We start from the raw sequence: 144,179 nt of genomic DNA, 5'->3' as shown, positions 1-144,179 counted from the left end.
TCCATGCACTCACCACTCTCTGAGTAAAAAAACGTATCCCTGACATCTCCTCTGTACCTACTTCCAAACATCTTAAAACTGTGCCCTCTTGTGCTAGCAAATTCAGCTCTGGGGAAAAGCCTCTGACTATCCACATGATCAATGCCTCTCATCATCTGATACACCTCTATCAAGTCACCTCTCATCCTCCATCGCTTCAAGGAGAAAAGGCCCAAGTTCATTCAACCTATTCTTACAAGGCATGCTCTCCAATCCAGGCAACATCCTTGTAAATCTCTGCACCCTTTCTATGGTTTCCACATCCTTCCTATAGTGAGGTGACCAAAATTGAGCACAGTACTCCAAGTGGGGTCTGACCAGGATCCTACATAGCTGCAACATTACCTCTCAGTTCTTAAACTCAATCCCCCGATTGATGAAGGCCAATACACCGTATGCCTTCTTATCCACAGAGTCAACCTGTGTAGCAGCTTTGAGTGTCCTATGGACTCAGACCCCAAGATCCCTCTGATCCTCCACACTGCCAAGAGTCTTACCATTAATACTATATCCGGCCATCATATTTGACCTACCAAAATGAACCACTTCACACTTATCTGGGTTGAACTCCATCTTCCACTTCTCAGCCCAGTTTTGCATCCTATCAATGTCCTGTTGTGACCTCTGACAGCCCTCCACACTATCCACAACACACACAACCTTTGTGTCATCAGCAAATTTACTAACCCAACCCTCCACTTCCTCATCCAGGTCATTTATAAAAATCACAAAGAGTAGGTGTCCCAGAACAGATCCCTGAGGCACACCACTGGTCACCAGCCTCCATGCAGATTATGACCTGTCTACAACCATCTTTGCCTTTTGTGGGAAAGCCAGCTCTGGATCCACAAAGCACCATCCCCTTGGATCCCATGCCTCCTTACTTTCTCAAAAAGCCTTGCATGGGGTACCTTATCAAATGTAAAGATGGAATACGAAAGTAAGCTAGCCAGTAAAGAGGATACTAAATATTAAAGTGGTTACAAAAAGTTTCTTCAGAAACATAAAGTGTAAAAGAGAGGCAAGAGTGGATATTGGACCTTTGGAAAATTATGCTGGAGAAGTAATAATGGAGGACGACAAAATGGCAGACGAACGGAATAAATATTTTGCATCAGTCTTCACTCTGGACGACACTAGTAGTAAGGTAGAAGTTTCAGGTGTCCGTGATCATGAAGTGTGTGAAGTTATCTTAACTAGAAGAAGGTCTGAAGGTAGATAGGTCACTTGGACAAAATGGTGTTACCCCAGGGCTCTGAAAGAGGTGGCTGCAGAATCATGGAGGCATTAGTAATAACCTTTCATGAATCACTTGATTCTGAAATGGTTCTAGAAGACTGGGAAATCACAAATGACACTCCACTCTTCAAGAAGGGAGAGAGGCAGAAGAAAGGAAACCATAGGCCAGTTAGTCTGACCTCAGTGATTGCGAAGATGTTGGAGTCGATTATTAAGGACGAGGTCTCAGCGGACTTGGAGGCAGTTCAGGTGCCTTGCCATTCGGCATGGGCAATCATGTCTCTCCATCCATCATGGTCCCTGACCCTCCGAATTGTAGTTGTTGCCTCCCCTGTTTCTAACCATGATGTTAATCCATCTCTCATTTTCATTCTCTGTCGACCTCTGCTTCTTTTTCCTTCCAGCTTTCCAGCTGTAACTAAATGTTCTAATGTCTCTCTTCACATGATGAGTCCAAAGAACTTTGATTGCTGATTTCTGATTTTTTTTTAAAGTAATGCACGTCTTGTTTTCGTTCTCTGTAGAACTTCTTCGTTGGTTATCCTGGAGACACATGATAAAACAGGCCATTCTCATCATGGTTTTCTCAAGAGAAAATCTTGTCTGACAAATCTGTTGGAATTCTTTGAAGAAATAACAAGCAGACAAAGGAGAATTGGTCATGCACTTGGATTTTCAGAGGCCTTTGACAATTTGCCACACATGAGGCTGCTTAACAAGCTACGAGCCCGTGGTATTACAGTAAAGATTCTAGCATGGATAAAGCCGTGGTTGTTTGGCAGGAAGCGAAGAGCTGGAATAAAGGGAGTCTTTTTTGTTTGGCTGCCAGTGACTAGTGGTGTTCCACAGGGGTCTGTGTTGGGACTGATTCTTTTTACGTTATATGTCAATGATTTAGATGATGGAATTGATGGCTTTGTTCCAAAGTTTGCAGATGATATGAAGATAGGTGGAGGGGAAGGTAGTTTTGAAGAAGTAGAGAGGCTACAGAAGTTTTAAGGTGCTTGAAAGTAGGTACAGAGGAGATGTCAGGGGTAAGTTCTTTATGCAGGGAGTGGTGAGTGCGTGGGATGGGCTGCCGGCAACCATGGTGGAGGCGGATACAACAGGGTCTTTTACAAGACTCCTGGATAGGTACTTGGAGCTTAGAAAAATAGAGGGTTATGGGTAACCCTAGGTAATTTCTAAAGAAAGTACATGTTTGGCACAGCATTGTGGGCTGAAGGGCCTGTATTGTGCTGTAGGTTTTCTATGTTTCTAGAAGTACTTAGATTAGGAGAATGGGCAAAGAAATGGCAGATGGAATACAGTGTTGGGAAGTGTATGATCATGCAGTTTGGTAGAAGAAATGAAAAGGTTGACTATTTTCTAAATGGAGAAAAAATACAAAAAACTGAGGTGCAAAGGGACTTGGCAGTCCTTGTGCAGGATTCCCTAAAGGTCAATTTGCAGATTGAGTCTGTGGAGAGGAAGGCAAATGCTTTGTTAGCATTCATTTCAAGAGGACGAGAATATGAAAGCAAGGATATAATGTTGAGACTTTATAAAGCACTGGTGAGGCCTAACTTACCAGTTATAGTATTAATGGTAAGGCTCTTGGCAGTGTGGAGGATCAGAGGGACCTTGGGGTCCGAGTCCATAGGACGCTCAAAGCCGCTGCGCAGGTTGACTCTGTGGTTAAGGAGGCATACAGGAATTTAGGAGCCAAGAGGTAATGTTGCAGCTATATAGGACCCTGGCCAAACCCCACTTGGAGTACTGTGCTCAGTTCTGGTCGCCTCACTACAGGAAGGATGTGGAAGCCATAGAAAGGATGCAAAGGAGATTTACAAGGATGTTGCCTGGATTGGGGAGCATGCCTTGCGAAAACAGGTTGAGTGAACTTGGCCTTTTCTCCTTGGAGCAACGGAGGATGAGAGGTGACCTGATAGAGGTGTATAAGATGATGAGAGGCATTGATTATGTGGACAGTCAGAGGCTTTTTCCCAGGGTTGAAATGGCTAACTCGAGAGGGCACAGTTTTAAAATGCTTGGAAGTAGGTACAGAGGAGATGCCAGGGATAATTTTTTTACACAGAGAGTGATGAGTGCATGGAATGGGCTGCCAGCAATGGTGGTGGAGGTGGATACGATAAGGTCTTTTAAGAGACTTCTGGATAGGCACATGAAGCTCAGAAAAATAGAGGGCTATGGGTAACACTGGGTAATTTCTAAAGTGAGTCAGCACAGCATTGTGGGCTGAAGGGCCTGTATTGTGCTGTAGGTTTTCTATGTTTGAATCAATGACACTACACATGCTCTCAATCTCATCAACAACTTTCAATTCCCAAGCCCTGACTATCTCATTTTCACCATGGATCTTCACATCTTTTCCCCATCAAGAAGGCCTTAAAGCTCTCTGCTTCTTTCTCATTAAAGCACCCAATCAGCTCCCCTCCACCACCTTTCTGTCTGGCAGAACTGACCCTCAACAATTTCTCCTTTGGCTCTGAACACTTTCTCCAAGCTCAAGGTTAGCCATGGGCACCTGCATGTGCACCACCTGTACCTGCCTTTTTGTTGATTACCTGAAACAGTCTTTGTTCCATGCCTTCCCTAGTAATGCTCCACAGCTCTTCCTGGAATACATTGATTGCGTTGGTGCTGCTTCATGCACCCATGCTGAGCTAATCAATTTTATCAACTTTGTCTCCAACTTCCACCCAGCCTTTAAATTCATTTGGTCCATTTCTGACTCCCCCTCTAACCCCCCCCCCCCCCACCCGGATAAACTGTCAACTGATCTCTTTTACAAACCTACTGATTCCCGCAGCTAACTTCCCACCTCTTCCCGCCCTGTCTCCTATAAAAATTGCTATTTCCTTTTCTCAGTTCCTTAATTTCTGCCACATCTGTTCCCAGGGTGAAGCTTTCCTTTCCAGGATAGCAGAGGCGTTCTCCTTCAAAGAATGGTGTTCCCCTTCCTCCATCATTGATGCTGGTCTCACCCACATCTCCTCCATTTCCTGGACATCCATGCTCACCCCATCTCGCACCACCTTAAAAGAGATAGAGTTCCCCTTGTCCTCAGTGCCACTAAACAACAAGGACTCACACCACCGGGTTCAGGAATAGTTATTACCCATCAATCATCAGGGTCTTGAACCAGTGGGGATAACTTCACTCAACTTCACTTGGCCCATCACTGAACTGTTTCCTAAACCTATGGACTCACTTTCAAGGACTCTTCATCTCATTCTTGATGTTTATTGTCTCCGCATCCAGCCCATCATTCTCTGCGACTTTCATGTCTTCAATGGGATTTTACCACCAACACATCTTTACTTCCTCCTCATCCTAAGTTTTTTATGCAGAGAGTGGTGAGTTCGTGGAATGGGCTGCCGGCAACGGTGGAGAAGGCGGATACGATAGAGTCTTTTAAGAGACTTTTGGATAGGTACATGGAGCTTAGAAAAATAGAGGGCTATGGGTAACCCTAGGTAATTTCTAAGGTAAGGACATGTTCGGCACATCTTTTTGGGCCAAAGGGCCTGTATTGTGCTGTAGGTTTTCTATGTTTCTAACTTGTAGCATTGTGAGCAATTTTGGGCTCCTTATGTTAGAAAGGATATGCTGAAACTGGAGAAAGTTCAAAGGAGTTTCATGGAAATGATTCCAGGATTAAATGGCATATGAAGAGCTTTTGTTGTCTCTGTGTCGTTATTCCCTAGAATTCAGAAGAATGAGGGGCGACCTTATTGAAACCTATTTAATGGTGTAAGGCCTTGATAGAGTGCATGTGGAGAGGATGTTTCCTATGGTGGGAGAGTCTGGACTAGAGGACACAGGCTCAGAATAGAGGGGCATTCTTTCAGAACAGAGTTGAAGAGGAATTTCTTTAACCAGAGAGTGGTGAGTTTGTGGAATTCTTCGGAATTCCATAGGCAGTTGTGGAGGCCAAGTCTTTATATTTAAGACAGAAGTTGATAGATTCTTGATTGGTAAGAGCATGAAGGGGTAAGGGGAGAAGGCAGGTGACTGGGGCTGAGAGGAAAATTGGATCAGCCATGATGAAATGGCAGAGCAGACTCAATGGGCCAAATGCCCTAATTCTGCGCCTATATCTTATGGCCTTATGGACATAAAACTCGATGATGTCTTCCCTTCTGAAGAACACTTGCTACTCTGTTTAGATGTTGATCTTGCTGCATTTTACTTTATTTCGAATGCTCGCTGCACTTTAGCAGGTTGTTAGCTGTATTGGGTTTGTTTTATAAATACCTTATTGCCAGTGTTATACTTTGTAACTTCAAACCATTAAACTAATTCAAAGAAAGACACGGGAGCCTGGGAATGTGGGTCTGGCTTCATCTTTAGTTGAGGTGTTCACGTATCATGTGGTTGCAATCAACATATTTTTACATATATTATGTAATTAATTATTTCAATGAGAAGAATGCTTAATCAACCAATATATGTACGAGATTACTCAAATATTATTGAAATATTAAATACACAATGGGTTTGTAGGGAGGAGGGCAAGAAATAGTAAAGTATGGTGAGGGCAGGTTCTTAATTTTTTCCTCAAAGTTTTTTTGGTCCTGGTTGGTGAGCTCAGACCCAGATTATATCTCTCCTGTGCAACGTGTATGCTACGACTGGTTCTCCCAGTGTCTTCTCTCTTCATCTCCTCTTGGACAAAAGCTCCAAGTCTATCCTTAGTGCTCCATGTACCTATCCAAAAGTGTCTTAAAAGACCCTATCCTTTAACCTCACCAGAGAAACCTCCCCTTAATCCAACCATCCTAATATTATGGCAGACATTTCTCCTCATCTCTTATCTTCAACAGTAACCCAAACAAGCATGAAAACAGAACAGACTGCTTGTACAGAGCTGACAAAATGAAATACATACAGCATAACAGTAAAAATATGAACCAGGGCATTACAGTGACTAAAGGGCAGAGCAGTATCAGGAAGGTAGACCATCTTCCTCCAAAACAGATTTACTGCTTTGTGTATGTTTGTGGGAGGTGGCCCACCAGGGGAAGGCAAAAGTAGCCAATGTCATGGTACCTCTGCTGCAGTGGACAGCAGTAAAAAAAAGTGGCAGAACTACAGTGGTAGAGGATTAATGGTAGGGAAATAGACAGGAACTTCTGTGGCCGGAAACAACATTCCCGTTTGGTATATTGTCTCCCAAGTGCATGGGTCAGGGTGTCTCAGAACAGCTGCAGGGCATTCTACAAAAGAATGGTGAGCAGGCATTTGTTGTGGTGCAAATAGGTGCCAACAATTTGGGAAAAACATAGGATGACATCCTACAAGCTAAATTTAGAGAGCGAGGAGATCAATGAAAAGGTTTTTACCTCAGAGGTAATAATCTCAGAATTACTACTTGTGCTTCATAGATAGATAGATAGATAGATAGATACTTTATTCATCCCCATGGGGAAATTCAACATTTTTTCCAATGTCCCATACACTTGTTGTAGCAAAAAAACTAATTACATACAAACTTCACTCAGTAATAATATGATATGCATCTAAATCACTACTCAAAAAGCATTAATAAAAAGTTCTTAATTCCTGGCAGTTGAATTGTAAAGCCTAATGGCATTGGGGAGTATTGACCTCTTCATCCTGTCTGAGGAGCATTGCATCGATAGTAACCTGTCGCTGAAACTGCTTCTCTGTCTCTGGATGGTGCTATGTAGAGGATGTTCAGGGTTTTCCATAATTGACCGTAGCCTACTCAGCGCCCTTCGCTCAGCTACCGATGTTAAACTCTCCAGTACTTTGCCCACGACAGAGCCCGCCTTCTTAACCAGCTTATTAAGACGTGAGGCGTCCTTCTTCTTAATGCTTCCTCCCCAACACGCCACCACAAAGAAGAGGGCGCTCTCAACAACTGACCTATAGAACATCTTCAGCATCTCACTGCAGACATTGAATGACGCCAACCTTCTAAGGAAGTACATGCTAGTCGTAGTAGGAATAATAGAACAGTTAGGATTGTACTGCTCTCCTTGTTTGTGAAGTAGAAAGTGCACAATTCAGCAGTAATCCATACTCCACTCAAAGGAACAGAAAAGTCAAGATAAAGCCTCCAAGCTCTGGGTGCTTTACTGGACCGCACGCACACAGACAATTAAATAAAACCGAGGCTGAACCAGAACAAACATACCATATGTACTTAAATGTAGCAAACTTACCAAGTTATGCATTCAAAAGAAATTAGGAATATATGAAGCTAGACTGACATGAAGAATTTCCAATGTTATACGCAGCACAAGTAAGCAAAGTTTTAAAGTATGCAAGAAGTTTAATATCAGAATTCATTAAGTTACCAAGGCTGGTCGGACACCATACAGACAATTGGAAATAAACTTTAGTATAATATTAACACAAAATATTGCTTAGATAGCATTTTCCTTCATGACTTAAGCCACACCTTACAGACAATGATTTATGATGGTGCAAGCACAGGAAAGACCTTTATATTTGTATCAAATTCTATTAAAAAAGACCTGTATTCTTAAGGAACTTTAGATATTTAAAACAATAACCCTGTGATACTTTCTGCAAAATACTGCTGTTAAATTGTATTTTATTCTGTGAAACTTTAAAATCAGCCACCCCTCTCCTGGATGTATCTTGAACATTCACCTGTATCCACTCAACTGTTTCTTGCTGATTACAAAAATCACACTTCCCATTATTATGTTTTTTCATTAAAAACAATGTACTATTTAACTCTGTGTGCTCAAACCTCAGTCTCTATCTTGTCACCTATCCCTCCTGCTCTTTCCTGTATTCCTTGATCATCTCACTTCTTTCAGGATATTATAAAGATGTCTTTTTGTTCATTCTTCATCCTATTGTTTTCTCCACATTTTCTTTGGTTTCACATTTAATAATATTTTTTATTTCTCCTTTACTGTAATTATTTGAATGTCAGTTTTTGCTTGTCTATTTGCCTCCTTTGCTAATTTATCCGCTTGCTCATTCCCTCTAATACCAAAGTGTGCTGGAATTCACATAAGACATAGACAGATTCCCATCATTTCAAGTCTTATTTAGACTTATCTCACACATAACGTCTGGTCTTGCCTCTGAATGTAAATCTCTTAGACTCCCGATTGTTGTGCTTGAATCAGACAATATTACAACTCTCATTGGTCTCACTTCTTCCACTCACTGCTAAGCTAATAGTCCAGCAGTCATTTCACCTGTATACACTGAGAAATCATCATCTTTCCTCACCCAGTATTTAATGTTAAAACCAGAAACTATGAATCCTACCCCTAATCTACTATTACCATTTTTGAAGCACCTGTGTATGTTTGTAAATATCCATAATAATAATTATTTACATAAAGTTCAACTATATCTTGATTTAACATCACTTCTCTATTTTTCTGTCTTGTTTCATATGAAACACTCTGGCTTCCTTGGCTGCTGAAGTCGAGGGAAGACGATCTCTGACCCTGCCAGACATGTGAGATTGAGGCACGAGTTCATCCCAAAACCCCTGTTTGTGTGGATGCTGTGTAATTCGTTACCCTGTTACAAATCAGTGCCACAAAATAACAGACAGTACACCGCATACAATTAAAAGATTTAGCTTTATAATTCTTAATTTGACTAAAGGGTTAATAATGCAAAGAACAACAGAAAAGAAAAGGGCCCAGTTTAATGAAACAGCCTAATATGCACTAGTTGGAGCTCACGGTTTCCCCAAGTCATTGATCCTCAATTGATCTCACCGGGCTTCATTGAATCATGGTCTCGCTCGGGGTCGAATCCCATGACCTCTTCTCTCCAGCGTCTTCTCTCTTCCTCTCTCTCGAACCACACACAAAGAAACCCCAAGCCCAACCTTAGTGTCCTGCTCCAGAGATACCTCTCCTACAATTCGACCATTCTAACTGGATGGCAGACATGTCTTGTCATCTGTTATCTTCAACAAAGATCAAACATAAGCTGAAAACAAGCAGCTTGCACTGAACAGCACAAGATGAAATACATACAGCATAATGGTAAAAAATATGAACCAGGGCATTTTTTATATATATAGCATTCTAGAAATTCCTATCAGCTTCCCATTATTTTTCCTATTAAATGCCTCATAACATATATCATTTTCTTACTTTTGGTTATCATTTCTTTAATATGTTTTGACTATGTGGGTCTTTTATCAAACCAAATTCCTAAGAATTTAAAGGTATCCACAGTTTCTAATTCTATACTATAAAATTTAAGTCTTAAGCATAGCTTTATCCTCTTCTGTGAAAAACATTATTTTGGATTTCTCTGCTGAAAATCTGAATCCTTGTTTTAATGCCTTATCTTTCACCTTAACTATTGCCTATTGAAGTTTCTGTTTTATAAATTCCACATCCCCACCCCTTTTCCACATAGCTTCATCATCCACAACTAACGATATGCTGAAACTATTTATATTAAAAATATATAATTTATAATTTTAGCAAAAAATAATGCATTTAGAATACTCCCTGATGGGTTCAATTTTCCACAATTTGTTTACTTGACCTAGATTTCCCTATTCCCACCATGAGAAATCTACCAATTAAAGCATCTTTTATCTAAGTTAGAATTCAACCTCTAATACCAAATTTAGATATTGTTATGATAAAACCTTCCTTCTGCATCATATCAGATGCTTTGTCTACATTAAAAAGGACTGCTACTGCACTTTCTCTGTCAATTGAGCCCAACTCGTCTCATGTTCTGGACATCAGACACGATCTATGGTCCCTCTTCCTCTCCTAAATTCACTCTGATATTTAAAAATACACCATCTTGTATCAATATAACATGTCAATCATTTTTTCCTTGATTTAATGTAAATGAGGTTAAGATTAATGGTCCATAACTGGCTGAATTGTTCGGATTTTTACCTGGTTTATGTATTGGAACTATGATTGCTTCTTTCCATGCTTTAGAAAGTTTTCTGTTTTCCTCATACATGTTTAAACAACGTTAAAATAACTTACTTTCCTTTCTCACGCAAACTAGATGACATTACTCCTCTGATCCTTCCCACGGGATGTTTTCTTTGCCTTTCTAAGAATGCTATTCAATTCAGTCATAGTGAACATCACATTTCAGATTCAGATTCAGATTCAGTTTATTGTCATTTAGAAACCAGAAATGCAATGCAGTTAAAAAATGAGACAAGGTTCCTCCAGAAAGATATCCGAAAAGTACATGACAAAACAGACTACACCAGAAAATCCACATAACTTTTGGCAATCCCTAATCTGGAGTCCGGAGAGGCTGCTGCGTATTAATATCATGCTACCGTCTTAGCGTGTTCCCCGGAAAGGAGCTCCAAACTCACCAGACAAAACAAGACCAAAAACTAAAGCTACAAGACCTGCACAAAACCACATAGTTACAACATATAGTTACAAAAGTGCAAACAATAGCATAATTGATAAAAAAAACAGACCATGGGCACAGTAAAAATAATCCAAAGATGTTAAAAGACTATAAGTTCGAAAGAAACCACCACACAGTTTCCACAAGTCCTCAGGGTCCCGATAGACTCGCCATCCCATGTAGGCGGCAGAAGGGAATACCCCCGCTATGGACTTTCACGGCGCTGCCCGAATAAGCCTTGCAGATGCAGCACACAATGAAAGCTCCATCAATAGACAATAGTCAGTAGGTACAGGAGTAGGCCATTTGGCCCTTCTAGCCAGCACTGCCATTCACTGTGATCATGGCTGATCATACACAATCAGTACCCCGTTCCTGCCCTCTCCCCATAACCCTTGACCCAGCTATCTATAAGAGCTCTGTCTAACTCTCTCTTGAATGCATCCAGAGACTTGGCATCCACGGCCTTCTGGAGCAGAGCATTCCACATATCCACCACTCTCTGGGTGAAAAAGTTTTTCCGCATCTCTGTTCGAAATGGCCTACCCCATATTCTTAAACTGTGGCCTCTAGTTCTGGACTCACCCATCAGCGGGAACATGCTTCCTGCCTCCAGTGTGTCCAATCCCTTAATAATCTTATATGTTTCAATCAGATCCCCTCTCATCCTTCTAAATTCCAGTGTATACAAGCCCAGTCGCTCGAATCTTTCAACATATGACAGTCCCGCCATTCCGGGAATTAACTTTGTGAACCTACGCTGCACTCCCTCAATAGCAAGAATGTCCTTCCTCAAATTTGGAGACCAAAACTGCACACAGTACTCCAGCTGGGGTCTCACCAGGGCCCTGTACAGCTGCAGAAGGACCTCTTTACTCCTATACTCAATTCCTCTTGTTATAAAAGCCAGCATGCCATTAGCTTTCTTCACTGCCTGCTGTACCTGCATGCTTGCTTTCATTGACTGATGTACAAGAACACCTAGATCTCATTGTACTTCCCCTTTTCCTAACTTGACTCCATTTAGATAGTAATCTGCCTTCCTGTTCTTGCCACCAAAGTGGATAACCTCACATTTATCCACATTAAACTGCATCTGCCATACATTTGCCCACTCACTCAACCTGTCCAAGTCACCCTGCATTCTCATAACATCCTCCTGACATTTCACACTGCCACCCAGCTTTGTGTCATCAGCAAATTTGCTAATGTTACTTTTAATCCTTTTATCTAAATCGTTAATGTACATTGTAAACAGCTGCGGTCCCAGCACCGAACCTTGTGGTACCCCACTGGTCACAGCCTGCCATTCCAAAAGGGACCCGTTAATCACTACTCTTTGTTTCCTGTCAGCCAGCCAATTTTCAATCCATGTCAGTACTCTGCCCCCAATACCATGTGCCCTAATTTTGCCCACTAATCTCCTATGTGGGACTTTATCAAAAGCTTTCTGGAAGTCCAGGTACACCACATCCACTGGCTCCCCCTTGTCCATTTTCATAGTTACATCCTCAAAAACTCCAGAAGATTAGTCAAGCATGATTTTCCCTTCATAAATCCATGCTGACTCGGACTGATCCTTCTACTGCTATCCAAATGTGTCGTAATTTCCTCTTTTATAATTGACTCCAGCATCTTTCCCATCATTGACGTCAGGCTAACTGGTCTATAATTCCCTGTTTTCTCTCTCCCTCCTTTCTTGAAAAGTGGGACAACATTAGCCACCCTCCAATCAGCAGGAACTGTTCCTGAATCTATAGAACATTGGAAAATGATTACCATTGCATCCACGATTTCTAGAGCCACCTCTTTAAATACCCTGGGATGCAGACCATCAGGTCCCGGGGACTTATCAGCCTTCAGACTCAACAGTCTATCCAACACCGTTTCTTGCCTAATATAAATTTCCTTCAGTTCATCCTTTACCCTAGTTCCTTTGGCCACTATTACATCTGGGAGATTGTTTGTGTCTTCCCTAGTGAAGACAGATCCAAAGTACCCATTCAACTCATCTGCCATTTCCTTGTTCCCCATAATAAATTCACCCGTTTCTGTCTTCAATGGCCCAATTTTGGTCTTAATATTTGCTATTCACATACCTGAAGAAGCTTTTACTATCCTCCTTTATATTCTTGGCTAGTTTACCTTCGTACCTCATTTTTTCTTGGCGTATTGCCTTTTTTGTTATCTTCTGTTGCTCTTTAAAATCTTCCCAGTCCTCCGGTTTCCCGCTCATCTTTGCTATGTTATACTTCTTCTCTTTTATTTTTATACTGCCTGCCCTTTACTTCCCTCGTCAGCCACGGCTGCCCCTTTCTCCCCTTAGGATCTTTCTTCCTCTTTGGAATGAACCGATCCTGCACCTTCTGCATTATTCCCAGAAATACCTGCCATTTTTGTTCCACTGTCTTCCCTGCTAGGGTATTGTTCCATTGAACTTTGGCCAGCTCCTCCCTGATAGCTCCATAGTTCCCTTTGTTCAACTGTAATACTGACACATTCGATTTTCCCTTCTCCTTCTCAAATTGTAGGTTAAAATATATCATATTATGGTCACTACCTCCTAATGGTTCCGTTACCTCAAGGTCCCTGATCAAATCTGGTTCATTGCACAACACTGAATCTAGAATTGCCTTCTCCCTGGTAGGCTCCAGTACAAGCTGTTCTAAGAATCCATCTCAGAGGCACTCCACAAACCCCCTTTCTTGGGGTCCAGTACCATTCTGATTCTCCCAGTCTACCTGCATGTTGAAATCCCCCATGACAACTGTATCATTACCTTTGCGACATGCCAATTTTAACTCTTCATTCAACTTACACCCTACATCCAGACTGCTGTTTGGGGGCCTGTAGATAACTCCCATTAGGGTCTTTCTACACTTAGAATGTCTCAGTTCTATCCATACTGACTCTACATCCCCAGATTCTATTTCCCCCCTCGCAAGGGACTGAATATCATTCCTCACCAACAGAGCCACCCCACCCCCTCCACCAGTCAGTCTGTCCTTTCGATAAGATATATATCCTTGAATATTCATTTCCCAGGGCCTGTCCACTTGAAGCCATGTCTCAGTTATTCCCATAACATCGTACTTGCCAATTTCCAACTGAGCCTCAAGCTCATCTACTTTATTCCTTGTACTTTGTGCATTCATATATAATACTTTAAATTCAGTACTCCCCTCTCCTTTCATATCAATTCCTATTTCACTTGGCCATTCTGTATGATCTCTTCTTGAGCTTTCTACTCCATTGATTCTGTTGTCCTTTTTAACTTTTTTTATTTTCAGTTTCCCTTTAACTCCATCCTTATATTTCCAGTTCATCCCCTCTCCCTCACTACTTAGTTTAAACACATCTGTGTTGCAGTGGCAAACCTGTCTGCCAGAATGCTGGTCCCCCACCTATTAAGGTGCAACCCGTCCCTTTTGTACAATTCATCCCTACCCCAAAACAGATCCCAGTGGTCCAAGAATGTAAATCCTTGCTTCCTGCACCAGTTCCTCAGCCACACATTCAGATCCATTATCTCCCTGTTCCTGCCCTCTCCAGCACGAGGAACTGGAAGCAAACCAGAGATAACCACTCTGGAAGTCCTGCTTTTCAGCCTTCTTCCGAGTTCTCTGAAGTCCCGCTGTAGAATGTCCTTTCTCTTCTTCCTGATGTCATTTGTGCTGACATGCACTACCACTTCCGGCTGTTCACCTTCACCCTTGAGGATTCCCTGCAATCGGTCCGTGATGTCCTGGATCCTAGCACCAGGGAGGCAACACACCATCCTTAAATCTCACCTGTTGCCGCAGAAACCCCTTTCCGTACCTCTTACTATGGAGTCCCCTACTACCACGGCTCTTCCTGATGTCTGACTCCTTGGCTCTGCTTCTGCACCAATTTTTGGCTTGCAGACCTGTCCGTCTCTCAGACTGGCAGTATCTTCTGTCCTGACAGCTTCCAAGAAGGTGAACCTGTTTACAAGAGGTACATCCCCTGGGGTCTCCTGTACTTCAAGCATCCTTTCCTTCCTCATTGTCGCCCCCTTTCTCTCTTCCAGTATCCTCGGTGTAACGACCTCACTGTAGGTCCTGTCCAGAAAACCCTTATTTTCGTGGATAAACCTGAGGTCATCCAGTTCTTTCTTCAGTGCTGCAACATGCTCCTTCAGAAGCTGAATCTGGAACCCAGCCTTGCAGACACAGCGCACACTGAAAGCGCCCCGACCGCAGTGGACTCCGAGTCCGTTGAATCTCCGAGCCTCCGACCATCCCCTCCGGCACAGCTTCTCCAAGCACCATCCTCTGCCGAGCGTATTAAGACGCTTCTGCCAATGGCCATCGGCAACACGACCCCAAGGACTGGGGGCCTGTTCTTCTCAGCAGAGACCCGGACCTCTCAGCAGCAGCAGCAATGAAGAGGGCCTTCCCGGAGATTTCCAGATGTTCCTCCGTGCTCCCACGTCTGTTTTTCATTAGATTAGGATTTCGCACGGCACCCTACTTAACAAATAACATATCAGCTCTGGGGTGGCTGCTGCAAGCTGCGTCGTGCTGCCATCTTGATTTAATATACCCTCAGAATTGGTCTATCCATCTCTAATGCTTCCTAGTTCCCTACTAATGTTTCCTCGCTTCTCCTTTTCCTTCATTACTCATTTTGTCATAATAGTGTGTTTTAACAAAAGTATGGATTAGCATTTCTGTTTTCTCTACATTCAAAACTACAACTCTTCCCCATCACATATCCGGTTTCCCTGGTGATCCCATTCATTCTTGTTATCATTTTCCAAATTCTTTCATAGGTGCTTGTATTCCTACGGAGTTGCAAAACTTACTCCAAAATTACTGTTTTGCCTTTCAATTTGATTTTCTTACTACGGCTTGCACCTTTTTATAACAATTAATGTTAGAAAATTGTATGTCCTCTTTAACATTCTAAATGCTCTATTATGAAGTTTTATTGCTTCCCCTCATTCTTTTGTCCACCATGGTACCATTTCCTTTTTAGCCCTATTCCATTTCTTATTGTTGCCATTGTCATTATCCCTTCCACAATATTGTCACTAAAATTCCATATCCTGATTGATCTCGATATTTTGTCATTCCTGATCACTTATTTCTGTAAATTTATCCCCAATCAGACTTTTCAAATTGCCTGCATTCCAGCATAGTTTCCTGATCTATTACCATCTCTGTTCACATTCTACATAATACAGGGTAATGATCGATGCCTATTGTTGTTTCTTTCAGGACGACAATGTATTGTATTGAACTGCTGCTGCTAAGTTAACAAATTTCATGACACATGCCAGTGTGCAATAAATTTGATTCTGATTCTGAACCTCCCATCAACACTTTCCTGCTGAAGGTCCTGTAACTAATGTTAGATCAATTGCTGATTCAGAACTGGCATTAAAGTTTACTCTTGTTCCACTTCCATCATTTATACATACCAGGATTTCTTTTTCCATAAGTTCTTCTGTCACTGCTCCATTAATGTCATCGTGCTCCCCCCACAATGTGCTGTGAGCATTAAAATCACCACACCATACTGTATTTCCCTTTGTACCAATTTGTACTAGTAAACTTATTTCTAATTTTTTTAATAAGGGTTATAGTTATTAATGATTTTAATTGCACCTTGCTTTGTCCACACTTCGGCTACCACATACTCTGGTTCTTCCCCTTTCTTTATTTCTCTATATTGTAAACCCCTTTTAACAAAAGTTGCACACCCACCCCCTCTTAGAGTCATAGACAAGTACAGCACAGCAAAAGGCCATTCAGCCCATCTAGTCTATGCCAAAACCACTTAAACTGCCTACTTCCATTGACCTGCACTGGGACCATAGCCCTCCATATCCCTACTATCCATGTACCTATCTAAACTTCTCTTAAATGTTGAATTCAAGCTCGCATGCAATACTTGTGCTGACAGCTCATTCCACACTCTCACGACCCTATGAGTGAAGAAGTTTTCCCTCACATTCTCCTTAAACATCTCACCTTTCACAATTAACCCATGACTTCTGGCTGCAATCGGTGCCCATCTCAGTGGAAAAAGCCTGCTTGCACTTATCCTATCTATACCCTTCATAGTTTTGTATACCTCTATCAAATCCCCTCTCAATCTTCTATGTTGTAAACATGTTCTATGTCCTAACATATTCAATCTGTATTTATAACTCATGTCCTCCAGACGTGATAGCATCTTTGTAAATGTTCCCTTTATTTTTTCAACCTTATATAACTTTAACATAACATCCCATCTCTTGTACTCCATACATTGATCTATGAAGGCTAATGTGCCAAAACCTTTCTTTACAACTCTGTTTACCTGTGACATCACTTTCAATGAATTATGAATCTGTACTCCCAGATTCCTTTGTTCTACCACTAACCCCATTAACTTACATTAACTTTATCTTTTTTTACACTAGCATAACCATTAATTGCAAAAATCTATTCTTGGGTTAAGCCATGTTTCTTGCACACATATCACATCTGTTTTTTCAGCAAAATCCCTCACATAACTCTTAAATTCCTGTCCATTAGCTGTTAAACTTCTAGCATTCCACTGAAGACTTTACAGGATTAGTATTAATTACCTTGTAAATAAATCTCAAGATTTTGATCATCCCTATTCTGTTCTACCTGCACTCATTCCCATGATAGCTCTCTCATATTCAAAAACTGCTGCCTTCATTATCATTTTTATCTTTTCTGGTTTAATTTTTGGCTGCTCAGAACAATTAATAACATTTGCCATGAATAAAACTGATTTTTCTGTACAAATCGCTAATGTTGAATTATTTCGCTGACTCTGTCTTGCATTTGCATCTGAATCATTTCCTCCTTTAACTCTTCTCTCATTTAGTGTCTTAACTGTTTCCACATATGGCACATTGTGCTGTTCCCTCATTTGTTAGGCTTCCATTGCTTTATTTCTGTATGGGCCCCACCACAATTACAACATTTTACCAATTCATCTTGTCTGCACTAATCATACATATGTTCTCCTCCACATCTACCACATCTCTGCCTTCCTTTACACCCGCTGTTACGTGCCCATATTTCTGATGTTTCTAGCATCAGTGGTGGTGGAACACAGGCTCTGACACTAAAGCATATGAATCCAATTGTTTGTTTTTTTTGTAAGGTTAAACCCTGAAATATTAACATAACAGATGTACTATCAACCTTTTCTCCATTCCTCACAGCTTTCAGTCTTTTAATCTCAGTCACCAATCATCCTTTAATATTTTTCTTTAGTTCCTCTAAGTTTTCTCCCATTGGTATTCCCATTATCATTCCTTTAACACCATTTCCCCCCAACACTCTCTTTTCTATAACCTCTCTTGTGCCAATATTCAGAACACTCATTGCTTAGTTCATCTGCTCCGAATATTTACAAACGCCTAACAGAGCTCCATCACGCAGAATCTTTGCCATACCTGTATTTCCAATTACCACCTTCAGGTTGTTAGTCAGTACTATTGGACTCAATGCATTTACTTCACTCCCTTGCTTAAACTTAAACATTAATTTAAACTCCTCTTCTATCACTTTCCTTCCAGTCGATTGTTGTTCTCTATTATCATTATAAATTTCTCATTTATTTCCACTTTTCCCACCTGTCTGCACTTTCTTCCACTCCTCCACTCCCTTACTTCCTCCTCTTCCATTACACTATTACTTCCTGACACCCCAATCCAGTCACAGTTCAGATTATGTCAAACCACCACTTCTGTCAAAACTCTTTATCTTGTTACTCCAAGTGGCGTTCAGATTCCATCCAACTGCTCTCACTTTGGTCCTTGCACAGCGAGCCCCAGCTTCAACTGAGGCCAAGACAACCAGACGGATTGTGTAATCATGCTTACGTCTGATTGAAAAACCCCACTGAAACAAAATGGCCACCCACCACGTGGTCCAAATGAATTTCAAATTTAAAGGTGGCAGTGGCATCAGAATAAAAGTTGGCAGGGGAATATTTCAAGGATTAATATGTGATTTGAACAGTGGTGCAGAAGGGAAGATTTCAGATTCTGAGGCATTGGAACTGGTCTGGGGAAGATGGGACTAATACAAACCAATCTACACCTAGACAGGACCAGGTTCAATGTCCTGCAGAATTGTTTGCTCGTGCTGTTGGGGTGGGTTTATCCTGACATGGCAGGGGATAGGAATCCATGCAGAAAGACAGAAGGGTGTAATGCAGAGATCAAAGAAAAGTTAGAAAAGGGAAAAGAATGGAGTACAGAAAAGTTAAATGTAATGGACAAGAAGATTACAAAATTCTAAGAGAACTTTGTCTGTAAGGGTACTTTATCTGAATTCCCTTAGTTTTCAAAACAAGGTTAGTGAACTTGTGGCACAAAACAGTACAAAGGAGTATTTTGATTAATGGTTTCTGGGCAGAGATGAATGAGAATTACATATACAGCTGTATCAGATAATATGGAAGGAGAGGTGAGAAGATAAGGGAGGTGGTTTAGTGCTCTTAGTTGAGAATGAGATCAAGGACACAGTGAGGGATGATATTTGTTCTGCCACTTCCCTGTTATGATTTTAGTGGGAGATCAATAGAACCACCTGGAAAGTGATGAAAGCCCAAGAGATACTGATCTACCTCTATGGGTAATACGTGCATCCTCCCTGCATGTGCCTCATGCTGCCAAGGTGAAATTAGAGTCAGCCCTCAGTCAGTCCAGATAAATCATTAACTTTATTGGATGAGTGTAAACAACCAGAGGAATTCAAACTAGGGAGTGGATTTAGATGCCTGGGAATAATGAAAAAATATCATTCCCTTACAAAGCAGGTCTCAATTTAAAACAAGGAGCATCTAACAACTATAAATTGAATATGTACTGAATTGATAAGCAGAAAGACTTAATAGTTGATCATCCACAAACCATGATGGATGGACTATTATGGTTTGAATGCTTCTTTTCCCCTACCTAAACAACTACTTCCCATGTCAATCCCTCAAATTCACAATTTACCTTCTCGCCCACTCCCATTCTGTAACCATGTAATCTTGTTGGAGAGGGAAAAAGGAACCATGTTTTCTTGCAACACACACAAAATACTGGTGGAATGCAGCAGGCCAGGCAAGATGTCCTGACGAAGGGTCTCAGCCCGAAACGTCGACAGTACTTCTTCCTATAGATGCTGCCTGACCTGCTGCATTCCACCAGCATTTTGTGTGTGTTGCTTGAATTTCCAGCATCTGCAGATTTCCTTGTGTTTGCCATTTTTTCTTGTCCTTCCCAATGTTTAAGTAGACCACCCTGTCAATGGGGACCCTCTCCAGTCCTTTCATTATTTTAGAAGCCTCAGTATGATTGCATTTTCATCTGTTTGTTGCAAAGTAAATGGACCAAGTTCTATGAGCTAGCTAGAGTAGGTAAAATTCTGTATTTTAAGTTTCTCAGTTTTCCCCTCGGAGTCTAATTGTTTCAGCAGGCTGTAAGGAATCATGTTTGCAAACCTTCTTGAACCTTTTCCAAGGAATCTATATCATTCACCCTTCGAGGGGAGCAACACTGCTCTCTGAATCTGCCCTGACAAGCAACCCTGTAGTGTACCAAAATAATATTCTTTGATCAATGATGAATGGCTCCATTAATAAAACCCAATATCTTGTTAGCTTCAGCCAGAGTTTCTCTATATTTTTCATGACCCTTCAGCAGTAAGTACACTGGAGATCAATTTTGATTTGGTTGTTACATGCAACACATATAAATACACAGAAACACATGACATTAAGCTACAGCCTAGTACATTAATTGGACTCTGCAGGGAAATTTGAGGAATTGTAAATACAGCTGTACAGGGGAAGCTTACAAGCACTCCAGCAAAATATGTAACCTGCCAAGCTTTAACAGTCTGGCAGCTGAAGAATGCCACAGATACTAGTGTGAGTTCACTCTGTGTCACAGGTGAGGTGGAATAATAGTTTAAAATATAACAATGAAGAGGTTGTTTTATCAAAATTGGATGGAGTACAGACCTCCTTTTGATCAACTACAATAACACTTTTCTTTGCAATTTTATTCTTTTGAAGGCAGTATTCCATTTGGCAATTATTCTAATCACACCAGGTGCTTAGCCTTCTTGGAGTAAGTACATTATTATACTTCCTCTTCACTTCCATTACGTGGAATTCCATTCTACCTCCTTCTTCCTCTTTGTGCTATTGTATATTACATTCAGAGGTTAATGTAATAAAGAAATGATATTACTCATCTATCTGATGCTGAAATCAGCACTCCTGATAGAGATGCACACTGCATTGACATGCCAGTTTGGTGATGTATTCTAATGCTAGGATGGGGCTAAAGACCATCATATTAAGGCAAAGAGGCAATAACATGAAGAAAGAGCAAGTGAGAGGTTGGATCCCTTGAGACATAAAGGGTAGCTAAGGAGCTTACAGCTTTAGCAGATTGCATCATACCATGATGAAAGCCAAGATGCTCTGCAGCCCACAGCTCAAGAGAAGATGTTGGACTGCATAGCAGGAGAGAGGGTTCAAAAGAAGCAAGCAGAGCAGTCAGGACATTCTGTTCTCCACAGTTCCAGAGGAGACATTGGATTGTGCAGTGGGGGAGAGAGTTCAAATTAAGGGTGTGGGGGCAGTCAGCACATTCTACGTTCCATAGTTCCCAAGAACATATTGGAATATGTAGCAGGAGAGAGATTTCAAAAGATCAGTCAGAATATTCTGTGTATCACAGTTCCCGAGGAGATGTTGGATTGTGTGCACAATTAGGCACTTGACAAGGGTCAACAAAAAGAAATTAGGTTTAAGCAGAGTGACCATTGTGGGAGTGATCATTGTATGAGTGGACTATAGTGTAAGAGTGGGAAGCACAGGCATTAGCTCATAGAGGCTTTGGTGACGAGAGGTGAAGGCTGTAGATAGATATTTTCATTTAATTTTCCTTTTTATTGCACAGGTAGAGCAGAGGCAATGTCAGTGAAAATAGTGGAATGTTCCTCTTGAGGGATGTGGGAAGGCAGGGAGACCTCTAGATAACTCCACCTAAAACAGGGCATCCAGCTGCAGATTCTTTCAGACCGTTTATGGAATTGGAGCTGAATGAACTTTGGATCATTTGGGAGGCTGAGGGGTTGATCAACAGGACATACAGGGAGGAAGTTACACCCAAGGAGAAGGACACAAGTAAATGGGTGACCATCAGGAGGGGGACAGACAGCCAGCGCGGAATACTTCTGTGGCCATACTACTCAGTAACAGGTATACTGCTTTGGATTCTATTGGGGTACCCACTAGCAGAGGAAAATCACAGTGGTCAGGCCTCAGTGGTTCAGAAGGGGAGGGGGCAGAAGTGGAGTGCAGTAGAGATAGGGGATTCCATTGTTAGAGGAGCAGACAGGGGATTATGTGGACATAAAAGAGACACCCAGATGGTATGTTGCCTCCCAGGTTCCAGGGTCAGAGATATCTCGGATTAGGTCCAAAGAATTCTAAAGGGGGAGAAAGAGAAGCTAGATTCATGGTACATATTGATACCAATAACATATGTAGGAAAAAGAAAGAGGTCCTGAAGAGAGAATATAGGGAGTTACAAATGTTTGTAGATAGAAAGCTGAGAAGTCAGGACCTCAGAGTAGTAATCTTTGGATTGCTGCCTGTGCCACGTGCCAGTGAGGAAAATAGGATGAAATGGCAGATGGATGTATGGGTGAGGAATTGGTGCGGTGGGCCAGGTTTCAGAATTCTGGATCATTGGGATCACTCCTGGGGAAAATATGACCTGTACGAAAGGGATGGGTTACACCTGAACTGGAGGGGGTCCAATATCCTTGCAGACAGGTTTGCTAGAGCTGGTGGGGGTGTGTGTGGAAGTTTAATCTAATTTGGCAGGGGGATGGGAATCGGAGTGATAGGGCTAAGGATGGGCAGGTAGTATACAAGTAGATGCAGTGGGGAGTGAAACTGTGAGGAAGGACAGGCAGATGATAGGGCAAAATTGCAGTCAATGGGATGAGTTGAAGTGTAACAGGAGCAAAATTGAAAAGGGTGTTGAATGCAGTCTGGAAGGCACGTAGTATATGAAACAAGGTAGATGATCTTGTAGCGCAGTTAGAGATAGGCAGGTATGATGTAATGGCTATCACGAGTCATGGCTGAAAGAAGATCATAGTTGGGAGCTTAATATCCAAGGGTACAAATTGTGTCGAAAGGACAGGCAGGTAGGCAGAAGGGATGGGGTGGCTGTTTTGATAAAAAATTAAGTAAAGTCTTTAGAAAGAAATGATATAGGATCGGAAGATATAGAAACCTTGTGGGTGGTGTTAAGAAATTGCAAGTTTTTAAAAGACTCTGACAGGAGTTACTATATGCAGGCCTCTGAACAGTAGCCAGGATGCTGGGAGCAAATTACAAAGGGAGATAGAAAATGTGTGCAAAAAGGGCAATGTTGTGATAGTCATGAGTGATTTCAATATGCAGGTAGATACGACAAATCAGATTGGTTTTGGATCCTTAGAAATAGAATTAGTAGAATGCCTATGAGATAGCTTTTTAGAACAGTTCGTGGTTGAGCAACAAAGGGGAAGGCATATCTGGATTGGGTGTTGTGTATTAAATCAGATTTGAGCTTAAGGTAAAGGAACCCTTAAGATGCAGAGACATTAGTATAATAGAATTCACCCTGCAGTTTGAGGGAAAATATATAGTCAGTTGTATCAGTACTACAGTGGAGTAAAGGGAATTACAGAGGCATAAGAAGGGAACTTGTCAAAATTTATTGGAAGGGGACTCCAGCAAAGATGACGGCTGAAGTTTCTGGGGGCTATTCAAAAGATGCCGGATAGATATAGCCCAAAGATGAAGAAGTGCTCTGAAGGGAGGATGAAGCAACTGTAGCTGACAAGTGAAGTGAAAGACAACATAAAAACAATAGAGAAGGCATATAAAATAGCAAAAATTAGTGGGAAGTTTCGGGAAGCTTCTGAAAGAAACAACAGAAGGCAACTAAAAAGCCATATGGAGAAAAAAAAGTAAGAGAGAAAGCTATATTGGATTGCTGGAAAATGAACTGGTAGTACTGGAGACAAATAATGGTGAATGAATTTAATAAGTTTTTTTGCATCAGCCTTCACTGTGAATGACACCAGCAATATGCTAGAAATTTGTAAGTGTCAGGAAGTAAAAAAGTAGTTGCTATTACTAAGGCGAAGGTGCTGAAGGTAGATAAGTCACCTCGACTAGATCGACTACAACCTCGGGTTCTAATAGAGGTAATTGAAAAGATTGTGGAAACTCTAGGGATGCTCCTTGAAGAACCAATAGATTCTGGAATCGTTCCAGAGGATTGGAAAATTGCAAATGTCAGTACACATTTTAAGAAGAGAGGGAGGTAGAAGAGAGGAAATTATAGGCCATCTAGCCTTGTCACCAGGTTCAGATATGGCCCAAGTGCAGAGTGAGAGACATTGAAGTAGGTCGATAGTTCACGGACTTTAATGCGAATAGTGTTAAATGCTGGGCCAATCAGGGCCATTAACCAAAACTCTCAAATGGAAAATGAAGCCTATACTGTGGTTGAAAAAGAACAACTAAGAATAAAATGAATACCGTTAGTCTTCAGAGTCAGTTGTCTCGACAGTCCAATTTCTCAGGCAAGTCAGAATGCAAGCAGGCAGCGAAGCATTGCTGTGTCCAAGTCTTGACAAATACTACGATGGAATGAAAGGACTTAAATGCTAACACAATGAAATAATAATTACCTGACACATGCATATTCATGCGAGCAATTGCCGTATCTGCTGCGCTGCCGAATCCGTGGTTGTGCCAAGCCTGACTTCTAACTCTGAAGTTAAAAAGGAGATTCCCTGGCGAGTTCTCAGATTCCCTTCCAAAATTGTTCAGCTCATCTACAGTTTCTATGCTGCACATCTAGGGACAGAAACTTGAGTTCTGAAATCAGGACGTGATGTCAGTGATGTTATTTTTCCTGATGATTGACTGGATTATAAGGCAAACAATGAAAGTTAGCTAGAAAGGCAGTAGGTGGACTTTATTTTCTACTTTGGAAGATCTTGACTTTACGGATGGCCTTGCATTACTGTCACACACACACAAGAGCACATGCAAGAGAAAACTCAGTACCGGTGTACCACTGGTGGACAGGTTAGACTCAGAATCAGCCAGAGAAAGACTGAGACCATGACTCTCTTCCTCTCGTCAAGGCATATGGTAACGACTTACTTGGTACTGGCAGACTCACTTACCTGGGCAGTATCTGGCAGGATAGTGGTACCAAGGATGTTATCCAGTGCACGCTCAGCAAAGCTAGAAACATCTTCAGAACAATGAGCAACATATGAGGATCAACCAAGTACAGAGTCCACACTAAGGTGCAGCTGTACCAGGGCTGTGTTCCGTCCACACTCTTGTTTGGATCAGACTGCTGCCGTGTGACAAAGACTGATCTTGCCTAGCTGTTCGTTGCATATTATGAGCCTTGGGAAGATCCCCTGTACTTTCAGGCCAAGAAAGCTCTCCAACCACGTCCTACTCCTTCAGTGTCATCAAGAGGACATTGTCATAATGATCATGAGTAGGCATTGGAGATGGATTGTGTATGTACTGAGAAGAGAAGCCAACTCCATCACCAAGACAGCACTTCGTTGGTCCCCCAAAGGATGGATGAAATGCAGGAGACCAAAAACAACTTGGCATCATGCCTTAGAGGGAGAAATGAGGACCCTGAATCACACCTGGGGCATGATAGAGAATTTGGGCAAGGACAAACAGAAATGGAGGATCTTTGTTGCTGCTCTAAATGTCAGCAGTGTAATGGGCAGTAAGTAAGTAGCCTGATTTCAGTGTTTGGGAAGATGTTGATAATAAGGTGAAGGTTTCAGAGTATTTGGAGGCACATGGTAAAGTAGATGAAAGTCAGACGAAATGCTGGAGGAGGCCAGTCAGCATCTAGGAAAAAAGTGCAGTCTTTCCCTTTTCCCTCTCTCACCTTATCTCCTTGCCCACCCATCGCCTCCCTCTGGTGCTCCTCCCTCATTTTCATTCTTCCACGGCCTTCTGTCTCTTTCACCAATCAACTTCCCAGCTCTTTACTTCATCCCCTCCCCCTTCAGGTTTCACCTATCACCTTGTGTTTTTCTCTCTCTCCTCCCCCCCCCCCACCCCACCTTTTAAATCTACTCCTCAACTTTTTAGCAGGACTGGAGAAAAAAAAGAGTTTTGGCCTAAAATGGCAATTGTACTTGTCACAAATAACCGTGGGTCAACCGTCTAAGAAGAATAACCAGATGGCTTGAGTCGCAAAAATAGATTGAGGTGCTTTTATTTACAAAAATAGTGGGAAAACAAAAACCTGGACGTCGACATCAAAACAAGAAAAAGAATGAAAAAAATACAATATATATACAGCTTGCAATTGTCACCTGTCTGGTTCAATAACTTAAATTAACCCCAAAACTTTACCACAAGATGAGTAATTAGGTGACATAACCCTCAACCCAGTTAAAGATGGTATCCTCCACCATCAGCTCACCTGTGCAGGTTGCTGCTGCCTCTATATTAGACACTCTATGCAGCTCTGTTTCAGACCCAGTGACTATGGAGGAGAGAAATGTCAGTTTATCATGACACTTCGGCAAAACACTTACTGGAAAGATGAATATGAATAAATTGACCTGAGAGAATTAGACTGTGACATAGTGTGTTTTACTGAATGTGCCATGTGCCGTCCGTAATCAGTGACGGGTCTTCGTCACAGTACTCTTTTCCAAGATGCTGCCTGGCCTGCTGAGTTCCTCTAGCCACACGAGGTTTCTTAACAAAATAAGAGCCCATGATATTGCAGAAGAGATACTAGTGTGATTGGAAGATTGACTGACTGGCAGGAGGCAGGAATGGGAATAAAGGGAGCCTATTCTGGTTGGCTGCTGGTGGCGTTCCACAGGGGTCGGTATTGGGATTGCTTCATTTCATGTTAAACCGTATGTCAACAATTTGATGGAATTGATGCTTTGTGGCCAAGTTTGCAGACAATACAAGGTCAATGGAAGGGCAGGTAGTGTTGAGGAAGCAAAGAATCTGCAGAAGGACTTGGACAGATTGGAAAGATAGGCAAAGCGGCTGATGGAATATAGTGTAGGGATTTGTATGGGCATGCACTTTGGTAGAAAGAATAAAGGCATACACTATTTTCTAAAAGGGAGAGAACATTCAGAAACCAGAAGTGCAAAGGAACTTGCCAGTCCTTGTACAGGATTCCCTAAAAGTTAACTTGCAGGTATAGTTGGTGGTAAGGAAGGCAAATGCAATGTTAACATTCGTTTTAAGAGGACTAGAAATTAAAAGCAAAGATGTAATGCTGAGGCTTTATAAACATTGGTCTGACCATACTTGGAGTATTGTGAGAAGTTCTGGACCCCTTATCTAAGAAGAGATGTGCTGGCATTGGAAAGGGTCCAAAGGAAGTTCACAAGACAGATTCTGGGAATGAATGGGTGAGGAGTGTTCGATGGCTTTGGCCCTTTACTCACTGGAGTTAGAAGAATGATGGGAGATCTCATTGAAACCGATTAAATAGTGAAAGAACTAGATAGAGTGGATGTGGAGAGGATGTTTCCCATAGTTTCTTGTACCAGAGGACACTGCCATAGTTAAGAGGATCATTCATCCATTTAGAACAGAGGTGAGGAGGAATTTCTTCAGCCAGAGGGTGGTTAATCTGTGGAATTCATTGCCATGGGTGGCTGTGGATGCCAAGTCATTGGGTATATTTAAAGCAGAGGCTGATTGTTTCTTGATTAGTCAGGGTTTGAAAGGTTACGGCCAGAAAGCAGGAGAATGTGGTTGAGAGGGAAAATAAATCAGCCATGATGAAATGATGGAGTAGACCTTATGGGCCGGCTGGCCTAATTCTTCTCCCATGTCTTGTGGTCTTCTGTTAGTTACAGCTAAACCGGTACTGAATCTGAGATGTGTGGCTAAAATGAGCATTATGTTTTATGTAACTGGTCTTCCAAAACAGTTCAAAAATTTGAATTAAGTCAATAATTCTATTGGGTTCAGCAAATACTGACAGTCAAAAGTTCTTAGGATGTAATGTATGAAAATCTAACTAGTTGCAATGAATTTCCAGCACACCTTGCTGATAGAGCCAAAGGCAGCATTGTGGAAAATCACAATCTGTTGAACTAAATTTGTATTTACTTTCTTCAAAGAGCCAGCACTGGGCCCAACAGTCAAATGGATTCCGTATGTGTTGTATTATTCCAGGAATTACTAATGACTTCAGGATATCACAAAGCAATTCTACAACTATTTGGAAGCTTTTTGAAATGTTGTAATTTAATCATATTGATTGTTTTGTTGGTATGGTGGTCTAATGGTTAAATTACTCATTGAGTTCCTGAGTTCCAGACCATTGATCCTGAGATTTAAACTTGAATCTCACCATAACAGCAGGAGAATTTAAATCCAAGTAATTAAATAAACCTGGAATAAGGAGTTGGTCTCTGTGACCATTAAACTACTGGTTTCTTTAAACTCCTATCTGATTTGTTAATAACAGTCAGAGGAAGAAATTTGTTATCCTACCAGGTCTGGCCTAGGTGTTACTATAAACAGAACAGTCTCATTAATTCTCATTTCAGGGTTAGTTGGAGTGGTAAATGCTGGCATTGTCTGTGTTGTCTACAGATAAATGAATAAAATAAAATTACAGATGCATTTTTTTGTCTTCTTGATAAAGCTGTAGAGATCTTTTAGGCATGGTGAGATCGTGGTAGAAAATATTATTGCTCTGGATTAAAAATTAAAAAAAGCTGTAAATACTTGTCTGTGGTTAAAGTGTGACCAACCCTCCAGGATTGTCCAGGAATCACAAACAGTTAAAGGTTAATCTCCCTGTTATACTGGCCAGCAACCTCAAAAATAAATCATACAGGCATTAAAAAAGGTCTTGGTTATATTTTCTTGTATGTTTATTAGTTGCAAAATAGTAAATGCAGAAGAAAATCTGCCACACAGTAGTGGAAGATGGTTGTTTAGATCATTTGGACTCCAGAAGAAGGGAGAATCAGAGTTAACAGTCAGGCTACAAATGTGGAATAAGAAGTGCTGGTTTCCAGATGGCTGCTGCTAATAGCCGCTCATTTTTTGGTCAAGATTTCCATGCTTGCTGATGTTATTTATCCATTGTCAAACTTGTGCAGCTAACTTCAGTTGTGTTACAATACATAAAAGTCATTATCACTTGGATTACCAATTTTGTCGGTCTGAAAAATTAGAGTAATTATTTACTCACAGGATAACTAGCCTTTGTTAACATCAAAACTCAAAAACAATATTATTTAAAGAGCTGAAATTGAGAAAACTGTAGATACTACAAATCAGAAATAAAACATGGAAATGCTTAGCAGGCCAGGCATCAATTGCACTGTACAAGAAAATAAAACTTAATATTTCCTTTTAAAGACTCCTTATCAACAATTCCATTTAAAGACTCCTTATCAGCAATAATGTTCTGATGAAGGGTCTTTGATCTGAAATATTAACACTGGAGAAAATAAATAGCACTCTACAGTGGCTGAAATATTTCTAGAGATAGAACATAGAACAGTACAGCACAGGATCAGGCCCCAAGGACCACAATGCTGTGCCAAGCCAATTCTTTCCAGTAACTTCCCTATCACTGCAGGAATATAGGAAGGATATTTAATTGACTTGGAGATGGCAGCCAGCTATTTCCAAAGCATAATATAAAACCTGGCATTGTTTCTTACAGAGTAACTTGGGTGGAATTTAAATTACAATTCAAGGTTGCAATAGTAAGCCGACATTGTAGTATTTGTCAAATTGAGCTGCACAGTTCTGCTTAGGCTGGCATACTGGAGAGTATAACATCAGTAGCTGAGCGAAGGGCGCTGAGTAGGCTACGGTCAATTATGGAAAACCCTGAACATCCTCTACATAGCACCATCCAGAGACAGAGAAGCAGTTTCAGCGACAGGTTGCTATCGATGCAATGCTCCTCAGACAGGATGAAGAGGTCAATACTCCCCAATGCCATTAGGCTTTACAATTCAACCGCCAGGAGTAAGATATGTTAAAGTGCCGGGGTTGATTGTATTTAATGTATTTAAGTAAACTACTTAAGAACTTTTTAAAAGCTATTATTAATGCTTTTTGAGAGAGTGATTTAGATGCATATCATATTTTTACTGAGTTAAGTATTGTATGTAATTAGTTTTGCTACAACAAGTGTATGGGACATTGGAAAAAATGTTGAATTTCCCCATGGGGATGAATAAAGTATCTATCTATCTATCTATCTATCAGAGAAGTTGATGGTGACACCATTGCTTGTTCAATGCAGATTTTATACCAACCAAGGTAAATCATGTACAGCCTGTGTCTTTTGTAAATCACTCACAGGGAATCTGGAAGTGAAGAGAAGGAAAGCCTCCACCTCCATTTGGGAATGAGCTTGTTGAATGCAACAAGTTTGAAATGTTTATTACTTGCAAGGAGACCACCTCCACCTGATAACGGATGGCAGGTGGCCTCTGTTTTACAACTTACTAAGTTTGTTTTTTTATATACATTTTTAGGCTATCCTTTGGCTGTTATCTAATCTGGGAGTCTGCTCCTCCACTTAGCAGCTGCAGTACTTTTATTCAAGGCCACACAACGTACCAACATCAGAACATTACATGCCTCCTGCCATGTACACACTTAGCATATAGCAAAGCACTCTGGGATTATACAGGTTCCATTTTGCCACATTACAAGATTAAACACATAAAAATCTCAAAGTTTCAAATATATTTCCACACATTGCAAATAAATTCAAAAAGAACATAGTTCTAAAATATAGTTGTAACAGTTACAAAAGAACATTTTAAAATTGCTATAAAACCCCATCACACTAAGAACTAACAAAAAAAGTCTTCGTTTCATTCCAACTAATCTTTAATGAGCTTTAAGATGGGCTGGACCTATCTGCTTATGTCTTCTGGCCTTATGAAAGTGTCACCATCAAAGACATTGCCAGGTAAATCATGGGTTTGATGTAATGTCAGACTTCCTCTGTGTCAACTTGTCACATCCATTCCAGACAGCAGGAAGTAATAACGTGTGAATGTAGCTCTAAAATACTATTTATATCACTCATAAAGGGGAACATTTTTGATATGGAAATATTATTCCAGAGCCTTATCTCATACAGTTGAAAGCTAAAGAATGCCCTTTTCTTTTTTGCAAGCACGATGCATAAAAGACCTAGGATCAGGCGATTCAGCGTTAGCTTCCTGTTCTTTGGTTAAAGAGGCTGTTACCACATAATGGCAGCAATTGCATTCTGCTGCTTCTTCCTCTGGCAGTTCCTTGGGAACCAAGGATATATTGTTTTCACAAACCCAAGAAATTCTGCAGCTGCTGTAAATCCAGAGCAAGCATGAAAAATACTGGAGGAACTCAGCAGGTCAGGCAGCACCTATCGAAAATGAATTAACAGTTGACACTTCAGGCTGAGACTCTTCTTCCGAACTGGAAAAGAAGGGGGCGGATACCTGAATAAAAAGGTTGGGGGAGAGGAAGGAGGTCTAGCTAGAAATTGATAGGTGAAGCCAAGTGTGTGGGGAATGTAAAGGGTTGAAGGAGAAGGAATCTGACCATGGGAGAAAGGGAAGAATGAGGGGCACCAAGGGAGGTATTAGTGTTGTGAGGAGAAGTGGTTAAAGGCCAGAGTGGGGAATAGAAGGGAGGGAAAAAGTGCTGGAAGGAGCCCAAGAAGGAGATGAGTCTTTCAATTGCTTTTGCATCAATTCTGTGGGTTCTGTGATTACTAATGAGTGAGTGAGCTGAAGACCATTTGTAGGTGTAGCTGGAGTTGTTGGAGGAGCAGATAACTGAAATGTTAGGAGATGACGTTCGCTTACTGTTTAAGATGGGAATCTGTGTTCTCCAAACACATAACATCTCAAGCAACATGCACAAAATGCTAGCGACATTCAGTAGGCCAGGCAGCATCTATGGAAAAGAGTAATCAGTTGGCATTTCACACTGGGACGCTTCATCAGGATTCACAAATGTCAATTGGGATATCGCTCATTTCAAAGGAATTTCTGAGGGCATCCAAGAATAGTTTATGTCAACTAGGTAATCATTTAAGGTTGAGATAACACTTCATCTGTGAGTCTCTCGGGACTTTCTAATGTATCCAGTGCTCCTGATTTGACTCCGATACATCAAGGAGGTCTGACATAATTGGGGGACTGCTTCGTTGAGCACCTTTGTTCTGTCTGCTGCAAAAACTAGGATTTCCTGCTTGTCACTCATTTTAATTCTACTTCCCATTCCCACTCTGACCTGTTGATCCTTTCTACTGCTATGACAAGGCCACTCTCCCATTGGAGGAGCAACACTCTGGGTAGCCTCCAACCTGACGGCGTGAACATCGATTTCTCTAATTTCCAATAGTTTTTCCCTCTCCTCTTACTCTTTTCCCATTCCGCATTCCTTGTCTTCTCCTCACCTGCCCATCACCTCCATCTGGTGCCCCTCCTCCTTCCCTTTCTCCCATGGTCCACTGTTCTCTCCTATCAGATTCCTTTTTCTTCAGCCCTTTACCTCTTCCACCACTCACCTCCCAGCTTCTCAATTCATTCACCCTCCCCACCCAACTCCCTTCCCCCTAATCTGGTTTCACCTATTTCTTGTCAGCTTGTACTCCTTCGTCTTCCCCACCCCCATCCCCTCCCCGACCTACATTATGTGTGAATATTTTAGTAGCTTTTGTGTCATGTTGGCAACAGGCTAACAGTGTGGAAGTTGTCTATTTAGTTCCATTTACACAAGATGTTGCAGATGTGGAATCTTGAGCAAAAACAAGAAAACTTCTGGAGAAACCCAGCAGGTCAGGAGTATCTGTGAAGGACCATTAACTGTCTATTTACCTCTGCAAGGCTGTTCTTTGCTCAGCTATTTGATGGGTGTGGCCTTTTTTGGTCCCTATCATGAGCTGCGATTCATACACACTCTGATAGCTAGCAACGTGGTCGACCTGAACTCTGGGTGTTTGAGTCAACAATGAACAGGAGGGAAATTCTGAGCCATCCTCTGTACTGCTTGCTATGTTTATGTCAAATTTCTACATTGACTCCTGTAACCTAGCAGCTAGTTACACGCATAAGGCAGAAGAAATTGAGTCTCTTCTGGTTGGGCTGACACAATTATGGCTCAGGATCTGCTCACTGGATCAGCTGAATCTTGTCGCTACTGAAATTGTCATCGATGGAGCTTTCAGGTCATTGCATATAGAGATTTGGGTTCTGGGAATTTGAACCTGAAGCCAATTATGAGTGTGAGCAGGTAAATGATTTTGTTTTGGTAGTGTTTCCATAAGACCGTAAGACGTAGGAGCAGAATTGGGCCATTCAGCCTATGAATCTGCTCTGCCATTTGATCATGGCTGATTTATTATCCTTCTCAACCCTATTCTCCTGCCTTCTCTCGATATAATTTGACAATTTTACATTTCAAGAAACTATCAAGCTCTGCTTTAAATATATCCAATGACTTTGCCTTCACAGCTTTCTGTGGAAATTAGTTCCACAAATTCACCACCCTCTGGTTAAAGAACTTACTCCTCATCTCTATTCTACAGGGATACCCTTGTATACTGAGACTTTGCCCTTTGATCCTAGACTTCCCCAGTTTTAGAAACTTCCTCTCCTTGTCCACTCTATCTAGGCCTTTCAATATTTGATAAGTTTCAGTGAGATCCTCCATCATTCTTCTAATCTCCAGTGAGTATAGGCCAGGGTCACCAATTGCTCCTCATCTTTTAACCCTTTCATTCCTGAGATAATTCTGGCAGAACTACTTTGAACCAATGTCATTGCATCCGTTCTGAGATATGGGGCCCAAAGCTGCCCACAATACTCCGAGTGTAGTCCGATCAATGCCTTATAGAGTCCAACATTGCATCAAAGTGTATGGAACAAAGAGTTTCAAAGCGCATGAACCCTGGGGCTCTTTCCCAGACCATCAGATCTGCTACTTAGAGTGGAATGGGAACAGCACAAAGGAGTTACCGGAGAATTGTTGAGAATGAGCCCATGCGAGGGAACACAGGGAGTAAGAGATTTTGTGGAGGGAGATAGGTGCTGAAATGTGATGGTAAAGTGTGAGGCACCATCCAAACTGAAGGGGAATATCCCAGTATAGCTTCTTCCATAAACACTGAGATTTCTCTTCTCCCAGGTAACAGCAGCATTGAACAGAGAAAATATAATCAACCGCTGTATTGGGATTTGACAGATTTAATTCAGGTCCTGCAAGGTGGTAGGAGATGGGTAAATAAAGTGGCATCTAGAAAGGATCAGGTGACCCCCCACATTACTGCCTTTTTGGTAACTGAAAAGCACCCTTACAGAACTCATACATTACTACCCAAGGAAATTTTAAAATCATCCAAACACTTATATCATTAAGCTTGTGTCCTTGGTGTCCTTTGTCAACAAAAATAGAGGTTAATTTTTGGAATGCCTGCAATTGCAACAAATGGAGGTAGCTGTTTGCTGCTGAATGTAATCAGGTCTGAATGGAGCCATGTCTTCTTTTTGTAGCTGCCAGTGGGCTGGAGGTACAGAAGCTTGAAATCCCACACCACCAGGTTCAAGAACCTCGATACTCTTCAATCATTTGGCTCTTGACCAGTCAAGAGTATCCCAATCACTGCAGTTTAGCAACACCATGACCACTTTGGCCATTTTGCACTAAAATGCACTTAGTTTAAAAAAAAATTCTAATTGTGTTTTCTTGTAGAATTCGTATATAATTTATGTTTTTTCTTGTGAATGCTGCTATATGATGCTATGTGCCTGTGATGCTGCTGAAAATAAGTGTTTCATTGCACCTGTGCATACATGTAATAGTGCTTGGCTTTGACATTAATTTTGAGTAAATTGTGTCAAAGAAATTCTTGTGTTGAGTGATAATGCTGTCCCCAGGAATTTCCTAAGGCATGGGATACCATAACTTTGCTCTGTGATTGGTTAGCTTCATTGATATCCTGCATAAATATTTAAAAACTATTTATTCCATCATTTCACAAACACAAGAGATTCTGCTGAAGCTGAACATCCAGAGTAACACCATAAAATGCTGGAGGAACACAGCAGGTTATGTAGCATCTATGGAAAGGGACAGAGGGTCGATGTTCGGGAAGGGTCTCAGCACGAAACGTTACTGAACTAACTGAGGGAAATGACTGCTCCAACCACCCTTACTGACAACTAGAGATCAGCAAACTTGAGGACTTGGAAAACAGGTAAAAGCTCGTTGTTCTAAGTCTGAACAGCAAGGGCTTTTTTTGTTTTATCGTCAGATATCTCAGTCTGGCTTTCAGTTGAATGGACTTACTCGCATCTTGCTCCAGGCATTTTGTTCATATGTGAAATTAGACAGTGAGTTTTGCTGGTCATTCATCCATGGGGACTTTGCAGGTGAAGCTGTTTGCATAGACACAATTTCCACGGCAGATTGTTAGACTATTGCACATAAAACAATAAACTTGCAGCATTTTTTCTCAAGAATACAATGTGAGAAAAAAGCGAAAGCCTGGCATTCAGACATAAGGCCTTGTATAAAATGGATTTTTTCCTAATATTTACTTTTTATTCATATGCACTCAATACAACTTATTATTGAGTTTGTAGGTAAGTTTAAACTTTTCCCCAGCAGACTGCATCACTTCATTCTGCATTCCTTGAATGCATGACATGCTAAAATATTTCAAAATGCGTTCTCTAGATCACAAAACTGGCTGGTGAATGCAGGTGCCAGATGCAGGGTTTGTTGTCTTGTTCTTCAATATAGAGTCCTAAGGTTTTCTTGGTGAATTCTGACCTCCACTATTGAGGTTCACACTTTGATTATTATTGGGACGTGGAAATATCAGACTATGACGATGAACTTTGGTCACTAAAATATTAATTGAAATTACTTCATTAATTGGGGTGGGTACAGCTTTATGTGGATGATATAGAATATAATATCTTTGAGGTTTTATACTGTACGATATTTTATGCAATTTTCTGCTCTTCCTCACAACCTGTGTAGATTGACGATAAGACTTTTATTTAGTTGGACAGCATGAGTATTGAGTAAATATCCAGAAATCACTAAAGTGTAATCTAGGCACAATAGACTTTTAAGACATATCTTCATTTCCTTCTCTTCTATTTCTCGTGACATGATGCCATTAGCTACTGTGGTTTTTCAATTAGTTTTGATCAGCCGCAGAGCAAACATCCAAACTCAAGCTGTGAACACATTTGTTCATTCCATTTACTGATCTGTTTTGGACTCAGCAAAAGGTGACATCCCTAATTGGAAACATTATTCATTCTGGCCGGGCTCTTGAGGAAGGAAATGAGGTGAATCTGGAGGACAGCAGTCAGCTATCAGCAGATATCAGGCAATGCCAGAGACAGATGTTTGGGGAGAAGGAAGATTCAGTGTGTTCAAATGTTAACTAATGAGTTTACCTTAAATTTTGCTGGCACTGTGATATTGATACTGGTGCATTTGACAGCTGACACAGGTTGACAATGTCCCTGAAGTACCATTGGTTTTCAATAGGTGGTAGCAAAGAACCATTGATAGTGGGTTTGCTACACTCAGTCACAATTGCTTGGTATTGCAGGCAAACTGTTTCCTTCCTTTTAGTCAATTCAATTGCATTTTTTTTTCTCCATAGCAAAACGATATGCCAGAAATATCAAATAAAATAGAACATTAGTAAAAATGTGGAGAAACATGCACTTGCATCAAGCCAAACACCTCACTTGTGAGGAAACATGTGATCTTTTATAGCTGCCAATGCAGCAACAATTCTACCCAAGATAATGTAAACAGCATTGAAAGACTTATTATTCTGTTTATTTGATGATGTTGCTGAAGGGAGAAATTTTAACCAGGACTCTGGGAAATGTTGCTATTTTTCATGGTTTTAGTAACATACATTTATTTGATGCCCTGCTGTGCAATAAGATGTAGTTAAAATACATAGGTAAATACAATGTAAAATTAACTAGACTGATCGTGATCTCTGTTTGAAGTTAAATCATGACCGCAAGGCAAACTCCATGAAGGCAAGTTCAGAAGTGATACAAAGAAACACTTCGTAAAAGATTAATACTTTGGATGATATTCCAATTTGGAAAAAGACTTGTATTTATATATTAGTTCCCTTTCAGGACATCTCACTGTATTTGTCAGCCAAATAAATACTTTTGAAGTAAGGCTAAGGATGTAATATAGAATTAGAAATGGGTTAGTATTGTCACATGTACCAAGATACAGTGAGAAGATTATCTTGTATCCTATTCATCGGATCATATCATTACATAGTGCACAGAGGTAGAAAAAACTAAACAATAACATTACAGAATACTTCCTACTCCTTGGTATAAATACACACTGTGCATCTGGGTGTTGGACTTTCTAACTAACTGACCCCAGATAGTCAGGATGCACAATTGCTCCTCATTTCACATCATCCTCAATACAGGTGCTACCCACAACCCCGCCCCCCCCCCACCTCCAGGGGGGAGGGGTGAAGCTGAGAGCCGGAAAGGTGATTGGCGAAAGTGATACAGAGCTGGAGAAGGGAAAGGATCATGGGACGGGAGGCCTAGGGAGAAAGAAAGGGGGAGGGGAACACCAGAGGAAGATGGAGAACAGGCAAGGAGTGATTGTCAGAGGGACAGAGAGAGAAAAAAGAGAGAGAGAAGTGGAGGAGGGGCATTAATGGAAGTTAGAGAAATCAATGTTCATTGAACTTCCGTTAATGCCCCTCCTCCCCTTCTTACTCCATCCTTTATTTATCTATTTATTATTTCCCCCTTTTTTTCTCTCTCTCTCTTTTCTCTCTCTGTCCCTCTCACAATCACTCCTTGCCTTGCCTGTTCTCCATCTTCCTCTGGTGCTCCCCTCCCCCTTTCATTCTCCCTAGGCCTCCCATCCCATGATCCTTTCCCTTCTTCAGCTGTGTATCCCTTTTGCCAATCAACTTTCCAGCTCTTAGCTTCATCCCTCCCCCTCCGGTCTTCTCCTATCATTTCGGATCTCCCCCTCCTCCTCCCACTTTCAAATTTCTTACTATCTTTCCTTTCGGTTAGTCCTGACGAAGGGTCTCGGCCCGAAACGTCGACTGTACTTCTTCCTATAGATGCTGCCTGGCCTGCTGTGTTCCACCAGCATTTTGTGTGTGAGACTCAAAAACTGTTACTTTTCCTAAGTAGTAAGGCTGATCAACACCTCCACCCACTAACCCACCCTTCCTTTAAGGAAATATAATCAATCCATCTATATAATAATATTAAAATAATAATAATGAACTTTATTGATCCTGAGCAGGAAATTCTTTCATTACAGCTATAGCATTTACAAACACGCTTAGCAGTGTGCAGACTTAACTAATAATAAAGTACAGAATAATAATATGCTCTAATAATTTACCAATGTGCAATAATAATATATGAAAAAATAATAAAACCAAGACTACTGTACTATGATGTGTGTTCTCCTGTTGCACAGAGGTGAACTATTGTATATGCTCATTGCGTTTGGTAGGAAAGATTTTCTGTAATGATCCTTGTGACAGCGGAGCTGAGTGAGTCTGTTCGAAAGGGTGCTCCACTGCTTATTCAGTAGGTCATGGAGAGGATGTGTCAAATTGTCCATAATGGATAGCAGTTTGTTTAGTGACCTCCTCTCCACCACTAACTCAAAAGAGTCCGGGTTGTAGCCAAGGAAGGATCCAGCTTTTTTGATGAGTTTATTTAGTCTTTTTACATCACCAGCTCCGATGCTGCTCCCCCAACATAGAGCCGTAAAGAAGATTGCACTCACTACAACAGACAGGTAAAGGGTCTCCAACATCCTGCTGCACTCATTGAAAGATCTCAGCTTCCTTAGAAAATAGAGTCTGTTCATCCCCTTCTTGTGAACAGCCTTGGTGTTGGTTTTTCAATCAAGTCTGTTGTTGAGGTGAACACCTAAGTATTTGTACTCCTCCACCACCTCAACTTCTCCCGGATTAAATACAGGACTCATCACAGTCCTCTTCCTCCTAAAACCACTCACCACCTCCCTGGTTTTGCCCACATTCTGCACCACTCCACATACTTGTCCACCAATCCTCTGTACTCCAACTCCTGCCCATCTTATGTATTGTGTTTTCTTTTATTATTGTGTTCTTTATCTTATTATGTTTTGTGTTGAATAACACTTCCTTTACATTTGTGTACTGGAAATATTATTAAAAAATCTTGAATAAAGTGTAGCACTTGGCCAGGATTGCCATTTGGGCCCAACTTTGTCCATGGATTCACCCTCCTGAAGGATGTTGTCACGTCAGCCTAAGAATCTAAGATCACAGGGTCATCAGGGGCTGTAGGGGTTTATGAAGGTGCCCCTATGTTCTTTCAGTCAAAGTGAGCATAAGTGACACTGAGCCTATCTGAAAGTGAAACAATACTTGGTTTTGCTTTGTAGGAGGTGATTGCATTCAAGCCCTGCCGCAGTTGTTGAGAATCCCTTTCTGATTCAAATTTAGTACAGAATTGTCACTTAGAATGAGAAATGGCTTTCCAGATGTAATTCCCGGATCTCGGATCTCTTGTACTTTCCTGGATCACCAGTCCTAAACACCAATTGCATATCTCTTGGTTCATCCAGGGATTTTGATCAGGGAGGACTCAGAAAGGTTTTGTGAGCACGCTCACATCCAAGCGTGTCTTTATAAAGTCTGTGACATCCGTGGCGTATTCATGTCCCCTGACGAATCCTTGAGCATGGTCCAGTTCACCAACTAAAACAGTCCTGTTGCTACCCCTCTGCCTGCCATGACCACCTCTTTGTTGTTCTGCTTCGCTTTTTAGTTTCTGCCGATTCGCTAGTCGGAGGAGGATGGTCAGATTTCCTGAAATGTCGTTGAGGGGTGGAAGAGTAGGTATTCTTCATGGCAGTGCAGCATTGGTGGTGTGTGTTGATTTAAAAAAAAAGAATGAGCTAGAAGATCACTTTCAAGTGCTGTTGTCCTTTATAGGATGTGAATACTACCTCAGCATGCCTTTTAAACTCACATTGTGGCATTGCATTTGGAGTGTAGGACACCTTTGTAACTTTGTCACTTTTACTGAGCATGCAGCATCACTCTGAAAGGTCCGGACTGTTCCTAAAGTGCTATGTAACATCTGTTTCTCAGTGGGAGATGGGCTGCTGTTCGATGCTTCACATCAATATAGTTCAGCGAGGTAGCACAGTGGCAAAGCAGATGGTGCCGATGCCTCACAGTTTTAGAGAACTGGCCTTGATCCTAATCCCTGGTGCTACGTGTCTGGAGTTCTTTCTGTCCCTGTGTAATTTCCCCAGTTACCTCACACATCACAAAGATGTGCTGATTCTTTCCAACTGCAAAATGAAGTAGGTGGACAGTAGAAGAGTTGATGGTCATGTCACAGAATTGGTGGTAGGGAAATAAGTGGAGGAATGTGACTGATAGGAGTTCTCTGCGATCTGTGTTAGAAATAACAAGTAGGACAGTCAAAGGAGAATCAGTAGATGTGTATTTGGATTTTCAGAAGGCCTTTGACAAGATGCCGCACATAAGGCTGCTTAACAAGTGCCCATAGTATTACAGGAAATATTCTAGCATGGATAAAGCAGTGGCTGATTGATAGGAGGCAAAGAGTGGGAAAAAAGGGTGCCTTTTCTGGCTGGCTGCCAGTGACTAGTGGTATTCTACAGGGGTCTGTGTTGGGATCAATTCTTTTTATGCTATTTGTCAATGATTTGGATGATGGAATTGATAGCTTTGTTACAAAGTTTGCAGATGATATGAAGATAGGTGTGATAGGTATTGGGAAGCAGGTAGTTTTGAGGAATTAAAGAGGCTACAGAAGGACTTAGATTAGTAGAATGGGCAATGAAATGACAGATGGAATACAGTGTGGGAAAGTATATGGCCATGCACTTTAGTAGAAGAAATGAAAAGGTTGACTACTTTCTAAATGGAGAGAAAATACAAAAAAATGAGGTGTAAAGGGTCTTGACAGTCATTGTGCAGGATTCCCTAAAGGTTAATTTGCAGGTTGAGTCTGTGGTGAGGATGGCAAATGCAATGTTAGCATTTGTTTCAAGAGGACTAGAATATAAAAGCAAAGATGTAATGTTGAAACTTTACACAGCACTGGTGAGGCCTCACTTGGAGTACTGTGAGCAGTTTTGAGCCCCTTATCTTAAAAAAATGTGCTGAAACTGGAGAGGGTTCAAAGGAGGTTCAGGAAAATGAGTCCAGGATTGAATGGCTTGTCATATCAAGAGCACTTGATGGCTCTGGGCCTGTATTCACTAGAATTCAGAAGAACGAAGGCTGACTTAATTGAAATCTTTCAATTATGAATGGCCTTGAGAGATTGCATGTGGAGAGGATTTTTCCTATGGTGGAAGAGTCTAAGACCAGAGGACACAGCCTCAGAAAAGAGGTGTGTCCTTTTAGAATGGAGATGAAGAGGAATTTCTTTAACCGAAGAGTGGTGAATCTGTGGAATTCTTCGCCATAGGCAGCTGTGGAGGCCAAATCTTCATGTATATTTAAGGCAGAGGTTGATGGATTCTTGATTGGTTAGGGAATGAAGGGATATGGGGAGAAGGCAGGAGATTGAGGCTGAGTGGAAACTGGATCAGCCATGATGAAATGGTGGAGAAGATCAATGGGCCAAATGGCCTACTTCTGCTCCTATTTCTAATGGTTTTATGGTCTTACAGGACAGAAAATGAACACACCTGACACACAAGATGTAGAGCTCAGTGAAGTGGAAATCAACAAATACTGCTGACATACCGATATATACCACAGATTTGGATAGTGCTATGTCAGTTCATCATTTTTCTTGGAGATAGCTGGAAACTTTCACTGGAGTCTTGTCGAAAAGTGAAAATTTCTGTGCTTTCCCATAATGTAAATTTGCTGGAATGTCAGTCTGTATCTGGCGTGTGCTTAAACTAAGGGATGAGAATTCCAGAACTTTGCTCCTGAGAGTTTGTTTTTGCTGTAAACCTCTTAAGGCTGCTCAAGGAAATCAGACAAATGCCAAGGTTGCATTTTTTGAATTGTGGACTAATCTGAAACCATTCTACCTTGAAGCATATAAAATGGTTTCATAAACTACCAGAATTCCTAAACCTCCTTACACTTTTTGATGCAGTAAAATAACTTAAAGTCATATGTCATGTTATTATCTATAATTTAATATTGTTAACAAATCTAGTGGAGATCATTTTCATGGTACCTCAGCAAAACCAAATGCATCAGCTAGACTGTCAGAAGTAGAGTAGCAATCAGTGTCCAGTGAATAATCGTATAATAACCATGAAAAATTTAAATTTGAATTGAATAATATCCCTAGTTCCCAAAACCACACAGCTTAATGACTTTAGTCCAGATTCCTAACTTCCCAATGTTAATTTTTCCAATGTCACTCCTTCATAATAGCCCAGGAAATCTCCACAACCAAATGAAAGGCCATACATTTTACTAACGTTTTCCAACCTGTTTTAAGAAGTAGTTTGATAACCTGCTGTATTATGCACACTCTCCCAAATTCCTAATAGACCCATGGTGAAATAAGATTTGAAACACTCTTCAAGGGGCTGCAGGTAGCCCTAATCCCTTAAACTTCTAAACTGTTGCTTTATTTTTTTCTTTCAGGTTCTGTTTCCTTTTGAAAACTACTTCTGAAATTATCTCCATTACTCTAATAGACAACATATTCCAAATGCTAACCATACACTAAATTAAAAAGAAGTGGGGTGGGGAGGGGGTGGGGTTCAAATGGAATAGTTTCCCTCAATCTACTCTGTATGGACGTCCCATTGTTCTGAATACCTCTGACACATCTCTCAATTTTCTCTGAGAACAATCCCAGCTTCTTCAGTCTTTCCCCATGACATATTCTTCACAATTGCAGCACTAAGGTGCAGTAACAAAAAATGGACATGGTGCTTCACTTGTTTTATAAAGATTCTAAGTAACTTCCTCATCTCAACCTGCTCTGCTACCTTCAAAGATTTAGGCATATAGAATTGTTTTGCTTGTCCTATGTTCTTCCCAGTGTGAATGTAACTGGACTGTACCAATAGTTTGACTTATACTTTTCCATCCTCCACACTTGTTCCTCAGTCTATTTCATTTGTTTTCCCCTTCACTCACTTGCTCCAAAGAAGTTTCATGCCTATGTCAGTGAAGAGATGTACAACTGATTCTATTGATGTTTTGTTAACATTTTTTCCCCAGACCACTTTGCCAGAAGCTGATTTAATTATTTAATTGCAGGGCCTGTCTGTAAAATAGAGGAAAATTATCCCAAAATTATGTAATCTCATTTGATGTCCCAGAAGGAATGTTGAAAATCTTGGTCTGAACCCCAAGATTGTGGCAACAAAGAGTTGCACTGTTTCCTGTAGCCAAATGTGTGAATGTGGAGTTGAATCAATCAGTCTAAGTTTAATGGATTCTGTTATCAGCTTGCTGATATTACTTTGACTGTGATAGGCATCAGTGACAAAGCACAGAGTCACTGTGGAGCTGTACCCTGCTGTGTTAGAAGCTGCAAGAGGGATAATGGACACAATTACAGTGAAGAAATTCATTATGTATTTCCATTTGCATCAATGTGGAATGTACCTGGGGAAAAGCTAATCTAGTTGGACCAGCTTGGCAATGCAGTTACTTCTGGCTTGGATGCCATAGGAAGTCCTGTTCTCGAGGCAAAAATCTAGCCAAGGCTCCCTCTGTCATTTGAGATAGATGTTAAAAACTGTTAAAGTGATATTGTTCGAAGGAAGTCTAGTTGAGTTTTATCAATATATTAAATCGGTATTTTTCCAGCAAACTAGATAATTGGTCATTCTCTCAATGTATTTTATGGGACATTGTTAGCATAGACAACGTGTCTTATAACCATTTAGGCAAGTGGAAATTCACTGTGTAGTACTTTGAGGTTTCTGCAATACCTATATTACAAGTTGAGATACTCATTTCAAACAAATAGCACAGGTCACATTTCCCTGCTAATGTTGGTAAGGCACAGAATATTCTGGTAACTTGCCCTTACACATGTCTGGGTGCTCTGACCTATCAAATTCCTTAAATTTCCATTATCCACAGTTGTGGATCAAATTCCACCTCCTCTGTCTCACACACAAAAGCAGACTGGTTCCTGGCCAAGTGCAGTTACCTTCATCGAGTTCTGTAGCCTAATCAGGTTGATAGGAATGTTGACGTTTCTTGTAATAAATTATCCAAAACTGTGCACTTACAGGGTATGGAAACCAAATGTACATGTGACAGTATAAAACATTAGTGGATTTCAAATGAAATATTAACAACAAATAAAACTCTTGGATTAAGGGAAACCAAATATAGCTTTGTCTCCTTCCTCTGTGATTTGAAGATATCTTTCCCTGCATGACACTTGTTCATTCCTTCACTACCATTAACAGCCCATCTCTATCCTTTCACCTCCTACTTCACTAAAGACAAGAGCCCATATGCACTATCCAGCTGAAACATTTACTTTCTTACATATCTTTCAGATGAATAGACCATACACACTTTTCCTGATGGGCTCTTTATGGGACCAAGCAGATTGGCAACTGCTTAGAAGAAACTACTGTTCCATCTGCAAGCTAGATCCAAGCTTCCTATCCTGATGGCGAGACTAGGCCTGAACTACCCCAGGCTGAAACATTGACAATACCTTTTTTCACACACCAATTCCCTGGGTTGCTAGCCATGTTGATCCACCCACAGATTTCCTCCAGCAGTTTATGTTTTGCTCCAGATTCCAGCATCTGAATTCTCTTATCTTCAAACCTCTGGCCTGTTCCACTTCCATTGTGACAGTTTACAGTCTAATGCAAAAGTTTGGGCACCCCGGTCAAAATTTCTGTTACTGTGAATAGCTAAGTGAGTAAAAGAAATGAACTGATTTCCAAAAGGCATAAAGTTAAAGATGATACGGTCCTTTAATATTTTAAGATGACTTTTTTTGTTTCCAGCTTTTATAGTTTCAAAATAACAAAAAAGGAAAAGGGCTGGAAGCAAAAGTTTGGGCACCCTGCATGGTCAGTACTGAGTAACACCCCCTTTGGCAAGTATCACAGCTTAGAAAAGCTTTCTGCAGCCAGCTAAGAGTTTTTCAATTCTTATTTGGGGGATTTTCGCCCATTCTTCCTTGCATAGGCTTCTAGTTCTGTGAGATTCTTGGGCTGTCTTGCACGTACTGCTCTTTTGAGGTCTATCCACAGATTTTCAATGATGTTTAGGTCAGGGGACTGTGAGGGCCATGGTAAAACCTTCAGCTTACACCCCTTGAGGTAGTCCATTGTGGATTTTGAGGTGTGTTTAGGATCATTATCCTGTTGTAGAAGCCATCCTCTATATCTTCAGTTCTTAAAAAAAAAACAGACTGTGATGTTTGCTTCTAGAATTTGCTGGTATTTAATTGAATTCATTCTTCCCTCTGCCAGTAAGTGTTCCCCATGCCACTAGCTGCAACAGAAGCCCAAAGCATGATCGATCCACCCCCGTGCTTAACAGTTGCAGAGGTGTTCTTTTCATGAAATTCTGCACCTTTTTGTTTTCTCCAAACATACCTTTGCTTATTGCAGCTGAAAAGTTCTATTCAAAAAGTTCAAAGGAACATCTAAACAAGCCTGATGCATTTTGGAAACAAGTCCTGTTGACTGATGAAGTTAAAATAGAACTTTTTGACCGCAATAAGCAAAGGTATGTTTGGAGAAAACAAAAAGATGCAGAATTTCATGAAAAGAACACCTCTGCAACTGTTAAGCACGGGGGTGGATTGATCATGCTTTGGGCTTGTGTTGCAGCCAGTGGCACGGGGAACATTTCACTGGTAGAGGGAAGAATTAATTCAATTAAAAACCAACAAATTCTGGAAGCGAACATCACACCATCTGTAAAAAAAAAAGCCGAAGATGAAGAGAGGATGGCTTCTACAACAGGATAATGATCCTAAACACACCTCAAAATCCACAATGGACTACCTCAAGAGGCGCAAGCTGAAGGTTTTGCCATGGCCCTCACAGACCCCACCTAAACATTGAGAATCTGTGGACAGACCTCAAAAGAGCAGTGCATACAAGACAGCCCAAGAATCTCACAGAACTAGAAGCCTTTTGCAAGGAAGAATGGGCGAAAATCCCCCAAACAAGAATTGAAAGACTCTTAGCCGGCTACAAAAAGCGTTTACAAGCTGTGATACTTGCCAAAGGGGGTGTTACCAAGTACAGCCATGCAGGGTGCCCAAACTTTTGCTTTGGGCCCTTTTCCGTTATTTTGAAACTCTAAAAGCTGGAAATAAAAAAAGTAATCTTGCTTAAAATATTAAAGAAATGTGTCATCTTTAACTTTATGCCTTTTGGAAATCATTTCATCTTTTACTCACTTAGCTACTCACAGTAACAGAAATTTTGACTGTGGTGCCCAAACTTTTGCATGCCACTGTAACTACCACCTGTTTATTCAATGATTTCCAGCTCCTTATCATTCCATTTAATTCTTATAATAGTTATTTTAATTACTTCATTTCCTTTAATTTGTGACCCCATTGTTAAGCATTAGATGTCCTTTCTATTTACTCTATCTATGCTGCTCATCATTTTATAGAGCTCAATTAAGTCTGCTTTCATCCTCTTTTATTGTAAATAAACCAACCCCAGCCAATCCTGTATTTCCTTGTAGTCTTGGCAGCATTCTCCTAAATCCCCTTTGTAGTTTCATGCAGTCACATCCTTCCTCTAAAGTGGTGATTGAAATTGTATATGGTACTTAATATGAGGGTAAGTAACAGCTCTAGCATAGCATCTCTGCTTGTAAATTCTTTGCCTTTGAAAAAAGAGGAAGGCATCATCCAATTCCTTTTAACCATTTTCTTAGTCTATACCACTACTTTTAAAGATCTGTGGATTATTCTTTGAGTCTGTTTGTTCCTCCACCCCATTCGATATTTCTCCATTTAGTGCCCATGCTCTGTTTATAAGTATCCCAATCAACTCAGACTTCTCTGGATTAAAAATCTATTTACAATGTTTATGCCCATTTGATCAAACTATCTACATCTCATGAAATCAAAACAACAACCACAGAGGCATCTCCTTGCTCTCTGTAGCTGGGAAAATCTTACCCGGAGTCCTGCTAGACAGGCTAAATGCTCATCTGGAACAAGTTCATCTCCTTGAAAGTCCATGCGTCTTCAGGAAAAGAAGAGAAGCTATTGACACGGCCTTTGCTGTGAGACAACTGCAGGAAAAATGCCAGGAGTAGGACAGACAGACCACCTTGTTCGATCTTACCAAGGTCTTCGGCACCGTGAGCCGAGAGGGATTATGGAAGATCATGGCGAAGTTTGGTTGCCCTGGCAGATTCATCACCATGGTCATGCAGTTTCATGATGGATGGCAGCCCGCGTGCTTGACGAAGGTGACTGTTCTGTTGCTTTCCCAGTCACAAACGGGGTCAAGCAGAGATGCATGCTGGTGCCCACCCTCTCCAGTGTGATGTTCAGTGCCATGTTGACTGATTTATTCCAGGGCACTGTGGTGAACTACATATACCTGTCTGGACACACCCCCTGCTAACTGCTCCTGTGGCTCCTCCCACAGACCCCTGTATAAAGGCGATTGAGGCCTGAGCCCGGCCCTCATTCTCCAGGATGTAGTATGGTGGTCAACTACTGCTTGTTCTTTCTTCCAGTCAATAAAAGCCGATATCTCGACTTCACGTCTCAGAGAGAGTTATTGATGGTGCATCAATTTTATTGACTGGAAGTTTTAAAACATGGAAAGCGTTTTACGTCCGGAAAGATTGGATTTGGACCCCCAAGCCCCTGAAGCAGCTCTTGCCTTTGAACTCTGGCTTGCATGCTTCCAATCATACTTGGAGGAGGTTAGTGCAACTGACCCCGCTGTTATGCACCGAATTCTCCTCTCGAGGGTCACCCCGATAGTTTACTCACTTATCAGGGGCCTGCCGACCGACGAAAGGGCACTGGACGCCCTCAAAAGACAGTTCCTGCGGCCGGTGAACACCGTCTACGCAAGACATTGCTTAGCTACGCGATGACAGCAGCCTGCAGAGTCGAGCGCCGAGTTTCTCCGAGCCCTACAGACACTCGTGCGGACTTGCGATTGCAAAACACTCACGGTGGAACAGCCTGCGGAGCTCCTCGTATGAGACGCCTTTGTTACAGGAATCAGGTCAGTGTATGTGCGCCAGCGACTGCTGGAAAATGCCGATCTTACCTTACGCTCGGCGATCGAGACGGCCGACACGCTGGAGGCTGCTCTGCACAACGCTGATGCTGTCCAGCCGCGCGATCTCCCACCGGCCCCGTGGACACCTCAGACCCCGCTGCTGCTGGTTCCCGCGAGCGAATTCGCCAACGCCGCTGCCAGTCGTGATTCCATGAACTCCCCGAACCTGACCACAGCTGCTGCCAGTCACAAGCCCGTGCAGTGTTACTTCTGCGGACTCGAAAAGCACCCCCGAAAACGCTGCCCGGCCCGAGAAGTGACCTGCTCCAGCTGCGGGAAGAAGGGCCATTTCGCCAAGGTCTGCAAGTCTAAACCACGAGCGGGGTCGGGCAGCACTGCGTGTGAGGCATGGGGGCTGCCATCTTGCCTGCCCGCCTCATGCAAGGCATGGGGGCCGCCATCTTGCATGCCCGGATGGGGGCGGCCATCTTTGTCGGTGCCAACATGCACCGCCCCCTACCCATCGGTGCTTACCGGGCACCAAGATGGCAGTTCAACTCTGGCCACCGTAACCCTCGACCAAAGCGCCCCACACCAGCTTGCAAGGTCAATGATGGACATCCTGGTGGAGGGGCACAGGACTAGCTGCCTGTTTGACACGGGCAGCACTGAGAGTTTTATTGACCCGGACACAGTGCAACGCTGTGGACTCGTGACACGGCCGGTAAGCCAGAGGGTCACCTTGGCTTCTGGGTCGTATTCCACAGACATCCGGGTGGGTTGTGTAGAGACATTGGTGGTGCAGGGCACAGAATATCGGGACTTTGCGCTACTGGTCATGCCTCAACTGTGCGTGCCTGTGCTATTGGGGCTGGACTTCCAGAGCCACCTTGAAAGTGTGACTATGGCATATGATGGGCCTCTCCTACCACTCACTGTCAGGAATCCTCAGTTTTGTGGGACCTCACCATATACCCCGCTACGGACCACACACACACACCGACCCACACATCCCACCCAACACCATGCCAACAGCTGCGCCACTGACACCACTTGCAGCCTCTCCACCCTCAAGATCCCTCCCCCACCGCTGTTCGCCAACCTGACCCCCGACTGTAAACCTGTGGCAACTAAAAGCAGGAGGTACAGCGCGGGGGACAGGGCCTTCATTCAGTCAGAGGTGCAGCGGCTGCTCAGGGAGGGGATCCTTGAGCCAAGCACAAGCCCTTGGAGGGCCCAGGTGGTTGTTGTTCGGACCGGGCAGAAAAATAGGATGGTCGTGGACTATAGTCAAACCATCAATAGGTTCACGCAGCTTGACGCATACCCCCTACCCCGCATCGCGGATACGGTCAACTAGATAGCTCAGTACAAGGTGTACTTGACAATAGATCTGAAATCCGCTTATCACCAGCTCCCCGTCCGCCCAGAGGACCGCCCCTACATCGCCTTCGAGGCGGGCGGCAGGCTCTATCACTTCCTGCGCGTCCCATTCGGTGTCACAAATGGTGTCTCAGTCTTCCAGAGGGAGATGGACTGGATGGTGGACCAGTGCCAACTGAAGGCCACATTTCCCTATCTGGATAACATCACCATCTGTGGTCACGACTGGCCGGATCACAACGCCAACCTCCAACGATTTTTCCAAGTGGCCAAAGCCCTGAACCTTACTTATAATAGGGACAAGTGTGTGTTCGGAACCACCCGACTCGCTATCCTTGGGTATGTCGTGGAAAACGGGGTCATTGGCCCTGATCCCGACCGTATGCGCCCCCTGTTAGAACTCCCTCTTCCCACCACCCTCAGAGCCCTCAGACGGTGCCTGGGCTTCTTTTCCTATTACGCCCAATGGGTCCCCCATTACGCAGACAAGGCCCGCCCCCTGGTCAAGTCTACCACATTTCCCCTCTCTGCCGAGGCCTGCGCAGCCTTCAGCTGCATTAAAGGGGACATTGCCAAAGCAACGATGCATGCGGTGGACGAGACCATTTCCTTCCAAGTAGAGAGTGACACCTCCGATTTCGCGCTAACTACTACCCTCAATCAGGCAGGCAGGCCAGTAGCATTCTTTTCTCGTACCCTTCAAGGCTCTGAAATTCGGCACTCCGCGGTGGAGAAAGAAGCCCAGGCCATAGTGGAAGCTATTAGGTACTGGAGGCACTATCTCGCCGGCAAAAGGTTCACCTTGCTGACCGACCAGCGCTCAGTTGCGTTCATGTTCAGCAACCAACAGCAGGGCAAAGTCAAAAATGATAAAATTTTGCGGTGGAGAATAGAACTCTCCACCTACAACTATGATATCCTGTACCGGCCTGGAAGGCTCAATGAGCCCCCTGATGCCCTATCCCGAGGAGCATGTGCCAGCGAACAGCTCGACCAGCTATACGCCCTCCATGCAGATCTTTGCCATCTGGGGGTCACCTGATTTTACCATTTCGTGAAAGCCCGGAACCTGCCGTACTCCCTTGAGGACATCAGGACGATGAGCAGGGACTGCCAAGTCTGCGCTGAGTGCAAACCGCACTTCTACCATCCTGAAAAGGCACAACTTATCAAGGCCACCCGCCCCTTTGAGCGACTGAGTGTTGACTTTAAGGGCCCCCTTCTCTCCACCGACCGCAATGTCTACTTTCTCAACATTATCGACAAGTACTCGCGGTTCCCCTTTGCCATCCCCTGCCCCGACACCACTACCACGTCTGTCATAAAAGCCCTGCGCCAGCTCTTCACTCTGTTTGGATATCCCTGCTATATCCACAGTGATAGAGGGTCCTCCTTTATGAGTGACGAGCTGCGCCAGTACCTGCTGGCTAGGGGCATTGCTACTAGTCGGACCACGAGTTATAATCCCCGGGGAAATGGACAGGTGAAGAGGGAGAATGCCACAGTGTGGAAGGCCACACTTTTAGCCCTTAAGTCAAAAGGGTTGCCGGTCTCTTGATGGCAGGAGGTCCTCCCTGAGGCACTCCACTCTATCCGCTCCCTGTTATGTACGTCCACCAATGCCACCCCTCACGAGCGCCTATTTTCTTTTCCCAGGAAGTCTGCCACTGGGACCACCCTACCAGTTTGGCTGACATCCCCAGGGCCAGTGCTGCTCTGTACACATGTGAGGAGCAATAAATACTCCGTGTTGGTCGAGAGGGTTCACCTTCTACATGCGAACCCCCAGTATGCTTACGTGGTCTTACCTGATGGGCGGGAGGACACGGTCTCTATCCGCGACCTGGCGCCCGCAGGAGCAGCAGACCACTACCCCGAACACTCCACGGTAACTATGAACCCTGTACCTGAGGTGACACCGCGCACACCGAGCCCTACACAGACTCCTCACGACACTCCTATACCAGGCGTCTCGTATGCGCATATACCAGGCGCCTCGCACACGCATGAGGGATCACTGACGCCTAGTGGGCTGACACCTCCAGTTAGGCCGGAACCAGCACAACCACCGTCTCTGGTGCAATCACAGCCGGTGCTACGTAGATCGCAGCGACAGATTCGACCACCTGATAGACTTAACCTGTAAATATACTTGTAAGAAACTTAGCTCCATGGGGACTCTCTTTTAAAACAAAGGGGGGGTGAATGTGGTGAACTACATATACCTGTCTGGACATGCCCCCTGCTGACTGCTCCTGTGGCTCCTCCCACAGACCCCGGTATAAAGGCGATTGAGGCCTGAGCCTGGCCCTCATTCTCCAGGATGTAGTATGGTGGTCAACTACTGCTTGTTCTTTCTTCCAGTAAATAAAAGCCGATATCTCGACTTCACGTCTCAGAGAGAGTTATTGATGGTGCATCAGGCACCAATCCTGCAATCCATAACAAATACAGGATGGATGGCAATCTGTTCAACCTGCGCAGGATTCAAGCCATTACCAAGGTCAAAGAGATGGCGCTGAAAGATTTCCTATTCGCTGACCACTGCGCTCTCAACGCAGGCTCCGATTCCAACATGCAGGACATCATCAACAAATTTTCCACTGCATGTGACAACTTCGGTCTCACCTCAGCACCAAGAAAATAGAAGTCATGCACCGAACAGCCACAGATCAACCCCATGTACAGCCATCCATCCCAGTGAACGGCTAGCAGCTCCAGGCAGTCGACAAGTTCACATAACCTGCAGCACTCTCTCAAGAGCAGCTCATGCTGACGATGGAGTCAGCTGCAGCTTCGTCAAGTCTAGTGCCAATTTTGAGAGACTACGTGACACTGTCTGGGGGTGAAGGGGAATTACTCTTTAGACCCAGCTGGAAGTTTACTGCACTGTCATCATACCGACCCTCCTCTACACATGCGAAACGTGGACTGTGTACATGATTCATTGCATAGACTGAACCACTTCCACATGTCATGCTGACGGAAGATCATAAAAATCAATTGGCAAAACAGAATTCCTGACACGGAAGTGCTGCCTGCAGCAGACATGCCCACCATCCACACACTGCTGACGAAACATCAGATGGGCGGCCATGTCGTCAGATGATCGCATCCCCAAGCAGCTGTTCTTCAGGGAGCTGTCCACAGGCGAGCGCTCTCCTGGTGGCAGTGAAAATGATTCAAGGACATGCTCAAGTCCTTGCGTTGCGATCAACCACACTTCTCAGGAACACGCAGCCTTGACCCGCTCATCCTGGTGCAGACTTCTCAATAAAGAGTCGCAACACTAAAGCAAAAGGGAAACGACCACCGCGGAAAGAATGCACAGCAGGCACCTCAACTGCACAACCGTCACACACTTGCTCCACGTGTGGGAGGTACTTCCCAGCCCGGATTGGACTCATCAGTCATCACCGGATACACAAATAACAAACACACCCACCCACGGATGTTAGCGGTCTTCATCGCTCGTGATGGACACACACACACACACACACTATCATCTACAAACTTCATTATCATTCTGTCATGGTGTGCTCTCGGAAGACTGAGCCCAGGTGTGGAGCAATGGCAGATTCCGCAGGGAGACATGAAAACAAGAAGCTAGACAATGGGATACCAACAGAGCCTCAGATGAGCGACTGAGGAACATCATGTGATGATTCATTCTCTTCGACACAATAACCCCACTAAGGCACTGAATGCGAGTCCTCTAGAAATAATCATAGAATGCAGGAAATACATGCCAGCCACAATGATCTTGACAAGATTAAACCGAAAACACAAGGGCTTAATGACTCTAGTTAAGATATTAATTAGTAAATACAGGTTCTCCAAAATCCAGGGCTCAGGACAGTAGCTCCCCCTCCAAGGCTGGCATGTGACAGCCTAGGTTGCTCTCACGGCAGGTCTGAAAAACACAAGGTAGACCTGGAGCTCAAAGCAAATGCAGGAAAATCTGGAACAGATATACAGCTGAGAAATACTACATTTGACTAGAAGCATAGCACACAACTTGGAAACATAGCATGTAACTCATAAACATTGCAGAATAACATTGAATTTAAGCATATAACTTTGAAACATTGCAATTGATTCAAAAATATAGCATATAACTTGGACCAAAAGGCATAACATGGGAGACCACACAGACTACATTAACCCAGCAAACATTGGGAAAAAATCTTGAACGTAGACTGGAGAAGCTCAGAATCTCCCCTGGGTCCGTAGAATATTGGGGTAATTCTGTCATGATGCACTCAGACCACTGGAACTAGGTGCAGAGGAATGGCAGGATCCCACAAGCAAATTCTTTCTGTCTGACGCAATGACCCACCCTAAGGCACTGAATGAGAGTCCTTTTGAAATAATCATGGAATGTAAGAAACATGTGCCAGCCGCAATTGACTTGACAAGATTAAATGGAAAGCACAAGGGCTTAATGACTCTAATTAAGATATTGATTAGTAAATAAAGATGCTCAAAAAACCCTAGAAGCTCAACAATCTATGGCATGCTGGAGGGCTCATGACACATTCTCTCAATCTTTGAATCTACATCATTAAAACAAAAAGTGATCAGGCACCAAACGCTCTGGAACCTTTGTGATAATGTCAGGAAAGCAACTGTTAATTGTTGCCCTCTGCTTTCTGTTACAGTCAATTTTGGATCCAATATGCCAGTCTCCTTTAGAGCTCATGAAACTTTAACTTGTCTGACCAACATGCCATCTGAAAGCTGATTAAACCTTGTGAAAACCCATCAGGTCTACCTCAAACCTAACACTTCTATTTAACCTTCTTATCTTTTTAAAGCATTCGGTAAGACCATAAGATACAGAAGCAGAATTAGACCATTTGGTCTATTGAGTCTGCTCCACCATTTCTTTCAGATCAGATTCAGTTTATTGTCATTTATAAACCACAAATACAATGCAGTTAAAAAATGAGACAACGTTCTCCGGAATGATATCACGAAAAAGCACAAAACAGACCACACAAGAAAAACCAGATAACGTTTGATAATCCCCAATCCAGAGACCGGAGAGGCTGCTGCGTATCGATATCGCGCTACCGTCTTAGCACCTTCCCCGGAAAGGAACTACAAACCCATCAGGCAAGCCTAAAGCTACAAGACCTACACAAAACCACATAGTTACATATAGTTATAGTTAACATATAGTTTCAACAGTGCAGACAATACCATAATTGATAAAAGACTAACTGACAAAGACCACATAATTATACCACATAGTTTCAACAGTGCAAAGCAATACCGTAATCTGATAATGAGCAGTCCATGGCACGGTTTAAAAGAGAGTCTCAAAGTCCCGACAGCCCATCAACTCACGCAGACGGTAGAAGGAAGAAAAACTCTTCCTGCCATGAACCTCCAGTGCCGCAGCTTGCCGATACAGCACTTTAGGAGCTCCGACCACAGCCAACTCCGAGTCTGTCCAAAAACTTCGAGCCTCCGACCAGCCCTCCGACACCAAGCATTAAGCACCATCTCTGCCGAGTGCTTTGACCTTGGCACCGGCTGCCAAACAACAGGCAAAGCTGAGGATTCGGGGCGTTCCTCCCGGAGATTTCTCCGATTGCACAGTAGCAGCGGCAGCGAAACATTTTCCTCTCACCCCCAGTCTCCTACCTTCTTCCCATATCCCTTCATGCCCTGACCAATCAAGAGTCTATCAAGCTCTGCCTTAAATATATATAAATAGTTGGCCTCCACAGCAGCCTGTGGCAAAGAAGTCTACAGATTCAGCACTCTCTGGCTAAGGAAATTCCTCCTCATCTCCATTCTAAAAGGACACACTCTATTCTGAAGCTGTGTCCTCTGTCCCACCATAGGAACATCCTCGCTCATACACTTTATCAAGGCCTTTCACCGTTCGATACGTTTCAATGAGGTCACCCCTCATTCTTTTGAATTCTAATGAATATGGGCCAGAGACATCAAACACTTTTCATATGACAAGCCATTCATTCCAGGAATCATTTTTATGACCTCCTTTGAACCCTCTCCAGTTTCAGCACATCCCTTTTAAGGTAAGGTGCCCCAAACTTCTCACAATATTCCACATGAGGCTTCACCAGTGCTTTATAAAGTCTCAACATTACATCCTTGCTTTTATACTCTAGTCCTCTTGAAATGAATGCTAACATTGCATTTGTCTTCCTAACCACAGACTCAACCTGTAAACTGACCTTTAGGGAATCCTGCACAAGGATCCCCAAGTCCTTTTCACACCTCAGTGTTTTGTATTCTCTCTCCATTTAGAAAATAGTCAATCCTTTCACTTCTTTTACCAAACTGCATAGCTATACACTTCCTGACTCTATATTCCATCTGATACTTCTTTGTCTATTCTGCTAATCACTCTAAGTCCTTCTGTAGCCTCTCTACTTACTCAAAATTATCTCCCCCTCCACCTATCTTCATATCATCTGTAAGCTTTGGAACAAAACCAACAATTCCGCAATCCAAATCATTGACACATAATGAAAAAAGAATCGGTTCCAACACAGAACCCTGTAAAACACCACTAGTCACTGGCAGCTAACCAGTAAAGGCTCCCTTTACTCCCATTCTTTGCTTCCTGCCAATCATCCACTGCTTTATCCATGGTAGAATTTTTCCTGTAATACAATGGCCTCATAGCTTGTTAAGCAGCCTCATGTGTCAAAGGCCTCTGAAAATCCAAGAACACAACATCAATCAATTCTCCTTTGCCTATCCTGCTTATTACTTCTACAAAGAATTTCAGCAAATTTATCAGGCCTTGATTTTCCCTTGAGGAAACCATGCTAACTCTGGCCTATTCTATCATGTGCCTCCAAGTACCCTCAGACCTTATCCTTAACAACTGAGTCCAACACAACCATTGAGGCCAGACTAACTGGCCTATAATTTCCTTTCCTCTGGCTCTTTCCCGTCTTAAAGAGTGGAGTAACATTTACAATTTTCCAATCTTCTAGAACCATTCCAGAATCTAGTGATTCTTGAAAGATCATTACTAATGTCACCACAATCTCTTTAGCCACCCCTTTCAGAACTCTGGGGTATACGCCACCTGGTCCAGGTGACTTATCTGCCTTCAGACATTTCAGTTTCCTAAGAATCTTCTCTGTAGTTATGGTAACTTCACACACTTCATAACCTTGACACTCTGGAACTTCCACCATACTGCTAGTGTCTTCTGCAGTGAAGACTGCTGCAAAATACTTAATTAATTGGAATGCCATTTCCTTGTCCCCCATTACTATCTCTCTAGCATTGTTTTCCAGCATTCTGGTATACACTCTCACCTCTCCTTCATGCTTTATGTATCTGAAGAAACTTTTGGTATCATCTTTAATATTATTGGCTAGCTTACTCTTGTATTCCATCTTTACCTTCTTAATGACTTTTTTAGGTGCCTTCGGTTGGTTTTTAAAAGCTTCCCAATCCTCTAACTTCCCACTAATTTTTGCTCTAATATATGCCCTCTCTTTGGCTTTTATGTTGGCTTTGATTTTTCTTGTTAGACACAATTATGTCATCTTGCCTTTGCAATACTTCTTCCTCTTTGGGATGTATATACCCTGTGTCTTCCAAATTGCTTCTGGAAATTCCAGCCATTGCTGCTCTGCCGTCACCCCTGCCAGTGTTCTTTTCCAATCATTTCTGGTCAACTACTCTCTCATACCTCTGTAATTCCCTTTAGACCACTGTAGTACTGATACATCTCCTTTAGCTTCTCCTTCTCAAATTTCAGTGTGAATTTGACCATTTATGATCACTTTCCCCTAAGGTTTCTTTGATCTCTCTAATCAATTCTGGTTCATTGCACAACACCCAAACCAGAGTAGCTGATTCCCTAGTGGGCTCAACCACAAGTTATTCTACAAACCCCATTTCCAGAAAAGTTGGGATATTTTCCAAAATTCAATAAAAACAAAAATCTGTTATATGTTAATTCACGTGTACCTTTATTTAACTGACAAAAGTACAAAGAAAATATTTTCAATAGTTTTACTGACCAACTTAATTGTATTTTGTAAATATACACAAATTTAGAATTTGATGGCTGCAACACACTCAATACATCACCTTTCCTTTTAATAACACTTTTTAATTGTTTTGGAACTGAGGATACTAATTGTAGTAGATTTGCGACTGGAAATTTTGTTCATTCTTGCTTGATATAAGACTTCAGCTGCTCAACAGTCCGTGGTCTCCGTTGTCTGATTCTTCTCTTCATGATGCGCCATACATTTTCAATAGGAGATAGATCTGGACTGGCAGCAGGCCAGTCAAGCACATGCACTCTGTGTCTACAAAGCCACGCTGTTGTAATCTGTGCAGAATGTGGTCTGGCATTGTTCTGCTGAAATAAACATGGACGTCCCGGGAAGAGACGTCGCCTTAATGGCAACATATGACTCTCTAAAATCCTAATATACGCCTCAGAGTCAATGGTACCTTCACATACATGCAACTCACCCATGCCGAGGGCACTGATGCACCCCCATACCATCACAGATACTGGCTTTTGCACCTTTCGCTGATAACAATCAGGATGGTGGTTTTCATCTTTGGCACAGAGAACTCGACGCCCGTTTTTTCTGAAAACTAGCTGAAATGTGGACTCATCTGACCACAGCACGTGGTTCCACAGTCTTTCGGTCCTTCTGAGATGAGCTCGGGCCCAGAGAACTCGCCGGCGTTTCTGCATAGAGTTGATGTATGGCTTCCTCCTTGCGTAATACAGTTTCAAGTTGCATTTCTGGATGCAGCGACGGACAGTGTTAAGTGAGAATGGTTTTCCGAAGTACTCCCGAGCCCAGGTGGCTATAATTGTCACAATAGCATGACGGTTTCTTAGGCAGTGCCACCTGAGGGCTCGAAGATCACGCGCATTCAACAGTGGTTTCCGACCTTGCTCTTTATGCACTGAGATGTCTCTGAATTCTCTGAATCTTTTCACAATATTATGTACTGTAGATGTTGAAAGACCTAAATTCTCTGCAATCTTGTGTTGGGAAATGTTCCTTTTGAACTGACTAACAATTCTCTCACGAATTTTGGCACAAAGGGGTGAGCCACGACCCATCCTTGCTTGCAAAGACTGAGCCTTTGATGGATGCTACTTTTATACCCAGTCATGATACCTCACCTGCTACCAATTAGCCTGCTTAATGTGGAGTCTTCCAAATCAGTGTTACTTGAATATTCTGTGCACTTTTCAATCTTATTTTAACTCTGTCCCAACTTTTGTTGAGTGTGTTGCAGCCATCAAATTCTAAATTTGTGTATATTTACAAAATACAATTAAGTTGGTCAGTAAAATTATTGAAAATCTTTTCTTTGTACTTTTGTCAGTTAAATAAGGGTTCACATGAATTAACATATCACAGATTTTTGTTTTTATTGCATTTTTGGAAAATATCCCAACTTTTCTAGAAATGGGGTTTGTAAATAGCCATCTCACAGGCATTCTAGAAAACTCCCTATAGAATTCAGCAACAACCTGATTTTCCCAATCTACCTGCACATTGAAATCCCCCATGACTATTGTAACATTTGCCCTTTTGGCATGCATTTTCTATCTCCCATTGTAATTGTAGACCACATTCTTACTATTGCTATACAACTCCCATCAGGGTCTTTTTACCCTTGCAGTTCTGTAGCTCTATCCACAATGATTTAACACCGTCAGACCCTATGTCACCTCTTTCTAATGATTTAATTTCATTTTCTCCCCAACAGCATAGTGCCGCCCCTCTGCCTTCCTGCCTGTCCTTTCGATACAGTGTGTATCCTTGACATTAAACTCCCAGCTATAATCTTTATTCCATGATTCACTGATGCCTACAACATCATACCTGCCAATCTGCAAATGTTCTACCAGTTCAGCTACCTTATTGTATATACTGCGCACATTCAAATCTAACACCTTCAGTCCAGTATTTTGTCCACCTTTTGCATCGCAACTCATCCTGTTGACTGCAATTTTGCTCTATCAACAGCCTCTCCGCACTACACATTGCCTATCTGTAAACCAGCTACCTCATCTTCAGACCTATTATCTGCCTTTCCTATGATACTTCTTGCATCGAAATATAGGCAGCTCAGGATACTAGTCGCATCATGCTCAACATGTTGATTTGTAACTTTGTCTGAGCTCTTAACAATATCTGGTTCCACAACTTCTCCACTAACCGTTTTGGCACTCCGCTTCCCATCCCCCTGCAACTCCAGTTTAAATCCCACCATGCAGCGATAACAAACCATTCCGCAGGAATGTTAGTTCCCCCTCCAGTTCATGTGCAAACCGTCCCTTTACAGGTCCACCTTCCCTGGAAGTGAGCACAATGATCCAAAAATCTTATGCCATCTCTCCTACACCAAATCTTCCTAGTTCTGGTCTCGCTAGCACATGGCATGGATAGCAATCCTGATGTTACAATGCTGGAGGTCCTACCCTTATACTTAGCACCTAATATCCTGAACTCCCTATGCAACTCCTTGTCACTCATCCTACCCATGTCATTGGTACCTACATGGATCATAACTTCTGGCTGTTCGCCATCCGACTTAAGGATGCTAAAGACTCAATCTGAGAAGTCCTGGCGCTGGAACCCAGGAGGGAACATACCATCCAGGAATCTCGTTCTCACCCACAGAACCTCTTGTTCGTTCCTCTAACTAACAAATCTCCTATCACCACAATGTGTCTTTTCTCCTCACCTCCCCTAACAGTATCTAAAATGATATACCTGTTGCTGAGTAGAATGCCCACAGCGGTACACAGCACTGGCTGTTTAATCCCTTTCCCCTTCCGAACTGTCACCCAGTTCCTGTGTCCTGCACCTTGGGTGTAACCACCTCTCTGCATGTCCTATCTATTACCCCCTTAGCCTCCTGAACAATATGGATTTCATCCATTTCCAGTTCCAACACCTTAATGCAGTTTGCTAGAAGCTGCAGCTAGATGCACTTTTCGCAGTTGTAGCCATCAGGGACACTGCTTTTCCACATCCCTCAAGAGGAGCACTCCACTATCTAGCCTTGCATCTCTACTGTCCTGGCTGAGCAGAAATAGAGGAAAGGAGAAAGAAAAAACTTTAACCTGGAGCTTTTCTTTTCTTTGTTTTATCTGACTGAAACCTCTCTTTGCCAAAGCCTGAAAGAGCTAAAGCCTCAAGATCACCACTCTGAACTTGTCCACTCAGACAATGGCCACGGTGCCTGCCCCTGCCATCCTTAATTTGCTCTTTTTCAAACATGGATTAGTTGCTGGTCGAAATTCTATTGCGCTTTGATTCAATTAAGTTAGTAAGACACAAATCTCCCATTAAAAACTCCATTCTATCTGTCCCTCATTTACCTGTGTCTTTCCAAATGTGGATTTATATTGTCTGTTTAGAATTGATTCCTATAATTATCCCACCAAATTTAAACCAGCAGCCTTGAAACTACTAGATGTATCTATGCCTGCTGTTTAAACAATAGAACATGATTAGTTGTACATCAGTTTTAAGGCACCACTGTTGTAGCACAGGAAGATTGAAAACAATGCAGTTAAGCCTTTATGACTTCTCCTCTTCCTGCTCCTAACACCTTGGGCTCTGTTTCATCTAGACCTGGCAACTAATCGCCCAACTAGTTTGCTAAGCACCTTCATATTTTCTTCTTTATGTATTTAAATAAATACTTCTCACTCAATCTCCTTAAATGCAGTATTAGTATCATCCTTTTCTTGTATGAAGATGGTCACAGAGGACTCTTTACAAATCTTACCCACACACCCACACTTGTTATTTTTTCTCTGATAACTCCTACTCTTTCCTTTGTTACTGATTTGCTCTTTATGCATTTACGTTTTCTTTGATATCACTTGCCAAAGTATTAATTGTTACGCTAAGGTGGTCCTACAAAAGGAACGCACACAAGTTGCTGAAGCAACTTAGCAAGTCACACAGCATCAATGGAAATAAATAAACAGTGGATATTTTGGGCTGAGACCCTTCATCAGAACGGAAGGAAGTTCATCCTTACAAAAAGAAGTTGTGTGGAATTCTTATGCATTGTTTCTGCTCTCTTAGCTCAAGGTTTCTCAACCTTTTTTATGCTATGAATCAATATCATTAATCATGGGCTCTGTGGAACCCCTGTTCAGCTGCTTAGTGGCGAATTGTGTTAGTGTTATGAATTGGAGTATAGGGATGGTTATTTAATCTGTATTAAGGAATGATTTAGCATGTTCTTTATGAAGAGCCTCCCTCTGTCAAGGAATTTGTAATTGCCTTTTCAGATTGTCCCACAAGATGACTATCATCTTTACTGTTGGGATTTTTTATATTTCACTCTTTCACTCTTTCAGTCTCCAGCAGATTCAAGTCTATCCTGTTCAGTCTTTCCTCATAAGAAAACCCATCTACAATTGACCAAATGAATGTACTATATAATGCTAAATAGCTGATACATAGACACCCTTCTCTAAGTTAGGGGACCATTACTGTATGAAGTATTGCAGATTGTGGCTTTAGTAATACCTTACCTATTTGAAGCATAACCTCCCTACATTTGTATTCAATTCATTTGTCACTAATTGATATAATTTATTACTTGATTGCTATACCTGCCTTTTATACATCATCCACTGGTGTATCCAGACCCCTCTGTATCACAAATTTCTGTAATCTCTCACTATTCAGATTATACTCTTCATTGCGATTTATTGCAATTTAAACAGAGACTTAGGTAATTAGTTGCCTGAAGGTGTTGATATAGGATAGTGACTATATAGAATACAAAGTATAAAATATATTTGGACAGATTCATGGATAAGAAAGGGAAATATGAGCCAAATGTAGACTAGCTTTGAAAGGGAGATATGGGCCGAATGTAGACTAGTTCTGAAAGGGAGATACGGGCCAAACAATTTGACTCGCTCAGAAAGGCACTTCGTTCAGTACAGATGAGTTGTGCCAAAGAGCCAGTTTTGTGTTGTATAAGTCTATTACTCTGACATATTAGACACTGGAGAGTTGACTGACACCACAAAATACAAATTAAATATCATATTGCATTAAGAAATTCTCAAAGGATAACCTTAAGAACTGAATACACGACAAGGTGTGACTTTGATAAATTGTTCTGCCATACATTAATTGTTTGCTGCCTTCAATACCAGATGTTTAGTTGATTGCTCCATGTGGGTAATTTGCCATTGAAAATAGCCCTCAGATTTTTTACTTCAGAATTAAAGGCAGCAGAGAAACTTCCAGGCCTGATCTAGCAACTGTCAGAAGCTCAAGAAACCCAATTCTAGGCTGGATCATGAAGCATCTTAGCAAGAACCACAGACTCATAAGGCTGCCAGGCTCTGAATGTAAAGACTGATGGTGACTAAAGTTGTTACGGAATATAATTCTGGCATGAAATTAAACTCTTCTGCTTCTTACAGAAGCTGCCTGAACTACCAAGTGTTTCCAGCATTTTATTATTTCAGATTTGCAGCTTCTAATTCTATTTTGAATTTCAGTCCTGAAGTGATTCTACAGAGATTGCTTTTTCCTGAAAAATCCAATTACAGTGTTGGGAGATTTTGAGTCAAAAGGAAAAATGCCCCAGAATTTTTTTTTTTTAGAATCATTTGCCAGTTTCTCCCCCGATGCCTCACCCAAACAGGGTGTGTCTGCACATATTCCAAAACTAGGTCTTTATGAGTCTCCATGGAATTCTTACTAGTGGGGAATTGATGCAAGCTCTAGTGAACCCTGAAATCAAAGCAGAATGGTAATAGTGCCTAGGAGGACAGATTTATTTCACCATTAAGTCTAATTACTCCATTAGGAGCTGTAGGTAAATGGTACAAGCCTTTTGGCTGCAATCCTAAAATAGCCCCAAACCATTTAAGGAGGGTTGTAAACATCTCCAAGCTGCACAGACAGATCAAAGCAACTGGTTATCCAAGGTGGGCAGGAAATTAAGTTGTGAGAGAACAAACATAGGCAGCAATAAATGAGCAAAGATCTGGGAAAGGGTATAATTTGAGAAAAATAATGTATTGTCTATTTCTCTGGTTTACTAATCTGGTTTAAACTCCCAACATTCATCACTTCACACTTGTCTGAGTTAAGTTTCATCCCCCATTCCTTTGCTTACTTTCCCAGTTGATATAGATTGTAACTCTGTCTCAGCTGATATAGATTGTAGACCACCAATTCTGCAAACCTGCTAATCATGCCATCTACATTCTGATCAAAATTGTTAATAAATAGGACAAATAATAGGGGACGCAGCACTAGCCCTGAAGAATAACCCTTGACCACCTCTGATTACTCCCGGCAAGCCGATTTTGTATCTATCTGGCTAGATTACCCTGGATTCCATGTGATATCACCTTCCAGTTCTCTCTACCATGCAGGACCTTGTTAAAGGCTTTGCTAAATTCATGTAGACAACCTCTATTGCTCTGGCTCCATCAATCCTCTTGGTCATCTCTTCAATAAACTCAATTAAATTCATTAATCGTGATTTCCCATGCACAAAGGCATGCTGACCATCCCAAATCAGTCACTGCTTTTCCAAATGCAGTTTGATCTTGTAACATACCCACCACTGATGTTAGGTCTACTGGCCTGTAGTTCCCCAGCTTGTCTTTGCAGCCCTTCTTAAATAAATGCCTCATCAATTTCTTCCTTTACTTCCCCTAGCATCCTAGGGTGCACTTGGGATTAAGGATTTATCTACCTTTATGCACCTCAAGACCACCAATACCCTTTTTGTAATATTGATATGTTTCAGGATGTCATTGTTGTCGTCCCTGAATTCGCTAGCTTCTATGAGCTGTATGCTTCTTCACAGTAGATACAAGGAAGAAATATTCTGTTATGCTTTGTAACTTCAAAACATTAAACTAATTCAATGGGACTCACAGGAGTCCAGGAATGTGGGTCTGCCTTCGTCTTTACATTTAAGCAAGGCGTGCAATAGACAATAGGTGCAGGAGAAGGCCATTCGGCCCTTCGAGCCAGCACCGCCATTCACTGTGATCATGGCTGATCATCCACAATCAGTACCCCATTCCTGCCTTCTCCCCATATCCCTTGACTCTGCTATCTTTAAGAGCTCTAACTAACTCTTTCTTGAAAGTATCCAGAGAATTGGCCTCCACTGCCTTCTGAGGCAGAGCATTCCACAGATCCACAACTCTCTGGGTGAAAAAGTTTTTCCTCACCTCCATTCTAAATGGCCTACTCCTTAGTCTTAAACTGTGGCCTCTGGTTCTGGAATCCCCCAACATCAGGAACATGTTTCCTGCCTTTAGCATGTCCAATCCCTTAATATTCTTATATGTTTCAATCAGATCCCCTCTCATCCTTCTAAATTCCAGTGTATACAAGCCCAGTCCCAGTCCCGCCATCCCAGGAATTAACCTTGTGAACCTACGCTGCACTCCCTTAATAGCAAGAATGTCCTTCCTCAAATTTGGAGACCAAAACTGCACACAATACTCCAGTTGTGGTCTCACTAGGGTCCTGTACAACTGCAGAAGGACCTCTTTGCTCCTATACTCAACTCCCCTTGTTATGAAGGCCAACATGCCATTAGCTTTCTTCACTGCCTGCTGTACCTGCATGCTTACTTTCAGTGACTGATGAACAAGGACACCTAGATCTCGTTGTACTTCCCCTTTTCCTAACTTGGCACCATTCAGATAGTAATCTGCCTTCCTGTTCTTGACATTAAAGTGGATAACCTCACATTTATCCACATTAAACTGCATCTGCCATACATTTGCCCACTCACCCAACCTGTCCAAGTCACCCTGCATTCTCCTAACATCCTCCTCATATTTCACACTGCCACCCAGCTTTGTGTTATCTGCAGATTTACTAATGTTACTTTTAATCCCGTAATCTAAAACATTAATGTATATTGTAAATAGCTGCGGTCCCAGCACCGAGCTTTGCGGTGCCCCACTAGTCACTGCCTGCCATTCTGAAAAGGACCCATTAATCCCTACTCTTTGTTTCCTGTCTGCCAACCAATTTTCTATCCATGTCAGTACCCTACCCTCAATACCATGTGCTCTAACTTTGCCCACTAATCTCCTATGTGGGACCTTATAAAAGGCTTTCTGAAAGTCCAGGTACACTACATCCACTGGCTCTCCCTTGTCCATTTTCATAGTTACATCCTCAACAAATTCCAGAAGATTAGTCAAGCATGATATCCTCTTCGTAAATCCATGCTGACTTGGACCAGTCCCGTTACTGCTATCCAAATGTGCCGCTATAATTTATAATTGACTCCAGCATCTTCCCCACCACTGATGTCAGGCTAACTGGTCTATAATTCCCTGTTTTCTTTCTCCCTCCTTTCTTAAAAAGTGGGATAACATTAGCTACCCTCCAATCCTCAGGAACTGATCCTGAATCTATAGAACTTTGGAAAATGATTACTAACGCATCCACAATTTCTAGAGCCACCTCCTTAATTACCCTGGGATGTAGACCAATCAGGCCCTGGGGATTTATCAGCCTTCAGTCCCATCAGTCTACCCAACACCATTTTCTGCCTAATGTGAATTTCCTTCAGTTCCTCCATTACCCTAGATCCTCTGACCACTATTACATCAGGGAGATTGTCTGTGTCTTCCCTAGTGAAGACAGATCCAAAGTACCTGTTCAACTTACCAGTTACCAAGTACCAGTTAGTCCTGATGAAAGGTCTCGACCCGAAATGTCAACAGTGTTTCTCCCTATAGATGCTGCCTGGCCTGCTGCATTCTACCAGCATTTTGTGTGTGTTACCTGTTCAACTTGCTTGCCATTTCCTTGTTCCCCACAATAAATTCACCCGTTTCTGTCTTCAAGGGCCCAACTTTGGTCTTAACTAATTTTTTCCTCTTCATGTACCTAAAGAAGCTTTTACTATCCTCTTTTATATTTTTGGCTAGCTTACATTCGTACCTCATCTTTTCTCCCCGTATTGCCTTTTTGGTTATCTTCTGTTGCTCTTTAAAAGTTCCCCAATCCTCTGGCTTCTCGCTCATCTTTGCTATGTTATACTTCTTCTCTTTTATTTTTATACAGTCCTTGATGTCCCTTGTCACGTATCACGTGGTAGTGTGATGACGTATGCAATTAATGTATTTTTACATATAACCCTTAATAAATTATTTAAACAAATAAGAATACTTAATCTAACAATATATGTCTGGCGCGACCATGTATCTGCGCCTGGGAAGTCTTCTTCAGGGCGCAGGCCTGGGCAAGGTTGTATGGAAGACCGGCTGTTGCCAATGCAGCAAGTCTCCCCTCTCCATGCCACCGATGTTGTCCAAAGGAAGGGCAAGGGCTGATACAGCTTAGCAGCAGCGTCATCGTAGGAGTTGCCAGAGCGAGGCTGAAGGCGATGTCAGACTGCCTTAGGGCCTCCAGCTCCGGATTTGTCCTCAGGGTTTACTCCCGAAGCCTTTCCCATGAGTGGGTATGGCCGCAAGGCAGCGGAAGTTTGAAATCAGAGCTTTCCCTCTCTTAGATGGACTGCCTTCCCAGGCTGATGAGCTCCATCTACCCGAAAACAATATATATATTATTATTATTATTATTATTATTATTATTATTATATTATTAGAATATTAAATACACAAATATTCATTTAAGACCTCACTTTTCACCCTAATTGCCCTTTTGCTCTTACAATGCTCTTAGGATTCCATTTTACTTTACCTTCCAAGAATATCTCACATTTAATATGCTATCAGTGTATGTTCAACATTCTTTGTACTTATATCGGTTTTATTCTTTATAATTGTTGAATGTTTTTGTTTTTGTAGCATGTGATGCTAGGTTCACTGGCCTGTAGTTCCTTTCAGCCCTTCTTAAATAAAGACATATGGCCTCAGCACCTTCTTCCCTTGTTCTCCCATAACACCACAGCAAATTCCTAATGCATGTAAATATATATGGTGAATAAAGTTGATCCTTGATCCTTCTGCAAAAGAGTCACCTGATCCCAGTTGCTTATATGTAATGTATATTTTACCTGACCTGGCCAGACCCTCAATATCCCTCATCAGCCAAGTTTCCCATCATTGTCCTTCACCCAACAGCACCATTTGGACCCTGAATTCTCCCTGTCTTACTTTACAAATCTCCTACTTGCCAGATGTCCCTTTGCTTGCTAACAGCCTCTCTCAATTAACCTTTGCAAGTTCCTGATGAATACTGTCAAGATTAGCCTTACTCCAGTTTAGGACCTTAACTTGTGACCAGTCTTTCCAAACTATTTTAAAACTGATATAATTATGATCACTGTTCTGAAAGTATCTTCTCACTGACTCTTCAGCCACTTTTCCAGCCTCATTTTCTAGAAGAGTTCAAGTGTTGTGACCTTTCTAGTAGGGCCATCTATATGTTTCTTGAGGAAACCTTCCTGGACACATTTAACAAATTCTGCCCAATCTCATCCCTTAGCGCTGTAGGAGAACTCAGAAAATAACAAGGAAGTTAAAATTGCCTATAAATTTAACCATATCATTTCTACAGTTATTAACAAGCTTTCTACATATGTGCTCGTCTATTTCCTGCTGATTATTTGGGAAGCTAAAATACATCTTATCAATGTGATCGCTCCCTTCCTATTCCTCAGAGTCACCCATATAACTTCATTGGATGTCCCCAGAAATACCCTCTCTGTTGTGCTGGTCTTCCTAATCAAATACACAACCCCCACTTCTTCTCCTACTTTCACCTCTATCACACCTGTAGCATCCATAGCACAGAACATTGCTGCCCTGCCCTTCTGTCAACCATATTTCTGTAATATCTGTAATATCACAAACTCATGTATTGATGCATTCCCTGAGTTCATTAACAGCCCTGCTTGCAGCAATAATGGCATATTCCTTTTCCTGAGTATTGCTGCATTTCTCTGATTGGTGTCTTTAACTTAATTATATTGTTCATTCTTGGGAATGTTTCATTCCAGTGCAACAGTTAAGATCTTGCACATCTCCTGGGGTCACCAGTATAACCACCACATCCATTTCTCATCATCTTCACTGCCCCACTTGGAGAATTACACTGATTTTAATCTTGAATCGGACTTTTACTCTAAATAGCTCGAGCTCAGCATTAATATAAAGTTCGTTGTCTCTTTAGTGCTACTGCTTGCAAAGGAAAACAGCAGGCAGGGATATTATCAGCATATTCTTTGATGAAGAAAGTAAACTACAACTAACATTGCTGGCTGATTCAACACGGTATCAAAGTCATGCCATATGGTACATCAATTTTAATAGGCGCTTTTACACTGCATACATGATGCTACGGAGGCAGAAACTAAATGTAAAAAAAACGATAAAACTTTGAGTGCAGCTCTTTGATCCATGTCTGAAGCAATACTGTGAAAAGGATGTGCAGTCATAAAGTCATGACAAAACACAGTAAGTGTCGGTAGTCGGGTTATAGGAGTCTAAGGGCTGCCTAATAGCACCTTCCAATGCTTGTTGGTGATTGAGAGTAGATTTGATTAGCAGTAATTAGTTGGCTGGTACAATGATGGATGGTAGCAGTTCAAGCAGGTAATTTATCACTGCCTCCTCTAAGGCAATTAAGTAAGGATAATAAATGCAGAAATTATCAACAATGCTAAAACCTGAAGAAGAAATAATATATTTTTTGAAAAAAATGATATTTACAGCCTTTTCATGGATGCTTTGCTGAGACGATCAGGAGTGGCACATTGGATGACTGGACAATAGAGGGAGGTTCAAACCTGGAGTGAGACTAAATTTTCTGTAAGTGAGGAGAGCCGTAGAAGTTTGGAAATAATGACCAATCTGGTGTTAAAAAAAGAAAGGAGTGAAATCCAACATAACTCTGCAACAGGAATGGTAAGAATCTGAGAGAAAGCTCTGAGATGGAAGAAGAATAAGACCCTGTAATAGTGTTAGGTGCCAAAGAATTTGTGATTAGGCATATTACAAGGCGAAGATCAGAAGAGAGCTATGTCCTGTTTATAAATCCAATTGGCATATATCTCATAGACCCAGACTTTTGACACAATCAGTTACTGTTTAACCAAGCACGTTAAAATCTCAGTATCAATAATCACACCAAATGTTAAAGTACTTTGAAAAACAAGGCTCCAAGTTCATTAGAAGTCATCACTTTTCACGAAAGAATCCAAATCAGGTTTATTATTACTGGCATGTGTTGTGAAATTAGTTAACTTAGCAGCAGTAGTGCAATACAATGCATGATAATTCAATATATGCCTTTGACAAAGTGCCACACGTGACACTGCTTACCAAGTTAGGAGCCCATGGTATTATAGAAAAGTTACTAACATGGCTAGAGCATTAGCTGATTGGTAGGAGGTAGGATCCTACGGGTTGGCTGCCAGTGACTAGTGGTGTTCCACAGGGGTCAGTGTTGGGGCCGCTTCTTTTTATGCTGTTTATCAATGATTTAGATGATGGAATAGATGGCTTTGTTGCCAAGTTTACAGATGATATGAAGATTGGTGGAGGGGCAGGTAGTGTTGAGGAAACAGGTAGGATACAAAAGGACTTAGGCAGATTAGGAGAATGGGCAAGAAAGTGGCAAATGAAATACAATGTTGGGAAATGCATGGTCATACACTTTGGTAGTAGAAATAAATGTGCAGACTATTTTCTATATGGGCAGAAAATCCAAAAATCTGAGATGCAAAGGGACTTTGGAGTCCTTGTGCAGACACCCTGAAGGTTAACTTGTAGGTTGAGTCTGTGGTAAGGAAGGCAAATGCAATGTTAGCATTCATTTCAAGAGGTCTAGCATATAAGAGCAAGGATGTGATGCTGAGACTTTACAAGACACTAGTGAGGCCTCACCTTGAGTATTTTGAACAGTTTTGGGCCCCTCATCTTAGAAAAGATTTGCTGGCATTGGAGAGGGCCCAGAAGAGGTTCAGAAGGATTATTCCAGGAGTGAAAGGGTTAACATACGAGGTAAGTTTGATGGCTTTGGGTCTGTACTCCCTGGAATTCAGAAGGATGAGGGGAGATCTCATTGAAACCTTTTGAATGTTGAAAGGCCTAGATAGAGTAGATGTGGAAAGGATGTTTCCCATGGTGGGAGAGTCTAAGACAAGAGGGCACAGCCTCAGGATAGAGGGGTACCCTTTCAAGACAGAGATGCGGAGAAATTTCTTTAGCCAAAGGGTGGTGTATTTGTGGAACTTGTTGACATATACAGCTGTGGAGGCCAGGCCGTTGGGTGTGTTTAAGGCAGAGATTGATAGGTTCTTGATTGGACATGGCATCAAAGGTTACAGGGAGAAGGCTGGGAACTGGGGAGAATGAGGAGAAAAAAAAAGAATCAGCCATGATTGAATGGCAGAGCAGACTTGATGGGCCAGATGGCCTAATTCTGCTCCTGTGTCTTATGGTCTTATGGTGTATAATATATAAAAAAAAGAAAAAAATCATTTGCAGTAAGTATATATAAAATAGTTGTAAACCCAGAAGTAATATATATTCAAAAAGTGAGGTAGTGTTCATGGGTTCAATGTCCATTTAGGAATTGTATGGCAGAGGAGAAAAAGCTGTTCCTGAATCGCCGTGTTCATGTCTTCACGTTTCTGTACCTCCTACCTGATGGTAACAATGAGAAGAGGGCATGCCCTGGGTGATGGAAGTCCTTAATAATGGGTGTCATATGTACAGGAAGCAACTGCATCAATCCCAAGTTAGTTCTATGTCCGTAGTGGTTTACTGAGGAAAAGCACAGATCAGTACCTGTAAAGCATTCTGTTTAAACAGGTCAATCGGGGTACAGTAGTTAAATTATTGGACTAGCAGCCAGAGTTCTGGATCATTAATGATGGCAACTGGGGAATTTACATAAATCTGGAATTTGAAAGCCAAGCAGATTGAGTAATCATGAAATTGGACCCAACATATCCATTCGGTGCTGTGTGATGTGAGTCTAGAGTTGTCAATGTGGTGAACAATTTGCTTAATTTAGGGGCAATCAGGGTTGGACGATAAATGCTGGCATTGCTTTTGATATCCATATCCTATGAATGAATAAATTAAAATAATCTTGCCCATCAGAAAATCTCAACTAATATTGACAGGAGAGAAGAGCAGAAAATAAGTAAAAGCAAGTTCATTAACTAATTGCTTTGCTGGTGAGACTGGCGGCATTGCTGAGCTCAGTTAGTCATCGGAGGCCCTTGGGAACCTGGAAATCATTTTAATGATGTGACTCTGCTTTTGATTTAGTAATGTGAGCTTCACACTGAGATGGTCTAACAGATAAAGCTGATCACTACAATGCCAGTGAGTGATTTTACCAATGTAATGCGCTCCTCAGCTTGTGTATCAAGTGGCAGGGTTACACTATGTGTTGTCTGAATTATTGATTGAGAGGCCCCAACCCAGCACCAACAGTGCCTGACAGCTAAAGCTGTTCGAATTTTCCAATTACAGCTGCTGAAGCTAAAAGCTTATTGTTCATTTAATAGAACACCCAGTAAATAGAACCCATTAACCAAATTCATTTTAGTTTAGTTCATAGTTGCTAGCCTACAGACCGTGATGGTTGCTGTCTTTTCTCCAGCAGCATCGCAAAATAAATGATCAAGAAACTGCAATATATCTAAGTCCCAGCCATTGAAGACTGATCTCCACTGCATCAATGTGATATTTTTATACACTTTAAAAAAAAGTTGTGCAAAAGCAGAATTTAAAAAAAAACCCATTCTGGTTTCCAAAAGTAAAATTAGCAAAATTTGGTAAAAAGATCAATATTAAAGTGGCTCTTACATTAATTCATATAAAGGAACCACCAGCTGTCCACTCTTTGCTGGTGCAGCAGGAGGAACTAGGTCAGGCCTATAGAAACCCTTATACATTGAAATGAAGATCGTAGGAAAGAGTATGAGAAGACTTGTGAGTATTTAGGAATTGCAAAAGAATATTTGTTTGTAATCATAATAGAAGGAGTTGTTCACTTTTTTTTGGAATACTTTTTAAATAAAGTATGGCCTTGATAATGGTGCTCTTTTAGCAATAAACTGATCGCGTTAATGTTCTTTAGAAAGAAAGGTGGTCACATAGCATAGGCCACTCATGACTGTTTCATCCAATGTCCAAAATTATCATTATTGTTTTAAGAAACTTGATCAAGTTAGATATGTAATCACATTTGCAGACATTGAACAAGGGAAACACTTTAAATCAGGGTTCTGTTATTTATTTTGCCTCTCTTTTAATATTAATTGTTACTATTCTCTGTAAAGACATGTGGTGTTGTTGGACCATGTGATTTGTACATGAATGAGTTAAAACATTATTCATTCAGAGCCTGTGTTCTTGTGTCCCTGATGGGTTTTAAAATTAGACTGATGGGTGTTCTTCCATTATGCTATATTGTATTACCTACTGAAACTAAATCGGTCCATTTGTATGGTGTTAGAGCAGCTGGCAGCACAGCCCTGGTAAGCTATTTCAGAAAGGCTTCCAAAATCCCTAGGCCAGGGGTCCTTTAATTATGCCTAAAGCACTTTATCAAATGACTCCTAGTGGAGATCTCCCCAGTCATGAATTTCAAACTCATTGTTAAGACCTTATATGGGTATATTGTTATACCGAAATAAATGAACTGAAAACTGAATTGCTATTTGCTACTTCCGAGAAGCAGGCAAGTTTGTAATTCATCAGTATTTGCTCTTTTCTTTCCCTTTGGTTGAGAGCTCAAATTTGCTCTGTTGGTTTCTCACACAGTACTCTCTGGTGAGAAAATTGTTGGCTAGAAATTGGAACAAAAGTGTCCGTTTACCATGGACAAATTATACATGAAAGCCATTTTCTCTGGGGCATGTTGCACTTTTGACTATTTCCTGTAGAAATTCTGCCCACTGAGAAATTGTACCCTGGTCTTCTGGTTGTGTTCCTTGCTAATGCACCTGATGCTTGCCCAGAATCAGATACTGATCTTATGCTAGAATCTTGTGTGCAGTGCCCATTTCTGTGATTTATTCTCAGCAAAACAAGCAGGAAATAAAGGTGAAATAAAATTTCCCACTGGGACATCAATACCTTGTTCACAACAAGTGCCAGAATCATTCTCTACTTTCGCTCACAATTATCTCTACATTAATGACATCATTACACATTACTGTCATCATGAATTCATATCTTACAGCAGCTTGGGAGCCCTAAGCAATGTCTAAGGTAAGGGCATGTCTGGCACAGCTCTGTGGGCTGAAGGGCCTGTATTGTGCTGTAGGTTCTTTACGCCTATGTTTCTACATTTCACTTCAGCTCAAGGGTCTATTGGGTCAGTGAGGGATCTCCACCCCACTCCATTTTCCCGATTTATGTAGTAGACTTTTATATTGCTGCACTATGGCTGACAATGAAAAGCTTTCTTCACCTTGGTTCCCAGTAATTAAAGTCCCATTATTAAGGCATTGTTAAATGCTGCAGGAAATGCACAAGTAAAGCTTTTGCATGTTATTCATGGAAAAAAACCAGTAATTTTTTTCCAGGTTTTTCATCGAATTCTCCCTTGTATTTGTCGGTCAATTGATTGGGCTCAAACATTGCACTCATGAACTATTTACTAATCAAAAAGGGTTAACCGCAGTTTTAAGGCTTGTTATTTTGAAATTACTTTGTATGATTGACAGCTTAATATTTTCCTGTAAAATTTCATTTTCCGCTGTTTTGAACTAAAACAGCCTTTATTAAAATAAGGAGTAAAAGGACTCATGCTTGAGTAAATGAACTCATATTTGCATGCCAAGCCATTTCAAGTATTATGTTTTCAAGGGTTATAAGGGCTTGGGATTCTAATTTTTCCAATCTTTGCACTCAGGCACAATATGTCCATCAGTTCTGACGAGGGACATGTGCCAAACAAAGCTACATGAGGAGATATGAAGGGAGCAAGTCTTTTCTCATTCTTTGTTTCCATGCTATGTTTGCAAGCTCAGGCTCAATAATTTTCTGAGTGTTGTGACCACTTACGCTCAAAGCCAATTACGGACTGAATTTCTATCTAAAGATGGAACTTCCAGTCCTGGCAGGAATATAACTAAGCAGATGTACCATATGGTGTAAGCCAGAGACCACTTCTTGGCCTTCAAGGATGGAACAAAATGTAAGGTTTCAAATTTGCCAATGATATTTAAATAGGTAGAAGGACACATTATGGTGAGAGCATTATGGTTCTGCATCTGGATATGAATATGTTGAGAGACAGAGTGGAAACCTGACAGTTAAATATGGACTGTGAGGTCATTCATTTTGGTAAGAGGAATCAAAATGGTGGATTTTTACTTAAATAATGAAAGATTGCAAACTAATGAAGCTCAGAGGGATCTCGTATTTTCTGTGCATTGATGTCAAAAAGTTAGCAGACAGGTCCAAAGGTGTCATTCATAAAGCAAATTACATGTTGGCTTTTATTGCAAGGTAGTTGGTATTTGAGATAAGGAAAGTTTTGTCATGGTTTTACAGGGAATTAGTGAGGCCACACCTGCAATTCTGTGCACTGTTTGGATCCCTTTATGTGAATAAAAGGACATATTAGCATTGTATGCAGACCAAAGGAGATTTACAAGGCCGATTCCTGAAATAAAAAGGTTGTCCTATCAAGAGAGGCTAAACAGTTCAGGGTGGGATTTGCTGGATTTTAGAAGAATGGGTGACTTTAAGAGGACTTGACAGGGTAGATGTTGATATGTTCTTACAAGGGGCATGGCCACAAAATAAGATGCTGATCATTAAACTCAGAGGCTTACCAAAATGGTTTTCTCTCAGAGGGTAGTGGATCCATGAAATTCTCTGCCCCTGTGGGTAGTGGAGGCCAGTTCATTAGATTGGTTTAAGGTGGCGATAGATGAACATTTGAAAGATTATGTAATGAAGGGTTTTGGGAAATTGACATTGAAAGGGGGGTGGGTGAAGCCATGAACACATTTAATAGTGAACTAGGCTAGAGGGGCTTTGTATCCTATCCTTGTTCTTAATTTCTTGTGTGAAATGAATGATATCAGAAAGGCATAGCACCAGACATTGAAAAAGTAACAGAGATTATACATTTAACTGGAAGATAAGTGCGATCATCTGCCTTCATTTCTATGATAGTCGTAAGTTGATAAGACAAGTAGAACCATTCAGTTTGCTTTATATTTTCAAAATTATCTTCAAACCTATGTCAAATGGAAGCTTCACCCCAAAACACATTCTAGCAAAATGAACATAAGAGCTTGGAAATCCGGAGTAACACAGACACACTGCTGAAGGGAATCCGCAGGTGAAGCAGCATTTATGCAGAGGAATAAACAATTGATGTTTTGGGCCAAGATCCTTCACCCAGGAAGAGGAAGAAACTGGAATAAGAATGTAAGGGGAGGGGAAGGAGTACAAACTGGCAGGTGACAGGTGAGATCAAGTGGGGAGGGAGAAGATGTGTGGGAAATGAGAAGCTGGGCGGTGATAGACAGAGGAGGTAAAGGGGTGAAAAAGAAGGAATCTGATCGGAGAGGACAGTGGACCATAGGAGAAGGGGAAGGAATGGAGGCACCAAAGGGAGCTGTTCTTTTCTGTGAAGGAGGGCATTGGGGGTTTGATGTTATTGTTGTTTTTTGTGAGGGAGGGGGTTGGGCTTTGGGGTTTGATGTTCCAGCTGCCATTTCCTAGTGGACGATCTGTTAGCTTTTGTGTGCGGGAGGGACTGGGGGCTTTGGGGTTTGTGAATTTTGTTTATTTTCCTTTTTGTGCAGGGAGGGGGTTGATGTCTTTTCTTTCAAAGCCTCCAACAGTCTGTTTTCTGTATTTCATGGTTATCTGAAGAAGACAAATATCAGAATTGTATTGTACATGCATAGTTTGACAATAAAGTGAACCTTTGAACCTTTTCAACATTTGCTGGGTAAGTGAGGAGTAAGGGAGAGCCAGATTGGGGAAAGAGAGAAGGGGGAGGGGTAAGAAATTACTGGTAGTTAGATAAATTGCTTTTCAGAATGCTGTTTTTATTTTGTAAGTTGTAGTAATTCTCTTAATGTTTATCGTTTTGATAAAACATAGTTGTTTTTGTTTCAGCAGTTACAGCAGTTTAGTGGAGTAATTCCAGTATCTCTGGAGTGTAGATTTATTCAGTAAGATCTCTTTGGTTATCACCTTTTTCTATGGAGAATGAAGGGCTGTTGAGTTCTTTAAATAATAAATAAGAATGGAACAGGCCCTTCCAGCCCAACAAGCCGTGTCACACAGCAACCCACCTATTTAACCCTAGTTTAATCACAGGACAATCTAGTCCTGTGATTACCTACTAACCAGTACATCCTTGGAACGTGGGAGGAAATTGTGGCATCAGGAGGAAACTCACAGTCACAGGGAGAATGTACAAATTCCTTACAGACAAAGCCAGAATTGGACTCTGAATTCAGATACCCCATGCTGTAATAGCGTCACGCTAACTGCTGCACTACCGCGGCTTCCACTCTAATTTGAGGATGTATCCTTTGAAATGCTAATGACAGAAAAAGGCTGATTTCCAATTAATAAGGCTGTAGCAATATTGGTATGTCCTTGTTTTACATAATTAGTCAGATCTGTGGGAACTGGGTTGAATCTTTGAGATCTCATCATGCTGATATTTATGCATTAATGAACATTTTATTCCGTATTTGTACTTTAACCTCCACATTTAATTTTTATGTAATTTTTATTCTTTACAATTGTTGAAGGTTGTTTTTGTTGTATATTGTGCCAACATACCAGAGCTAATTCCTAATCCAGGTTGAGTACCCTTTATCTGAAATTCAGAAATCTGAAAACCCCAGAATCCAAATTTTGTTGACTGCTGACAAGGAGTCACAAGTGGAAAATTCCACAAGGTTTCCAGGTGAAGTGGAGGTCTCTGCACACCACAGACAGTTCTGAGAGGTGTCCTCTCGTATGCCATGAACAGAAGTTAATGAAAAATGGAAAAACATTGCACAAAGCAAAAAAAAAAAAGATCTCAGTCTTTCGATACTGAGAGAGTGGATTTGTCAGCACTGGAGTGAACATATGCTGCTTAACGGCACGCTGATCATGAAGCAAGCAAAGATCTATCACAACAAACTGAAACTTGAAGGTAATTGCGGATATTCAGCAGGCTGGTTGCGGAAACTTAAGAAAATGCATTTTATTTGATTTGTTTTATTTTAGTGAAACAGAGCTGGCCCTTCACCCCTTCCAGTCACGCCACACCTGCAACCCTCAGCTAACCCAATTAACCCAAACCTCATCATGGAAGAATTTACCATGACCAATTAACCCTACCCAGTACCTCCTTAGACTGTGAAAGAAAACCGAAGCATCCAGGAAAACCATGTATTCTGGGGGAGAACGTACAGAGTCACCTTACAGAACGATTCTGGAATTGAACTCCGAACTTCAGAACACTCCAAGTTGTAATAGTTTTGCTCTGATCGCTGCACTACTATGGTTATTTGTGGTGACAAAGAGTCTGCTGATCACGAAGCAGCAGAGAAATTCATTGATGAGTTTGCCAAGACTGTTGCTGATCAAAATCGAATGTGTTGAACAGCTGAATCAGTACATATGTGTGAATAACAAGTATAAGTCAAAGGCTGATTACTGGTATCACATAAATTCAGAGTCAGAAATGATGACGATCCCAAGATATCTCATTATTTATTTCAAGATTTTTTAAAAAAAATCAGAAATCCAAAACACTCCCGGCCCCTAACATTCCAGATAAGGGGGTACTCACCCTATACATGTAAATGTATATGCTGAATAAAGTTGGGCCTTGACACTTGGTCCTTGATCTTCTCTCATGCGTTTTTGGAATGGCCAACAACTGCTCCACTGCTTGACTCAAGTAACCTGCCAAAAGTGGGCTTTCCTGGTGAGACCCATCATAAATTGAAGGACTGCTACATTGAGCCCCTCCGTTCGTTCCGCCAAAAGCCAAATACTTTCATTCCATTTCCCATTTCCAGTCCGACACGTTGGTCCATGGCTTCCTCTTGTGGCCACCCTCAGTTTGAAGGAGCAACACCTTAAATTCCGTTTGGCTAGCCTCCAGCCTGATGGCATGAATATTGAATGCTCCTTCCGGTAAAATAATGTTTCACTCCCCCTCCCCTCTCCTTCTATGCCCCACTCTGGTCTCATACCTCTTGTCACCTGCCTATCACCTCCCCCTGGTGCCTCTCCTCCTTCCCTTTATCCTGTAGTCCATCCTACCATCCTGTCAGATTCCTTCTTCTCTAGTCCATTACCTTTCCCACCCACCAGGCATCACCTATCACCTTTTAGCTGTCCTCCTTCCTCCCTCCTCACCTGTTTATTCTGGCTGTGATCAGGGTCAAAGACAAACAACAGGAAATCTTTTGGCTCTTTTCCATAAAGTCGACCAGCATCCTGCTGCTAGTCGACTGGAATTATTGAAACCCGCCTGTAATATTCTCTGAGGTAGTTACCATCCATTCAAATATTACATAATAGATATTACATAATAAATATTACATAATCATTACTTTGAACATTAGTGTTAAAAGCATTGAAAGCAGCCGATAATAGTCATAGGTTCCATGGTGGTCTGGAAGAATGCTATTGAAACTGTTTGCCTGGATGGGAAATGAGAGAAAGTAACAGGGCAGGTATTATATCTCCTGGAATTGCATAAGAGGCACCATGTGGAGGAAAGATGGCATTGGTGGAGATGGAGGATACATATTCTGCTTCAAACAATAATTCAGATTCATGTTTACTTATTGCATGTACCTGCTAACATCCAGTAAAATGCGTTGTTTATGTTAACAACCAACACACCGAAGGATGTCGCCACACATTCCAGCGCCAACATAGCACGTCCACAGTGCTTGGGAGAACAACACAGAATACAACACCATTGAACACAGCAATCAACAAAAGAGCAACAGAAAAACAAATCCCTTCCCTCCCTTTCTCCTCCTTCCCACGTGGTCAGGCCTCTAGTTCCCAATCACCCGGCTTTGGCCATTGTGCTTTGACTTCCGGACTTCCATTTGAGCTTTCACTTTGATCTTTGGTAAAGCATAAAACATAAAAAATAGGAGTAAGCCATCCAAGTTTTGAGTTTACTCTGCTTATCAGTAATTTAATGTGCCATTAGCGCTATTTTCCAGCACAAACACTTATTTCATTGATTTCCTTACTGTCCAGAAATCCTCTAATCTCTGTTCTGATTGAACCCAGGACTTCTTGTGTTCACCAACCACTGTATGAAGTGTTTCCACCCCCCCTCACCCCTTTCCAAAATGCCATGTCCCTTATTTGGAAATCATATTCTCATTCCTCGTCTTTTCAGACAGGGGAAACATCTTCCCTGCATCTCACCTATCAAATCCTTCAAGAACTTTGAAAGTTTTGATGAGATCTCATCTCATTCTCCTCCAATGAAGTGAAGAGTGAGAGGATATCTCAGTTCCAGTGTATTCAATCTCTTCTTGTTGGTCAAACTCATTCTCCCTACAATGAGCTTGCAACCAGGCTGTGATGCAAGCCATTGAAATAAGACTAGAGAATAAGAATTTTAAGTAAGATGAAGGTCTAGCTGTAATTAAGAACTGGAATACAATTTTAAACAAGGTGGGGCAGCGGAAACCTGATTGGTTGAGGGCTAACCAATCAGGAGGGACAGATTAAAGACTAGGATTAAACTAAAACCAGATTAGGCGTACCTAGGCATCATCCCTGATAAACATGGCATAGCTTGTCATCAAAATGTTGGTTAAAATCGACACCTGTAACTGTCTGGAAGCCCAAAAGAGTTTATGCAGCATATACGCCAGGAAAGCACTAGATCTATTTTCAGTCTGAATATTTGTAATCCCTCCATATGTATATCTTTTCTTAGGTAAATACACCAAGACTGAATCCAGTACTCCAATGTCTGTGCGCCAAGGCCCCATACACAACTGTAGTAAGAATTCCTTAGTCCTGTTGTAATTAAGGCTAATGTACCATTTTACATGACTGTATCTGTTGCATGATAGTCTTTAATAACTTGTATACAAGCTCACCTCAGTTGATTTTTGAATATCAACACTAACCAATGTCTAAATAATACAAGCATTTCTCTGTTATTTGCGTCAGTTGATAACACAATATTGCATCTTCACAATATTCTGTCGTGTCCTCGCCAGGTCGCTTAGCTTATCCATATCCCCTGAAGCTTCTTCATATCTTCTCTGTATTCACAATACCACCTAAATAAATATTGTCAGAAAACTTGGAAAATGATTGTTCCAGAGAGCCTTATTGTAAACTCTGGATGAAACACTGACATGAGATGCTGGAAATCCAAGCAACACACACAAAATGCTAGAGGAACTCAATGGAAAAGAGTAAATGGTTGATGTTTTGAGCCAAGATCCTTCATCAGGACTGGGAAAAAAGATGAGGTCAGAGTAAGAAGGTGGGGGGGGGGCACGAAAGGGAGGGTAAAGTACGGGGTGGTAAGTGACAGGTGAAACCGGGAGGGGGGAGGAGTGAAGTAAAGAGCTGGGAAATTGTTTGGTGAAAGAGGTAAAGGGCTGGAGAAGGGGGAATCTGTTAGGAGAGGGTAGAAGGCCATGGAAGAAAGGGAAGGGGGAAGAACACCAGAGGGAGGTGATGGGCAGGTACGAAGATACAGGGAGAGAAGGAAACAGGAATGAGGAATGGTGGGGGGGGGGGGGGTGCAATTATCAGACGTTTGAGAAATCAATGCTTATGCCATCAGGTTGGAGGCTACCCAGAAGGTGGTAGGTGTTGCTCCTCTAACCTGAGTGTGACCTCATTGTGGCAGTAAAAGAGGCCACAGCCAGACATGCTGGAATGGGAATGGAAAGTAGAATTGAAATGGTTGGCCACCGGGGGATCCTCACTTTTTCTGACTGAGGGAGTGTAGATGCTTGGTAAAGTGGCCCCCCAATCTATGTTGGATCTGAATGACGTACAGAAATGCACTCTGGGGCCACGAGATGCAAAACAATGAGATGAAACACTGAGTCCAACAATTCCAGAAAACAAATACTTACATTTTTTTGAGCAAACACGAGGAAATCTGCAGATGCTGGAAATTCAAACAACACACACACACAAAATGCTGGTGGAACACAGCAGGCCAAGTCCTGACGAAGGGTCTCGGCCCGAAACGTCGACAGCGCTTCTCCCTATAGATGCTGCCTGGCCTGCTGTGTTCCACCAGCATTTTGTGTGTGTTGCTTACATTTTTTTGGATTTTTTGGGTAATTTCAAAAAATGGTTGAGCTTCTCCCATTTGCATCACTTTTCAACAGGTATTTTGTTTCTTTATTGTTTCCTCTGCCACCAACTTTCACCTTGTATTATCAGCCCTTGATCATTTAACCTCTTCTGTCTTCTATCCTGTTCGTTCTCTTCTATTCTTTTGTCTCTTTCTCAGTTTCTCTCACACTTTGATGAGTTCTGATGAACCTGAAGCATTAACTCTCATCTTTCTCTTATATTCCTGCTGAGTATTTTTGGTATATTCTATCCTCATTTCATGGCTGCAACTCTCCCCGATGCATTTTCTGAGCCTCTGCATGTCTCTAATGCATGTTTGTATTAAATCTCCCTGCAGTGATCTGATCTAATAAATTGGACTGAAGCTGTGAGTCTGAGCAGTCCGGCTGAGATGGATGGTGGAAATATTGCAAGGAATTGCCAGAACCAGCAGTGGATGATCTTGTAAACAGTCAAGTACAGAGCTGGAGTTGTAGTTGCAGAGCATGTCATTAGTGATTTAGCCCAGGGTTACCTTGGTGTTGCAGATATGGTTGGAAGCTGGATGGGAGACTTTTATATTCAGAGAACGGAGAGTTAAGATAGTTTGTGCTTGTGGCTAAAACTGTAAACAAAATTTTCACCTAGTTCTGGACCCAAAGTCACTCTTTTTTGCATTCATTTCTTTGACGTATATAATTTTATTTCCTCAAGCTTGTTACAATGTCACTAAGCATGTAGATCTTTTGCCATAGCTTATCGCCAGAAACCAGATTCAGGGAGCAGCATTAAGAGAACAGTTGGTTCAGTTACTGTCGGAAATAGTTTCCAAAATGCTAAGCTAACTTTTTCCATACCTTTCTAATTCTGAATATTAACAACTCTGCCAATAATTGGTCAGTTGTGTCAGAATTTGTGCGATGAATGCAATTTATTGAAATTTCCTTTCTAGTCATCCATATCTACCCTGACTTGCTATAATTGTCCGACATTCCACGCACTACTTTTGATGGCCTTTCCAAATCATAAACTTAATTAACTTTTATTATTTATTCCTGAGTCATTAAATGTTTGCATTCACAGCTGAATTTTTCAAAGGTTTTCAGATGTTGTCTATTTATTGAAGCAACAGCATAGCTTGTGTAATTTTACTAAAATAATTTTCCTTAAATACATTCTGTAAACTTCTCTAAGATGACCAAAAGAATCCTTTCATCAGTTTGTGTGGGTTCTGGTTCACAGTATCAAAGAATCAGTCAACCATGAAGCAGATGGTTGTTGCAGATGGACCATCAAGGCAGGCATTTCTGGCACTAGTCAAACTATTTTGCTGGACTTGTGTAATTTTTCTGAAATGCTATGTCCTCTGTTATGGGCAGGCCATGAAAGTAAACGGTTACGAGCTCTGAACACATCATAGTTCTCATCTGCTGACAACAGATCAGTGGGAGCACTGAGGCAACACGCACGGGAGTGTTTTTAGTATGACGGGAGTAGCAAATGCTGCCTTCTCCCCTGTTGCAGCTGTACCAGTTTCTTTGCCATCCTCAGTGATGCTTCTGGACCAGAACATCCTTACGGTTATTGCAATGGTGCTGAATCCCTGCAGGATAGAGCTTTTGTTTCACCACCCACAACACTCTGAAGCCTGAGCCACAGCAGCAGAGAAGATAGAAACATAGAAAACCTACAGCACGATACAGAACTGTAGGTGACCCGAACTGAGCACAGTACCCAAAGTGGGGTCTGACCAGGGTCCCATATAGCTGCAACATTACCACTCGGCTCCCAAACTCAATCCCATGGTTGATGAAAGCCAATGCACCGTATGCTTTCTTAACCACAGAGTCAACCTGCATAGCTGCTTTGAGTGTCCTATGGACTCGGACCCCAAGATCTCCCTGATCATCCACACTGCCAAGAGTTTTACCATTAATACTACATTCTGCCATCATAATTGACTTACCAAAATGAACCACCTCACACTTATCTGGGTTGAACTCCATCTGCCACTTCTCAGCCCAGTTTTGCATCCTATTGATGTCCCACTGTAACCTTTGACAGCCCTCCACATTATCCACAACACCCCCAACCTTTGTGTCATTAGCAAATTTACTAACCCAACCCTCCACTTCCTCATCCAGGTCACTTATACAAATCATGAAGAGATGGGGTCCCAGAACAGATCCTTGAGTCACACCACTGGTCACTGACTTTCGTGTAGAATATGATCCGTCTACAACCACTCTTTGCCTTCTGTGAGCAAGCCGATTCTGGATTCACACAGCAAATCCCCTTGGATCCCATGCCTCCTTACTTTCTCAATAAGCCTCATCAAATGCCTTTCTGAAATCCATATACACTACATCTACCGCTCTAACTTCATCAATGTGTTTAGTCACATCCTCAAAATATTCAGACTCGTAAGGCATGACCTGCCTTTGACAAAGCCATGCTGACTATTCCTAATCATATTATACCTCTCCAAATGTTCATAAATCCTGCCTCTCAGGATCTTCTCCATCAACTTACCAACCACTGAAGTAAGACTCACTGGTCTATAATTTCCTGGGCTATCTCTACTCCCCTTCTTGAATAAGGGAACAACATCTGCAACCCTCCAATCCTCTGGAACTTATCTCGTCCCCACTGATCATTGCCAGAGACTCAGCAATCTTCTCCCTCGCCTCCCACAGTAGCCTGAGGTACATCTCATTCGGTTCCGGAGACTTATCCAACTTGATGTTTTCCAAAAGTTCCTGCACATTTTCTTTCTTAATATCTACATGCTCAAGCTTTTCAATCTGCTGTAAGTCATCCCTACAATTGCGAACATGAGGAAATATGCAGATGCTGGAAATTCAAGCAACACACACAAAATGCTGGTGGAACACAGCAGGCCAGACAGCATCTACAAGGAGAAGCACTGTTGAAGTTTCGGGCTGAGACCCTTCGTCAGGACTAACTGAAAGGAAAGATAGTAAGAGATTTGTAAGTAGGAGGGGGAGGGAAAAATGCGAAATGATAGAAGACCGGAGGGGGTGGGATGAAGCTAACAGCTGGAAAGGTGATTGGCGAAAGTGATACAGAGCTGGAGAAGGGAAAGGATCATGGGACGGGAGGCCTAGGGAGAAAGAAAGGGGGAGGGGAGCACCAGAGGGAGATAGAGAACAGGCAGAGTGATGGGCAGAAAGAGAGAGAAAAAAAGGGGAGAGGAACTAAATATATTAGGGATGGGGAAAGAAGGGGAGGATCTCTCCCCTAAACTTCCCTCCCTTAACTTCGTACATATGCCCTCTTATGTTTGCTATTTGTGTCCTGGGAAACGGGTACTGGCTATCCACCCTATCTATGCCTCTCATAATCTTGTAGACCTCTATCAAGTCCCCTCTCATCCTTCTACGCTCCAGAGAGAGAAGTCCCAGCTCTGCCAACCTTGCCTCATTAGACTTGTTTTCCAGTCCAGACAACATCCTGGTAAATCTCCTCTGCACCCTCTCCATAGCTTCTACATCCTTCCTATAAACATACAAAGTAAGAAGATACTGCCCTCTTCAACAGAGAGGAGCACAGATTTTGGACTGTCACAGTGAACAACTCCTGTCCAGCAGTTATCAAAATATTTAACAGTCCCCAGGAAAAATAAGATGCACTGATGACATCACAATCTACCTCATTATGATCTTGTGCGTGATGACAAGAAAATACAAGAGCGTTGTGGAAATGGCTCAGATCGTCATGGAAACCAGCATCACCGCCCCCCCCCCCGTACCATAAGATGCTCTGATGACATCATAATCTACCACATTATGATCTTGCACTTTATTGTTTACCTGCACTGCAGTCTTTCTGTGGCTGCCACACTTTATCATGTCTTCTGTTATTGTTTCACCTTCTTGTACCCCCAAGCACAGTGTAATCTGTATGAACAGAATGCAGGAGAAGCTTTTCACTGGATCTCGGTACATGGGACAATATTAAATCAATACCAATCCCAATACCAAATACTGGAAATAAAGAAAGAAGCCTGAAGCCTTTTGCAGGAATATTAGGTGTCCATTTTAATGCAGATTTGGTTATTTTGTGCCCAATGTCCCCAACACTTCCTGTGTGCACCCCCACCCCACACTCTCTCTTGACCATGACACTGAACCTGAGACAGTGCTGGTACATGAAGACCCTGTATTACTGGAGACACAGGAGAGAGCAGATTGGGGTCAGAGTGTCATCCAACACACAAACAAGTCCTCAGATCCAAATGGTCCATGCAAACCCAGATACCCATTTAAGCTCGTCCCATTTGCCTGCATTCGAACCACGTCCCTCTAATCCTTTGCAAACCAAGTTCCAGTCCAAATGTCTTTAAATGTGATGGTACACACCTCCACCACTTCCTCGGGCAGCTTGATTGAAATAGAAACATAGAAACGTAAAAAACCTACAGCACAATACAGGCCCATTCGGCGCATAAAGCTGTGCCAAACATTTTCTTATCTTAGAACTACCTAGGCTTACACATAGTCCTCTATATTTCCAAGCCCTATGTACCTATCCAGGAGTCTCTTAAAAGGCCCTACTGTTTCCGCCTGCACCACCGCCGCTGGCAGCCCATTCCACACACTCATCACTCTCGGTGTAAAAAACTTACCCCTGACATCTCCTCTGTACCTACTTCCAAGCGCCATAAAACTGTGCCCTCTTGTGGTAGCCAGTTCAGCCCTGGGAAAAGTCCTCTGACTATCCACACGATCAATGCCTCTCATCATCTTATACACCTCTATCAGGTCACCTCTCATCCTCTGTCGCTCCAAGGAGAAAAGACCGAGTTTACTCAACCTGTTCTCATAAAGCATGCTCCCCAATCCAGGTAACATCCTTATAAATCTCCTCTGCACCCTTTCTATGGTTCCCATACCCTTCCTGTAATGAGGCGACCAGAACTAAGCACAGTACTCCAAGTGGGATCTGATCAGGGTCCTATATAGCTGCAACATTACCACTCGGCTCCTAAACTCAGTCCCACAATTGATGATGGCCAATGCACTGTATGCTTTCTTAACCACAGAGTCAACCTGCGTAGCAGCTTTGAGTGTCCTGTGGACTCAGACCCCAAGATCCCTCTGATCCTTCACACTGCCAAGAGTCTTACCATTAATACTATATTCTGTCATTATATTTGACCTACCAAAATGAACCACCTCACACTTACCTGGGTTGAACTCCATCTGCCACTTCTCAGCCCAGTTTTGCATTGTATCGATATCCTGCTGTAACCTGTGACAGCCCTCCACATTATCCACAGCACCCCCAACCTTTGTGTCATCAGCAAATTTACTAACCCATCCCTCCACTTCCTCATCCAGGTCATTTATAAAAATCACAAAGAGTAGGGGTCCCAGAACAGATCCCTGAGGCACACCACCGGTCACCAACCTCCATGCAGAATATGACCCATATACAACCACTCTTTGCCTTCTGTGGGCAAGCCAATTCTGGATCCACAAAGCAATGTCCACTTAGATCCCATGCCTCCTTACTTTCTAAATGAGCTTGCATGGGGTCCCTTATCAAATGCCTTGCTAAAATCCATATGCACTACATCTACAGCTCTGATCAATGTGTTTAGTCACATCCTCAAAAAATGCAACCAGGCTCATAAGGCACAACCAAAGCCATGCTGACTATTCCTAATCATATTATGCCTCTCCAAATGTTCATAAATCCTGCCTCTCAGGATCTTCTCCATCAACTTCCCAACCACTGAGGTAAGACTCACAGGTCTATAATTTCCTGAGCTATCCCTACTCCCTTTCTTGAATAAAGGAACAACATCTGCAACTTTTCAATACTCTGGAACCTCTCCCGTCTCCATTGATGATGCAAAGATCATCACCAGAGGCTCAGCAATCTCCTCCCTTTCTTCTCATAGTATCCTGGGGTACTTCCCATCCGGTCCTGGTAATTTATCCAACTTGCTGCTTTCCAAAAGCTCCAGCACATCCTCTGCCTTAATATCTACATGCTCAAGCTTTTCAGTCCACTGTAAGTCATCCCTACAATCACCAAGATCCTTTTCCGTAGTGAACACTGAAGCAGAGTATTCATTAAGCACCTCTGCTATCTCCTCCGGTTCCATACACACTTTCCCACTGTCACACTTGATTGGTCCTATTCTCTCACGTCTTATCCTCTTGTTCTTCACATACTTGTAGAATGCTTTGGTGTTTTCCTTAATCCTTTCCATCAAGGCTTTCTCATGGCCCCTTCTGGCTCTCCTAATTTCATTCTTAAGCTCATTCCTGCTAGCCTTATAACCTAGATCACTATCATTATCGAGTTTTTTTGAACCTTTCGTAAGCTCTTCTTTTCTTCTTGACTAGATTTACAACAGCCTTTGTACATCACGGTTCCTGTGCCCTACCATCCTTTCCCTGTCTCATTGGAACGTACCTATATAGAATGCCACACAAATATCCCCTGAACATTTGCCACATTTCTTCCATACATTTCCCTGAGAACATCTGTTTCCAATTTATGCTTCCAAGTTCCTGCCTGATAGCCTCATATTTCCCCTTGCTCCAATTAAACACTTTCCTAACTTGTCTGTTCCTATCCCTCTCCAATGCTATGGTAAAGGAGATAGAATTGTGATCACTATCTCCAAAATGCTCTTCCACTGAGAGATCTGACACCTGACTAGATTCATTTCTCAATATCAGATCAAGTACAGCCTCTCCTCTTGTAGGCTTATCTACAAATTGAGTCTGGAAACCTTCCTGAACACACCTACAGACTCCACCCCATCTAAAACCCTTGCTCTAGGGAGATGCCAATCAATATTTGGGAAATTAAAATCTCCCACTGCGACAACCCTGTTATTATTACACCTTTCCAGAATCTGTCTCCCTATCTTGATGTCCCTGTTACTATTGGGTGGTCTATAAAAAACACCTAGTTGAGTTATCGACCCCTTCTTGTTTCTACCTTCACCCACAGAGACTTGGAAGACAATCCCTCCCTGACCTCCTCCTTTTCTGCAGCCATGACGCTGTCTCTGATCAGCAGTGCCACGCACCCCCCCCCCCCACCTCTTTTGCCTCCCTCCCTGTCCTTTCTGAAACATCTAAAGCCTGGCACTCTAAGTAACCATTCCTGCCCCTGAACCATCCAAATCTCTGTAATGGCCACAACATCATAGCTCCAAGTACTGATCCACGCTCTAAGCTCATCCGCTTTGTTTTTGATGCTTCTTGCATTAAAATAGACACATCTCAATCCATTGGACTGAGCGCATCCCTTCTCTATCACCTCCCTATCCTCCCTCTCAGTCTGTCTCCACTGTCGCCAAGCTTTCTATATTTGTGAGCCAACAGCCCCTTCCTCCGTCTCTTCAGTTCGGTTCCCACCCCACAGCAATTCTCATTTAAACTCCCCAACAGCCTTAGCAAACCTTCCTGCCAGGATATCAGATTCAAGTGCAACTCATCCTTTTCGTACAGGTCACTCCTGCCCCAGAAGAGGTCCCTATGATCCAGAAATCTGAATCCCTGCCCCCTGCTCCAATCCCTCAGCCATGCATTTATCCTTCATCTCACTCTATTCCTATACTCATGGTTGCATGGTACAGGCAGGAATCTTGAGATTATTACTTTTGACATCCTGCTTCTCATCTTCTGTAGTCTGTTTTCAGGACCTCCTCCCTTTTCCTACCTATGTCCTTGGTACCAATAAGGACTACGAACTCTGGGTGTACCCCTTCCCACTTCAGGATATCATGGATGCTATCAGAAACATCCCAGACCCTGGAACCTCGGAGGCAAACTACCATCTGCATTTCTTTCCTGGGTCCACAGAATTGTCTGTCTGACCCCCTAACTATAGAGTCCCCTATTACTGCTACCTTCTTCCTTTCCCTGCCTTCTGAGACACCGGACCAGACTCTGTGGCAGAGGCACGGCCACTGTTGCTTCCCCCAGGTAGGCTGTCCCCCACAACAATACTCAAGCAGGGGTACTTATTGTTAAGGGAGACAGCCACTGTGGTAGTCTCTAGTATCTGCCTCCTGCCCTTCCCTTTCCTGCCTGTTACCCACTTAACTGTCTCCCGAGGTCCCACTGTGACTACCTGCCTATAGCTCCTCTCTATCACCTCCTCACTTTTACTGACCAGATGAAGGACTTATGTGGTCTTAGTGGTCTTATGAAAGACTGCATCAGTGGCTACAAGCTTCCATGTTGTAGTTATTGATGCAGTCTTTTATAAGACCACTATTAAATGGACGCTTTACTCAGGTATTGAGAGCTTTCACTAATGTTTAGGATTATTAATTGGATGTGAGGTAACTTTGCAATTTTCCAAAATGCATTATTAAATTTGATAATTTCTTTTGAAGTTTTCAAGGCCAGTATTACTTTTTCACCATTCAATGACTAGAATTATAGACAAAAGGTCTATTGCAACATTACAGCACCCTTTGGCATTTTAAGCTAAGTGTCTGGGCCGTTCTGGTTCAGTACCGCTCTGTGTGATTTAATGCACAAGAGAAAAAGAGCACGTAACTTTGCTTAACTGAATCAAACAGATGGTAGCAAGCAGATAAAATCTGGTTGCTTACCAGCTGCTTCTCTTGGTCCTTCACACTGACAAAGCTCTTCAGATGCAGGGTATCTTGGAAAAGTATAACATACTACATGGCAAAAGGCTCTGCGTGTGAAATGTTCCAGTTTAGTACTGACACTATACCACAACACTAACAATTTATCATGTAGCTTATGGGCTTCCTTTACACATTGCTTAGCTGCACAAATGTACAAAGAATGCACATCTTTAGAATCCATTCCATCTGTTAGCTTTTTAAAAGATTTAATATAACTTTACATGATCAAATGTTGCTATTGTCATGTGTATATTTTGAACTATCATTTATATTTTAAAATATAATTCTGCCTGCTCTCCCATTGTCTTATGTTTTGTGCCAATTACCTACATTTCAGAAGATGATGGGATGGGATCTTTCTTGAGGGAGTTGTACCCTTATAAAAAGAGTATTTGTCGGTTGTTACTGAAGTGATTCACACACTTAGCCAGTGTCATCTGTTTAATAGAAACTTTGGTAAAAAGCTGAACTAGTGCAAGCTGCTGTGCTTGAAACAAGGATGCCAATTGCTAAACCGTGGTTCTGGTTGAACATTTCAGAGCAGCTTGAGGAAAGAGGAGTCCTTGGTACACTTGCTTGGTTCACAATCCCTTTGTCATTGTATTTAGGAACGTGACAGACAGGTATAGCAGCCAGGCTTCTAAGGAAAATAAGTGGCCACTTTATTAGGTACGCCTATAAATATGCTGGTTAATTCACATACCTAATCAGCCAGTTCTGCGGCAGCAACTCAATGCATAAAAGCATACAGGCATGGTCAAGAGGTTCAGCTGCTGTTCAGACCAAGCATCAGAATGGGGAAGAAATGTGATCTAAGTGACTTTGACTGTGGAATGATCGGGGTGGTCTGAGTATTTCAGAAATTGATGATCGCCTGGGATTTTCACGCACAGCCGTCTCCAGAATTTACAGAGAATGGTGCAAAAGCAAAAACAAAAGAACCCAGTGAGCAGCGGTTCTGTGTGTGAAAATACTTTGTTACTGACAGAGGTCAGAGGAGGATGGCCGGACTGCTTCAAGCTGCCAGGAAGGTGTCAGTAACTCAAATAACCATGTGTTACTATAGTGACATGCAGAAGAGCATCTCTGAACGTAGAACACATCGAACCTTGTAGTGGATGGGTTACATCAGCAGAAGACCATGAACATACACTCACTGGCCTCTTTATAAGGTGCAAGAGGTATATTTTGACACCACCTATATATTTTATATATATTTCTAGGTGCCTAGAAATCAAATGCAAATGCTAGGAATCCAAATATAAAAGAGATTGATGGAAGCATTCTGTCAATTAAGTAGCAACTGTGGAGGAAGAAAAAGTGATTTCATGTTACAGGTGGCTAATGTTACATTGGAAATAACCAGCTCAGATGCGAGCTGGAAAGGTCAGTTATCTAAGGTAATTGAATTCAGTACTGAGTGCTGAAGGCTGCAACGTGACTAGGTGGAAGATAAAGATCAATCATCTTCTGGGCTTGGCTGGGACTGTGTTGAAGGTTAAGGGTAGATAGGTCAGAGTGGGACAGGAATGAGAATTAAATTCAGAAAGCTCAGGATTCCTGCAGAACAAATGAAGATGTTCTTGAATCAATGTGTCTGATTGTGGACATTACCACATTTATACTGACCTAGTCCCTAAAAACTATGATTGGGCATTTTTTATTATGAGCTTTGCACTTCAGCTGCTCATCGCCCCATACAATAATTATTTGCATCGCAACCCTTAAAATCACTTCCATCCTTTTTAACAGAGGTGTACGCAGGTCCGTGCTTCAGTACTCCCAAACATTTCCCTTTGGACTTGGCAAGTAACTGCAAGCCTTCCTATTGGGTCTCAGTTGTTCTGTCATTATCACTAAAGGCAGTTCCACGAGACCATACCACTTTCTTTCATGTGAGGTTCTGAGGATGCAGAAGGCACGACTGTCTTTGCAATGGAAAATGGTGAGGACTGTTCAATATTATCCATTCCATATTTTTCTCTGCAGGCTCTGCCTTGTCCTGAGATGGTTTTGTTAGAATTGTTGCTAAATATTAGAAGCAGTTCCCTAATTTGCATATATTTGAGGTAGAAATTGACATTTTTCTAAGAAAATATATTATTTTTTCTTTGTCCTCTCCTTATTCTTTGTGAGACATAGTTCCATGTACAGTACATACTTCCTGTGCCACATCCATTTGTCAGCCATAGTGTTGCCGGGTTAAACAAATTAATAGCTGAATCTGTTGTTATTTGGCCTAATTGTTCTACCCTAGTGATTTGTGCTCAGCATAAGCTTCCTTTCACTCTACTTCATCAAACTTTTCCTGCTGATCCTTCTAATAATCCTTTCTCCCTTATGTAGTTATATAACTCCCTGTATAGGAATGCATGTCAAATAGTTCTGCTTAAAATCCCAACCAAATTTCTTTTGATTTCTTTATTAAATTTAATTGTGTTTTTCATTAAATTTATAACTACCATTTTTAGACACTTTCCAGGAAGAAACAATTATTAGCTGTTAGAAGAATGTGGTCTTTGCCAACATTCCTACCAAGGATGTCAAGGAAATGCAAAGGATTTTCATTGATGACCAAAATCTAAATCAAAGATTCTGTAGATAATCTTAACTTGGATCCAGTGACTTATTTCTGCGTTCGAGATTTCTTACCCTGAAATTGGTGAATGAAGCAGACACTTAAAATATTAGAAGCATTCAACAGGTCAGACAGAATCTGCAGGGAGACAATATCGCAGGTCGTGGACCATTCATCAAAATCTTCATTGATAGTCCGTCCTGGTAAATAAAGGAATGTACAGTATTATGTGCGTGTAGGTGTTTGTTTGTATAGCAGGAGGAGCGGGTTATATCACTCCAAGTATCCAAGCACTCAAGAAGAAAATTCAGCTCTAAGACAAGACACCTCTAACAGTAAAAAAAGTAGTGCAATTATTTGCTTCAGTCAGCATTATTAGAATAAATATCATGTTTATTATTATTGTCTTATATTACATGGAATTTGATGTGCTGTGACATTGGTAGAGTGTAATTCATAAAATTACTACGAATTACAAAATAAATCAATAGTACAACAAATGAAGGAACAATGAGGTAGTGCTCACGGATCATTCAGAAACTTGATAGGGGAGGCGAAGATGCTCTTTCAGAATCATTGAATATGCAAGTCTAGTCCCCTGTACCTCTTCCCTGATGAGAAGAAAGCATGTCTGAGTGGTGAGGTTCCTTAGTGATGGATCCTGCCTTCTTGAGGCACTGTCTCTTGAAGCTGTTCTTAATTATAAGGATTGTGTCTGTGTTGGAGTTGGCTGAGTCTAAAACATTCTACAGGCTCTTGTGATTCCATGGATTTAAATCTCCATACCAGGCTGTGATGCAACCAGTCCGGATGATCTCTACCATAAATCTATAGAAATTTGCATGACCCTTTGTGGATATACCAATCTCCTCAGACTTCTAATGAAATAGAGTTGCCACCATGCCTTTTTTGTCATTGCTGGATTGAGAAATGGAGTTAGCTTTAGGCAGTGAGATGCCTTATGTTTTGTAATCAGAAATAGCAACAGGATAAATTCTGCCTCTATTTTACATAGGTGTCTAAACCTATGGTAGCTTGGACACTTAATATAAATGTGGGAAGGGCTCAGGTGCAGATGTGGACAGTGGGCAAGATCAAAAATGTGGAATGTGTTGGTCATTGACGCACATTGCATATTTCACTGTGTGTTTCGGTGTGTCGATGGACGTATGACAAATTCCTCAGAGCTTTAAATTCCTCAGTGTTATCATTTGAGAGGATTTGCCCTAGGTCCAGCACCGGTGCCATTACTAAAAAAAACATAGCAGTGTCTCTACTTCCTTAGAAGTATGCAAAGATTCAGCATGACATCTAAAACTTAGACAAACTTCCATAGATGTGTAGTGGAGAATATATTGACTGGTTGCTTTATGGCCAATGCCCTTGGAAGGGAAAATCCAATAAAGTAATGGATATGGCTCAGTCTGTTAATGGTAAAGCCCTCCCCACCTACACGAAGCACTGTCACAGGAAAGCAGCATCCATCATCAATGGCCCCCACCATCCAAGCCATGCTCTCTTGTTGCTGTTGCCTTCATGGAGAAAGTACAGGAGCCTCAGGACCCACAACACCAGGTTCAGGTACAGTTATTACTTCTCAGCCATTAGGCTTTTGAACCAGAGGGGATAACTTCACTCCACTTCAATCGCCCCATCACTGAACTGTTCCCATATCCTGTGGGTTCATTTTCAAGGACTCTTCATCTCAGGTTCTTGTTATTTATTGATTATTTATTATTATTTTTTTCTTTTGTATTTGCACAGTCTGTTGACTTTTGCACTTTGGTTGCCCGTCCCGTAGAGTGTGATCTTTATTGATTCTATTGTGATTCTTGGATTTATTGTGTATGCCCGCAAGAAAATCAATCTCAGGGTTGTATATGGTGACATATATGCACTTTGATAATAAATTTACTTTAAACTTTGAACATAGCTTAAAGCTAATAATTTCTTCTTCTAAAACAGTTGTTTCTTATGGAGTTAATTGCATTTTAATCCACTAGGTGGCAGTAGAAGACAACAGGCAACTTTCTGTTCCTGGTCTCCCCTCAACCTCAGGCTAAACTACAGCTGAAACTTGTTTGTTAAGATGTCTCCACATGTCGCTAATTAGTATGTCTATCAATCTGGTTACACTGAAAGCTATCTGTCAAATAAATGAAATGGAAATAACAATGTAAAGCACATTAAATCGAATTTTGAAAAGGTGAATCCATCAAAAGTACGAGTCACATTGCAATGCTTTAAGTGTCATTGATGCACAGTTCCTTCCATTTTACAGCTAATAGCTCCACATATGGCTGGAAAATCAAGAGCCAAGGGCATAGTCACAAGCTAAGGGGCCAGCCATTTAGGACAGGGATGCAGAAACATTTCTATCCTCAGAGGATTGTAAGTTTATTATTTTTTCTATCCCAGGAGTTTGAGTGCTCAAGTTGTAGATGCTGAGGTGAATCGATGTTTTGAACATTTAAGGAATCGAGGGATATGTTGATTGGATGAGAAGGTGGATCAGTCATGATTTTATTGATCGACAGTAAAAAAAATGTGAAGGATCATACAGACCATTTCTGTTTATATTTTTTGTTCATTTATCACTTCTCATTGGAAATGGCTGGTGATGTCAATCTCTTGTAAGCCAATCTGCTCGATCAGATTTATATAACAATGACTTCAGAAAAATAAAAAAATAATATAAATGTTTAATTTTTCTCCAACACTCGAAAAGAAAATAATTCCCAATACCTCAGCAGCTTTTATTCACAGATCTACTAGAACATTTTATAAAAGAATAACAAAGTAGATTACATCATGTTCGGGGTACTCTGGTATTATAGTTATGCTTCTGGGCCAGTAATTCAGAGGCCCAGACTAATGATCAGCACTATCATCGGAAAAAGGGGAACCCATGGTAATCCTTCTGGGAAATTTTGTTTTAGATCAGCAGGTAATGTCACTCCTTCATAGATAACTGCCATAATTTTCACTGTATTGGATGATCAACAGCTGGGGAAAAAAACAAATAAAATTCCCATGCTCATAGCGTTCTCCCCAGTCCAGCAAAGATGGAGAATACCATCCACCATAGCTTAGCAGTTAGCGCAATGCTATTACAGGTCAGGGCGCTCTAGACTTCGGAGATAATTCTGTTGTTCTATACGGAGTCTCTGTTCCTCTTTCCCATGGAGTGCGCGTGTTTTCCCTGGGTGCTTCGGTATTCCCCCCACGGTCCAAAGACATACTAGGTGGCTCAATTGGCCGTTGTAAAATTGTCCTGTGATTAGCTTAGAGTTAATTGGGGTTGTCTGGTTGCTGGGGTGGTGTGGCTTAAAGGGCCAGAACTGTATCGTTAAAATAAAATAAATATTGGAGGCAAAATGAAAAAAAAAACACTACACTCAAAATTATTTATAACTTCAAATAATTTGAAGAACTCGCCTGCCTAGAACGTAGGTATTCGGTTTGATGTGCTTGGTGCGAAAGCTGATTTGAAATTCTTCAAAAAATGTGAAATTGATCAAGAAGACTTTTGAGTAATTCACACCCAGAAAAATGTGATAAAGTCATGACTCAGGCAATTAGAGTTGGGACCCTCTCCATTAAATGTTTCTTCTAGTCATTTGCCATACACTGATTTGTGAAAGGCTTTTAGTTCCCAAGCACATACTTCACAGTTCACAGAGCAGCCAGACAGAAACAACACAACCTAAATCTATCATGGAAGGAAGTGACACTGTAGAAGAGAGAAAGAAAGCTTCTAGGTCTGGGCGTTCTCAATGATACAATAAATACTATGAGGAAGTTTTATGTTCATATGCTTTTGTATGAGAGAGGAGGATAGATGAGGTGGGGCAGGGTACCTGCGAGGAGGATCTTGATAGGGAGTGGCTACAGTAGTCTCTTCCAGAAATGAGAATGCTCACTGAGTTCACAAAGCCCAAATAAACTTCATATCAACAAAACAAATGTCAGCGTGGGATACAGACCTCAAAAAAAGCAGTTTCATTAAGTTATTTCAGCAATTGGATCATGAGGTTGCTCATATTCAATATAAGTGACCTGTAAAGAAGTACGTGGGGGTATCATTAACTATCTATGTGGTTCCCCCATCTGATTAATGACTTCTTGTGCTGTTGGTAGCCAATGGAATGTGGACTGGGTCACTTGATTTGCTGTGGGTACAATGGAGGCCCATTATGGGAAACATCTATCACGTATTTTTTCCTTATGTGTGCTGCTCATTTACTGCTGGTATTGGGTTGCTGCCAGTATTTTCAATACTAAGGCATCTATTAAGTGAGATCTTGGCAGTTAAGTGCTGGCAAGAACTGTCACTGTCACTCTAAGTGCACTCTGTAAGCTTTGGAAGGTGTCTGAGTAGCCCACAGACAACTTTGAAGTTGTCCAGTCGAATCTCCAAATGTCAGTAGTATCCCTTTGAACATCAAGATAAACACGAAACTCATGCAATATGCTCCTCATTACAACAATATTTTTCCTTGATAGTTGATCTTCAGCTTATGCAGGAAAGGCTTGAAATGGTGTTATCAAATTGTATGAATGTTGCTGGGAAAAGGCCAGGCTAGTGTGAATCACACCAAGAAGTGTCTGCTACAATTTCCAAAGGAATGCCATTAACCTGGAAATATGATCACTAGTTTGTTCTACTCTGGGTAAAGATACAGGAATAATGTCTAAAAAAAGTTAATCCATTTTCAAGGCTCTTTACCTTTCTGGTTACCTTCAAGTTGGATAGATGGTTCAGATAGCAAATTAATTGTCTTAGAAATAACTTCCAGATTACCAGGAGATTGTTCTTGTTCATTTTATAACTAATTTCCAAATTCTCTTTGGAACATCTTAGATCTGGTTTTGGTGCACAGTACAATGGGTTTAATATATTGATGATTGCTGGTAAACCATTTTGTTTATGTTATCTGCATTTTATTAATAGGAAAATAACAATTTTGTTGCCTATTTCCCTTTGAATTGAAAAGTTTCCACTAATCCTAGAAGCCCAAAGTATTGAAGGGCCAATGGTTCCATCGATACTGAACAAAAAATGATGATGAATTGGGAGAAGTATAGAGAAGTGTTCTCTAGGGGTTGCTTCCTGGCTTCCAGTAATATTTTCCCAATTCTATGCAGTCATGGTATGTAACCTTTGTCAACAAGAGTCCTTCAGGATAATGATAAGTTCACCAGACCTTCAATACGGTTGGCTGCCTCTTAGTTCAGAGCCGATAAGCTCCGTAACCCGCAACTGGTTAAGATGCCTGACAGCAGTCTCCATCTATTACTTTGAGAACTCTAGCTAGACATCAGGTCCGATTTCTGGGCAGAGCTTTTAATTATCAAGGCAATAGTCCTGAAGAAGGGTCTCAGCCCGAAATGCCAACCGTTTATTCATTTCCATAGCTGCTGCCTGACCTGCTGATTTCCTCCAGAATTTTGTGTGTACTGCTTTATTTTTGTTTATTTTATTTATTTGCTCAATCTTTATATTTTTTTCCAAAGAAAATTGGAGCTGGATGTTTAGGGTGATATGAGGAGGAATAATTTCAGACTAATTTTAGGCAGGCTAGATTCATACATTTTCCTAGCTTGATTTATTTTTCGATGAGTTTTAATGTTCATTAAGGGGCATAATTTCTAATATTACAGAATGTTCAATTCATTTTAACCGACAGCCAATATCAAACACTCTCAACATGGGTAGAGAGCAGATTAGGTGCTGGATAAATCTCTCTTAACCATATCATCAATCTCTTCCAGGTTAGATACAACGTGATTTGTTACAGATTAAAGTTTCTCCTGCTCTGTTTATTGAGTATTTTTAGATCATGGGCAGTGAAAGGAGTGTTTGAGTACAGGAACAGTAGACGCATGCTATCATGATATTTATTAAACATAATGAAACACGTGCAAGTAAATGTTAATGCACATAGCAATTGTACTAATATGCCTCTTACGTTTAAACTCTCATAGATGCCACAAGGTACCGCAGAAACTAGCTGCAGCATAAAAGTTTCTCTATACTGTGTTGGTCAGCTATAACTAGCCTGATTTAAGTAGGAAATTATGCTCTCTATACAAGTAAGAGATTTATCTTTGCCATACCAGAAATACCTGCTGTCTCTCTGAGTGAGATTTCTAGGTTGGCCTAAACGATGGGCAATTGATGCTGCTAGTTGTATCTGTGTGAATGCATGTTGGAGGCTTTCATTCAGAAGTTTTTCCCTGGGAGCTGAAGACAGAGTTTGACTTCTGCACTCCACTTTCTGAGGCAAAGAGCAACATTATCATCAATCAATGACTGGAAAAACCTGAGAAACCAACAAAAGATAGCTACCTATTGATAAAGAGAAATATAGAAAATATAACGTGAGAGTAAATTAGTAGCAAGCATAAAATAGATTGCAATAATGTCCAGAGATATGTTGAAGAAGGAAGTTACAGAAGTGGCATTGGTCAAGATAGTGGAAAGTTAAACATGTATTTAGTAGTTGTAGTCAGAGCACAAAATTGGAAGCAAGAGACAAAAGGAATGGAGCAAAAGGGAGGAAGAAACTTACTGTGTAAGTATGAGTGGAGAAAAGCCAGAAAGGAAACTAATGGGACTAACTGCTATCAGATACACCTGACCTGATGGCTGAAGTGGTAGATGGTTATAATCTTTCAAAATTGCCTAGAATCTGGAAAGGTACTGTACCAGCAGACAGGAAACTGAAAATATAAAACATTGCTGAGAAAAGAGGGGGAGAGAAAGCAGGAGACTACAGATCACACAGCCTAACATCTGTTGCACGGAAAATGCTGGAGTCCATTATTAATGAAATAGTACAAGGACATTAGAATGATGTATCATGATTAAGCAGCATTAGATTTTATAAAAAGGTAAGTGTTTTTGATAAATTCATGAAAGTTCTTAAAGATTTAACTAGTTGGGTGGTAAAGAATGTAGTGAATTTGAATTTCTAGAAGGCATTCAATAAGGTTACACATAAAATATTATTCCACAAGATAAGTGCTTATAGTATTGGGAGTTTTATATTAACACAGAAAGTGGGGTGGTTAGAAAACTTCAAAGTACTTTTAAGGTTCAAGGTTCAAAATATATTTATTATCAAAGTATACATAAATTATAAAACCTTGAGATTCCTCTGTTTACAGGCGGCCACCAAACAAGAAACCCTAAAGAACCCAATTATAAAAAGAAAGACCAACACCCAATGCGCAGAGAGAGAAAAAACACAAATCATGAAACAATAAAAGCAAGCAACGGCATTCAGAATGAAATTGAGTCCTCAGACCTGAAGCATGGAGCAGCTGGATCAGGCCTAAAGCCTCAGTCTCAGTCTGGTAAACTTCCACAGATGCACAGTGGAGAGTATCCTAACTGGTTACATCATGAACTGGTATGGAAATACCAAAGCTCAGGAACAGAAAAGGCAATAGAAAGGGATGGACACAGATTAGTCCATCACAGGCAAAGCCCTCTTCACCATTGAACTTACATGGAGCACTGCCACAAGAAAGTAACATCCACCAACACAGACACTCGCCAGCCAGGCCATGCCCTTTCCTCACTGTGGTAAACCATGTATATCTGTCTGGACACGCCCCTCTGCTGACTGCTCCTGTGGCTCCTCCCACAGACCCTTGTATAAAGGCGATTGGAGGCACTGCTCCTCCCTCAGTCTCCGAGATGTTGTGGTCACTTTTGCTGCTAATAAAAGTCTATCGCTTGCCTCCCATCTCCGGGAGTTATTGATGGTGCATCAATTTTATTAGCAGCATTTTAAAACATGGAGAGCATTTTACGACCCGAAAGATTGGATATTGACCCTCAATCCCTGGAAGCCAGCATCGCTTTTGAACTCTGGCTTGCATGCTTCCAATCGTACCTGGAGGAGATTTGCGTGACTGAGCCTGCTATCATGCACAGAGTTCTCTTCTCCAGAGTCAGTCCGCGGGTCTACTCCCTGATCAGGGACCTGCTGACCTACCAAGGGGCACTGGACGCCCTCAAAAGACAAGACTGGCGGCCGGTGAACACCGTCTATGCAAGACATCGCTTAGCGACACAGGGGTAGCGGGCCGGAGAGTCGAGCGCTGAGTTTGTCCGGGCCCTACAGACACTCGTGCGGGCCTGCGACTGCAGGGGACTGACGGCGGAACAGCATGCGGAGCTGCTAGTAAGAGACGCCTTTGTTACGGGGATTAGGTCAGTGTACGTGCGCCAGCGGCTGCTGGAACACGGCGATCTTACCTTATATTTGGCGATTGAGCTGCCTGACACGCTGGAGGCCGCTCTGCACAATGCTGATGCTCTCCAGGCGCGCGATCTCCCACCGGCCCCATGGACGCTGCAGACCCCGCCACCCACCGGCGAATCAACCTCGGCTGCTGCCAGTCACAAGTCCACGCAGTGTTATTTCTGCGGACTCGAAAAGCACCCCCGAAATCGCTGCCCGGCCCGAGAAGCTACCTGCTCCAGCTGCGGAAAGAAGGGCCACTTCGCCAGGGCCTGTAAGTCCAAACCATGAACGGGGTTGAGCAGCGTCGCATGCGAGGCATGGGGGTTGCCATCTTGGTCGCCGCCATCTTGACTGCCCGCCTCGTGCGGGGCATGGGGGTGGCCATCTTTGTCAGCGCCACTTTGCCCCGCCTCCGACCCACGGGTGTTTACCGGGCACCAAGAGGGTGATTCAACTCTGGCCTCCATGACCCTCGACCAAAACGCTCCACACCAGCTCGCAAGGTCAATGATGGACATCCTGGTGGAGGGGCACAGGACTAGCTGCCTGTTTGACATGGGCAGCACTGAGAGTTTTATTCCTGGACATGGTGCAACGCTGCGGACTCGTGACACAGCCGGTAAGCCAGAGGGTCACCTTGGCTTCTGGGTCGCATTCCACAGACATCCGGGGGGGGGGGGGGGGTTGTGTAGTGACATTGGTGGTGCAGGGCACAGAATACCGGAACTTTGCGTTACTGGTCATGCCTCAACTGTGTGCCCCTGTGCTATTGGGACTCAACTTCCAGAGCCACCTGAAAAGTGTGACAATGGAGTATGATGGGCCCCTCCCACCAATCACTGTCAGAAATCCTCAGTTTTGTGGGACTTCGCCATATACCCCGCTACTGACCACACACACACACCGACCTGCACATCCCACCCAACACCATGCCAACAGCCACGCTACTGACACCACTTGCAGCCTCTCCACCCTCAAGGTCCCTTCCCCACCGCTGTTTGCCAACCTGACCCCCGACTGTAAACCTGTGGCAACTAAAAGCAGGAGGTACAGCGCGGGGGACAGGGCCTTCATTCAGTCAGAGGTGCAGCGGCTGCTCAGGGAGGGGATCATTGAGCCAAGCACAAGTCCTTGGAGGGCCCAGGTGGTTGTTGTTCGGACAGGGCAGAAAAATAGGATGGTCGTGGACTATAGCCAGACCATCAATAGGTTCACGCAGCTTGACGCATACCCCCTACCCCGCATCGCGGATATGGTCAATCAGATAGCTCAGTACAAGGTGTACTCGACCATAGATCTGAAATCCGCTTACCATCAGCTCCCCATCCGCCCGGAGGACCGCCCCTACACTGCCTTCGAGGCGGGCGGCAGGCTCTATCACTTCCTGCGCGTCCCCTTCAGTGTCACGAATGGTGTCTTGGTCTTCCAGAGGGAAATGGACCAGATGGTGGACCAGTGCCAACTGAAGGCCACATTCCCATATCTGGAGAACATCACCATCTGCGGTCACGACTGGCAGGATCACAACACCAACCTCCAATGATTTTTCCAAGCGGCCAAAGCTCTTAACCTTACCTATAATAGGGACAAGTGTGTGTTTGGAACCACCCGACTTGCTATCCTTGGGTATGTCGTGGAGAACGGGGTCATTGGCCCTGACCCCGACCGTATGTGCCCCCTGTTGGAACTCTCTCTTCCCACCACCCTCAGAGCCCTCAAACGGTGCCTGGGCTTCTTTTCCTATTACGCCCAATGGGTTCCTCACTACACAGACAAGGCCCGCCCCCTGGTCAAGTCCACTGCGTTTCCCCTCTCAGCCGAGGCCCACGCGGCCTTCAGCCGCATTAAATGGGACATTGCCAAAGCAACGATGCATGCAGTGGACGAGACCATTCCCTTCCAAGTAGAGAGTGACACCTCCGACCGCGCTGGCTGCTACCCTCAATCAGGCAGGAAGGCCGGTAGCATTCTTCTCTCGTACCCTTCAAGGCCCTGAAATTTGGCACTCCGCGGTGGAGAAAGAAGCATAGGCCATAGTGGAAGCTATTAGGCACTGGAGGCACTATCTCGCCAGCAAAAGGTTCACCTTGCTGACCGACCAGCGCTCAGTTGCGTTCATGTTCAGCAACCAACAGCGGGGCAAAATCAAAAATGATAAAATTTTGCGGTGGAGAATGGAACTCTCCACCTACAACTATGATATCCTGTACCGGCCTGGAAGGCTCAATGAGCCCCCTGATGCCCTATCCCAGGGAGCGTGTGCCAGCGCACAGCTCGACCGGCTATACGCCCTCCATGCAGATCTTTGCCACCCGAGGGTCACCCGACTTTACCATTTCGTGAAAGCCCGGAACCTGCCTTACTCCCTTGAGGACATCAGGACGATGACCAGGGACTGCCAAGTCTGCGCTGAGTGCAAACCGCACTTCTACCGTCCTGAACAGGCACAACTTATCAAGGCCACCCGCCCCTTTGAGCGACTGAGTGTTGACTTTAAGGGCCCCCTTCCCTCCACCGACCGCAATGTCTACTTTCTCAACATTATCGACGAGTACTCGCGGTTCCCCTTTGCCATCCTCTGCCCCGATACCACTGCCACGTCCGTCATAAAAGCCCTGCACCAGCTCTTCACTCTGTTCGGATATCCCTGCTATATCCACAGTGATAGAGGGTCCTCCTTTATGAGTGACGAGCTGCGCCAGTACCTGCTGGCTAGGGGTATTGCTACTAGTAGGACCACGAGCTATAATCCCCGGGGGAATGGACAGGTGGAGAGGGAGAATGCCACTGTGTGGAAGGCCACACTCTTAGCCCTTAGGTCAAAGGGATTGCCGGTTTCTCGCTGGCAGGAGGTCCTCCCCGAGGCACTCCACTCCATCTGCTCCTTGTTATGCACGTTCACCAATGCCACCCCTCATGAGCGACTCTTTTCTTTTCCCAGGAAGTCTGCCACTGGGACCACCCTACCAGCTTGGCTGACGTCCCCAGGGCCAGTGCTGCTCTGGAAACATGCGAGGAGCAATAAATACTCCCCGATGATCGAGAGGGTTCACATACTTCACGCGAACCCCCAGTATGCCTACGTGGTCTTACCTGATGGGCGGGAGGACAAGGTCTCCGTCCGCGACCTGGCGCCCGCAGGAGCACCAGACCCCTACCCCGAACACTCCACGGTGACTATGAACACCATACCCACTGATGTATATATATGTACCCACGAGACCCCGCGCACACCAAGCCCTATGCAGACTCCTCACGACACTCCCATACCGGGCGCCACGCAAACGCATGAGGGATTACTAACGCCTAACGGGCTGGCACCTCCAGTCAGGCCGGAGCCAGCACAACCACCATCACTGGTGCAATCACCACCGGTGCTACGCAGATCGCAGTGACAGACTCAACCGCCTGATAGACTTAACCTGTAAATATACTTGTAAGAAACTTCGCCCCATGTGGACTCTCTTTTAAAACAAAGGGGGGGGGGGGTGAATGTGGTAAACTACATATACCTGTCTGGCCCCCCCCCACTCTGCTGACTGCTCCTGTGGCTCCTCCCACAGACCTCTGTATAAAGGCGATTGGAGGCACTGCTCCTCCCTCAGTCTCCAAGATGTTGTGGTCACTTTTGCTGCTAATAAAAGCCTTTCATTTGCCTCCCTTCGCCGAGAGTTATTGATGGTGCATCACTCACTGTTACCATCGGACAGGAGTATAGAAGCCTTATGTCACACACCATCAGGTTCAAGACAATAATTACCCCTCAAACATCAGATTCCTGAACCAGCATGGATAACTTCAATCACCATAGTTCTGAACTGATTTTGCGGCCAACGTATTCACTTTCAAGGACTCTTTACAACTTATGTTTACAACTTATGTATTATTTATTTAAACAGTTTGCCTTCTTTTACACATCAGTTGCTTGTCAGTCTTTGTCTGTTTATGTATAGCTTTACATAAATTCTATTGTATTTCTTTTTCCCCTTCTAAATGCCTGCAAGAAAATGAACCCAAGGTAGATATAGTAACATATCCGTACTTTGATAATAAATTTGCTTCGAATTTTGACCTTTAGAGAACGGTGAGCAGTGAAGGGTCACTTTCAGGTTGGCAAGTTGTGACCAGTGGGTGCCACATGCATCAACGCTCGGCTTCAGCTATTTACAATCTATATGGATGATTGAAATGAAGCAGACATTGGAAAGGCAATTAGAGCTTTGACATTGCAAGAAGGATGTAACAAAAGTTTGCTTTTAATGGTTTGAATGAATTCACAACTTAAATATTTTGAATTAGCAAGTGAGAGTGACATTGTTGCAAGGCGGGAGCCATTTGAAAAGAAACTATCTTGTCGGCAGTGAGTTTTATATGAACCGATATAAAGAAGGGAGATGTAAGCAGTGGAAGTAGACCGTATTAGAGTGGTCAGGCTCTGGCTCCACAGTCTTCATTGAGAACAGGCAGGGCTGTCATTTGTTTTGGTTATTGAACTTGGGCTTGAGAAGTTGGAGCCAAAGGTATAACAGACATGGTGGGAAGTGCAAAACTTTATTGAGAGACACAGGTAGGAACAGTAAGCTGTTTTATTGTCTGGATGGTTAAGGCAGAGGGATGCACCTCCTGTGAGATGTGGTATTTCAGGGTACGTGACAATCTCCCTGATGACTACATCTACTGGAAGTGCGCTCAACTTCAGCTCCTTACCGACAAGATCAAGGAACTAGAACTGGAGCTGGATGTGGTCAGGACCATCCGGGAGGCTGAAAACCTCATAGATGAAACTTTTGCTGAGTTGGTCACACCCAAAGCCCAAGCTTCAAATAGTAGGTGGGTGACCACCAGGAGAAGTAAGGAAGTAAGAAGTTAGTGCAGGGTTCCCCTGTGGCCATTCCCCTCAGCAACAAGTACACCCCTTTGGATAATGCAGGGGTATGACCTATCTGGGCACAACAGCATCAGTCAGGCCAGTGATAATGTGGCCAGCTCTAAGGCTCAGCAGGGAAGGGCAAAGTCGGACAGAGTAATAGTGATAGGAGACTCGATGGGGGAGGACAGGAGATTCTGTGGCCAAGAAAGAGATGCCAGGATAGTGTGCTGCCTCCCAGGTGTTAGGGTACAGGATGTCTCTGAGCTGCTGCAGAATATTCTGAAACGGAAGGGTGAACAGCCAGCACATTGGTGCTAATGACATAAGGAGAATGGGGGAAGAGGTCTTACAGAGAGAGTACAGGGCGATAGGAAAGAGGCTAAAGAGCAAGACTTCTAAAACAGTAATCTTTGGATTACTCCCAGTGCAATGTGCTAGTCAGGGCAGGAATAGGGTGATAGTACAGATGAATAAGTGGCCAAGGAAATGGTGTAAGGGGCAGAGTTTCAGGCTCATAATAATTGTAACCTCTTTTGGGCCAGGGTGACCTGTACAAGAGGGTTGGGCTACACCTAAACTAGAGGGGAAACAAATTCCTGGCCAGGAGGTTCACTAGTGCTACTCGGGGTGGGGGGGGGGGTGGGTTTAAACTAGTTTGGCAGGGAGATAGGAATAATAACACCAGGTCAGAAAGTGCAGGGATGCAGGGGAAGGTAGATATAAAAGTCAGTAAGAACAGGCAAAAGTAAAGAAATAGATATGATAGGACAGATAGTTTGAGGTGTGTATATGTTAATGCTGGAAGTATTAAGGGTAAAGGTGATGAACTTAGAGCATGAATCAGTACGTGGAACTATGATGTTGTGGTCATTCCATAGACTTGGCTGAGAGAAAGATGGGAATTGAAGCTTAATGTCCTAGATTTTCAATGATTATGAAAGAAGGAGAAGGAGGTAAAAGGTGGAGGCGGGAGGGTCATTTGCACAGCTAATCAGGGACGGTATCACAGCTGCACTCAGAGAGGACATAATGGAAGGCCTGGTCACTGCATCAAAATAGGTAGAATTCAAAAACAGGAAGGGGGCAATCACTCTGATTTGTTTGTATGATAGACACCTCAATAGCCACTGGAGCATTGAGGAACAGATATGCAGACAGATTAAAGTTGCTGTCATAAACAAGAGAAAATCTGCAGATGCTGGAAATCCAAACAACACACACAAAATGCTGCAGGAGGCCAGTCAACACCTATAGAAAAGAGTACAGTCGATGTTTCAGGCCGAAACTCTTCGGCAGGATTGAATGACTGGGTTGTTGTCACACAGGAGTTCAACATTCCTAATATAAACTGGGACTTTCTTACAGCAACTGGTTTAGATGGGGAAAAATTTGTTATGTGCATCCAGTAGGGTTTCTTAAATCAATATTTGGATTGTCCAACATGAGGAGGGGCTGTACTGGATCTTGTGTTGAGTAAAGAGCTGACAGATGATTGAGTTTTCAGTGGATAAGCAGTTAGGGAACAGAGACCACACCTCCATAAGTTTTAAGATGGCTATAGATAAGGGTAAGTATGGACCTTGTGGGGGAGTATTAAACTGGAGCAGGGCAAATTATGAAAGCATTGGGGTGGAACTAGGGAGAGGTAATTGGGAACAGCTGTTTTTGGGCAAATCACATCCAACATGTGAAGGGTGTTTAAAGACCAAATGCACAGGGTACAGGGTTTCATTCAGAAGGAAGGACAAAGATGGCAAGGCAGATGATGAATTTAGTCAAGAAGAAAAAGGGTAATTTTCAAAGGTACGTTTAATGTCAGAGGAATATATACAATATACATCCTGAAATGCTTTCTCTTCGTAGCCATCCATGAAAAACAGAGGAGTGCCCCAAAGAATGAATGGCAGTTAAATGTTAGAACCCCAAAGCCCCTCCAGCTCCCTCCTCCCACACGTAAGAAGCAGCAAAGCAACAATCCCCCTCCCCCCCAGTAAAAAAAAGCATCGGTGCTCCCCCCCCCCCCCCCACCGAGCACTCAGTGTGTGCAGCGAGGCATCAATAAAGACACAGACTTGCTGTACCCCAAAGACTACTCGTTCACCCGGTAATTCGACATACCACAGGCTCTCTCTCTCCCTGATGAGGGAAAAAGAGGCGTCCCTGTTTCACAGTGAGCGGGGAGACACAACAAGCAACTCGCCGATTTACGATGTTAAAAGTCTGTTGTGTCGCTTTTTCCGAGCTCTGTGCCCAAAGAACTCAGGTCTCACGGCCAGCTCGCTGCTTTCGATCTTCAGTCTTCCATGACACACTAGATTCCTGCAGAGGCACCGACCTCTCCAGAGTCACGAGATCCCGGAACTCCAAAGGCGAGTGAATCTCTTAGGCCGCATCCTTGGCATAATGTAAATGTAATGTAAAGTAAAGTAATGCATGTAAAGCTTAGGTAGCTAGAATCAAACAGAGCCCTGGAGAGTTACAAAGAAACCAGAATATAACTGAAGACAGGGATTAGGAAAGCTATGAGAAGTCCATGGCAAGTGGGATTAAAGAGAATCCCAAGGCATTCTATTCATGTATCAGGAGCAAGAGGTTAGCTGGGGAGAGTGTTGGACCACTCAAGGATAAAGGGGGAAACATTTGCTTAGATGTGAAGGATGTGAGTGAGGTCCTTCATGATTACTTCACATCATTATTTACCAAGGAGAAGTATGTGGAGGAGAGTGAGATCAGTGCTGTGAATATTAATATGCTAGGGCATTTCAAAGTAAAGGAGGAGGAAGTGTTGGTTCTCTTAAAGAGCATTAAGCTGGGTAAGACCCCAGGACCTGATAGGATATACCCCGGCTATTGAGAAAGGCAAGTGAAGAGACTGTTGAGGTCTTGACCAATATCTTTGTGTTCTGCTTAGCCACAGCAAGGCTTCAGAGGACTGGCAAGTAGCTAATTTAGTTCCATTGTTCTAGAGGGGAACCTGGGATATTCCAGGAAGCTATTGGTCTGTGAGCCTCATGTCAGTGGTCGGGAAGTTACTGGAGAAAATTCTTAGGGCTCGGATTTATGTGCATTTGGAAAACCATGGGTTAATTGGGCAGAGCCAGCATGGTTTTGTGTGGTGCAAGTTGTGTCTTACTAATTTGACTGAGTTTTTTGACAAGATGATGAAGGGATTGATAAAGGTAGAGTTGTGGATGTTTTTCTATATGGATTTTAGTAAGATGTTTGACAAGGTCCCTCACAGGAGGCTCATCCAGAAGATTGAGATGCATTGTGAAATGCCTGTTTGATTCAAGGCTGGCTTGCCGTTAGAAGACAGAGGGTAGTGGTTGAAGGGACTTATTCTAGCTGGATATTTATGATTAGTGGTGTTCAATTGGCATCTGTACTGGGACCTCTGCTGTTGGTGATGTATATAAATGACCTGGATGAAAGTGCAGATGGGTGGGTTTGTAAATTTGCAGATGATATGAAGATTGGTGTTGTTACTGGATAGGGTAGATAACTGGCAGTGGGATATGGATTATTTGCAGATATGGGAAGGGGGATTGCAGCTGGAGTTTAATCGAGCAAAATATGAAGTGCTGGTGCACCTTGGTAGGTCAAACGTAAAAGAGACAGAACACTGTTAAGGGCAAATAAAAACACAAAATGCTGGCAAATAAAAACACAAAATGTTGATGAACCCTCCTGATGAAGGGTTTCGGTCCGAAACATCGTCACTACCTCCTCCCATAGATGCTGTCTGGCCTGCTGAGTTCTGCCAGCATTTTGTGTTTTTATTTATTTCCAGCATCTGCAGATTCACTCGTGTTACTGTTAAGGGCAAGACCCTTAACGATGTTGATAAGCAGAGAGATGTTGAGGTCCAAGCTCACAGCTTCCTGAAAGTGGCTACACAGGTTGATGCAGTGGTTTAGAAGGCATATGGCATGCTTGCCTTTAGTAGTTGAGGCATTGTGTTTGAAAGTCAGGAAGTTATGTTCAGTTTTATAAGATTCTTGTTGGGCCATGTCTGGAGTGTTGCAGACAGTTCTGCTCACCCCATTATAGGAAAGATATCGAGGCTTTGGAGAGAGTGCAGAAGAGGTTTATCAGGATGCTGTCTGGATTAGAGAGCATGTGCTGTAATGAAAGATTTGAGAAATTTAGGTTATTTTCTCTGTTGCTTCACAGTTGAGGGGAAATCTGATAGAGAGTTATAAGAATATGAGAGGTAAGATAGAGTAGATGGACAGTATCTTTTTACTAGGGCTGGAATATTTACCAAAGGCATGCGTTTAAGGTTAAGGTGCAAGGGGATAATTTTAAAGATGTTAGAGGCAGCTTGTTTACTTGGAAAGTGGTGGATGCGTGGAATGGTGGTGGTAGAGGCAGATACATTAGAGACTTTTAAGAGATGTTTAGATAGGCACATGAATGGAGGGATATGGACATAGTGTAGGCATAGAGGAGTAGTTTAGTTGACCATTTGATTACTACTTTATTTGGTTTGGCAGAACGCTGTGGGCCAGAGTGCCTGTTCCTGTGCTGTACACTTTATATTCTAATTGGATTCAGCTTTCGTCACCTCATTTAAAAAATAATGTACTTGCATTAAATGTATGTCAGGAAAAGTTTGTTAGATTGATTCTTGGCTTCAGCATGGTCGTTTGAGGAATATTTTGGTTTGATTAAACTTGTAAATTGAAAAATGTATGATTTTGAGAGGCTCATCAAAGAAGATTCTATGATGATCCAGTGGAGGAAGCTGGAACTAGACAGCACAACTTGGGAATCTACCCAAAGACTGGTATGAGGAAGAATTTCTTCTCTGAGGCTTGCAAACCTCTGGAAGCTTCTACTCTAGATGGCTCTTCATGCTGATGCGTTAAGTTTACTTGTGGATGAGCATAACTGGCTTTTAGACTTACGGAAATGAAGAAGGGATGTGGGATTGTGAGCAAAATTCAGGTCAATTATTATCTTATTGAACAGCAGAGTAAGTCTGGGGGATCAATTGTCTTATTTCTGACACCCTCATGCTACAGACCACTGAATCTACTGAAAGTGGGAGTAAAGATAATACTCAGCTTGAAAAGCAAAGATAGAATAGATATTTGAAATTAAAGCAGAAAGTTGCTGGAAGTATTGAGCAAGTAAGGCAGCATCTCTCATAGGAGAAACTGAGCTAACATTTTAAGATGATGGTATTTCATCAGAACTTCAGTCCATCTGAAGCAACATGAAAAATGCCAGTTCATAAACTTTGGATGTTAAAATTGGTCAGGGTATCTTTCCGATTGCATCCTTTTACTGGAAGCTGCAGGCAGATGGTTGATGGAGAAAGAATCAACTATCGATTTTGATAGGTGAATGATTCCTGACATGTAGCATTCACCAAGCTAAGGTTGCATATTCATTCCATAAAGTACAATGATAGCAGTAACGATCTGCACCTATTTTGTCTAGGTGTTCGCTTTTGTATTTGTGGTATGCACATTGGCCAAAAGCAATGCTGTGTATCAATCTGTTATTGATTCAGCTTGTGTAAGTCTCAATATGGCTAACTGAAACTCTGTGAGTGTCAGGCCTGCACTCCTGGTTTCCACCCAGCTAACAAGAATCAAACTCATCGCCTGCAGCCCATTTAAACCCAGCTATCATCCACAATCTTTATTCACTTACACAAACCAGCCAGCTTCAAGCAGTTGCTCTTAGCCTTAAGTTACCTTGTTATGATGAGCATCTGTTGGGCTAAGCCTCCTCCACATTTCCTGACAGAATGAGTGAACCACCTATTGACCCAGCAGAATCTGCTTGCCTAAAGGCAGTATTCTGTTCAAGAGCATACAAGCCAGAAGCAACAGGAAACCATTGACCATCTGTTCACTACTCTCAGCAACCCTGTGCTAGTCAAACTCTTCCACTGGAGCCCTGGATTTCAGTGCCCAAACACTTTGATGGATCCCCAATCTGACCCCACAACTTTTTATGCCAATGTTTCTTACACTTCGAGCTCCAGCCAAGATAGTCTTTGTTATTTCTCTCTTGACTGGGCCACCACTAATTGGGACAATGAAACCACTACTTGCAATAAATATGAGGAATTCACCATTGATATGTGCCGAGTTTTTGACCACCTGGAAAGTGGAAGGGGGGGGCAGTGGATCAGATACTTTACCTTTATCAAAGCTCATGCTCGGAACTGGATCTTACCTTGGAGTTCAGGACCCTCTGTCAGGAACCCCAGCGAGAGGTGCCGGGTAGTGGCAGGTCTCAATGCACCTGACTGTCATTATTTGAGTTTATTAGAATTGTTTCATGACTACTGTTATCATTAAGCTGTCACTGTGCTTTTTTATGGTGCTCATTATGTGAATACAGTTTCTTCTGCCTCTCGTTGTTAAGAGATTAGTTTTTTTTTTACCTGCACGGGTTTCCTGCTTTTTTAAATGTTCTATTTAAGGTTATTCTGGACCTGCTGACTCTTGGATTTGAGTTCTGTGTGAATTACCTTTCTGTGTACTCAAGCCCTGAGAAAGTGAACTCTTAGTTTGATTACTCCCTGTATAATTTTTCGAATAAATCTTCATCGTTAATTTCTACTATCGAGTCCTGAGGCTACGTCCACACTAGACCGAATAATTTTGAAAATGCTGGTTTCGTGTAAAAACGATAGGCGTCCACACTAAGCGTTTTTAATAATATCTCTGTCCACATTAAAATGCGAATCTCCTCTTCCTGAGCATGCGCAGGACACATCTACAGTAAACAACTGAAGAGGTAGCAGTTTACTATTTCCGTTTCCGCTGTGGCATTGTTTTATTGCTTTCATGAAAACAATGAAATTCCGCGCTGCTGCCACCATCTGTTCCGGCACGTCATAACAGTGTTTTTAGATTTCTCCGGTTACCCCGTCCACACTGCTCTGCCCAAGTGGCATTTTCAAAATTACACACTCTGCAGAGCGTTTCTGAAAATCTCCATTTTCGGGGGGACAAAAACGCTGTTTTAGTGTGAACGGAGGGTAAAAACGAAGAGAAAAAGCTTTGGTTATGGATTTATCTGGTGTAGTGAGGATGTAGCCTGAGTTTAATCCGCACTTGGGTCTGCTCACCTGAAGATCGTTACATCCTCAAGGGGAGTATGGCGGGAATGGGTAAGTGCTGCTGGCTCACTACCATCACAGCTTCTCAGAGCACTTGAAAGATAAGTTGTCTACCCGGGAGATACTCACTGATATCAAAAGCCTCACCACTCTGATCCGCTGAATTGACAAATGTCTTGTGGAACATCAGCCAGAACCAGTTCTGTTCCCAGAACCATCTCAGGCTGCAGGACCCTCACTGTTACTGCCTCTAGAATCCATGCAGTTAGGGAGAGCTCCTTTAACCACCCAGGAACATGGGCATCGGTGGAGAAAAACTTGTGCGCTTACTGTGGAGCAGTTGATCACTCATGGATCAAATGCCCTCTGCATCTGGGAAAATGGCACCACCAGTTACAGATGAGGGGAGCTCCCCCGAGCCTCTTGTTCCAGCACCATAGACTGACTCAGTCTCTCTGTCCTCCCCCACACCCCGATGGCTCTGCACACGCAGGATACTCTGGTGGATTCCGATGCAGCAGTCAGCTTTCTGAACCAGATTCAGTGTGTGCAGCTTGGACTCTCTACTTAGCGTATCTCTCACCCCACAGCCATTGATTGATGTCCCTTGGTATTTGACACATGCATGGCCAGTGCACATGAGCATTGGAGAACACCACAAGACCATGCAGTTCCTCCTGAATAAACTCACCCAACACCTCTTTCATCTTGAGTTACCAATGGTTCTACTCTCACAACCCTAACTTTGCCTGGTCATCTGGTTCACTGTCGAGTTGGGGACGCACTTGCTGGACGACCTGCCTGCAATCATAGTTGACCTCTGCCCGTAGATCCATGGAGATAGAGGAAATTCTCAACCACACCAAGCTCCCACAGGAATACAATGATCCTGATCCTCATCTGCCAAGGGGATAAGTGGAAGATGGCAGTCATAAAACCCATAAGAACTTGGTGATGCCTTTTGGACTTTCCAATAGTCAAGCCGTTTTCTAAGTTTCATCAATGAGATCCTCTGGGACATGATACATGTTTCGTCTACGTTGACAATATCCTCACCTTCTCTAAGGACTTCCAAGACCCCGTCTGTCACGTCCGATCAGTCCTTCAGCATTTGCTCGAAAACAAATTATACTGCAAGTTAGAAAAATGCCAGTTCCGCACCCTAGTAATTTCCTTCCTGGGTTATGTCCTTTCAATCCAATGCATAACCATGGATATAGAGAAAGTGTGTGCCATCATTGAATGACTCCAATCGTGCTCTCTCAATCAGATACAGTGCTTCATGGACTTCTACAATGTCTACTATTGCATCATCAGAAACTACAGCTAAATTGCTGCTCCTCTCACGTCCCTCACCAAATCATCTACCCCATGAATAACCTGGTCTGCTGCCATGGCCATGCTTTTGAGGAGCTCATGAGACACTTCACAACAGCTCCCATTCTCCACCAGCTGAGCTTTTGTGGTAGATGTGGACAATCTGACGTGAGAACCAGGACCAGCAATGACTGGGTGGGAAGATACACACTTGTGCCCTCTTGTTCAAATCTACACAGTGTTGTTAGAAAGCACTTCCTAATCTGAACTGACCACCAGAATGTCATATCCATGAAATGGAACTGCCACCTCAACCCACCTCAGGCTCACTGGGTCTTCTTCTTCGAGCAATTTATCTTCTTCATTTCTGATGACTCAGATCCATAAACACCAAGGCAGACACCCTTCCATGATAGTTCAACCCAGTTGCAATGAAGCTTGACTCTCAGCCCATCATTCCATCATCCCAGTTGCCATCTTGATCATCTAGGACTTTGACAGCCAGATCTACTAGGTTCTGTAGCATGAGCCTGCTCCAGCCGACACACATGGGAGGATGTGCACTCCGAGACATCTCAGTGGGCCCAATCTTCGCGCCTCTCTGCCCATCTAGGTGCTTGATGGGCTCCGGATTTTCTGTGATGCAGGTTCTGATGGCCCACTACAATCGCGGATCACTGCCTGCCCTCAACGTGCCCAGCACAATTCCTCTAATGAGTGACCCTCTGGTCTCCTGCAACCCCTGCCGGTCCATCGATGCACATAGTCCTATATTGTCATGGATGTATGTCATCATGGCTATGCCACCTTCTGATGGGGCCACAGTTATCATGAGAGTGGTGGACCAGTTCTCCACTTCATTGCTCTCCTCAAACTTGCATTAGCCGCCGAGGTGAAGGACCCAGTTCTCCAGCATGTAGTTCATCACCACAGTTTCCCCAGGACATGGAGTCAGACTCACAATTCATCTCCTGCTTCTGGAGAGCCTTCTGCTCATTCCTCTGCTCATCAATGAGTTTGTCCTGCAGCTAATGGACAGTCAGAAAGAGCCCAACAGCAAGTGAAGAAGTTTCTGTGATGCTTTGCTGCCTCTAATTCTTCCACATGGGTAAAGTACCTGCACTGGACTGAGCTGTCACATAATCTACACAACTCCTCTATGACAGGTATGTCACCCTTTGAAGTGCTTCATGGCTACCAATACACGTTGTTCCCTGCAGAGGAGCTAACAGAGGAGGTCCCGTCTGCCAGAGCCCTGGTTCGCAATTGCTGGAACGCTTGGAAGAGGGCATAGAGGACCATCCTAGTTGCCAACCATGCCTCTGTCTCCATGCTAACTGCCGTTGGTACCCAGCCAGACCGTATCTGGCTGTCCTCCTGAGATCTGCCCCTGTGCACCAAATCCCATAAGCTCATGCCCTGGTTTATCATCAATTTCCCATCACATCGATCCAGTCATATCGTCTCCAGCTGCAACTGTCCCTCCAGATCACGTATATCTTCCAAGTGTCCTGCCTCAAGACCATTTTTCATGGACCTCTCAACCCATCTGAACCTGCACCTCCGCTGCCAAGTATGGTGGAGGGTGGTCCAGTGTACACAATTCACCAGTTGATAAATTCATATGTTTGTGGATGGGGTGTGTAGGACCTGGTCAACTGGGAAGAGTATGGCCTGGAGGAGAGATCTTGGGTGCCATCCAGTTACATTTTGGATCCACTCCTCTTTGAGGACCTCCACCAGATCGATCCAGATTGTCCTGAGCTGTCGGGTATTGGCCATGGGGGGTGGGGCCTTGTCAGGCCTGCACATGCAGGCTCCTCCTAGTCTCCACTCAGCTAACGGGAGTCTCCTGCCACTCATTTTCAACTCATCACCTGCAGCCTGTTTAAACCCAACTCTCATCCACAAATCCAATCTTTCAGATTATGAAAGTGTTTAATAGAGACATGACTAAGTTTCTCCTTGTGGTGCAACAAAATAATGCCCATAAATATAAGAAAAGTATTAATAATCCAATAGGGAATTCAGAAGAAAATTTGTTCCCTCCTCTACCTAGAGCAGGGGTTCTGAACTTTGGGACAACAGATTCCTTGCTTAGTAGTATTGGTCTAGGGCATTTAAAAAATTGGGAACCCTTGACCTAAAGGATGTTTCAAATATGGAACTCGACATCACATGGGGGAGTTGTGGCAGACAGCTTAGATGTTAACTCAGTTCTACAGTTGACTGACGGAATTGCTGACTGCATGACTGGCTGATCCCTGATAATTCAAGCCACCTGTGTGACTAACTGACTTCCCGAAAACAAAGGCTGATTACCAAGTAATTGACTCGCTGACTAATTCCCTGAAATACAACTCTATGACTCTGTTAGACTGACTGATCCCCCTCATAACATACCCCACTACTGCACAATCAACTGATCAGCTCCCTGTCTATACAGCCCGATCAATGTGTGACTTCCTGACTAACTCGCTCACTGATTTGCTCAGCTCTGAGAAACTGAGAAACTGACTTGACTGACACTCAATAATGCAGTTCCATCAGTGTGTGACTGATTGATGTCCTGATAATAATCCATCGTTAGGTGATTGATGAGCCTTGATACACTGGGATGTTGACATATTTTCTCAGTTCACTTAGATATGAGTCAGTTAATTAGTCATATATTTTTGATAAACTCTATGATATTTCTTATAAGTGAGAATGTACAATCAGAGGAGGCACAGAGATTACAACAATATTTCCTAGCAGTTGGAACCGATTGCATTTTTTATGTGATTCCTCAATAGATGAGCAAGACCAGCTGGGACTAGTTTGATTTGGCACTAAGACTTGTACTGGAACTCAGCAGGTTTGCTTGTACACAATCTGGAATATGCGATGGGCAGATAGCGACTGGTGTTAATTTGCGGATTGAGCTTCTGACTCGGATTGGAACCAGCCCCAGTGTTCCATGTGAGCTTCATTCCACTCACAATAAACTCTGGGTGAAGTTATGGGAAAGAATTATCTTGTTGTAAGAGATGCTGCTAAGCCAGTGAAAATGTAGGCAATTATATCTTAAAACATTGACACAATACACTGAGACAGGCCTGACATAAATTACCTTAATAGGATTCATTTTATTCAGTCAGGTGTGTGAACAATTCATGTATGCATCAGTCATTGTCTGCAATGGATCTACCATGGCTATCCTCTTAAAGTTAAAATAAAATATCACAATACCACTTTAGAAAATTGATATTTGTCCTTTATTTCTTCTATTGTCCCAGACATAATTGCTTTCCTGCAGGCAAACAGCAAAGAACAATATTATTTTACCAATAATTCTTTTATCTGACCTAAACCACAAGTAAACAGTCATTCCCACTCCATCCATCCTTGTTGTTTGAAATGAAAGCGCTGATTTTAATTGAAGGAGGGAATTGCGCAATTAAGGCAAATGAAGCTTAGAACCTGTATGCATTTCCTGACCTCCAGAGATTCAAACTCTTTTTGGTTAAAATCAGGGTGAGCTTGAATACTTTGTACAGGACATTGCCTTACCAGATTCATTTGGAAATTCGAGGTATAATTGATCCATTGGCATGCATGGTGAACTCTGCTGGTCCTTGCTTAAAGTCAGAGACAACAAAATGAAAAAAAATTACATGTTTAATATAGTAGCAAAGCCCAAGGCAACTGAAGGAAGTGTCATTGAAAAGAAAAAAAAAAGTCACTAAGCCAAACAAGGCAGACTGCTGGAAGTCTTTGAAAGAAAGCAAAAATGATTGGGGTAAGGGACATTTGAAGAAAGAATTCTTGAGTTTGATTAACTGCAAGTATGCTTAAGAGGCTAGATTAGACGGACATGGAGAGGCATATCTGAGATACATAAGACTAGATAATATTGGGAGATTAGATAGTGTGTGACAGTGACAAGCCTTCGTCACCTGCAAGGTTAGATCAATGGCAACTATTTGGCTTGAATTTTTCAAAGTGGGCAGTATCCAGTAGCTTGGTGAGTGTTTCATCCTCAGATGTATCCATTTCAGCCTTTAGATGAATCTGATCTCCCTGAAAGTTACTTGTACCCCTGTGACTGGTTGAGCCCTTTGAATAGCAAAAGTGACACATCCTAGGAATTTCTTTTCCTGATGCAGTATATTATCATAAATGGTGTATTATTACTAGATTTATAAAGGAACTACATTGTTAGGTGTAAGGATACTATTTTGTACTTGCATCACATTATCACCAGTGAACAATATTCTATGTACTGAATGCACATTTGGCAAGCGCATCGCATGGAAACTGGAAAAATAAACAGGTTGTTGAGACCTTCGTTTTAGTTGGAAGAATAATTAAAAAAAAGACTGTGCCCCAAAATGCAAACAAGATATTGCAGTCCCAATATACTCCACTCAGGAGGGAGAAATTTGATAGATATGGTATTTTACTATTTACTCAATACTCTGATTATGCCCCTTTTAAACATTTCCTTAGGGTTATATAATGTTTGCTCTGACTGCAATTCTGCGATAAATATTGTGTATGCGCTTGAGAATCGCCAGAATATTTTGAGTTTAGGATCAGCCATGGGCTTGAGCTTCTCATTAGGCTGACTCATTTTTGGTATTCCTTCATTGACTGTGATGTAGAAATCCATCATTCATTGTCTCCTGTCATTTCTGCACCAAACTTAGTAACAGAGCTCACTCCTATAGGGAGATGTACCTAGTGTAAGTGCTGGGAAAGAAGAAAAGTAGCATGTTTTTCAATAATATTCCCTGAAAGTTTTAGCTTCAAAACAACATGTGTATCTGATTCTCAGCTTGCCGGAGGCACACACAACTCCAATCTTCACAAATCATCATGAAATCCTGTGGATGAGTTTCACCTTATCTGAATTTTTTGCTCCCAGCAAATGAATAAGTTGCACCATTATGTGCAGCTTATTCATTTATTTATCCAGAAACCTTGGTAAAGAGCTGGGGCTGAAAGTGCATGACACACTAGGTGGAAAAGAAGGGAGCGAGGATGTGGTAATCCGGAAATTCTGGTTAGCTATCAACAAGTTTATATGTTGATGGTCTGTAGATTATAGAAAGGCCAGGTGAGATGAAATGCTTCAGTCTTTTCATTTGCTGTGACATCTAACAGGGTATCTTAACCCTGTCACATGGTAGGTCTACATCTGGTGGAGTATAAAGTCTTCAGCATTTTCAAAAGCAACACAAGCTGTTTTAACCTACCGTAGATTCCGGACTACAGAGCGCACCTGATTAAAAGCCGCTGGCTCTAATTTTAGAAATAAAATCAATTTTTTAATTGTAAAGGCCGCACCGCTACTTTTAAATATACATACGTATCGGTAACACAAATTACGTTGCATATACTTTTTTACTGAACAGCACGAACAACATTCCAATATCTCCTAGCGACTGGTAAAAATATATATACTGCAGCCTACCAGGAAAAGTTATTGATCGCCTTTAACTTAAAAGCAGCGTTTTCGCTCGGGTCTGACGCGCTCGGGTCTGATGCGCTCGCGTAACGCAATCGGGTCTAATCGGGTCTGATGCGCTCGGGTCTGACGCGCTCGGGTCTGATGCGCTCGCGTAACGCGATCGGGTCTAATCGGGTCTGATGCGCTCGGGTCTGACGCGCTCGGGTCTGACGCGCTCGGGTCTGATGCGCTCACGTAACGCGATCGGGTCTAATCGGGTCTGATGCGCTCGGGTCTGACGCGCTCGGGTCTGATGCGCTCGCGTAATGCCCCTACCTTCCCGTATATATCCCACAAGACGCGGCGAAACCGGGTGTGACGTCATAGCATCCCGGGATGTAGTACAGAAAACAAATATAGTTAAAACACTTCTAACTTTAACTAACAAATGAATTACTAAGCGAAAATATTATAAACTAAGTAACTGCCATAAAGGCAGCACAATGCTTTTCTTCGAGTGTTTTCCATGTTGATGAGGGTGAGTACAAATGACTGATTTACAATAATTTAATTGTGAAAGTGCACTTGATTTATCGTACAATTTCATTGGACCTCTGTGAACTACTCATCAATTTTATTGGTCTACTGTTACGAGGCAAAATGTTTACGAGGCGGCATGAAAAAAAACCATGTATTAGCCGCTCTGGATTAAAGGCCGCAGAGTTCAAAGCTGTTCAAAATGTGGGAAAAAAGTAGCGGCTTATAATCCGGAATCTACGGTAATCAATTCCCATGTTTTATGAAAGTCTAATAACCAACTCATTTTTCACTGATAGATGATATTTTAATGCTGCTATTTGACTGCTGATATTTTAATGCTGTTTATATTTTTGAGTAAACCTTGGAGACACAATAGGTTTTGATCCAAAATATCAATGATTCCTTTCCTCCCACAGATGCTGTTGCTTTTAAAGTAAACCTTGGCCTGCTGGGATTTCACTGAGTCTTGGGAAACACATCACTTAAATCTTTTCAACGTTGTTGTGAGCCACCAGTGGCAAGGGTATTTTCTTTGTGTACCCATTGAGCAGAGTCTCCCACCCAGTTCAAGCTAACATGCATCCTTTTTGCAATGGGGCACTGCAGTTAGTATCTACACCCACCATGGCAGAAGATACTTGTCTTGCAGATGTCGAGAGTAAGGTTAGTCATTTTGTATAGTTCAGTGAAGCATGGTGTTCAGACTCCAAGCTCTTGTGTCATCTGAAGGCTGACTACTAAGGTTCAGGTGACCTGTCTAGAGTGTAATTGTGTCTCCCTAGGTCTGAAGATTAGCTTTGCTCTTGTGTGCAGCTTTTTAGGAGCAGGTGCAACACTGTAGTAAGAAAGTTCGAAGACATATCTGAGCAATGATATAACCTCGTATATCAATGTTCACTAAAACTAGATTTGCTGTAAACTTGGTGCTAAGACTCATGGTTTTCATACCAACAGGAAGAAGAAGTAAGATGGAGGTGCATTTCTGTGGGTCTTGCATTTGGGAAGATTTCTCCACAGGCATTCTCAGCTGAAATCAAAAGTTCTGGTGAGGTTAAAAAAGACGCCTTGTTTAGAGGTTGTTGCTGTGTTTCTCCTGTAGTTGTTGAACAGTGAAAATCATGTTCACTGTGCCTTTATGTGCACAGAATCTAAACTATGATTCGGGGACAAACACTTTAGGCCAATTTTTCCCGGTTCAAAATAACTTTAATTACCATGGTTAGACTTGGCTCCATTCGTAAAAATGGGTCACGATTATGGCATCACTGAAGTCCCCTGGTAGCTCTTCCTCTTCCAAGGTGTGGATGAGGAGGTGGTGGATGCATCAGGAATGGAGACAATCTGACTGCTGTCTCCTGCTCCTGTTCGGCTGGTTGGCTCAGAAGTACTCAAGTCTATAGTTTTCTCCCTTTTCAAATACCATTGATTCATGACTAAAGATTTTAAATGCTGAGTTTCGGAACTTCAGTGGGGATGCAGTCTTCTCAGGTCTTATTTTTATTTACTTGGGATGGTACATTTTCATCCTCTTCTAGGTGAGGAGAGTCTGCAAGGCTGGACCAAGTAGTCTATTCTGTACTTGATTAAAAATGCACACACATTGGTGGAGGAGGGTTTTGAAGTGCTGGTTCCAATAAGGGTTGACACTATCATTGATGTGGTTACTTCTGTTGTTGACAGTTAGTGGAATGGAGCCTGGGTATTTGGGCCGTAGACCAATTTTCAATTTAACTTTATTATCAAAGTACACATATGCCACCATATATTTTCCTGAAAGATCCTCCAAAATGATAACACTAAGGAAGTTAATGTTGCTGACTCTCCACCCCGATCCCTTGATTAGGTCTGGCTCATGTACCTCTGTTTTACTCCTCCTGTAGTCAATAATCAGCTCTTCGGTTTTGCTGACATTAAGTGAGAGGTTGTTGTTGTGGCACCATTCAGCCAGATTTCAATCTCCCTCCTATAGCTGATCCATCACCACCTTTGATTCTGCCAACAACAGTGTGTCATCAGCAACCTTGATATGGCATTGGAGCTGTGCTTAGCCTCAGAGTCATAAATATGAAATGAGTCGAGCAGGGAGCCTTATGGTGCACCTGTGCCTATAGTGATTGTGGAGGAGAGGCTGTTGCCGATCTGAACTGATTGGTTCTGCAGTGAGGAAGTTGAGTTGCACAGGGAGGCATTGAGACCTAGGTCTTGGAGTTTATTGTTGAATGCTGAGCCTTAGTCAATGAAGAGTATCCTGATGTATGCATCCTCGCTGTCCAGATGTTCCAGAGCTGAGTGCAGAGCCAATGAAATAGCATCTGCTCTGGACCTGTTGTGATGGTAGGCAAATTGGAGCTGATCCAGTCACTTCTCAGACAGGAGTTGAAATGTTTCATCACCAACATCTCAAAGCATTTAATCACAATGGATGTACGTGTTATTGGCTAATAGTAATTGAGGCAGTGGTATAATTGAAGCTTGCTTGAAACAGGTGGGTATCTCACACTGCCAAAGCAGGAGGTTAAAGATATCAGTGAACACTCCATTCAGTTGATTAGCATACAGTAGGTCTTTCGTACTCAGCTAGGTACACCATCTAGGCTAAGTGCTTTCCGTGGGTTCACTCTACTGAAGGATGCTCTTACATTCGCCTCAGAGACTGAAATCATAGGGTCATCGGGAGTGTGGGTGTTCATGATGGCATACTTGAAGCCGATAAAACCTCCTTATGTCATGGGTGTCTGCTAGCTGCTGAAGTTCCTGCACTCTTTGCTTCCATTCCCTATTCCTTGGCATGTTTTTTTTGCTGGATCACTGCCTTCAGCTCCTTGTAAAGTTTCGCTTTTCTTTTCCCTCTTGAGGAATGATGGAGCTACTGGTCCTGAAGCAACCTATGCTTGCAGATAATTAGTTCCTCATTCTCCTAGCTATTCTCATCAAACTATTCCTGTTTTGTCTTGATAACAATGTCAAGAGTCTGTTCACATTTGTCAATTGTGGTGGACTTCAGGGAAGCCACACACTCTAGACATTGTGTTAGCTGGGTGTTTGCAGACTAATTGGGGTACTGCTGGTATTGTGATCCAGCATGGGCTTCCATAGGTGGGACCTGAGAACATGGCCAATTATGTGGCCAGAGCCAAGGGACAGGAACATGAACCGCTGAATTCTGAAGATTAGCTTCACTCCTGTGGAAGTTTGTTGGAGGTCAGGTGTAGAACTGATTGAAAACAGATAAGAAAGATTGAAGAAGAGTTTGGCAATGTTGCACCCTTGTTTAATACTGCTCTTCACTGAGATTAACTCTGTTGTAAGCTTGTTGTTTACTATCTTGCACACTATCATGAAGCAGACAAAAGCAGGAAATGAATTTGAGTGGGCAGCTAAATTTGATTTGTGGGTGTAGGGGTTAGTTAGGCCTCTCTGTATAAAGATCCAACATGCAGTAAGTTCATTTGGCACTGTATGCTTCACTGGTGCTTTATGAACTCACTGGCGTTATGGAACCCTGATTTTCAGAGCTAGGGGTAGATATTCATTCGTGGTTACTAGCATCAAATGTACAATATAATAATAAATATGTATTTGAAATCAACTTCTCAAGTTCAATTCTGATGGCTTTGACTATGCTCTGTGTTAATGTCAACGATCCCTCATATCCTTCCACCCATCTGTTTGATCCCCTACAATCAAGCGGGAGGATAGGAACCAACAACTTCTCCAAGGCTACTGAACTCCCTGTCACCACCATATCTCGTCATATATGAAAAAAACAGTAGTATTATCTGTTTAATTTTTAACATGTGCCGTAAATGTACCTTATTATTTGTTAATTTATTTGTGGTAGTATTACTTTATACATTGTATGTACTGTGTTGTGCACCTTGGTATGGAGGAACTTTGTTTCATTTTGCAGTACAGGTGCCCCCCGCTTTATGAATGCTCGCTTTACTCCACTTCATTTTAACAAACGACCTACATTAGTAACCTATTTTCATATTACAAAGAGTATTAGGAAATATTTTCCCATATAAATTAAAGGTTCTTCACTTTATGCCATTTTGGCTTAAGAAAGGTTTCATAAGAACGCTCTACCTTAGTAAAGGGGGTGGACACCTGTATTCATGTGTACGGCTGAATGACAATAAACTGAACTTGAACATGCTTAATACTATGACTAGGACAAATCATTTTGTCTTTCTGTGAGAGTTGTTTGTGATTTCAGGAATCGATTAAATAGTCACAATATTGTCTTCAGCTGGGTTTATAGTCACAGCACATATTTATAAATCTCTGAAGATTAGACTCCACAGTTTGATCATTAAACATTCTCCACCAGCTTCTCTGACCTGTTATGATACCACTTTGATCAACTGTAAGCCTACAAGTGACTGTGAGCATAAGAACCGGGTCCTGATGGGTGTCTGGCATTAGTGGTCTGGGAAGAGGACTGAGTTGGGTGGGGGAGGGAAGGTGGTTTGAGAATACCTGTAGGGATAAGACAAGCTTTGGAATGGTCAGTCTTGATTTTAACAGAACCAAACTACAGGGAGAAGAAAGGAGGAACTCAGTGGGTCAGGCATCATCTGTGGTGGTAGAGGATTTGTCAATGTGTCAGGTCAAGATCCTGCATCAGAGTAGGGTGATGAATGATACAAAAGGATCTGCATTTCCACCGAGCACAGTAGGGGAAGCAAAATTATATGAACTGTCATGCAGTTTTATATTAAATAAGCTGGCAGCTATATAAAATGAAAATTATATTCAAAACAAGAGACATAGAAGCTATGCACCAAGTTTTGTTTTACTAAAGATGAATTCTATTGATGGGAGTTCTCTGATCACCTAGATTAACTAGGCAATAGTTTGTTAGAAGTTCATTGGATCTTAATGCTTTTGGACCACATGATTTGATTCTACAATCATCCCTCAGTTTTGACACCCGTTTTATAATTGGCTTTCTTTACCTGCTACTGTGTGGTCTTTGACTGGAGCATTGCCGTTATATTACACAGTCTTGAGAGCATCTTGGCTGAGGCCTTTTCTGTTTTTACCTCAGGATTAAGAGAAAGGTTATGTGTTGAAGTTCTGTTTCTTACAATTGAATCGGTGTTTGAACCGAATTCAAAGATTTTGAGCTACTGACATCAATAAACCACAGTATGATATCCACTAGGACCACTGGTTGTAAATTACATGTCCTTTGAATGTCCTACTCCAGTTTCAGTTCCACTGAATTATCAGAAAGTGAATTCGGGGAAGGGGGTGGAAGATCTGTAATCAGTACAGCAAATGAGAAAGTAGAAAAATGGAAAACAGTTCAAGGAACCCTCAGTTGCAATGTTACTTGGTTTCTTTTCCCATAGATGCTGCTTGACTGAATGAATTCTTACAGCATTTCCTGTTTTCGTTGCAAATAAGAAAAGTTGAAGGACCATTTCAGTCTGTCTAGCACTTGATGGAAAGTTTACGTCTTGCTGTCAGCTTCTGTATGCTATATTTTGGAGAAAAGAGAACAACTTATTTACATCTGTTTTGTATTAAGTATAGAATTCCACTTAAATTATTGATGAGAACCTTGACATTACACTAGGGTTACCAACATATTAATACTTATCATGTTTGTCTAAAGTTACATTTAAAACTAAATGTCATGCTTGCAATAAAATGATTGTGAGAAAAACTTGAGACAAATGTTTTGTGCTGAATTGTTGAAATCTTTGGATGTAATTTTAGTCTGCTGCACTTAAATCCAATTGGATCGTGCCTGAATTTGGCATTGTTAACAATCATGCCAAAAAAGATGAACCAGAAGAACTAAATCCTATGAAGTGTGATTGGCTCTCCAGTTGCTCTATTAGAGACAAGGTGCTGATCTGACAGAGGGAGAGGTTTGATAGGCCAAGATACCTGAGCAATAATGCATCAGGGTCAGAGGAGAATGAGTACTGGCCAGAAATAACTATTGTTGTTAGGATAGAAGGTGCACTCTTGTGGAATTACCCAACAGAACCTTTAAAGAGGGGTGTGAGCCAATAATAGACATTGGTCCTCAAACTGCATATGATACTTAGTCTTCAAACCTCTGGGGCTTAAAGTCCATTGTAGATACACAGCCTGGATGCTCTCCTGTGAATTTTGCAGTATGCATCCAGCACAGAATGCAAAACCACATGCCTCATATAAAATAGGAGCTCTTCCTGTCTATTTTCTGCACATTTAGAAGTGTAAGTTTATAAATAATGAAATCTAGTAAGAGCACTGCTCTCTTAATGTGTCCGAGTTGTGCGATTTGTTCTTGTGTTAGCTGTTTAAAGTAACTGATAAAGGCCATGGCATCTACAACACAGTTCAATCCAGTGATAGATTGACAATGACACATCAAGGGTTTGTGAATACTTCAACTTTCATCAGTGACTTTACAGAACCGGCAGTAATGACCTGCTGCTGGAAGACAAGCATAAAGTTCAGCTTCAGGGAAGTTGCCAACATCCTTGGAAAGTGAGAGAATGATGATGCTGATTTACTTTGATAGGAATGGAGACGTCAGCACTTCAGAAAAGAAAACAAAAAATGAATTGAAGCCAGCACGTTGAAGAGTTGCTTGTAATTGATATAAATTCCACATGGGAACACTGGAACCTAGAGCTAACTTTAAAATGAGCCTCTGGAAGGCACTTCAAAATATGGTTAAAAACAAAGGTATTGCACAGAATACATAATCTCCTAACACACATTGATATATACTGAGAGTGAGGGATAAGTGATCAGACAATGCATAATGTCAACATTTGTGTTCCCTTGGCAATAAAGTTGTGCTGGAGGCTGAAATTCCATTGGTAAAATTTCTTACAGTCATATCTACATCTCTTTCCACTCTTCCTATTTTCCTCAGCATTCTATTCATTTTTCCTTCTCGTGAGTTCTGAAGAACAGTTAGAGGCATTGGATGAAGATAGTGTGATCCAGTGGAATTGTATCTTAGTCTCAGTTACTATTGGAGCACTTGACTTAAACTACTTTGATACCAATTAGAGATATAAACCCAAATGAAGAAATTGAAACAAGAAGTTCAATTTGGAGGAAAATAGCAAGACTGTGGATTTTGTTGTGGAAGGGACAAGAATTCACAAGCAAAGATGCTCAAGCAAAAAAAAAAACTTGGAATTGTTATTCACACGCAAAAAGCTGGTGGAATTCAGGAGACCAGGCAGCATCTATGGAAAAAAAAGTACAGTCGATGTTTTGGGCTGAAGCCCTTTATTTTTCCATAGATGCTGTCTGGCCTGCTGAGTTCCTCTAGGATTTTGTGTGTGTTGCTTGGATTTCCAGCAACTGCAGGTTTTCTCTTGATTGGAATTGTTATCACGTGAGTCCTCAAACGGAACATAATAAGATGTTGCATAATTTGTAATCAGTTATTACTCTTTCAAATTAGCACAATCTATATTATTTTGGTATTGCCTCTGTGGAAGGTGATTTAGCTTTGTCTATCAGTTGTGGCTCAGTGGTAGTTCTCTTGTTTGTAAATTGGGTTAATGTCCCATTAATAAATTGAACCCTAATAAGCTTGCATCTCTGCAATATTACACTGTTAGACCTACCTTTTTAATGACAATACATCAAAATGCAGAGGAATTGCTGGAGTCCATATTAATATTCATTCCCAGTTTCTGGATAAGCTCTCTGTCTCCACTGGCAGATACCAGAAACGATCCATGACATTATTTTGAAGAAAGCCGAGGAAACTTTCTAATTTACCAGCCAATATCTATATCTTAAGACATACCTATAAATTGAATGATATTTACATTGGTGTTAATGGGTGCATTTCCTATATTCAGTATATAGTAAATATTCTTCAAAGGTATTTCATTTGAGTAAAGCACTTTATGACATGCTGACATCAGAAAATGCACTATTTGAATGTAGTTCTTCTTTCTCTTTGTAATTCTTTTAAGTTCCAAAAAAATTTCTTTCAATTCCAGTCCAGTAAATTTTCATCATTTTTTGTATTATATTTCACTACTTCTTGTGCATTTCAATAACTGGCAACTTAATAGAAAAATTACTGACTGTCAAGCACATCATATAGTGTGTGGTTCTTTGAAGATGGACATAGAATTTGCTTCCAGATGGTATTTAATCTTCATTGAGTCAATTTAAGTTTATGATTACAATTGTAGTTGGCAAGGGAGAGGTCCGTTGAATAAGCTGCCTCTTGTGGCTATAGCATTACTTTTCAAAACATGTAAGCTTCGGGCAGTATTGGGAAGCAGTTTGTGCCCTTTCTGTGCTATTAGTCAGTTATAGTGTACTACTGATGCCACAACAGTGACAATTGGAGTTACGCTGTCAACTGCAATATCTCTGTGGTACCATGTCCATCAAAGAAATGTCACTTTTCACCCAAGAACCACTAAAATGCATGTTCTTCCTTTTGGTAAATAAGTGCTACAATTCTGTAGAAACTGGAATTGAAACAAATCTTTAAAAATGCATTAATCAAAAATCTTTTTTAAAGAGTATATAAATGGACTCACACTGTATAAATGAATTCATAAAACTGTGAGTAAAAATGTTACTCAGACTGCATGCATACAGTCTATTTTGCAGACTAATCTAGTGTGACCAATTGACAATTCTTATGCTGTGGTAGGAACTATGCATCTATTGCACTAATTTTGGAAGGAGCTTTATAGGAAAATTATAAAATGGCCAAAACTTTTTTTTATCTAGTCCAGGTAATGATGGAAGACTAATGGAATCCATATGAAATTCCAATCCTAATATCTTGATAAATTAATTTTCTATATTTCTAGCATGGTTCATTGAATTTCTTATAATCTTTCTCTATAAACCTATCAATGATTACAGGGTACTAACAGCCCTTCTATAAAATATATGGTTATATTCTCTAATTCATTTTAATTAAGTAGTTAAGTTTTCTCCATTTTTGACTCCTTGCATGATTTTTAGTCTGTAACTAATCAATCATAAAATTTTAATAAGAAAAGCCTATTAAACACAGCAATATCAACAAGAACAATTTTCATTTACATTGTATCTTTGTAACAGGAAATCAAACAAAGATGATCAAATAATATTTCACATTGAGCCATATATTAGGAAGGAAGAAAAGAAAAAAAACATAAACATTTTAAAACATGAAATGGAGGTGAAGAGGTTTTGGAGGGAATTTCTGGTTTAACATCTTGACAATTGAAGACAAAATACAAAAGTCAGAAAATTGGTCAGATTCTAAATAAGCTGAAATATTTATTTAACCATCAATCTCAGCTTCTCATTTTAGGTATAAGTTCACTCAATCTGTCAAAATAGTTCCTTTTCCTAATTTTATATTGCCCATGTAGGCCTTCCAAGTTATTTCAGAAACTTTTCATGATTTTCAATTATTGCCTTCCCTGCTTCCTCCCCCCCAGTCTATTTTTAATTACATATTACGTACATGTGACCCTTAAGTCATACTGACTAATTTGCTTGAGTTAACTTCATGAACTCTGCCACTCCAGCTGATGAACAATTTAGATCACAGCTAGTTTACCAAGAACCAATATTTTTCATAATATTGAATGTTTTGGTTCAATCACCTTGAAGTTCATTGTCATAGTTAAATGAATTCAGAAGATGAACTAGACTGTGAGGTGTGGACAGAGAGCCACCCATCTGTTTCAGGCAATAATAATATTTATTAAGGGAAAAATAAATGAATGTCAGGCATGTTATTAACTTATGGGACAATTAGCCACACCAAAGTTGGACAGAGAATGTCACATTGAATAACTGTCCAGTCTCACTTTGGTTTAAAATTACTTAATTTCTCACCTTCTCACAAAGGCTGATTCAGGAACCTTTAGACTGTTCTTCAATTAATTATTTCCCTGAGGAGTTATCATTGCAATAAAACTCAATAATAACAATTTTCTGCACTAATAGTTAGTATCTACTCCCTGGGAGTGATTTCACAGTGAAGGACTGGAAAAAAAAAACTGCTCCATACCCTCTGCAAAAAGGATTTGTCACCTAAGGATAAATAATGTTTTTCATTTTCCCTCATGATGGATGTATGTATTAGATGTAGAGAATGAGATGAGCATCTGTAAGCAATGACAATTGTCTTCATCTTTCTCCTCTTCATTTGAGGTGTCATTTTTTTTAATAATGTTGTAATTCAGGATGCTTTGATGGCAGTATATTGAAGAACTTTTTATGAGACACGAGCTTGATTTTAAAATGCTCATGGTTCAATCAGTCACCGTATTGCTAATAGCATAAGCATTGGTACAATGATGCTTAGTTACAGTAGCATGAAAATGACCTGGTCATCATCTGTTAACGGGAGGATGACGTTGAGCTCCAATCAATCATTCAGAGAGTTGCCTATCAAGAGCTAATATGGTGCACTTTAAAATAGAAGAATCATGGTAATTGCCACTATACCAGGTGTATTATGAGTTTATTATGATCACACCATTCTATGGAAAACTATAACTGGGTACTGAAAGTCAATTTGTAGAGCAGGGTGTTCCCAACCTTTTTTATGCTATGGACCCCTGCCATTAACTGAGGGGTTCATGGACCCCAGGTTGGGAAGCACTGTTGTAGGATGACATGGCTGGAACTCAATATGCATGGTATATGGAGCAACTGCAAATTTCTACAGATGTACCACAGAGAGCATTGCAACTGGCTGCATCACGGTCTGGTATGGGGTGGGGGAGCAGGGGAAGGCGACTGCACAGGATTGAAATAAGCTGCAGAGAGTTGTAAACTTAGTCAGCTCCATCATGGGCAGTGTCCTCCATAGTATCCAGGACATCGTCAAGGAGCGATGACTCAACAAGGCAGCATCAATCCTTAAGCACCCCCATCACCCAGAACCCAGGTAAAGGAACCATTAGGAGGTAGTGACCATAATATGATATGTTTTAACCTACAATTTGAGAAGGAGAAGGGAAAATCGGATGTGTCAGTATTACAGTTGAACAAAGGGAACTATGGAGCTATGAGGGAGGAGCTGGCCAAAGTTCAGTGGAACAGTACCCTAGCAGGGAAGACAGTGGAACAACAATGGCAGGTATTTCTGGGAATAATGGAGAAGGTGCAGGGTCGGTTCATTCCAAAGAGGAAGAAAGATCCTAAGGGGAGAAAGGGGCGGCCGTGGCTGACGAGGGAAGTAAAGGGCAGTATAAAAATAAAAGAGAAGAAGTATAACATAGTAAAGATGAGTGGGAAACCGGAGGACTGGGAAACATTTAAAGAGCAACAGAAGATAACAAAAAAGGCAATACGCCAAGAAAAAATGAGGTACGAAGGTAAACTAGCCAAGAATATAAAGGAGGATAGTAAAAGCTTCTTTAAGTATGTGAATAGCAAAAAAATAGTTAAGACCAAAATTGGGCCATTGAAGACAGAAATGGGTGAATTTATTATGGGGAACAAGGAAATGGCAGACGGGTTGAACAGGTACTTTAGATCTGTCTTCACTAGGGAAGACACAAACAATCTCCCAGATATAATAGTGGCCAAAGGAACTAGGGTAAAGGATGAACTGAAGGAAATTTATATTAGGCAAGAAACGGTGTTGGATAGACTGTTGAGTCTGAAGGCTGATAAGTCCCCGGGACCTGAAGGTCTGCATCCCAGGGTATTTAAAGAGGTGGCTCTAGAAATCGTGGATGCAATGGTAATCATTTTCCAATGTTCTATAGATTCAGGAACAGTTCCTGCTGATTGGAGGGTGGCTAATGTTGTCCCACTTTTCAAGAAAGGAGGGAGAGAGAAAAACAGGGAATTGTAGACCGGTTAGCCTGACGTCAATGATGGGAAAGATGCTGGAGTCAATTATAAAAGAGGAAATTACGACACATTTGGATAGCAGTAGAAGGATCAGTCCGAGTCAGCATGGATTTATGAAGGGAAAATCATGCTTGACTAATCTTCTGGAGTTTTTGAGGATGTAACTATGAAAATGGGCAAGGGAGAGCCAGTGGATGTAGTGTACCTGGACTTCCAGAAAACTTTTGATAAAGTCCCACATAGGAGATTAGTGGGCAAAATTAAGGCACATGGTATTGGGGGCAGAGTACTGACATGGATTGAAAATTGGCTGGCTGACAGGAAACAAAGAGTAGTGATTAACGGGTCCCTTTTGGAATGGCAGGCTGTGACCAGTGGGGTACCGCAAGGTTCGGTGCTGGGACCGCAGCTGTTTACAATGTACATTAATGATTTAGATGAAGGGATTAAAAATAACATTAGCAAATTTGCTGATGACACAAAGCTGGGTGGCAGTGTGAAATGTCAGGAGGATGTTATGAGAATGCAGGGTGACTTGGACAGGTTGGGTGAGTGGGCAAATGTATGGCAGATGCAGTTTAATGTGGATAAATGTGAGGTTATCCACTTTGGTGGCAAGAACAGGAAGGCAGATTACTATCTAAATGGAGTCAAGTTAGGAAAAGGGGAAGTACAATGAGATCTAGGTGTTCTTGTACATCAGTCAATGAAAGCAAGCATGCAGGTACAGCAGGCAGTGAAGAAAGCTAATGGCATGCTGGCCTTTATAACAAGAGGAATTGAGTATAGGAGTAAAGAGATCCTTCTGCAGCTGTACAGGGCCCTGGTGAGACTCCAGCTGGAGTATTGTGTGCAGTTTTGGTCTCCAAATTTGAGGAAGGACATTCGTGCTATTAAGCGTGTGCAGCGTAGGTTCACAAAGTTAATTCCCGGAATGGCGGGACTGTCATATGTTGAAAGATTGGAGCGACTGGGCTTGTATACACTGGAATTTAGAAGGATGAGAGGGGATCTGATTGAAACATATAAGATTATTAAGGGATTGGACATGCTGGAGGCAGGAAGCATGTTCCTGCTGATGGGTGAGTCCAGAACTAGAGGCCACAGTTTAAGAATAAGGGGTAGGCCATTTTGAACAGAGATGCGGAAAAACTTTTTCACCCAGAGAGTGGTGGATATGTGGAATGCTCTGCCCCAGAAGGCAGTGGAGGCCAAGTCTCTGGATGCATTCAAGAGAGAGTTAGATAGAGTTCTTATAGGTAGTGGGGTCAAGGGATATGGGGAGAGGGCAGGATCGGGGTACTGATTGTATATTATCAGCCATGATCACAGTGAATGGCGGTGCTGGCTAGAAGGGCCGAATGGCCCACTCCTGCACCTACTGTCTATTGTCTATTGTCTATAACAGGCCCAGTTCTGATTGCTACCATCAGAAAGGAGGTACAGGAGCCTGAAGGCACACACTCAATAATTCAGGAATAGCTTCTTCCCTCTGCCATCCAATTTCTGAATGGACATTAAAGCCACGAACACTATAACCATATAACAATTACAGCATGAAAACAGGCCATCTCGGCCCTTCTAGTCTGTGCCAAACACTTACTCTCACCTAGTCCCACTGGCCTGCACTCAGCCCATAACCCTCCATTCCTTCCCTGTCCATATACCTATCCAATTTTACTTTAAATGACATTACCGAACCTGCCTCGACCACTTCTACTGGAAGCTCGTTCCACACAACTACCACTCTCTGAGTAAAGAAATTCCCCCTTGTGTTACCCTTAAACTTTTGCCCCCTAACTCTCAAATCACGTCCTCTTGTTTGAATCTCCTCTACTCTCAATGGAAAAAGCCTATCCACATCAACTCTATCTATCACCCTCATAATTTTAAATACCTCTATCAAGTCCCCCCTCAACCTTCTACGCTCCAAAGAATAAAGACCTAACTTGTTCAATCCTTCCCTGTAACTTAGATGCTGAAACCCAGGTAACATTCTAGTGAATCTTCTCTGTACTCTGTCTATTTTGTTGACATCTTTCCTATAATTCGGAGACCAGAACTGTACACAATACTCCAAATTCGGCCTTACCAATGCCTTGTACAATTTTAACATTACATCCCAACTCCTATACTCAATGCTCTGATTTATAAAGGCTAGCATACCAAAAGCTTTCTTCACCACCCTATCCACATGAGATTCCACCTTCAGGGAACTATGCACCATTATTCCTAGATCACTCTGTTCTACTGCATTCCTCAATGCCTTACCATTTATCATGTATGTCCTCACTACCTTATTACTTTTTTATTTTTATTTTTGCACTCATTTATTTTAACTATTTAATATAGATACACTTACTGTAATTCAGTTATTATGTATTGCATTGTACTGTTACTGCAAAGATAACACATTTCATGACTTAAGCTGGTGATATTAAACCTGAATCTGATTCCTGACTTGGTATAATAATTGAAGACTTACTTCTAGTCCTAGGTCAATTGACTGCACAAAGTTTCTACACATGTTCAAGTGTATGTCAGGCAATGTTTTGATTATAAAGAGAGAGGAATGGAAAATTTGAGCTGGGACACTGATTTGAATGAACTTGTTGTAGTAAGAAGTAATAAAGTTAGAGCTCCATTTCTGTTCTTTATGAAGGCAGATGGATCTGAATGCAATCTGATCTCAGGTCAACAATGCTAATCAAATTGAAGTAATAACCAGATGGGGAATATACTAAGTTCTGAGATCTACAAAGGTTGAACTACAGGTGTAGTGGAGTGCTGCTCTAGCCTTTACGTTAACAACGTAATATAATGCTCTTCATCCCGAAGCAGGCATTTAGTTGCTCAGTTATCCTAAGTAGCTAACATTTTATTCATATTGATTAGCCAAACCAGATTAAGGTAAGCTTGGTTTTGTGTTCTGATGCCAAGTCCAACATAGTTTTGTATAGCATACCTTCATTGCATTATCAACTTTGTACTTGAAGACAGACATCCCACCCAGCAAAAACCCATTTCAGGGAGGTAGTAGCACCACCACCCCTGCCCCTGCAACCCCATATACCCACCCACCCCAGTCAACCTCCAAGGGTGTATTTATACAGGACATTTGATTATGAAAGAATATTCCTTGTTGAGTGTTTTGTTGGCAGTTTCAAAGCTAATAGCTACCGGTAAATGCTATTCCAACTTTAAGCAAGTCTACAGGGAGTTTGGCCTCATCACGTAGGATATCAATAGAGTAGCTCCTTAGCAGCTAACCAGCTAGTTTAAATAACGTTAGCTATGCTAATGAATGAATGACACCTGTTAAACTCACCTCAACATGTCTTTTACAGTCAGTTAACCCACCATGGGCAATAGAAAAGTCACTGTTGCAAACAGTGCAGCGAGCAACACTATCATTATTTTTGACCCCTATTAGGCAGGGGCACACTTTAGTGTGGTCTGTAGTGAAGTACATTTTATATTTTCATTTTTTGGCACACTCTGCCATGGCGCTGCAGGACAGTAAACTGAACTGATGGACAATAAAAGAGAGAGAGAGATCGACTATAAAGCCCGCCCACAGAGAAAACTGATAGGTCTACTTAGCACAAGGAGAGACCAATCAGGATGCTTTCTCTGTCACTCTCTCGCTACGTCTGTCACGTGCTCTCTCTGTCTGTCTGTCTGAATCTCTCTTCCTCTCGCTCACTCGCTCTCAAAAAAATCGATTTCCAGGATATTGTATATAATTTGCAGGTGTCAGGGAGGCGCTATCAATATGTGGGAGTCTCCCAGAACTTCTGTGAGAGGTGGGATGTCTGTGAAGGACTCAATTTAAACCTGATGCCCAACAATGAAATAGTTGTTTATAAGCAAACAAAATGGAAGGGAAACCATTTTTTCCAGAATTATAACTTGAGAGGAGTTTTTCTTACATAAGCAAAGAATTTTAGGTTTTCCTTCAAGTACGAAGTATGTTAATGGTAGGCCGAGCAGCCTCAATTATTTGCAAAATCTGATCTAATTGATGCTAATGAGATCAATTTCGTATAGCTTTGTTGCCACATCTCTGTTGTCTGATTATATTTTGTTCACATGACTGAGCAACAAAGCAGTTCTATAAAGAGTTCATGTGTTGGAGGCTGCAAATGCTGGAGAAAGATGTGAGAAATATAGTGCTTTTAGTGCATTAGTCGTCCATCAATGGAACAGAATTTATTTGAAGAAGAACATTTCTCCTTAGTTTCTCCATACTTCTTAAACCTTTGTTTAAACTCCTTCTACGCTCATTTTGTACTTGAGAAGAGTTAGAGTCACAGCAGCTCTGAATTTTCCATTTCATACATCAGCTGCTTCTGAGCCTTTTGTATTGGTGTTTTAAATTTCCTGGGTACCATTATTGAAGTTGTCATGCCAGAAAGTTTGATCATTCACCAGTAAAGGGAGTTGGACACATATTTCCTGGGGTAAATTAATGTAAATATTACTTGACTCACCTCTGGTGTAGTTCATGTTGGAACTACACCAGTAGCTGACTTCCCCTCAGGAATCCTCTGTGTAACAATGCTGTTATTTTTAAAAGCACTATAAATCTGCCAGCAGCTCAAGAACAGTGTGCAGCAGTAAAGGAAGCAGTGAACAAATTGTTTTGCTGAAAGTTTCATCTAAATTACTTAAGGTATTTTCACTTACTGCATCAGCCTAAATTGTTGTCTTGTCAGGCTACATCCTAGGTTTGTATACTCAGTACATCAGTGAGGCAGCAAGAAAAGAAGGCCAATTAGTTTATCTTATCAAGACCTCAGAGAGAAATAAGATGGGAGTCTCACACATCTATGGCTGCTTTTCATCAATCTGGATTCGATTTCATTCTTATCATGTTCGTGGGAATGGCCTGGCAAGGAACGGACTCTTAACTCCCTCAGGAGCATCACATACAAAATACTGGAGGAACTCAGCAGGTCAGGCAGCATCCATGAAGGGGAATAAGCAGTCGATGTTTTGGGCTGAGATTCTTCATTAGATCTGTTGAGGAATCTTGGTCCAGTCTTGATGAAGGGCCTTGGTCTGAAAAATCGACGGCTTACCCCACTCAATAAATGGCGGCTGACCTGCTGGGCTCCTCCAGCATTTTGTGACTGTTGCTCTGGATTTCCAGCACCTGCAATCTGTGTTTATGACTCAGTCAGGAATTTGGTTAGCACAGGAATAAGTGACAACATTTCACAAAAAAAAGCATTACATTTCACTACACGTTCCCGATAGATCTATTACACACTTCACCATTTGAGTTAACACTTTCTCTTCACAATACTTTCTGAGTAAAGGCACCACCATCCACTGACACATTCTGTGTCTAAACAGGTCACAAAATATCGTTCCACCTCCAACCCTCTACCATTTCACTCTTCATAAGACCATAAGACAAATGAGCAGAATTAGGCCATTCGACCCATCGATTGCTTTGCCATGCATTCATGGTTGATTTATTTCCCTGTTGCCCGTGACATTTAATGCCTTAACCAGTCAAGAACCTGCCAACTTCTGCTTCCAATATACTCAATGATTTGTCTTGCAAAGCAAAGAATTTCATAGATTCACTACCCCTTGTCTAAAGAAATTCTTCTTCATCTCTGTTCTATATTGTTCTATTCAGAAGCTGTGACCTCTGGCTTCTTCTTCATCTCTGTTCTATATTGTTCTATTCAGAAGCTGTGACCTCTGGCGCTAGACTCCCCCACTAATGGAAACATCCTGTCCATGTACACTCTTTCTAAGCCTTCCAATATTAGATAGGCTTTAATGAGATCCCCTCATCATTTGTCTAAACTCCAGCAAGTACAGGCCCAAAGCTATCATGTGCTCCTCACATGCTAACACTTTCATTCCAGTGATCATTCTTGTAGACCTCCTCTGGATTTTCGCCAATGTCAGCACATACTTTCTTTGATAAGGGGCCCAAAACTGCTCTCAATATTCAAAAATGGTCTGATCAACACCTTAGAAAGCCTCAGTACAATATTACATCCTTTGCTTTTATATTCTAGTCCTTTTAAAATGAATGATAACATTGTATTTGCTTTCTTTACCATCGAGTCAACCTACAAGCTAACATTTATGAAATCCTGCATTGGGGCAGCCAAGTCCCTTTCTACCTCTGATTCCTGAATTTAGAACATATTGCAGAACTTTATTCCTTCCAAACTGCATGAACGTACATGTCCCCACACTGTTTCATCTGCCACTTTGTCCATTCTCCTGATCCATCTAAGTCCTTGACTCTCTGTTTCCTCAATACTACCTGACCTTCCATCTATCTTTGCATCGTCTATAAATTTGGTCACAACGCCATCAAATTGAGTATTTACATCATTAACATATAATGTGAAAAGTAGCAGACCCAACATTGACCCCTACGGAACATTACTAGTTGCCAGCAGCCAAGCAGAAAAGGACCTGTTTATTCCCATTTTTTTCCTTCTTCCAGTCAGTCAATCTCTGTCCATGCTAGTATCTTTTATGTAATATCATAGGTTCTTACATCCTTAGCAGCCTCAAGTATAGCACCTTGGCAAAAGCCTTCTGAAAATCCAAGTAAACAACATCAACTAACTCTCCTTTGCCTAATGGATTCTAACATCTTGACAATCACTGGTCAGGTTAACTGGCCTGAAATTTCCTGTCTTTTGCCTCCCTCCCTTTTTAAAGAGTGGTCTGCCATTTGTGATTGTCCATTCCTCTGGAACCATTCCTGAATTTAGTGATTCTTGAAAGATCACCACTAATGCCTCCACAATCTCCTCAGCCATCTAGTTCAGAAATCTGGTCCATGTGGTCCAGGTGACTTACCTATATGTAGGCCTTTCAATTTCCTAAGCACCTTCTCCTTAGTAATTGTGATTATACTCGCTTCTGGCCCCTGACACTCTCAAATTTCCAGCATACAGCTGGTGTTTTCCACAGCAAAGTCCTATGCAAAATACTTATTCAGTTGGTTCATGATTTCTTAGTTCCCCATTACTACCTCTCCAGCCTAGTTTTCCAGTGGTCCAATGTCCACTCTTGCCTATCTTTTATTCTTTAAATATATGAAATAAAACATTTACTATGCTCTTTTATATTATTGGCTAGATGTTCTCTCCTTATTGATTTTTAATTACCTTATTTTGTTTTTTTTTTAAAAAGCTTCCCAATCCTCCAGCTTCCCAATATTTTTTGCTATGTTGTCTGCCTTCTCTTTTACTTTTATTCTGTCTTTGATTTTCCTTGTTAGCCACAGTTGTCTCATCTACCCTTTAGATTTCTTCTTTGGGATCAATCAATCTTGCATCTTCAAAATTAGTCCCAGAAACTCTAGCCATCGATGCTCTACTGTTGTACCTGCTAGTATCCCCTTCCAATTGACTTTATCCAGCTCTTCTTTCTTGTTTCTGTAGCTCCCTTTGCTCAACAGTAATATTGATACATCTGATTTTAGCTTCTTCTCAAATTGCAGGGTGAGATTTTATCATACTATGATCATTACCTTTTAAGGGTTCCTTTACCTTAAGCTTCCTCATTAGTTCTGCTTCAATACACAACACCCAATCCAGACAATACACTCAAAATACTGGAGGAACTCATTAAGTCAAGTGGCATATGAAGAGGCAGTAAACAGTTAATGTTTTAGGCCAATACCCTTCATCAGGACTGGCATACAAGATTTGTCTCTTCCCTTGTGGATTTGAATACCAGCTGCTCTAAAAGGCACAAACTCTTTCTCTTGGCATTCTCCCTTTAGAATACTTCTTCATTTCTGGGATGAATCTATCCTGTGCTTTCTGAATTTCCCCCAGAAAGACCAGCTACCTGTGTTCTGTAGTCTCCCCTGCTAGCGCTCTTTCCAGTCAACTTTGACCTGCTCCTCACTCATGTCTCTGTAATTCACTTTACTCCATTGTAATAATGATACATCTGCTTTTAGCTTCTCCTTCTCAAACGGAAGGTGAAGTTTAGCATATTATCGTCACTTTCTCCTAAGGGTTCCTTTACCTTAAGGTCCCAAATCAAATTTGGGTCAATACATAACACACAGTTCACAATTGCATTTCCCTAGTGGGATCAAGCACAAGCTGCTCTAAAAACCCATTTCATAGGCATTTCATAAATTCCCTCTCTTGGAAACTAGCACCAAGCTGATTTTCTCAGACTACCTGCATATTGAATCCTCCATGACCATCATATCATTGATCCTTTTATATTCCTTTTCTATCTCCCATTGTAATTTGTAGCTCAAGTCCTGGCTACTGTTCAGAGGCATTTATATTATTCCCATTAGGGTCTTTTATACTTGTAGTTTCTTAACTCGAGCCACAAAGATTCTGCATCTTCTGATCCCATGTCATTTCTTTCTAAGGATTTTATTTCATTTTTTATCAACAAAGCAACCTCTGTTCACTTGCTTGTTGTTTCAAACATAGTTACTATATAGCCCTTTGCATTCCCATTCTGATATGTCTATCCATGGCCTCCTCTACTGTCAAGATGAAGCCACACTCAGGTTGGAGGAACAACACCTTATATACCGGCTGTGTAGCCTCCAACCTGATGGCATGAACATTGACTTCTCTAACTTCCGTTAATGCCCCTCCTCCTCTTCTTACCCCATCCCTGATATATTTAGGTTTTTTTTCCCCTCCCTTTTTTACTTTCTCTCTCTGCCCATCACTCTGCCTGTTCTCCATCTCCCTCTGGTGCTCCCCTCCCCCTTTCTTTCTCCCTAGGCCTCCCATCCCATGATCCTTTCCCTTCTCTAGCTCTGTATCCCTTTTGCCAATCACCTTTCCGGCTCTCAGCTTCACCCCACCCCCTCCAGTTTTCTCCTATCATTTGGCATTTTCCCCTCCCCCTCCTACTTTCAAATCTCTTACTATCTTTCTTTTCAGTTAGTCCTGGCAAAGGGTCTCAGCCCGAAACATCAACATTGCTTCTCCCTATAGATGCTGCCTGGCCTGCTGTGTTCCACCAGCATTTTGTGTGTGTTGCTTGAATTTCCAGCATCTGCAGATTTCCTCGTGTTTACTATATAGCCCTGCTGAATTAAATCCTTATCTAAAACTTTCCACCTCCTGCAATAAAATAAGTATTTGCATTGAAAATCCATCTAGACTTTGACTTGAAATATTAACTCTTTGTTTTCTATAGATACTTCCTGACCTGCAAGATATTTCTAGGGTTTTCTGTTTTCATTTGTTATGAAATATTCAAGGCATGTGTCCTACAGTTTATTATGTATGAATAATAAAGTAAGTCAGGTAGGAAAATCCTATCCTTGCATTTGTTTGTGAGTTTCTTTACAAAAGTAGAGTATATCCCTCTTATACCTTCTCATCTCAACTCCCTCTCTTCTCCACACACAATAGGTTATCTTTTGTAATTTCATTCACATTCAACATTCACTAGATTTGCCCTCATCTCCTGTTTTCTGCAAGAGGAATCAAGAAAGGAAAGACCATTCTCTCCACCATTCCCTGTTACATTCTTCTCTTCCTACTCACACTCTCCTCCTTCCCCCATACAACCACAGCAGATGCAACACCTTTTTTTTTCTACCTCTTCTATTTCCGTCATCAAAGGTCCAATGATTTCCTTCAGGTCAACCCACCAATTCACTTTACTTCTTCCAATTTACTATGATGCATTTGGTACCTAACAATGTGGCATTTTCTGTATTGGAAAATCCACCGCAGATAGGGTGAATGTTTTACAGAACAGCTCCATTCAGTCTACAGGGACAACCATAAGTTGCCATTTGCCTATCATTTTAGTTCTCTATCCCACTCCCACTTTGTCCTCTCTGCCTTTGGCCTCTTACAGTATTTTAATAGAGCCAAATACAATTTGAGGAACAAAATCTGATCTTTAGATTAGGCAGGGAACAGTTGTCAGGTCTCAGCATTGGATACAACAGTTTCTGCCAAGGGGTTCTGTAAGTCAGAGTTCCAGGATTGTATCTCCCCCTCTTTCTCACTCCTGTTTTCACTTCCACTTGACGGATCATTCACAATTAAGAAACTCGCATGAGCCATTTTCAGCCAGCAGCCATATCATTGGCACTGCAGTTTTTCTTTCTTCCTGCCCTGTGACTGACATTTCCAACGTTCTCTCCTCCTCTTCCCACCTGGTGCAGTTTAAAATCTCTTCGTTTCCTAACTCTGATGAAGCATTGACTCTGTTTCTCTCATTTTCTCTCTCTCTCTACATATGCTTTCTGACCTGCTGAATTTTTCCAACAATTTCTATTTTTTTATTTCATGCACTTTAGTGTCCTTGCTGTGACACATCTTCAATTATAAATTTAAATCTCCCGGGTGAAAATATATACCTACACAGGGAATTGTTGGTGCTCGAGGGTTGACTCTTTATCATTCCGCTTTTATAGTAATATTTTACATAACAGCTTTAAGTTGTTAACCTATTCCTGTACTCCAAGACAAGTTTTTGTAGTAACAGAGATTACCTTTCTCTATGATGTATACTTCACTCACAGCCTTTGACTCATATTTGGGCATGTTCTTGTCAGAGAAAAATGCCCAGGATGATTTCTGTATGAAGGGGCACAAAGGTACATGAAATAAAGATTATAGTTTAAGAGATCTTGAAGCTCGTTTTCTACTTAACTCAGGAAAATACATCACTCCTCTATACTGGTTGATCAGCCCCCTCCTCTCCCACCCCTCTCTATGTATTACCTCAGTTATTACACTGTAATGCAAACTCTTTAAACCACTATGTAAATATAAATACATGTGGGTATTTGTGTTTTAATGTATATTTTATTCCATATCCATACTTTAACCTCAAACTTTATTCTTAAATAAATCTTTATTTTTTAGAATTGTTGAATGTTGATGTTTTTGTCGCATGTCGTACAAGCACACCGCATCAAATTCTTTATTCAACTAATGAACCTAATGCAAACCAGTTAAATGGTTTCTTTGTTGAAAACATTATTAAATGATTATTATTATAGTTGTACTATGATTGTTTACTCTCTGTATCCCAGTGAAGTTGAGACGTTGTGTTCGAGTATGAAAAAATAAAGAAAAAGAGCTGAATTTTCAGCAAGAGGTCGTATGTAGCCCATGATACTGCAGATTTTATCTTAGTTATGTAATTCTATTAATGACCATTTGACTTTCATTTCATCTGATGGCCAATCAAGCTTTTGTTCATCAGTCTACTTTAAACTTTTATCCTTGGACTCTAGCTGAACCCTCTCTTGTTGGCCAGCTCATGATGTCCCATTTCACCGACAAGTGTTTTTGCTTCAGGCTAGTCTGTCCTTTATTGATGCATCACATCTCCCATTGACTCAGTTACCGCTGCTAGTCCCATCCCTTTTCCTGAGCTATGGTTGTCAGGTTAAAGAGGCTTGCATTTACTGGAAAAGATGAGCTTGTTAGATCACACTTTTTGATTTTTTAAAAAAAACTGCCGGTAGGCAAAACAATATAATCTCAATGCCCACACTTATTTGGTAACTTTCATTTGACTCGTTTGAATCTCCCAGTCAACCATGAGCTAAAGACTATATCATAAATAAACCTAACAAGGCAGAAAGAGTTCAGCCAGCAGAAGAGCTCATGGCCTTGCTTGAAGATACCAAAAACAGCAGACATCTCATTAAAAGCAAGTAATTTAACGTGGCATGAACAAAAGGAGTAAAAGCTACAAGAAAGTAAAATATGAGAATATAATCAACTTGAAGAGCCTTACACTCCATTGCATATATGGTCAGTTTGATTTAGCATCAATCCTTTCACTACACTGACCCAAATTTAGGTTCAAACCAATGCTTCACTCCATTTGCATCTGTTCGCTATTTACATCAAATAGTATGAACTCAGGCAGTACCACAACTTACTTAGTCTTGCA

This window comes from Hemitrygon akajei, chromosome 10, assembly GCF_048418815.1.
Source record: "Hemitrygon akajei chromosome 10, sHemAka1.3, whole genome shotgun sequence".
Lineage (NCBI taxonomy): Eukaryota > Metazoa > Chordata > Chondrichthyes > Myliobatiformes > Dasyatidae > Hemitrygon > Hemitrygon akajei.
This window is presented reverse-complemented; position numbering follows the sequence as displayed.